Source organism: Danio aesculapii, chromosome 2 (genome assembly GCF_903798145.1).
Source record: "Danio aesculapii chromosome 2, fDanAes4.1, whole genome shotgun sequence".
NCBI classification, from domain to species: Eukaryota; Metazoa; Chordata; class Actinopteri; order Cypriniformes; family Danionidae; genus Danio; species Danio aesculapii.
This window is the reverse complement of record NC_079436.1, coordinates 48,210,126-48,346,088: the sequence shown is the minus strand read 5'-3', so window position 1 is coordinate 48,346,088 and position 135,963 is coordinate 48,210,126. Positions and strand designations below refer to the sequence as shown.

Below are 135,963 nucleotides of genomic sequence, written 5' to 3'. Positions count from 1 at the left end.
TTTTTCTGGGTAGTTTAATAGTATATAATGTTATTTGTATTTTTATGGTGGCTGAGAAACCTCAAATGCACTTAATTATGAAAGTCTATCATGAATGAACTTGCTTTATGTTATTGATATCCGTGTTTTTTTGTTTTCAGGGGTTTTGGGGCCCGGTGCCATCGCAGCTATCGTCATTGCAGTTTTCCTCGGAGCCTCTGTTCTTCTGGCTCTCATTGTGATCACGCTCAGAAAGTTCACCGCCTCTTAAGAAGAGACATTTGTGTGTTTTGATTTCTTCTCTTCTTCAATCCCCTCTCTTCCCTTGTTTTCTCTCCTCCGTCTGAACTGTAGTGTCTCATTGGTGGCGGCTCCCTCATGAAGTGGTGGTTTGCAGCTGCTTTCTTCTTCCTCCAGTAAAACTCCAGAGCAGTTGGGGTCAAAATTAAATGTGACCATAATATCAATGTTGATATAGTCTTTAAATTAGGAATACATTAGAAAATTGTAGAGGTTAGAACTATTGATATTAGTGCCATGCAGTTTAGATCCAATCTTGTTGGTGATTGCTGATTTGTGTAAAATGATGGTTATTTTGAGTTTAAGATAAAGTCTGTGTGTGTGAGGGTGTGTGTACAGGTATTTAGAGAAAGCAGAGCAGTCTTTAATGTTTTAATTGAACTTTTATACCTAAACTGATGAATTTGTAGGTCACCTTGTGATTGTTCGCTGACCAGATAAAAAATTCCAAGTTTAAACCTTCAAGAGTGTTTTCTTTATGAAATGATGCGTTGTGGAGCGACATGGTGAGGCAGTGGGTAGCACGATCACTTGTTCGAGCCCCGGTTGGGTAAGTGGGCATTTCTGCGTTGAGTTTGCATGTTCTTCCTGTGTTGGCGTGGGCTTCCTCTGGGTGCTCCGGCTTCCCCCATAGTCGAAATACATGCGCTATAGGTGAATTGGATGAACTAAATTGGCCGCAGTGCAGGCATGGGGAAACTTGATCCTGGAGGGCCGGTGTCCCTGCAGAGTTTTGCTCCAACACTAATCAAACACACCTGAACACCCTAATTAGTGTCTTTAAGATCACTAGAAAGCTACAAGCAGGTGTGTTTGATTAGGGTTGGAGCAAAACTATGCAGGGACACCGGCCCTCCAGGATCGAGTTTGCCCATCCCTGCCGCAGTGTATGTGTGTAAATGTAAGAGTGTATGGATGTTTCTTGGTGCTGGGTTGCGGCTGCGTAAAACATATGCTGGATAAGTTGGTGGTTCACTCTGCTGTGGCGCCCCCTGATTAATAAAGGAACTAAGCCGAAAAGAAAATGAATGAATAATGTATTGTTTTTTAGCATAGAAAAAAAGGGTTCCTATAACCTTTTAACTAAAACTGTAACTGTGTCTTATCTGAGCAGTTTATATGGTGTACAATTTTGACAGATTTAGAAATTCTTAAAACAAAGTGACATGACCACCCTAAACGTAAAGATAATAAAATAAATAATGCTAAGTATTTATATATTCCAGTACTGATGGGAAAACTTATTTAAACATTGAATGAAATTTATTAAATGAAAACACATACATTATATAAATCGCAATACATTGACTTATATAATATTACTCAAAAATAGTCTGATTCTATTAATTACAAACTGAATAAACTCATTTTATTTGACGATTTAATAAAATCTGCAGAACTTCTTGGTGTTTTTGTGAAGTTAGAGCAAGCGCTAATACTAATTTGTATAAATCTCCATGTAGTTAAACGTTAGCTTTCAGCTGAGACTATTTTGGCTTTTACCGAGTGCTAAATCATTAATATTAGTTACTGATGATTAAAAACATGTAATATTCAAACATATAAATAATACACTGACATTCATTTGAGTTTAAGATAAAGTATGTGTGTGAGGGCTGTGTGCAGGTATTTAGAGAAAACGGAGCAGTCTTTAATGTTTTTGAACTTTTATACCTATAAATTTCAGCTTGTGATTGGTCAGACAAGATAAAAATACCATGTTTAAACCTTCAAGAGTGTTTTCTTTATGGAATAAGGCATTGTTTTTATAACATAGAAAGGTCTAAAATGGTTCCTATAACATTTTAACTAAAACTGTAACTGTATCTTATCTGAGCAGTTTATATGGTGTACAATTTTGACAGATTTAGAAATTCTTAAAACAGTGACATGACCACCCTAAACGTAAAGATAATAAAATAAACTATAATGCTAAGTATATATATATTCCAGTACTGATGGGAGATCTTATTTAAACATTGAATGAAATTTATTAAATAAAAACACACATTGAATAAATCGCAATATATTGACTTGAGCTAATAATATAATATTACTCCAAAATAGTCTGAATCTATTCATTTTAAATGGAATAAACTCATTTTACTTGACGATTTAATAAAATCTGTATAACTCCTTGGTGTTTTTGTAAAGTAAGAGCAAACTCTAATTTATAATCAGGTGCAGATTTAGTGATTTTGGAGCCCTAAGCAATTCCAGCCGTAGGGCCCAAGTCCTGAAATGCACCCTTTCTACTTTTAATTAATTTTTATTTATAGTGAAGTTTTTTTTATATCACTGATCCATGATGGATGATTTATTTTGTAATACTATTACATAACGTTAGATTATCATTATTATATTATATTTGATTGTGTATAAAATAAATATTTAATTATAAGTTAAAATTGTATCTGTAACTCTCACCATGCAAAATATGGTAGAAAATGATGTTATATAGTTTATAGGTATAATTATATATATAATATACTTCTAGATAATTATTGGGGGCCCCAGATTTTGTGGGCGGCCCTAAGCAGCCGCTTACCTCGCTTGTTGGTTAAATCCACCACTATTTGTAGCTAAACGTTAGCTTTTAGCAGTGAGTATTTTGGCCTTAACCGAGTGCTAGATAATCAACGTTAGTAGTTTATAATGATAACATTTGTATTGTTCTATTGTTGTATCATATTACACATTCTATTATATTAATTCTTAAAAGATTAAAGTAACATGACCACACTAAACAAATAAACTGTAATGCAAAGTATTTATTATTATATATTTCAATACTGATGGGAATTCTTATTTGAACACATTGGATGAAATTTATAAGAAACTGAACTAATTGGCATTTATTGACTCAGGCTAATAATATAATATTACTCAAAATCAGGTCCAAATCAGGGGTGCCCAAACATTTTCTAATAAAGGGCCAATTACCAAACTTGATTGAGGCTAGTGGGCTGAAGATCAATATAGTTACCATGGGTAATTTCTTATTTATTTAATAATATTTAAAAATAACTAGAAAACACTGCTTTATATTAACTAATACAGTGTGTATATGTATTTTTATTTGATTTTTTTTACATTTTTAATGAACTTACTACAACAAAAACATTTATAACAGAAAGGAGTTACACACACTTTTTTGCCTTGATTTGCTCACTGGTGTCTCTATCGGTCAAGAAAATATTGACATTTTTAAAATCATCTACAACATTTGATTGAAACATTTGATTTCAGTTTGACTTTTTGTAGCTCAGCATTAAACAAACAACCAAAAAAAAGGTTACGTCTGATGAGATGGTGGGCCAAATGAAAGGTTACACTTGGGCCAACTTTGGCCTGCGGGCCCTACTTTGGGCATTTCTGGTCTAAATCAAATTTCAATCAGATTTCAGATTAAATAAACTCATTTTACTTGACGGTTTATCTAAATCTGTATAACTCCTTGGTATTTTTGTAAAGTTAAAGCAAACGCTAATTTGTAGCTAATCGTTAGCTTCTAGCAGTGAGTATTTTGGCCTTTACTAAGTGCTAGATAATCAACATTATTTATAATGATTAAAAATTTAATTGTTTTATCATATTACTTTATGCCATGTTATACACTCTTTGTATAATTCTTAAAAGATTAAAGTAGCATGGCCAAACTAAACAAATTAAACAAATAAACTGTAATGCAAAGTATTTATTATTATATATTTCAATACTGATGGGAATTCTTATTTGAACACATATAAGAACATTCTGAACTAATTGGCATTTATTGACTATAACATTATATTAATATAATATTACTCAAAAATAGTCTAAATCAGGAGTGCCCAAATTTTTTATTATAAAGGGCCAAAAACCAAACTTGATTGAGGCTAGTGGAATGCAGGTAAATATAGTTACCATGGGTAATTTCTCATTTATATAATAATATTTAAAAATAGAAAGCATTGCTTTGTGTTAACTAATACAGTCTACAGAAATGGGCACAAATACATTGAAATGTATTTTAAAATAAAACACTAAATACCTCAATTTTAAGTGTAGCAAAATAAACTACAAAAATACAGCAGCCACAAATTTATCAAAATAAAATAATGTGTTTCGAAAATACTGCGGAATACTTTTACAAGGGAGCATGAAATATCTTCGCAAACCTTCCATCAATAGATATATTGGATCAATCTCTTCACCGTGAAACTGATTTAGTGAAGTAAGCAATGATTGATAACCAGCTTTTCCCTAAGCAGCTTCAGCAGTCAGCTTCTCTGCACCTCCTTCAGCTGTACTGTACATATGGAGATATTCATAAAAAATGTAAGTTGTCTAAGTGTTATTCATAAAACTTGTTTTTCCTCATTGAAATTACAGTGTTGAAGATTATCTCTTTAATAGCTGTAAAATCCATTTAATGCAGATAATGAGTTGGAACATTATAATATATCTCTTGGTTGTGAAAATTGCCACCATCTCTTAAGTCACATTTTTCAACATTTTTGCAATTAAAATCTTAAATAATGTAAAATTAACCTTTCTAAAAAAATACTAACATTTTCAGTTTTGATCATTTCCATAAATCATGTTTTTTTTTTTTTTTTTTTTTTTTTTTTTTTACAATTGTAGTCTTCAAAACACAATATAAGACAGGATATCTCAAAAAATTAGTTTTTGACCAGTAGACTGGAATATAATTTAATACTTTTGTCTTTCAAATAACTTAGAAAGCACCAATCAGAGTCAGCGTTTTTATGATGTCATCACGTAGACTTCTTACCAAGTATTCTACAGTATTTTTAAACTACATAAATACAAGACAATAAAGCATTTTGATACAAAATATTAAGCCATTTTCATAAACCCTATCAAAGTACAAATACATGTATCATACTGCCCATATATATATATATATATATATATATATATATATATATATATATATATATATATATAATGTGATTTTGAACTTATTACAGAAAAACTAAATAACTAAATCTCATGTATAACAGAATGGAGTTACACTAGTTTTTGTCTTGATTTGCTCGGCGATGTCTTTTGTCCTCTATAGTCCTCTATCTGTCGAGTAACTATTTAGATTTAAAAATCTGATTCATTTACAACATTTAATTTCAACATTAAACATTTGATTTCAGTTTGCTTTTTTGTAGCTCAAACAACCAAACAAAGGTTACCTCTGATGAGATGGTGGGCCAAATGAAAGGTTACACTGGGCCAACTTTGGCCTGCGAACCCTAACGTTACTTTTGCCATTTCTTGTCTAAATCAAATTTCAATCAGATTTCAAACTGATTAAACTCATCTTACTTGACGATTTAATAAAATCGGTAACGTTATAAGTTAACGCCTTGGTATTTTTGTAAAGTTAAAGCAAACGCTAATTTGTAGTTAAACGTTAGCTTCTAGCGATGAGTATTTTGTCCTTTACCGAGTGCTAAATAATTCACATTAATTATTAATCATGATTTAAAACGTTTGATGTCTGACATATAAAGAACTTATACAGATGTTTACGATGATCCACACATCGGCTCGTTGGTCTAGGGGTATGATTCTCGCTTAGGGTGCGAGAGGTCCCGGGTTCAAATCCCGGACGAGCCCACCTTTTCCCTATCTCATCTTTTCCCTAAGATGGTTTCTCAATGCCCTCATTTTCTAAGAAATTAATTTTTAAAACACTGACGCTCCTTCAGCTTTCGACTGAAGCGTCAACATATTTGCTAAAGCTAAAAGAAGCTTTGCTAGAGCTGACAGCGCCTCTTTGTGAAGACAAAACAGTTAAGCAAATAACTTGACATAAAATCAATACTTCCTAAAATTTACTGACATATAATGTAGATTTTTATAAACTTTGTTTTTAAAATGATCATTAAAATAGCTTAGTTAAACTATTTTTTTTATATTGATCAAGCTTATTGTGACCGTTTCATTCCAGTTCTGTGTTACGTTATCAGTTTTTTTACAGTCTATATGGAATCAGTGCTAAACAATAATATATATAGTATAAAAACTCCTTTGTGTATATTATGTCAGCTAAATTAATACTTTATTGAGTTAATGGAGCGTGAGTGACCCCTGGTGTCATGTTAGCGTTGTGGTTTACCTTTTAACGGCCTTGGGCCTTCTGCGTTTTGAATTATAGGTTACACTTCAGGTTTGGGGAATTTCTAATAATTGTTTTCTCTGCTGCTCAAAGACTTGCTATTCGCGTTCTGCCGAAAGTAATGGTCAATTCTAACAAATGTCTCATTTTATTATTAGGTGGTTGAACGGAGAAAAATGTATTTAAAATGAATTTAAAAACACATGATTGTTTACAGTTTAGAAGTTTCTCACACGGCGCAGAGCATCATGGGGCGCAGGACAGGACCGTTTCCAGGTTCAGAGGTGATATTTTATTATTATTATTTTTTAAATAAATGTGCTGTTTCTGGCATGGTGTTGGTTGTTATTCGATTTATAATGACTTTAGCAAACTAACAGTGAGTCAGTACATTCAGAAAGTATTCATAGCGCTTCACTTTTTCCACATTTTTATGTTACAGTCTTACTCCGAAATGGATTAAATTCATTTATTTCCTCAAAATTCTACCCACAATACCCCATAATGACAATGTGAAAAAAGATTTTTTTAAATGGTTGCAGATTTATTCAGAATAAAAAACCTGAAAACATCACATGTACATACGTATTTTACAGTCTGTGGTATTCACAGCTTTTGCCATAATGTGGCCGGCCGGAAGTGCGATTTGCACATTAATATAGCAGCATTTTTTATGACACTGTATAACAATTAATATTTTTACACTACTGTGACGGTTGGGGTGGGAGTAGGGGTAAAAAAAAAAACAATTTATTGGGTAATTTACTAGATAACATAAACAATACTCTGTACAAATACTATTTTTATGTTACTGTGACGGTTGGCTTCAGGGCTGGGGTGGGGGTAGATGTTAATAAAATACAATAAATGGGAAATTTAATATATAAAATAAATAATTCTCGTTAACTTCCGGCCGCAAACATATACGATCTAGTAACAACCCTAAATTGAGTTCAGGTACATTCAGTTTCCACTGATCATTCTTGAGATGTTTCAGCAGCTTAATTGGAGTTCACCTGTGGTAAATTCAGTTGATTGGACATGATTTTAAAAGCCATACACCTGTCTATATAAGGTCCCAGGGTTGACAGTGCATGTCAAACCACAAACCAAGCATGAAGACAAAGGAATTGTCTGTAGACCTCCAAGACAGGATTATCTCGGGGCACAAGGCTGGGGAAGGTTACAGAAGAATTTCTGCTGCTCTGAAAGTTCCAATGAGCACAGCGGACTCAATCATCTGTAAGTGGAAGATGTTTAACCACCAGGACTCTACCCAGAGCTGGCCGGCCATCTAAGCTGAGTGATTGGGGGAGAAGAGCCTTAGTCAGGGAGGTGATCCATAAGCCGATGGTCTGAGCTCCAGTGTTCTTCTGTGGAGAGAGGAGAACCTTACAGAAGGACAACCATCTGTGCAGCAATTCACCAGCAATTCACCTAATACAACCTGTATATAATGTTCATAGTACATCCATCTGTAAATATTACCATAGTTTTTCTATAACTGCACTTTATAACTTATACCTATATCCTGCACTTGCTGCTTTTGCACTGCTGGTTAGACCTAAACTGCATTTCGTTGCCTTGTACTTGTACATGTGTAATGACAATAAAGTTGAATCTAATCTAATCTAATCTAATCAGGCCTGTATGGTAGAGTGGCCAGATGGAAGCCACGCCCCACCTGGAATTTGACAAAAGACGATTAGAAACAAAATTCTCTGGTCAAGACTAAAATTGAACTCTTTGGAGAGAATGCCAGGCATTGCGTTTGGAGAAAACCAGGCACCGCTCGCTCAGCAGGAACTAGGAGACTAGTAAGGATAAAGGGAAAGATGAATGTAGCAATGTACAGAGACATCCTAAATGAAAACCTGCAGACTGGGGCGACAGTTCATCTTCCAGCTGGACAATGACCCAAAGCACACCACCAAAATATCAAAGGAGTGGCTTCACAACAACTCGGTGAATGTCCTTGAGTGGCCCAGCCAGAGCCCAGACCTAAATCCTATTGAACATCTCTGGAGAGATCTGAAAATGGCTGTACATTGTCGCTTCCCATCCAACCTGTTAGAGCTTGAGAGGTACTGCAAAGAGGAATGGGCAAAAATTTCCAAAGACAGGTGTGCCAAGCTTGTGGCATCATATTCAAAAAGACCTGAGGCTGTAATTGCTGCCAAAGGTACATCAGCAAAGTATTGAGCAAAGGCTGGGAATACTGATGTGCATGTGATTGTTCAGGTTTTTTTATTCTGCTTATTATTGTAATCTATATTATTATAGGTCTTTTTTCACATTGTCATCATGGGGTATTGTGTGTAGAATTTTGAGGAAATAAATAAATTCAATCCATTTTGGAATAAGGCTTTTACATTAAAAATGTGGTAAAATGGAAGGGTTATGATACAGTCGGATGCACTGTAAATACCCCAGATGGCAAAATTCACTGAGCCAATTTTCAATGTATGTTTTCTCTTGCCGCTGGAGCGGCAGATGTTGTGTGTGAGAGAAAATACGTTTAAAATGTGAAGTCTAATCAGTTTTATAGTATATGTTATTGTAAATAAACAGTACGAGAGCAATTGCAATTCACTGTCACGGTTAGGAATGAATGTTTTTGAGAATCGTTTCTTGAACTTTAAATATATAGTTGGCTTAATATTCCAGCAGTTATTTTCTGAATTTATTATTTATTTATATTGCAGATACTATTCCTTGAAAGTACTCTTTTGTTTGCTGAGAAAAGAACAAAAGCAACAATGCCGTAGATTCAAAAGTAATTGACCCCGACGTGATTTGAACACGCAACCTTCTGATCTGGAGTCAGACGCGCTACCGTTGCGCCACGAGGTCAGTCACAATACAGGTCCAGACTGTGGAATTTGTTTATCTTTGTATGTTACGCAGATCTGCAAGTTTTTGTGTTTATTCCATTCTTTAAAATAAAGCCGTAAAAGACGCGATGATTGCTTTTCACATCGAAACAAGGGGCTAGCTCGAACCGCTAACTGTCACCGTTAAAGAGATAGTTCACCCCGAAATGAATAGTTCAATCTTTACTCACCCTGGAGTGTTTATAAACCTTTCTGAGTTCCTTCTGGTGAACTCAAATATATGTTCTATTAAATAATTAAGCAATATATTTTACAAAAAAGCTGGAAACCTGTTACCAATGACCTTCATAGTAGGAAAAAATAAATACTATGGAAGTAAATGGTTACAGGCTTGAGCTTATTCGAAATATGTTCTTTTGTGTTCACGAGACGAAACTCAAAAGGTCTGAAACAAGTAAAGCCTGAATTAATGGTTATAGAAGGTGGCTTTTGGGATGAACTGTGCCTTTAAGCAGTTACCACACATCTGAGTGCGCGTGGCCGGTTAGCTCAGTTGGTTAGAGCGTGGTGCTAATAACGCCAAGGTCGCGGGTTCGATCCCCGTACTGGCCATAAAATTTTTATAAACTTGTAAAAAATCTATTGTAAGCTGTCTTTGGTAACAACATTAATAACGTTGTACATTTCCCCGACACAAAACATTTTGAGGAGTTTTTCTGCACAAAACTGCTGAAACAATATAAAACAGAACATCGAAAGAAATGTTCTGCTTGATAGCTTTTGGTTTTTTTTATGTGTTATAATGGATGGAGTGAAATATTTGACCTGTGTGTGAAGCATTAGAAAACATCTCCAAGGCATAAAAAAGCAATGGCCCAGTTGAGAAAGTGGTGCCTTACAACCATAAATGGTCATCTTGTAAAGAAGACCAGAAGCCAGCTTCTGCATTAAATACCAGCTTGCAAATGGGAGAATGGGTAAACTAAGCAACATTGCCAAATCATGTGTAAATAAATAAAAATCGTATAATTTTGAATAAATTTCATGAGAAAGTGAATAGCTCACCCATAAACCCATGTAAATAATAATAATAGTAGGTCATATATTATTATGGAAGAGAGCTAGGTTTAAATTGATTTATTACAGCTTGTAGGTTCAAGTTTTGTTTTTGTATTAAATAACAATCTGAAGATCCGTCTACCTTTCCTAAAAGTGTGAAGGATGTGTAGTTTTAGACACAATTTGTTTTTATACTTTATTTTTCTTCCTTTTTTAAAAGTAAATAAATAATAATAAAAAATATGTATATATATAAATACAATAGTACATTGGAACTTAAATGAACAGTTAATTGTTCACATATTTCCTTACAGGCCACATTAACAAATACATATAAAGATCAGTATACACTGTGTATAGGCATACGTACAATCCATTTCTCCCAATATTGCAGGTATTTGTCCATTTGTAGTTTTAAAGAAAGTCATTCTCTCAATATCTTGAACATAAGACACACAAAGCTAGCAAAAATTATGTGGCTCAAATCCGGCCCACACCAGACACTTACATCCGGACCACATACTGCATGGAATGATGGCTCTAGGGTGGTCTGTTCCTGTTTGTCAGATCTGGCCCACAAATACGCCAAAGCAATACCATATATCAGCTAGAATTCAATCAAATAAACCAGAACTGACCCTATTCTGGGCCAGAGTTTGCTTTTATTCTGGCCCAGATCCAGCCCACACCAGACACTTACATCCAGACCACATACTGAATGGAATGATGGATCTAGGGTGGTTCGTTCCTGTTTGTCAGATCTGGGCCACAAATTAGATATTCCTACCTATATCTGCCATGTCAAAGAGCAATGTTTTGACCCCTATAATTGTCAAATGATCACTGTACTTTTTCTTTACCAAAAGTGACCTATGTGACATGTTTTAGGAGAACAGTACCATACTTGCCACGTCTTACCTCAGCTGCTTTGAGCTCACACCATCTTTAGCCAGAGATACTCGCCCATATTTGCCATATCTCATCTAGGCCACTATCGAATCACAGCCACATTAGCCATGAGCTTACTGTGCTGAATATTTGCCAGAAGTGGTCCACATATGTTTTAAGATAACTGGGCCACATTTGCTATATCTTCTCTGGGTCACTTTAGGCTAACAGCCACATTAGCCAAAGCTTACTGTGCCAAATATTCACCAAAATGGTCCACATATGTTTTAAGGTAACTGGGCCACGTTTTTCATATCCTCTCTGGGCCACTACAGGCTAACAGTCACATTAGCTAAAGCTTACTGTGCCGAATATTTGGCAAAAGTAGTCCACATATGTTTTAAGGTAATTGGGCCATACTTCCATGTCTTCTCTGGGCCACTTTAGGCTAACAGCCACATTAACCAAAGCTTACTGTGCCGAATATTCACCAAAATGGTCCACATATGTTTTAAGGTAACTGGGCTAAATTTTCCATGTCTTCTCTGGGCCACTATAGGCTCACAGCCACATTAGCCAAAGCTTACTGTGCCGAATATTTGGCAAAAGTGGTCCACATATTTTTTAAGATAACCGGGCTGCATTTGTTATATCTTCTTTGGGCCACTTTAGGCTAACAGCCACATTAGCCAAAGCTTACTGTGCCGAATATTCACCAAAAGTGGTCCACATATGTCTTTAGATAACTGGGCCACATTTGCACCTACACATGTGAACCACTTTGGGTTTAGACCCAGATTACCCTTAAATGACTATGCCACAATTTTGTCAACTGTGGCCCACATTTGTCCTCTGTTTTTTGGGCCAAATTTACCATTTTACACATGGGCCACATTAGGCTCACATTCAGATTACATATAAGTGCCAAATCTTTGCCTTAAATGGCCTACATAAGAATTGGAATCTTTGGCCCCCTTTTGCCATTGGTGGACCACTTCAGGCACACATTCATCTCATCTAGGCCGAAGGAAAACCATCAGTGCCGCATAACTGCCTAAAGTGGCCCACAAGTGGTATGCTATCATTCAGATTTCGTAGGGAGTTTGAGTTGTAGTAACTTTCGAGTTACAGTTTTCTTACTGGTTACTAGAAGTATTTTAATAAATATTTGTCTTTTACCATTAAGTTGGCTGAAATCTTTTATGGGTAAATTGTTGTAAAAGAAAAGCCCATTCCATCACAACATTTTGTATTACTTGCATTACAGTTTTGACACAATTAATGCTAAATTTAAACAATAATATTGCAAGCAACTAGTTAAATTCACTAGGTGTGTGAACTATTTATAATGGAATTAAAGGGGTTTTTATTAATAATGTTAAAGTAAAATCTGAAGGTTTTACACTGTAAAAATGCTGGGTTACACACTATCAATTTGTGTTGGAGCAATATGAAGAAATTAAGTTAACTTAAAAGTTTTTACAAATATAAGGGGATTGAACATGAAACAATTAAAGGTGCAGTAGGTAATCTGCCTAAATGCTAACCAGTTAGCATAATATCTCAGCCTCCTGAAACTGCGAACGTGCACATTAAAGATGACAGAGACCCACTAGTTCATTTAATTCGCCAGTTAGAAAACTTTATAGTACTTTATAATACAACAATTCTGAACCAAAAACTGTATTATATCCAGCACATTTTCAAATGTGTACTTAGCAAGCAGATATTGTCATAATGTGCACTATTTCATGCATGCAAGGATCACTGCTCACTCTCTCACACGCTGTCCTAAAGCGACTACTGTATGCTTAGTGGTTGGCCGGCGGCGTACAGGAATCACACTCAATACTAAGCCATACTTACGTACTATTTCAGACCGAATATTCAGAGTAGCATGGAGAACAATATAGGTAGCGCGTCACAAAAATAAAAAATGAACCAATGTTAATATAAAACCAACTAGGCGGAATAGCGCTATTTACTGATGTTTTGTTGTTAAACTAAATAGAAATCTACACTATCGATGCTGTAAAGGGCACCTCGCGAAACTGAAAATAGTCACATCAATCTATTACCAGAAGATTTCAGTGGCTGAACAACACTTCTGTGCATATAACCCATTCATAACAACAAAATCTACATCAGCTTTGCGTGACTAAAATAGTTTTAAAACATAGCATTACCTGTCTAAGAAAAATCCTTCAGCCATGGTGTCATCCTTCCTCCAGCGTGCAAAAGTAGCTCCAATATTGATTCAGGATTTTAAAAAGTTTTGATTCAGCATTTGTATTTAGCGCTGTCCCTTGTGTCCACATGGCTGCTGCCCACGTGAACACGCATATTTGCAGATATACGTGAACGGGTGCGCAGTTGTACAAATCTACAAATGCTGACAGACAGTTTGGGTAACTTATCAGAATTATGGGAATTATCGGCCCAACAATATTTAATTGGATGAACATTTTTTAGTCATATGCCTCACCCAGAATATAAAAATACATATAAATACATTTAGATCATTTACTTTAATCATTACTATTGGAATGTGAAGAGACTTTCAACCAGCACAACAAAACATGTTTCTGAAGACAATCAATTACTGCACCTTTATGCTGTCACCCCAAAAATCAAGAATTGTGTTGTTTCAGCTCATTATAAATGAGTAGTTTCAGCAAACTGCAAACGTAATTTTTCAGTTGTCAGACCATGTGCAATACTTACCGCTGTCCTAACCTACAGCCACTGTCACACACATCATGTTGCACTTGCGTTCTTTATCTCAGTGCATTGTGTGCTGCTCAGGCCTGTGTTTTAGATAGACGTCCCGCCGTTAGGCAGAGGTAGGCCAGATAAGGATAAAAACACTCTCACCCCTAATGCTCAATTCTCTTGTATGAAGGTTTGCTTTATGACTAGACTGACTAATGGACTAGGACAGAGGGCTCAGACTGTCTGGGCCTCTAAAAGAGCATCAGGTCATGGGGCCTGAGACTGTCAAAGGATGCTGAATACTGGGATTCTTGCACGCATGCGGTTCAAGGTCACTGAGGCCCCTAGTTTCTAATTTTAGGCATGCGATGTTAGTCTATCAAAACAAAGTAGCGGTTCTCAATCTCGGTCCTCATAACTCCCCTCTTTGCACATTTGAAATGTTTCTCTTAGTGCTTCAGAGTATGTTTTAATTGACAATAAGTGCCTTGCGAAGTGGACCCAAAAATGTACATTTGCTCACTATTCACTCATTCTCAAATTTCTTTTTGAGTTTTTTTCTTCTGTTAAGCACAAAACGTTTTTTTTTTTTTTGAAGAAGAAGAAGGTTGGAAACCTGTAACCATTGACATACATAGTATGAAAAACAAATACTATGCAAGTAATTGGTATCAGTTTTCCAACATTTTACAAAATATCTTCTTTTGTGTTCAGAAGAAAGTAGAAGAACGAAACTCAAACCGGTTTGGAACAAGTCTGGGAGGAGTAAATGATCACAGAATATTCATTTTTGGGTAAACTATCCCTTTAAAAACCTATATTTTACATTTACAAACTGCATCTCTGTTTAGACTAACTGCATCTCTGTTTAATGTTTATTGTCTTTTTTATTTTTCATATTTATTTATTTTGTGTTGTCACTTGTCACTTTATGTACATTGGAAGCTTCTGTAGCCAAAACAAATTCCTTGTGTGTGTGTGTGTGTGAAGCACATTTGGCAATAAAACTGATTCTGATTAGAAACACCAGTGAGCTCACCTAATGAATAATACTAATAATAACAATCGGGCGACACGATGGCTCAGTGGTTAGTACTGTCGCCTCACAGCAAGAAGATTGCTGGATCAAGTCCTGGCTGGACCTGTTGGCATTTTTGTGTGGAGTTTGCATGTTCTCCCCGTGTTGGCGTGGGTTTCCTCCATGTGCTCTGGTTTCCCCCACAGTCCAAAGACATGTGCTATAGGTGAATTAAATAAACTAAATTGGCCATAGTGTATGTGTGTGAATGAGAGTGTATGGGTGTTTCCCAGTACTGGGTTGCAGCTCGAAGGTCATCCGCTTTGTAAAACATATGTTGTATAAGTTAGGGGTTTATTCCGCTGTGGTGACCCCTGATAAATAAAGGGACAGAGAGCCAAAGGAAAATGAATGAATGAATAATAATAATATCAATGCATTTTATTTGTAATGCTTTTTTCGTGAAATCAAAGTGCATGCTGTATAAAGTAAACAGAAACTGTACAATAGTATAATACAACATCAATTAAAAACAAGCTTAAATAAATATATTTATCATCTTTTTGAGGTGATCCAAAGTTGGTGCATTTTGGATATTAAAAGGAAGTGTATTCCATAATTTAGGGGCTTTGAATGAACAAGAGACATTAGTGATGTGATTTAATAGCCACAACACACACGCACCGGGCACTTTATTAGGTACACCTTAGGCTGTGGCATTGACACGATGCTCAATTGGTGCTAATGGGCCCAAAGTGTGCCAAGAAAATATCCCCCACACCATTACACCACCAGCAGCAACCTGAACTGTTGATACAAGGCAGGATGGATTCATTCGGACCCAACTATCTGAATGTTGCAGCATAAATTGAGACTCATCAGACCAGGCAACGTTTTTTCCAATCTTCTATTGGCCAATTTTGGTGAGTCTGTGTGAACTGTAGCCTCAGTTTCCTGTTTTTAGCTGAAGTAGCACCCAGTGTGGTCTTCTGCTGCTGTAGCCCACCCGCCTCAAGCTTCAATGTGTTGTGCATTCAGAGATGCTCTTCTGCATACCTCGGTTGTTTATTTGAGTTACTGTTGCCGTTCTATCAGCTCAAACTAGTCTGGCCATTCTCCTCTGACCTCTGGCATCAACAAGGCATTTGCGCCCACAGAACTGCCGCTTACTGTATATTTTCTCTTTTTCGGATCATTCTCTGTAAACCCTAGAGAAGGTTGTGCGTGAACTGCAGCAGATCGTCTTGACCATGTCTACATGCCTATAAATGCATTGAGTTCAAGCCATGTAATTGGCTGATTAGAAATTTGTGTTATCAAGCAGTTGGACAGTTGTACCTAATAAAGTGGCCAGTGAGTGTACTTGGTTGTTAGAGTATGCATGTAGTGTAAGGTCACTGGTGTTTCTGAATGTTAAGTGAAGTTTATTTATAAACTAACTTCGAGAGAATCACGTGCTTATGATTTCTTGCGGCTGGTCCTGCATTATTCAATTCATGATTCACCAATCAGACGATTCCTAAGCCACTATAAATACCCTGTTCCATATCACAGCCATCTTCGTTTAGAAGAATCCCCCTTCCACCCCTACTCCCCCTCCTTTCCTAGATGGGTGTCACGGTGGTTAGCATTGTTGCTTCACAGCAAGAACGTCACAGGTTCTAGTCCTTACCAAGCCAGCCAACGTTTCTGTTCGGAGTTTACATGTTCTCCCAGTGCTCACGTGGGTTTCCCCCGGGTTCCCCGGTTTCCTCCCACCATCAAAAAACATGCAACTTAAGTTAATCGGCACCATAGACATGCTCCTAGTAAGCAGTTATCTGTAAAGAGCAATCACTATCTGCTCATTAGCTACTACAGCAGGGGAGTTCTAGAGATCTACCTGAGCTCAAACTCCCCTCTCGCCTTGCAAACGGGAGGGAGCCCCGGGCTCGAGGATCTTATGAGATCAGGGCTCTCTCCTGGGACAGCATGCCAAACAACCTTATAATCAATCGTCAGCTAAGTCTGAACTCTTGAAATATAGGCTTTTAAAGGAATACATCTGTAAAGAAAAAAATTTAAATCCAGTCATCATTTACTCATCCCCCACTTGTTCCAATTCGGTCTGAATTACTTTCTTCTACTTTCTACAGCCTCTTTACATTCAATTTGTAGACTTTTTAATTTAATTTAAACTCATTCCACATTGCAGTGATGTAACAGTGACATTATAAATTAATAGAGCTACTAAATCAGTTTCTTTGATCCTGATATCCTTATAAACAATATTATTATAATAATTTAAATGGTCAGAATTCATTTTTTTAGTTTTCATGTCTGTATAAAGCCGTAACTACAGTTACATGTTTCCTATCTATAATTACATGGTTGTAAACGTTGAGTAATAAAATAGTTACATAACCTGTTTCCTGCGGAACCTCATGTTGTAATGTCACTGTTGGGTTATCTTCTTTAAATGCAATACAATTCAATTCATCATTTTTCATATAGAGCTTTTACAATATATATTGCAAAAGCAGCTTAAAGGGGACCTGTTATGCACCTTTTTAAAAGATCTAAAATAAGTCTCTAATGTCCCGAGAGTGTGTAGCTATGGAACCTTTCAGCTGAAAATACCCTTACAAATTACTCTTTGAAAATGTCCCTTTTAGGCTTTTATCCTAATTGTGCTATTTTGGTGACCATCGCTTTAAATTCAAATAAGATCTTTTCAAAAGTGGGCGGAGCTACAAATGCTTATGTGTCAGCATAGTGGCAGATTCAAATACAAGACTAACATCCTATGCTAATGAGGGAGAGAATATCAACAGTGGGTGGGGCTTTCCCGCTTTGATGACACGTACAAGCGGAGAATGTCAATCAAAAAGTTTCTGCAGACTGTTTTATCAAGTGAGATTAAAAAAAAATATTAATACATGTTTTACCATTAGAAGCTGGTTATATTCAGACTGTTCCCACACAACTGTTCAAACTCCATAGGGCCGAACATACCGAACGCGCTTTCGGGGTTGAGAGGCGCCTTTTTTGAATGGTTTACTAATGGCTGCAAACATTGTGCGCACTGCTTATGCATCCTGCATGCCTTGTGTTTTAACCGCCTGCTGCGCCCCGTGTTTTTGCTGTTGCGCATCATGCGCTCGCAGTAAAAAAAAAAAGGAAACTCTGAGCGGAAAAAGCATGTTACGTCAGTCGCGTCTTTTTCATTGTCCTATCAGAGGCGGGGTTTCTGTTGAGGTGCCTGCAGTGTTTGTATTGTCAAGACAACAACGGAGACTTTTGAAGATGGAGGAGAGACCTGTGGTTGTTGTTTTGAGTTATATGGGCTGTATGACACACAAATCTTGAATATCACAACATTAGGCACGTTACGTGTGATTTTGCTTAATAGGTCCCAGTTTTTCCAACACAGGCTCCTTCTGAAAATGTAGCCCAATATTTATACATTTCTTGAGATTGAAAATTATGTTGCTGGATGTACGTATGGCTGCATTTCGTCTTTAAAACGAACGCTACAGGGCGGGATGATGCTGTTCCTTTTCGTGCTTACCAGCTAACCTCTTCCCTCCGTAAAGACAGCTTTCCCACTGTTAGCAGTGTGTCCAGTTAGCTCACCATGTATGTTGGTGAACTTGAGATGCAGAGAGAAGTTGACCATGAAGAAGGGGTTTGAGTTCGGCGAAGAACTGTTCCAGAAAGCGAGTATGACAAAAACAGAAGCTAAAAAATAAAATAAACAAGTAAATAACAGGGTGAGAATGTGGTAAAATCTGAAAATGTGGTAAAAATCCAACAATCAGGCGAAAGGTTTTTCTTTTTCTGGATTGATTTTTAAAACTGTTGGTTTGGTTTAGGGAAGTGGGTGGGAGGGTCAATAGGTGCTTTTGAAAACACTATTGGTTGGGTTTAGGAAAGCAGGGTGGTCAGTCGATCAATATGTCGATCTTGTTGTGTTTCCACTGCCGAGCTAGTAGCTTGCAGCGCGTCAGAAATTTTTTAGTAATAACTCAGTATGAAATGTATTTTATACCATCCTCATTTTGATAGACGCCGTCAAACATTTACCCTGAATACTCCGAAGAGACCTAAAACATATTAATATTTCCCTAGGCTATATGACACTTAATAGTTAATTCCCTGGTGTTTACTGTTTTTAGAAAATATCTAAAATCTTTTTTCAGATAGGCCTTTGTAAAATAAGAGCTATATATGTCTAAAAAACATTGTTATAGCTTTTGTTTGTTTTATATTTTTGTTATTTTTTATTTAACATGATTTTATTATATCTGATATTTGTAATTCTTCAAATGATTTCATTACAGCTTAGGCTATTCTATCGAGATATGACGCTATTGTTTTGAGCCTACAAAAGTGAACACGTAATTTGTAAAGTTTTATGCTTTTTTTGTTGTATTTATAATTTGTATTACCTCCAAAATAAATAAAAAAGAAACCCAGCCGCTCGCGGCATCAACAGAGCTGTCAAGTGAGTGCTCTTTCTCACCCACACACGGGCATCTAACGCGCACTAATCACGCACGAACACACCTTTTAAACTTTACAAAAGCTCTCGACAACCTTTACTGGCTGCTGTGTACTTAATATGGTCTAAAGATTATTATGCAGCAAAGAAAGGTCACTTATAATTTAAAACATTATTATTTTATGGAACAGCCTTACATTTAAAAGGAAAACATAAGGGTGATCATAAGCAAAAAGAGCCCTAGCCTATAAGGTGTTTTATGGAATAGCTTATATCTTAAATTAGCTATATGTTTTCTTTCCCTTATTTATTTATTTGTTTGCCACATGTACTTGTGTGCGATCGGAAAACTAGTGTAATGATGGCATGCCATCTTTACCAGACTCAGGCAAAGTTCGCCTCTCCTTTCACTCCGCCCCGAAGCCCCAGCTGGCCCTCTTTGTCCCAAGGTATTAAGTAATTGAAGTAAAGGCCGGACGCTGGCTCCGAGAAAGCCCCGCTTTGGCCCGATCAGGCCCCGGAAGTGACAGTGAAAACGTGACTGGCCTTGGCTCGCCCTGGCTCGCTCGCTTTATGCGCGATAGTGGAAACGCAGCTAATCAGTCAGCCAGTGATTCAGTCAGTCAACCGCGACCTCTGGTGGACCTACATGAGAAGAACATGCACGAATGGCACTCGCGAAAGAAATTTGAGATCTGAAAAAGCGTATACGGCCTCTGATGGATTAGCGAAAACAAAAACTGAAAAAAGTACCCCCTGGGATGAATTTGGCGCTCTCCAGAAATGTATATAGCAGTACGTTTTCAGAATGAGCCGAATCAAGCACCTTCCAGAATGCCTTAACTTATCCCTATTTAAAAAATTCACCAAATGTGTTCATTTCTGAAACAAACAAACAAACAAAAAACATAAAATATTGAGTAATATGTAAATTTTTTACAAAGTATGTAACTGTCACAGTGATGTGGTAACTTTTTTCTTTGCCCCAAGTCTTCAAAAACCTGTTTGTCTGTCTCTATTGACAAAGAATTTGTTTCTCATTCTTCCAAAAACACACTGAAAAATATCAAGCTTGCATACAAGTTTAGTGTAAGTGTCTTCAAGAGGAATCACACTGTGTGGTGACAAGCTCACAGCCACCAAAGCTTCACCTTTTGTACATAGGATTAAGGTTGCCATGTAGGTTTAGATAGATTGAATTAAAAGTCCTTTCTGTCTTTGATTTGGTTAACTACAAACAAACTACTTCCTTAATAAATTCCCAACTGGATCTGATGCATCATCCTGTAGCAGAGTGGGCTGGATCTATAGTATGCAAATCATACTATAATCGCTCTAAACTTGATGAAAGCAAAGTAGGACTTCCTTGTCACTTGTTTAATCCCGACATCGCAAGGCAATTGGTTTAAATTTGCCCAGATGAGACGTGATCCGCGGCACTATTGCCTGACGCTGCTGTCAATCCAGTGTGGGGCGGAGGACGCGAGCCTACCGGACACAGCACCGGAGACACCGGAGCAGAAGTTGATCGGAGGAGCCGTTTATCCTCTCCAGCTTGCTTTGGATTGCTCTTACTTTACGCAGGCTTTCACACCGCTTGCAGTGTCATCTGTGCGATAATGCCGGACACAAAAAAATACATCGAGAATCTCTCTGGTGCGGGGAAGTGCATCGGCGTCCTGACGAGCGGAGGAGATGCTCAAGGTAAATGATTATTTTTTGTTTTATACACAACAACAAAGCGATTATATGAGGTCAAGGTTGCTTGTTTGGAAGAGTTGCCTGTTATTATATATCTAAAGCGAAACAAGTGCAACAGATGATAGAAGGCGAGGCAGTTCCGGGCTTTTAAACCGAGACTCAAATTACAGTTTTGTAGCAACTCGGACATACATTTTAGTTACAAACTGGATTAAATATGAGGTTTATGAATTAGTTAAGCTAACACAGTGGTCATTGAATATGTAAGTTTGTTTACAGATAACCGGATTAAATGAAAGTTCCATCTCTATCGTCATGACAACACGCGAGCTGACTGTGACTTCCAAAACAAATGTAATTAAATATTTATGCCATTAGCACATGACGCAGCTTTTACACTGGTCACGCGTTTCATTTTATACACAAATTCAAGCCAAGATCAGAATTGAAATGATTAGGCTCTCGAAGGGAGTTTTCATTTATTTTCCTCACCTGTCCATCTTTGTACGCATGTCTCTTGTTAAGCTTTGCTATGTGTCGTGATGGATGTATGTCATGCTGAAGAATGCGTGCGCGGGTCTACGTGATTGCAGGCAAGTATTAGAGAGACTTCCATGATGCAGCGATCACGTGGGAAAACCCGACGCATCCCGAGCTTGAGCGGTTAAAAGCCGCGGGATGATCATTTTCCGTTCATTGGCACGTATGCTCTTTATAAAAGCGCATCTTCCCGCTGGTTGTTTTCTGCTCAGTGTTGCAATTATCCCAAGTTACAACTGTCAAGTCTTTATCATCATCATCATTATCATCATAACAGTTTGTTTACTCTTGAATATCTTTTTGAACTAATAAACAATTACCCAGCTAATATTTTTTGGTTCCAATAACGTTCTGCTTTGGGACCAAGATTGCCTCTATAGGTAACAAGAAGAAGGTTTCTAGACTTTTCTTTTCTCTCACTTTTTTAACCTTTTTAATTTGTTGCTGCCTCTGATTTCGGGGCCCAAGCATTTCCAGATATGAGGCCCTAGCATCGAAACTTAACACATTCTCTTTCTGTCTCTATATATTTTTTTTCTCTGTAGATTCTTAATTTTTTTGGTAAATAAATGGCATGTTAAAATATATATTTTAAGTGGAACCTTTTTCTTCTTAATGTAAATTTAAAGGTGACGTGGTGGCGCAGTGGGTAGCACGATCACATCACAGCAAGAAGATTGCTGGTTCGAGCCTCGACTCAATTGGCATTTCTGCGTTGAGTTTGCATATTCTCCCCATGTTTGCATGGGTTTCCTCCAGGTGCTCCGGTTTCCCCCACAATCCAAAGACATGCAGTACAGGTGAATTGGGTATGCTCAAATTTACCGTATGAGTGTGTGTGGATGTTTCCCAGTGATGGGTTGCAGCTGGAAGGGCATCTGCTGCATAAAACATATGCTGGATAAGTTGGCAATTCATTCCACTGCGGTGACCCCAGAATAATAAAGGGACTAGGCCAAACAGAAGATGAATGAATGAATGATATTAACCTGCAATTGCATGTGAATAACCTGTAATAGATTATATTCATTTTTTCCCACATATTTTTTTCCAGAGGGATTTTAAAAAGTATTTTTGTATAATGGAAACACACAGGGTGCAAATTATAGGGGGGTTTAAGGGGGATTGACCCCCCAACTAACACTTGATCCCTCCTAAAAGAAATCAAAACAAGATGTATGGGGGGGTCAGCCCTTTAATAGTAAGAAATAGCTTTCTCTGATCTATATCTTAAATATTCATTCATTCACTTTATTTTCAGCTTAGTCCATTCATTAATCAGGGGTCGCCACAGCGGAATGAACAGCCAATTTATCCAGCATATGTTTTATGCAGCAGATGCCCAAGCTGCAACCCATCACTGGGAAACACCCATACACTCATTCACCCACATACATACACAAATTTAGCTTACCCAATTCATTTATAGCGCATGTCTTTGGGGGAAACCAATGCGGACATGGGAAGAACTCCACACAGAAATGCCAACTGACCCAGCTGAGGCTCGAACCAGCGAACTTCTTGCTGTAAGGCGACATCGCTACCCACTGCGCCACCGTGCTGCTCCTATCTTAATATTGATAATTAAAAATGTATAATACAAATATACATTTGATCCCTCCTATAACAGCTTATACCATTGTGAATGCATAATGCGCTGATCAATGCTAGGAAAAATATCATTCAACAGTCTGAAACTGGCAGTTCTAGAGCACCCACAGACGTCTTAAGTATTCACAAGACACATTTCTTGTAAAATAGGTGTTTATATCTGCATGTAGCCTAAATAAAAGAAAAATTAGACAGATAATTTGTATAGTTTGACCTATTAATAGTCACTAAATATCCATCAAAGCACTGAAAATGTATACATTTAATTAATAAATTACATGTAATTTAAATACATTCATAAATTTGATTCACTGAAGCATGTATTACCAAACTACTACCGAAAAGAAGTTGAGCCTCCTGATCTTCAATGTATAACTCGCACACTGGATACACACCTTTTTCTTTTTCTTTTTCTTTTAGCGAGATGTGCCTTTGCCCCAGTACAGATGAAAGGTTATAGAAACGCCCCTGGATGACACTATGTCTCTTAGCAACAGTTTCCAGGCAGCAGCTCTGCCATCACTATGGGTTAGGCTGGACATAACCTCAGGGGAGCAGATGCTTGATTCAACTTGTCAGGTCACAGCATTAATGGGAGCATAGTGAGCAGAGCGTCCACCATTCATTCCTCTATACGTAGCACACACACACACACACACACACACACACATGCTAGCAATGTTGACTGTTTAAGATGAATGCGTTCTGCATCAGAATTTGTGAATCACCAGTCTCTATCTTTCTCCATGCAGGTATGAATGCTGCTGTGAGGGCAGTGGTCAGAATGGGAATCTATGTAGGAGCAAAGGTTTATTTTATCCATGAGGTGATTTTTCTTTTACTTCATCATATTTCTTGAAACCTCTGTATAATCACTGAAGGATATTGATATCCAATATTAAGCACCGTTTCTGTTGATCCCACAGGGTGCACATGAAAGCTTGTGACAGATGAAATAGATGTTCATATAGTGGTTGCCTTGGTAAACACTGCAGGATAAGTTAATTAAGCCTTTATATTACAGTAAGCGTCTTTTTTGTTTGGACAGGGCTACCAGGGCATGGTGGATGGAGGCGATAACATCAAAGAGGCATCATGGGAAAGTGTTTCCAGTATGTTACAAGTGGTAAGCAAAATGTTAAAGTAAGTTTGCAATTGGTAATACTTTAAATTCAGATTCGGAAAATAATTTTAAGCGTGTTTACATTTTTGATGAACTCTTAGTGTTGATTTATTCCGATCATTTATAATCAGAATTTAACACGTTTAAAATTAATATAATTAATTAATATTTTTTGATCTGTGACCTCAATACTTTTTGGTGGAAAATTGATCCCATAATGTAGGTTCAGTGCATTCAGCAGTATTTATTGTTTTCTTAAGGCTGATTTATACTTCTGCGTCAATCGCAAGCGTATGCTCTGGCGCAGCCTACTTGTGGTCGCATAGCCCTAGCCATGGCTGTCGGCGATGCTGACCTCTCAAAAAAAAATTCTCTCAAAAACCTCTCAAAAAATTTTACTACACGTGGCAAAGATGAGTAGCACAAGCTCTGTGATTGGTCGGCTTGGTAGCGCTGACGAGTGTGGGCGGAGGTGAGAGGCCGATGGAGCGAGTGTTTACAAGTGTGAAGTCTCGTGAAGGAGCTCTTGATGGAAACTGTTGTTTTGTGTTTACCTTATGATTAAAATTGTTGCACCTCTGCCGATCCAGCCTCAAAATTAGCAAGTTTGAGCCACTTGTACATTAAGGAAGCGTTTAGAAAAAGCAAAACACCATAAAAGAAACTCGACACAGATGAACATAAAAACCTTCAGCTAGTGTTTCTGAAGTGTCATTGTAGATCAACACAAAATGCGCACAGAAGTATAAATGCACGCCTACGCGCATTGCATGCGCCATGGGTCGCGCTAATCACTCAACGCAGAAGTATAAACCAGGCTTTAAAGGTTCCATGTAGTGCTTTGAAATGTGCAGTTTTTAATGCGATAATTGATGTAATCTCAACTGAAAAATTAAGAGAGGGCGGGACATAGAGCAGCACCTCCCCTTATTAAAAACAGCCAATAGCGTTTTGTTTTATCACAGCCAGTGGGAGTGGTTAAGCTCGAGGGCATCAAATGAAAAACAATAGATTGTTTTCAATCATGTGGTTCTGGTGACGTGCAAAATTTAGATGAAGGGCAGGACGTAAAAAAACTGAATGAGGCACAGAGGAAAGTCTGCATTTTTGCGATTTATACCAAATTTCAAAGGGGATATAAATACAAATTAACCACATATTTTGGTCATAATCTTTATATCATGAAGAGGGTCGAGTTTTCTACTGAATTAAAATATATTTGCCTGTCATCGATGCGGTACATACTGTATAATTACATTACGTGAAAAATACTATAGTAAGCACTATAGTGTTTGGAAGCATACGATATATAATTACTTGAATTAAACTGTAGTAGTAATTATATTGTTGCTGTGGTACGACATGACTGTAGTAATAAACAAATTATTCAATAGGCTTCAGTTTTCTACGCTTTAATCACAATGCATCGCAGTTTACGCTAACTTTACTGTATTTATTACAGTTTATCAATTTACTATGCTACAATATTCAGTAGCATTCAGTAACAAAGAGTTGTAGACATTCTACACTTTATTATGTGGTTCAAAAACATGTTTATTATAAATTACTATAGTGTTTTCCCCATGTGGATATCTTCCAGACCTCACGAAATAACAGAAGAAAGCATACAAAAGCATGGATGCATATTCTACATTATTATTTATTTATTTATTTATGTAAGGGGAAAAAGTGCTTCACAATAATAACCATCTAGTTTTGTCGCAAGGGTTTGAATTACGTTTTTGTTCTGTCTGTGAACTTACCATCAACAAACAATTACTGCTGCTGCGCATCTCGATGTTCACGTTACGGTTGTTTATTCTGCTGAAACGCCAGTAAAGACATGGATTATTGCAAAACAAGACAGAGATTTCATTGCAGTGATTACATGGCAGAAAACGTTATTTATATTCTCCAGGATATTGTATTAGTGTGGTGGTTTTTGTGTAACTACGCCACCCAACCCGCTATAGGCTGGTATCGAACCGGCGACTTTTCGCATAGGAGTTGGGTGCTCTACCAAGGAGGCTAAAGACCATGGCCTTTAGTGTCTGTCGCTAGAGCACCTTTAGAGGTCAGAGGAGTGAGGTTTACCTGCACAGCACTTACTAGCTGGCCTCCGTTACATTTGTATCTGATTTTTATATAACACATCAAAATATTTATACACATAGCTAGGCCTTTATATAATCTTTATTGGGGCTGTGAATTATCACGTTTAAAACGTTTGTACACATGGATGTACTAAAATAATGTTTATGACATTTCTTTTGTTTTTCAGCCAGTTTCTTGAACTTTCCCCTCTTTATGAGCAAAAACTTTTGGAAGTCTATAAAAAGCTGTTCGGCAATTCCTATTTTGGCCGATTTTAAACAATTATAAACAACATAAAACAGAAACATTTTGATGTTCTGATAGCGATTCCTATGTAGAAGAATCACTTCCTGCCATCATCTGAATTTCGCACGTCATCAGTGACGTCATGTGAAAACAACCTATTGAGAAGTGTCTTGAAGGGGGCGGTGCATGTCAGATATAAGAGAGCATTTGATTGGTCAGAAGATATGAGAAACTGAAGTATGAGGTGACGTGGAAAAAGACGTTGATCCATTTAGGCCGAAGTGACAAACTGCAAGCTTTAGATGTTTATATCAGTTTTATATGTTCAATATGCAAATTTTGTCACTGTTTTGGAGCACACTAGCTAATAGATATGCTTAAAACTGACATGTAAAACATTTATTTGATTTTCACGGGAACTTTAATGCTACTGTATGTGTGCAGGGTGGCACAGTGATCGGCAGTGCCCGCTGTAAAGATTTTCGCACCCACGAGGGGCGTCTACGTGCCGCCCTGAACCTGGTGCAGCGTGGCATCACCAACTTGTGTGTGATTGGTGGAGACGGCAGTTTGACCGGCGCTAATCTCTTTAGGGAGGAGTGGAGCGGACTGCTAGATGAACTTGTACAATCAGGTAGCAGAGTGGGAGGGGCTTATCCACATATTTTCTACTCGCCATGATGCTTTGCGTGAATTATTGGATTAATTTCTGCTCTGATCATCTATGAAATGGTTTTGAAAAACGTGTAACCAAAATTCTCCTCACAGCTCATCCATCGAATAGGAAAAGGCAACTTATTGGAATGAAGAAAACAGAGCTTTGTATACAGATATGAAATGAAATAGTCGATAGCCATGAAATAGTTTTCACCAAAAAAGCCAAACCCTTTGTCAAGTTTCACAGACTGAAGCTGCGGTCACACTGGGCTTTTCCTCCCATAGACTTCCATTCATACGCACGTGAATGCGTCAGACCGGAAACGCAAGGTCATGCGTCAAGTTTCGCATTTCGCTGCGGTGCAAAGTTCAAGCTTGGTGAACTCTGACCTGTGAAATCGCATCACTTGACTGCGTGAGACCAATCGAGGATCAAAACAGGACCTCTCTGGACAGAAATTTAAAACATGGAGCAATGGCTCGCTTTTTTAATGTCTCATCATCTTGTTTAATACCGCCCCTTTTCGCAGCGCCGCACGACAGAATTTCGCACACACAAAGCCCAGTGTAGCTTAATTTCGTGATGATTGATCGCAGCTGGTCTCTCATCTGTTATCATTAGTAAGCCAATCGGATTATACCAAACTCACCATAAATAGCTCGACTAGCATTTGTTTTTCCCTCATGTTTGTTTTTTTGAAGAATCCCCCCATCCACCCCATTTCCCCTTTCCTCCTTTACCAGGGGAAGCTCTTGAGAACTACCTGATCTCGTACCCCCTTACATGCATTTTGACCAGGCGGGAGTCTTGGCCTCAATTATCTCTGAGCTCAGGGTTCTCTCACCAGACAGCATGCCAAACCTGCCACTATTAAAAATCAATATCTAAGTGTAAACTCTTGAACTAGGGTTTTTGTGTAGGCTTGTATTGTACAGGATTATAAAATGCTTAAAAAATGTCACAAATGACACTTAAAAAAGTCACACAAGTGGCAAATTCACATCTGTCGCATCCATTACAGAGAGTTGTCACCAGTGGTGGAAAGAGTACTGAAAAATCATACTTAAGTAAAAGTACCATTACTTGCCTAAAATGTAGTGCAAGTAGAGTAAAAGTATCTGTTGTTAATATTACTCAAAGTAGGAGTAAAAAGTAGCCCTTTCAAAAGTACTCAAGAGTAGTGAGAAGTGAGTATTACGCTGTAAAAAAACTCATGCATGTACATCTAATATTTGCATGTGTATGTAGACGTATCATTCTGTAGTGAGACACAGGGAGAACATGCAAACTTCGCACAGAAACACCAGATGGCCCAGTGAAGACCCAACGCCATTGGTATTCTTGCTGTGAGGCAACAGTGCTAGTCACTGGGCCACCGTGCCACCCATTCTGGATAAAGGTGGAAGAAGGGGAGGAGGGGGGGGTTTCATCCAGACGAAGATAGTTGTAGAGAGAAAATGAGGATACATATAGTGACTTGGGATCCTTTGATTGGAGGATCATGATTAGCTAATGTGGACCAGCTGGGTCAATCATGAGCACATGCTCCTCTCGAAATTAGTTTAAAATTAAACTTCACTTAAAACACTTAATGTAATGTCATTTTTATGAAGGACAAAGTCAGGGTGTCTGCTGGGTCTTAAAATGTCCCAAATTTCAAGAACTAAATTCACTGAAATATTATGTTGTAGGTCTTCTATCATTTTAAACAGGTCTTAATTTTGCTTTATCCAAGTAAAGCTACTCAATCGGGTCGACATCCATGCAATGACTAACAGTACATCTCAATGAAACCTTATTTTTTATATTTACGTTTTTTGTAAGAGATACAGTTGAAAGTAGTTGTAAGAGATTTTACCGCAAATTCCCCAAATTAAATTCTCTTTAAGCTAAAAACAATTACACAGTTCCTCATGATATTACCGGGCCAATAGGAAAAGCATCTTTAATCTTGAACCCTGTATAAGTCTAAAATATAATTCTTAATGTTCTTAAAAAGATCTTAAGAAGTCTTACATTTGACTTAATGAAAACTGTAGAAACCTTGAAAGTTCATCAGCTCAAAACTCATTCAGTTTTCACTCTCATGTTTATGGATTATGTATAAGCAACCTTTTGATTTAAAATGATTTGTTTCACTTCTTGTAAATGGAGTTTCCCCAAACCAGAAGTGCAACCCATCATTTAGAATGCAGTCATCATGTGTGGGAAAAGGTGGATATAGTTGTTTACTATTTTTAATTATTGTTTTTTACTTTTAGGTCAGATCAGTGAGGATGCTGCCCAAACTCATTCTGCTCTGCATATTGTCGGGATGGTGGGCTCTATAGATAATGATTTCTGCGGGACAGATATGACCATTGGCACTGACTCGGCACTGCACAGGATCATAGAGGTGGTGGACGCCATTATGACCACAGCGCAGAGGTATACGATAACAAAAAACTACACACAAAAATCCACTTAGTGACTTATAGTATATGGAATCCCAGCTATTCAAATCTGTTTCAAAAAGCAAACTTTCCTGTAGTGCTAACAGTTGAGATTATGGATTCACTTCTCATGAATGAATTTTAAAATATATATCTTAAAGGGGTGGTCCACTACGATATTAACTTTTAGTTGATGTGTAATGTAGTTGTGTGAGCATAAACAACATCTCTAAATATAAGAAGCTCAAAGTTCAATGCAAAGGGAGACATCTGCTTTTACAGAGTTAGCTTAGCAAACCCTACAGCCAACGAAGTTTGGGGACTACAAAAAAATACATCCGGGCCAATGAGATCCCATGGGGTTCCACAAACTTGCACACACCCTGCGCAGTGAAGGGGCATGGCCAGAGGTGCTGTAATGTTATAGCAGAAAAGGCTAAAATGCCGTCCAAACGCTGCTATTTCCACAGAGCTTCTTCTGTTTCTGTATTTAGGCTTCCAAAGGACATGACACAAAGAGAGAAATGCTTACAATTTAGCCACAGCCATATCATCCTGCAGCCCAAGACCGGTTACTCATTGATGCTAAGCAGGGCTGAGCCTGGAAAGTACCTGGATGGGAGACCACATGGGAAAAAATAGGTTGCTGTTGGAAGTGGTGTTAGAGAGGCCAACAGGGGGTGCTCAACCTGTGGTCTGTGTGAGCCCTAATGCCCCGGAAAAAGTGAAGGGGACACTATACTGTGAGTGGGTGCTGTCTTTCGGATGAGACGTTAAACCAAGGTCCTGATTCTCTGTGGTCATTAAAAATCCCATGGCACTTCTCGTAAAGAGCAGGGGTGTAACCCCAGTGTCCTGGCCAAAGTCCTTTAATCGGCGCTTACAATCATGTCCTACCAATCATCCCCATCCACCAAATTGGCTCTATCACTGTCTCTTCACTCCACCAATAGCTGGTATGTAGTGAGCGCACTGGCGCTGTTGTCCTGTGGCTGCCATTGCATCATCCAGGTGGATGCTGCACACTGGTGGTGGTGTGGAGAGACCCCTTTCATGATTGTGAAGCGCTTTGGGTGTATGGCCATACATGATAAATGCGCTATATAAATACACATTACATTAACAATTTAATTTTAATTATGTTTCAGAGAATTATAAAAAATATATAGCTAGCATTTTACAAAGGAGAGGTTCCAGAATCTCTCCCAGTTCAGTGCGGGATTCGGCTAAAAACTCCTCCAACCGATGGAGCTGTGGATTGTGAGCCCCAACCTGTAAGTGTTTTTATTTGTTAAAATTGATCAACTAAATGCAGTTTCTTGCGTTAACGGTATGTTGTAGCGAGGATGTAAAAAGGATGTAAACAACTTGAAATGCTGTTTGGCACCATTAACAATTTAGCTACAAATTCATATTTATCAGTCAAAACACCCACAATCTTCAGCAGCGCTGCAGTGTCTCTCTATGCAGACGCTTTTCCTGCATTCTACATCTCAAATATCAAACTCGCAAAAGATATGTGAACGCTTCATATTACTTACACATGCTTATTACGAATATATGTGAAAAACACTTGTCAGATTTTATTTTAGAAAGCAGTCGGGAGGTTCAGCTGTGTCCTCTTCATTTTCTGTCAGATTCAAGCACAAACTGATACGGCTAACAGACACTCTGACTGACAGTATTTACACAGCGCAAATAGCGCATGCTTGAAGGTGCGTGACGTTTCCTGGTGAGGTGGAGCTGATCCGCAAATCACAGCACATTATGTTAGCTGACCAATCAGAGCCTCTTGAGGAAGGAACTAGGAAATATGACAGTCGTTTTCATGTTAGCAGAGTAGCTATATACAATCAAAGTACGATATATGAAAAAATAACAGGATTTTCTACAAGTGAGTTATGAGCGCACATTGCTTTGCATCTTATAAACACAACCAAGACTTAAAATACACTGTTGACCACCTCTTTAAATGTAAAAAGATGAAAATTGATTTACAGCTGTGGAAAAAAATGAAGCATTGTCAGACATTAAATAGATGAAATTTGACTTAAACCAATATCTAATAAATCCAGAATCACATTCACAGAAACGGAAAACTTTTAAAGTGCCATATTCATTGTATTTTTATTTAATTCTTATTTTATTTTAATTATTAAATAATTATTAGTTAATTTGTATTTTAAATAAATTTTAAGATACAACAGATTTAAACTTCACATCATTATGGAGCTTTGTTTGTAGAATGTTATGGAAAAATAATTAACTGAACCCATTTTTACTTAGTTTAATTTAATATTTAATATGCTTTATAGGTATATAAAATCTCTTTTTTTTATATTAAAACTAAAGCAGACACCAAATCGAGATGATAGAGTCTTTGACCCCTATGCAAATCACATCCTTTACACAGGAATTTCACACTTTAAGCCTTTCATTTAATAGACCCTTTTCACATTTTTAGGTTTCTTAGTAGCTGAAGTCGTCATAGTTGGGAAAACTTAGAGCGAAGTGAATGGGAGAGTACACCAGATAATCTTTTCACAATCCTATTTGCTGAAATAATAAAAGCAAAAGTCCATGATGGTGTTATCAAGACTTTCAGAAAAAGGAAAGAAAATAGCGTGAGACCCTCACTCTTACTCTCGGCCCCATAGATGCTGCATTAGAAACACCTCACATAAGCCAAATTTTTTCTTTTGTAAATTGAGTCAAAGATGATATAATGCAAATACATATAAATGTCCATACGTTTTAAAAAAATCTAAGTATTTTAAACTTTCTAGGATTTATTATGACCTTTAAAAGTGTCATAACAGGCTTGTGAATAAGGTCTATAGAAATGAAGTGTTTATTCATTTTGTTCATCTTTTAGCCATCAGAGGACCTTTGTGCTGGAGGTTATGGGGAGACACTGCGGGTAAGATCCTCCACAAGAAACCATGCATTTGCATTATATTTGAAAACCCACATTCAAGTGTGTGTGTGTGTGCGTGTGCGTGCGTGTGTGTAGGTATCTAGCATTAGTCAGTGCTCTTGCGTGTGGTGCTGACTGGGTGCTGATTCCAGAAAGGCCTCCTAAAGATGGCTGGGAGGAACAGATGTGTCAGAAACTATCAGAGGTAAAACACTCATACACACACTCACACACACACACACACACACACACACACACGCACACACACACACACACACACACACACACACACAGGCCTGAAGCCAACAACAGTGACACGACTAACCCAGTTACATCATTCAGTATATAAGTCCACTTGTTCTGGAAATGCTGTAGCCGGTTATACTCTAGTTGAGGTGTAGTTAAAATTCGCATCCTTGTTTTATGTGTTGCATTATTTTGTGTGGGAGATTTGACTTTTTTTTGCATGCACTGAATGTTAAGGGTTTATTCATTTAGACTGGGGGTTTATTCAAAGTGACTTACAAGAGAGGGTCATGACATGCTTTTTGCTATCAGAGTCAAGAATGTTTACAGTACCTAAATTAGCAAAATGTAACCTAATTAGTAAACAGTGTGGAGAGTGAGAAATGCAGTGTGAAGAAGGTGAGGATAAATATTTGTACAGCTGTAGTAAAAATGAAGAGAGCATTTGGAAATTCTTATGTTTGCAGTTTTGCAATTTCAAGTTATGTTAAAGGTAATTTTTATTCAGTACTCTACTGATAACATTTCATTCCCAATTGTGGAATAATCCTTTTTTTGGTCTAAACAAATGAAAACATTTGTTATTCTGACAAATAAAGTGTCTTTTTTAAAATAAATAAATAAATACAAATTATTTAGTCCTCCTGTGAAATATATATATATAGATTTATTTAAAAATAATTCTCAAGTGATTTCACAGTGTTTCCGAGTCTTATTTGTTTTATTTTGGCCTGAATAAAAGCAGTTTGAATTTTTTAAAAGCATTTTAAGGTCAGTATTATTACCCCCCTTATGCAATATTATTTTTTTCAATTGGCTACAGAATAAGCCACTGTTTTACAATGACTTGCCTAATTACCCTAACTAACCCAGTTAACCTATTAAATTGCACTTTAATCGGAATAGTTGTATCTTGAAACATATCTAGTAAAATATTATGTATTGTCATCATGGCAAAGATAAAAGAAATCAGTTATTAAAAAAATCCAAGTCAAAGTCAGCTGTATTGTCAATTGAACCACTTGTACAGGACATACAGAGAATCGAAATTGCGTTATTCTCAGACTCTTGGTGCCTTACATATAACATTAATACAAAAATTTGAATTTTAAAAAGAAATTACAACAAAAACAATTACACATATAATATAATCTAAAAATATAAGTAAAAAATAAAAACATTGTAAACAATACAATTACACTTAATAGGCATATGGCAAGGAGTGCAAACCAGAATTGTGCAGACACAAAACAGTATATAGTGCAAAGAGTACAGTATAATGCAGAAAATATGAAAAAGCCTTTTGCATTATATAATGATTTGCAATTAAATGAGAAATTAGTTATTAAAAAATGGAAGTTTTTTTTTAAATCTGAAATTAAGAAATCTGAAAAAAGCTCATCTTTAAACAGAATTTGGGGAAAAAATATAAAAGAATAAAAATTTTACAGGACAATAATTCTGACCTCAACTGTATTTATTGCCACATTGAATACACAAAGTACTTTTAATAATATAATATAATATAATATAATATAATATAATATAGTATAATATAATATAATATAATATAATATAATATAATATAATATAATATAATATAATAATAATATAATAATAATATAATATAATATAGTATAATATAATATAATATAATATAATATAATATAATATAATATAATATAATATAATATAATACAATGTAGTATAATATAATATAATATGATATAATATAATATAATATAATATAATATAATATAATACAATGTAGTATAATATAATGTAATATAATACAATGTAGTATAATAATAATATAATATAATATAATATAATATAATATAATATAATATAATATAATATAATGTAATGTAATATAATACAATGTAGTATAATATAATATAAAATAATATAATATAAAATAATATAATATAATATAATATAATATAATATAATATAAAAATTACATTAGTCTGTGGTTGTATTTATGATCAGTTTGTTCGAATGATTTAGTTTAAAGAATGTGCTCAAAAATATGACTCTCTGAATCCACTGAATCAGCACTTCCTGAAACTCTTGCAACCCACACAAAGACATGTAAATAAATAGCGTACTTTTTTATTTAATTTAAAATGTTATTAGTGTTGTGTTCAGTTATTAATATAAGTTTGAAGCTGTCACTAATTGATTTCTCTTTTTTATGTAAGAAAAATGCTGATGCTGAATCATGCTCTCTGACATTTAGATCATTTAATAGCTTATGTTTTTTCTTATAGTTACCATTTTTAGTCGCTTGTAATGTACAAAGCACTATTTCTAAAGAATATCTTGACAGCACATTTTAAAATTAAAAAAGCTTGGGGTTTGCTAGCTTCAGCTACAGCCATGCACATATAAATAAATATATATACACATTGACTCAACACACCCATACACAAACACACACACTTGTTTTTAGTGGTTTATGAGGACTTTCCACTGCCGTATTGTACTTTATACTTTAAAAAACATTATTTTATCACCTTTCCCTTTCTCTACCCCTAAACCCGACCCTCACAGAAAACCTGTATCAACATTTGAATCTGTAAAGATTGTGATTTTTATAATTTATATAAATAAATTTAATCACAATACAATTTAAATGCACAATATATGGTTTCAACAACGTTATCGCAATGTGCGCATCTGCAATAGTCACATGGCAGGATCTGGGATTATGGTTGACTAGGCTCCACATTTCAGAATTCAGGTCTACACTGCTTTTCATAATTACATTTATTGCCTCGTTTCTAGTCCAACTATCCAGCTGAATAATCTGCCAAAGGGTTACACAAAACAATCTTATGTCAAAAGGAAAAACAAGATTGTTTTGCTTAACCCATTGGTAGATTATTTTGCTTGTTTATGGAGAAACTTGCTTAATTTTGACATATTATATCTGAAAACAAGGCAATATTTTTTGCTTGTCTAGAAAATGCTTCTTCCATTTAAGAATTTTTTGATATTTGGACTAGAAACAAAAAAAAAACTAAGTAAGAAAAGCATTTTTTGCAGTGCATTGTGGAGTTATTGCAAAGTTTAACCATTATAGAGTCAAAGTTTATCATTTGGATGTGTTTTTGTGCATTTCTAGCGAGTTTGTAGCATTAGTTGTATCCATTTATTTATTCGAAGAAGTGTTATTTTACCTTTGATTATTTAATTCAAGATCTGTTTATTTAATTTGTATCTTTGCTCTAGTGAGCCATGGTGGCTCAGTGGTTAGCACTGTCGGCTCACAGCAAGAAGGTTGCTGGTTCAAACCCCAGTTGAGTCAGTTGGCATTTCTGTCTTCCTGTGTTGGCGTGGGTTTCCTCTGTGTGCTCCGGTTTCCCCTACAGTCCAAAGATGTGTGCTATAGGTGAATTAGGTAAATGAAATTGGCCATAGTGTATGGGTGTTTCCCAGTACTTGGTTAAGTCAAAAAGGTTTTTTTTATTCTATTTTATGCAGATGCATTTCCCTACAAAAATATCCCAATCAATCTAAAGTGATCAATTCTTTCTAGGTAGAGCTATTAGATTCACATGGTGGAATTGTATTCATATTGCAATATATAGTGCAGAAAAACATCGAAACGTCAGTTGTTTTGAGGATTGTGTGGCCCTAGTTTATATGTCTGTTTAGCAGGATGCGAATTACAGGGGGGTTTTGGGGGTGAAACAAGATGTGTGGGGGGTCAGCCCTTTGAAACTGAGAAAAAAGTTCAGTCTGATCTGTATGTTAAAGAGCCCATATTATACATGAAATAGGGTCATAATTAGGTTGTAAGGGTCTCCAACAACAGTCTAATATGCATGCAAGGTCATAAAACACTTTTATGGTCTTATAATCTGCATTTATTTTTACCTAATTATCCCAACGACTCCCATATGAATCGTTCAGCGATTCATTTGTTCCCAACCCCCTCCTCAGCGCGAAGCTAATCTGCGCTGATTGGATCGATGACAGCCTGCTGCGATTGGTCGACAGTGACAGGCTTCAGCACGAGACAGAGTGAAATGCCCAGCTGGTAATCAACTATATAAAAGTAGTCACAGTGCACACGCGCTTCATAGTGTAAGGCTTTTTTCACACACACACACACACAACCCTCCTCAGAAGAACTGGGGAGATCGACGCGAGTCTCTCTCTCTCCCTCTCCCTCTCTCTCTCTCTCTCTCACACACACACACACACACACACGCACACACACACAACGCTCCTCAGAAGAACTAGGGAAAGCGACGCGAGTCTCTCTCTCTCTCTCTCTCTCTCACACACAACGCTCCTCAGAAAAACTAGGGAAAGCGACGCGAGTCTCTCTCTCTCTCTCTCTCTCTCTCTCTCTCTCTCTCTCTCTCTCTCTCACACACACACACACAAACACACACACACACACAACGCTCAGAAAAACTAGGGAAAGCGACGCGAGTCTCTCTCTCACACACACACACACACAACGCTCCTCAGAAGAACTAGGGAAAGCGACGCGAGTCTCTCTCTCTCTCTCTCTCTCACACACACACACACACACACACACACACACACACACACACACACACACACACAACGCTCCTCAGAAGAACTAGGGAAAGCGACGCGAGTCTCTCTCTCTCTCTCACACACACACACACACACACAACGCTCCTCAGAAGAACTAGGGAAAGCTACGCGAGTCTCTCTCTCTCTCTCTCTCTCTCTCTCTCTCACACACACACAACGCTCCTCAGAAGAACTAGGGAAAGTGACACGAGTCTCCTGTCTCCTAGCTTATGATCGATCGCCATAGCAACGACAAACGGCAGTGGAACGTGAGCTCACAAAAGCCTTTAACGTTAAATCCGTAAACAAAGCGGCACGCGTCGCGTTTTTAACGTGGCTTACATGTGATAAGAGAATATAAAGAGTAACCGCGTGTACTGTACCAGGTTAACAACTCATCTTTGGGTAGAGACTGTCAATATTATCCATCTGAGCACAGCGTGACTTCATTCGACCGGCAGCGTCTGTGTGTGTGTGTCTAGTGTTTTTTCTGTGTTAGTGGGCCTGGTTTGCGCGCGTAACTACTGGCGAGGCTTGTGTTTCGTGGCTGCGTCATCGCGAAACACCTAATGACTCGTTATGAAGACGACTCGTTTGAAGCACTATGAGTCGACTCTTTTATAGATGAATCAATAGTTTTAAACACTGTACACTTACAGATTTAAGCCTTAGCTGGATATTTCACTTCACTTAGGGCTGTGTTACACACTACATGGAAGGGCATTTTCAAAAACACATAATATGGGCTCTTTAAATAATAATGTTAGTAATTAAAATAATAGACTTCAATATGACCACCCCTATATAGGTTCATACCATTGTGAATGCATATCATGCGGGAAAAAAAGTCATTCAACAGTCTGAAACCGGCAGATTTAGAGCACCGATAGACACCGTAAGAGTTCACAAGACATGGAGAAAACCATGTTTTCGCATAAAATAGTTGTTTGTTTCTACAAATTGCCTAAAAGTAATGTCAAATTAGATGCATTGTTTGCATAGTTTGTCCTAAGTGTGGTTTATTTATAAACTAATTTCGAGAGGATCACGTGCTTATGATCAACACGGCTGGCTCCTCATTAGCTCTGTAATCTGACCCATTAGATGATTACGGAAGCATTATAAATAACCAGAGTTTTTCACTCGATTTATCTTCATCTTGAAGCTTCCCCCTCCTTCCACCCCTACTCCCCCCCCCCTTTTTTTCCCATAGGGCGACACGGTGGGCCAGTGGCTAGCACTGTAGCCTCACAGCAAGAACACCGCTGGTCCAACATCCTATCGGGCTGGTTTGTGTTTCTGTGCGGAGTTTACATGTTCTCCCCGTGTTCGCGTGGGTTTCCCCCGGGTCCCCCATTTTCCTCCCACCGTCCAAAAACAAATACCATAGCAATAGATTAAACCAAATTATCACTGAAAACAACCCTAGTTTACACTTCTCATGCGGCGACAAGCAGGGGAGTTCTCGAGACCTACCTGAGCTCGAACTCCCCTCTCGCCCTTCTAACGGGAGGGAGCCCCGAGCTCGAGGATATTACGAGCTCAGGGCTCTCTACCGGGACAGCATGCCAAATACGCTTTATTGATTATCAGCTAGGTGTGAACTCTTGAAAGTAAGTAATATCTTATCAGGTCAGAATACACTAAATAACCCATCCCACTAAACACTGAAAACTTGAATACTATTTATGAATAAATTAGATGTAATTTAAATAAACACATACATTAGATTCGCTGAAGCATGTATTACACAAACTAACATTACCAAAACAATTGACCCCCCCAATCGTCAATGTATAATTGGCACACTGCTGTTAAATATGATTTTTAACAGTTTTGAGTTATGATGACACAGGGCATGTCCTCATAAACCACCTCAACATCGTAATACAAAGGTCGTACCCATGTCATTGTACACATTAGTCTTTATAAGCTACCAAAACCAGCACTCACACAAACACACGCAGAGCTTGTTTCAGTCCTCCAGTGTTTGTCCTGCAGAGCCGTTTGCGAGGTTCTCGTCTTAATATAATCATAGTGGCTGAAGGAGCCACAGACAGACACGGAAACCCCATCAGCTCGCATCAAGTGAAAGACGTGAGTATCTCTGGCTTTTTTTCCTCATTGGTTTGGATGTGTGTGTGGATGTGTGGGTGTGTGGGTGCGCGCACGCTTTTTCTCCCTTGTAGAATCGTGCTGATAAGAAGCGGCTTAATATCATCATAGTAGCTGAAGGTGCGATAGACCATAACAACAAGCCCATAACCACAGACCATATAAAGGACGTGAGTAATGCACGACTGCGGGACTTTTATGTGCTTTTAATAAGTGACTGAGTTCCTTCTCTTAAACTACACTGTAAAAAATGGATGAAAAAAGTCAACAACAAATATTTTTATGTTACTTTATCTTGTTTTAGTAAGTTAATCAGGTTTCGACTACATTTTTCAAGTTATAAAAAGTTTAACTTCATATTTTTAGTCAGTTTGATTGATGTAAGTTAGAAAAGTAAAATTGATGTATCAAAAAATGTAAGGCAGCAAGAACTTTTTTCTTTAAAAAGAGTTTTTACTTTCACTTTCCTAGTTTTGTTTTATTGATTTAAGAGTTAACAAATATGTATTTTTGAGTTTTTGTGTAAATATAGTTTGTTGTGTGTTTGCCTGTGATATTTGCCCCTAATTTAATGCATTATTTGTAATAGTTGTAACCGGTGTGTGATTTACTTTTAGATTTGTCTCTCACATCTTGCCTGTCTGTGGTTATGTTTATGTGCTTGCTTTTAGAACAGTCCAGTCCTATTAAAATAGTGCTTTGTTTATGAATGTGAATTCATGGTGGAGTTTATAAGTTGGTTTCCTAGTTCAGTCAATGTATCAATGTAATAATTAGTCAATGTACACTACTGTTTAAATCAGGGGTCACCAATCTCGGTCCAGGAGGGCTGGTGTCCCTGCAGGGTTTAGCTCTAACTTGCCTCAACACACCTGCCTGGGTGTTTCAAGTATACCTAGTAAGACCTTGACTAGCTTGTTCAGGTGTGTTTGATTAGGGTTGGAGCTAAAATCTGCAGGACACCGGCCCTTCAGGAACAAGTTTGGTGACCCCTGGTTTAAATGTTTGAGTTCAGCTTTTTTACTGATTATTTTTATCCAACAAGGATGCATTAAATGGATCAACTGTGATAGTTAGGGTTATGACAGATCACTAAATCGTTTAAAAAAATAATAAAACTAAAAATAAAATAAACATTATTAAAAATGAAAAGATTTTTTTACCAAAGGAACATTTTATTTGATTTTAAAACTAATAGAAATGATCTGTTGGCAACAATTTGACAAAAACAACACAAATTTTAAAGATGTGACTTATATATTTTGAAGAACGTTAGAAATATATAATATTATATATGTATATATATATATATATATTTATATATATTGTCTATTTTTAAATTCATTCATTAATTTCGTCGCCACAGCGGAATGAACCACCAACTATTCTGACATATGTTTTACCAAAGACTATAGAATACACAAGACATGTCACTCGGATAGTTTTGAATGAAGAACAGTGTAACTGTCAATATGGCGAATGAAGCCCCGCCCACTACTACAGGAGCCAATCCTCGATCGCTATAGACTGAGGATTCTCCGGGGGAGGGGCTCAGACCAGACATGTGCTTTTTCTGTTGTCAACAAAAACACTGGAATCTCAGCGAATACTTGCTTCACGACATAAGAATTATATCCAAATAAAGCTTGACATCTGTACATTTAAATGAACTAAGTGCACTTGAAATTAAATGTTTTCTGGTTTTGTAGTCTATATGAAATGAACGCGAGGTACGCACATCACATGACAGCAACAACTACTCAAGCACCCACAAACTTGTAAACAAATAGTCACATTCATTTCAGGAGGAGATTCACCATCAAAACCTGATGATAGAACCTAAAGTTCTAAATTACTTTAGAAGAGCAGCATGATCTGACCAAGCACTGTTGCAAAAAGGTTGCTGATTTGAGTCCCGGTTGGGTCAGTTGGCTTTCCGTGTGGAGTTTGCATGTTCTCCCTGTGTTGGCTTGAGTTTTCTCCGGGTGCTTCAGTTTCCCCTACAATCCAAAGACATGCGCTATAGGTGAATTTAATAAACTACATAGTGTATGAGTGTGTGAATGAGACTTTGCATCTGTGTTTCTCAGTACTGGGTTGTGGCTGGAAGGGCATCCGCTGCGTAAAGCATGTGCCGGAATAGTTGGCGATTCATTCTGCTTTGGCGACCCCTGATAAATTAAGGGATTAAGTCAAAGGAAAATGAATGAATGAATATAAAATCCTTGATCATTTCACAATACTACTGGAGTTATAATCAAATAAATGCATCCTTGATGAGCACAACAGACCTTTCTTCTTATTTCAAACTTTTAAATAGTAGTTTTTATATAATATATAATTTCACGTGAATTTCTGTGACGTTTATGTTATGTGAAGACTCTGTCAACTCTCTTCCGCAGCTGGTCGTGAGCCGGTTGGGGTTTGACACACGGGTCACCATTCTGGGCCACGTCCAGAGAGGAGGAACCCCCTCCGCCTTTGACCGGATTCTGGTATAAATCCCAACTGTATTTAAATGATCTGAACTTTTACATTGACCCTTGTTAGTTAACTGTGGTGTGCATTTCCTCTACAGGCCAGTCGCATGGGAGTGGAGGCTGTTTTGGCTCTTCTTGAAGCGTCTCCTGGTACTCCAGCATGTGTGGTGTCTCTCTGTGGTAATCAGGCTGTCAGGGTTCCTCTGATGGAGTGCGTTCAGATGGTGAGAAATTAATACTGTTTGGCTTTAAAGGTGTGCCATTACGCGGTTTTTGGAGATTACCTACATTGTAATGCTTTTTTGGTACTGTGACAGTTCCTAGAGAAACAGAATATAAAATGAGAAAGCGGTCATTCTGAAAGATCTGGAAAAGGGTTTGGGGAGAGTTATTTAAACCTAACACAGTGGTTCCCAACCTTTTTTTCGCTTGAACCCCCCTGGAAAATATTGAAAGCCCCCCTCCACATTTAATGATATTATTACTCAAATAAGTTTTGCGATAAGGATGACAAAAAATGTTGTTTTCATACAGACGGTATGTTTATTACCATATCTAGATAGGTTTATGCACAAATAATAGCCTAATGTAAAATATAAAAGCAAAACATCAGTAGGACATTTGTAACTGAAAAACGTAAGCCTTTGGCATTTTAAATGGGCCCTATTTGGAATTCAATAACAAAATTATCAGTATTCACACTGGTGTATAAGGGAAAAAAAGAATATAGGCTATTACAATATAATACCTGCATGCCATTTGTTATGCTTTATCAATGTGCGAGGATTGCTGCTGGCAGTGAGTAATAATTTGGTCAATACGTGGAGAGATCTTCGACAGGGCAGTCACACACAATGCTGATCCCTCGCGTCTTCTGACATTGTTGCGATGCAACGTTTGACTGTATTAATTGATAACGGTATCTTAGCCAGTTGTTTTGATTCATCCGTTCCAAATAATTCCTTGATAATCTCTGTTACGCATGGCAAAATCAAAGTTTCTGCAATTGTAGGCCCTTTTATTTGGTTTGGCGAGATTTTTCAGAAACTGTGTACGATATTTTTAAACGTTTCTTGTCAGTAGCAGTGACGTCCCTCATCTCATTTTGGGTGTGTGTCAACTCTTTTGCTCTATACTCAAAAAAATGCTCTGGGCTTGTTGCAGTATTGGGGATGAGTAGGCCTCGTGCATTCGTTAGCAAGGACTTTGACGCAGTTGATGCACTGTGGCTGGGTCAGGGGCTCTTTGCTTGGAGAAAACAGAATAAACCCATAGTTCAAGTAACTATCTTGGTATTTCCTGCATTTCGTGTTTCCAATATTGCTAGTGCTGCGACCCAAAATGTGTAATCACCTAAGTCCAGTATGCTTGGGTCATTACTATTAGCTGCTGAAGGCAAATCAGTGAGACTGTTTTTTGTGAAGGACGAATTACAAGTTTGTCCATTTTTTTGGTCAGCCAGGGGATAAAATGAACTAAGACAACATGATCGTTCTCCGAATTGTCCACTTCTAAAATTTTTTTTAAATATGACACGATAATTTTTTTTCCTAATGACATTTAGCATAAGGTGGGTCCGAGATCAGGAAGTTTTCAAGAGCTCCCCCTGTAGAAGGAGGAAAAAGGGAGGAAGACGGGGTGGATGGGGGGTTTCTTCAAGTCGAAGATGCTGGGAGTAAAGCAAACTGGGATATTTATTGAAGGCTAGGATTCACCTGATTGGCTTAATATTCATCTTATGATGAATTAGGACCAGCCACAATCAATCACGCGATCTTCTTGAAATTATTTGTCAAACTTCACTTATTTTGAAAAATGCTGGTGGATGCTACCCATTGCTTTCCATAATCTTTTTTTTTTCAATGGGTGCCATCAACCAGCATTCTTCTAAATATCTTCTTTTAAAAAAGAGATAGGAATAAATGTGCATAAACTATGATGGAAACACATTTACTGAATGAATTCCAGCATGTGGCTCAAAAAAGGCATGTGATGTTGTTTCTCAAAGAGCCACAGTGCTTTCATTGTGTTTTGCTTTTGTCTTTTGAGGCGCAAGTAATTTATTATATAAGAGTAAAGGCACACAGTAACTTTTTCTATCGCAGCAAACTCCTTTTTTCCTCTTGATATTTGGCGCCAGTGTATCGGGAAGTGATGATTTTGTTCTCTTTGATGGAACATTGGATGGAAACTGTGCTGTATTTGTAAAAGTTTTATGCAATATTCAAGTTTTGCAGTCTTATTTGCATATTTGGATGAAAACATAGACATTGTTACTGATAAAAATCAATTTATTAACAAAAGCTGAGAAAGAATTTAGAGCTAAAATTCAGATACGGTAATTGTTACATCCTTTAAATGTATTAATTGTTATTGTTTCTATATTGTGTGTTTCCTGCCCAGAGAGAGAGGGGTGGGGGGAGGTATTGACCTGTTGTTTGATGTGAGATGTTTAATGAGCTTTTGAGTACAATCCAACTTCAGTCTTTTGACGAACTTCGTTGTTTGCCTTGTGTTGTTGAACTTATAATTGTTATTATAAGTTACAGTGCAGTTTACTTTCTTTGTATGGTATTTAAAAGATAATTGTCTTGTTTCTTTGTTTGATTTAAACTTTTGATTTACAAAAGGAAGCCGTAGGGAGAGGGTGCCATTTTTATTTTTGTTCTAGTTTGTCTCTGTTTCTTAGTAAGGGAATTTAAAAAGCTTTTATTGTTTATTTATTTTCTTTTACATGAATGGGTTATTTAGTACTCTTCCTAAGCTAGTTCCTGTTTTGTTTGTTGTTTTGGTTTCTGCTTCTCCTGAAAACTTACTGCTTCTTATGTTTGACGATTTATAAGAAAAGAAGACTAACGTTTACTCATCTTGTGGTTGTTTCACATTTCTGAGGCAGAGCACTGAAGTGATTCCTCAGTTTTGTTTATTATTAAACATTTAGTCACCTTAGAATTTTAAGGTTCTATCTGTGTTCTAAATAATTTTGAGATACTGAGCTTTGAAAGTTTTTGCTTTCCATATAGCAAACAATATGTGTGTTACAGTTTTCTTTCATACATTAACATGACAGAGACTCTCTAGACCAGGGGTCACCAATCTCGGTCCTGGAGGGCCGGTGTCCCTGCAGGGTTTAGCTCCAACTTGCCTCAACACACCTGGCTGGGTGTTTCAAATATACCTAGTAAGACCTTGATTAGCTCATTCAGGTGTGTTTGATTAGGGTTGGAGCTAAAATCTGCAGGACACCGGCCCTCCAGGAACAAGTTTGGTGACCCCTGCTCTAGACAGAGGATACTCTCTAAATGTAAATGATTAAAACTCTCTTAAATTTGCACCTTTGGGAAAAATAAACAGGGCAAATGCAGATAGAAGCTTCAAATTTTAAAAAGTCACTTTCCACTTGGAATTATAAGGTTCTATCTGGCAGATCATTAGTTGAAGCTTTACTTATCAAGAAATACAACCAGTCTGCTTATTAATTTAATTAAAACATTTAAAAATTGTAATGCTTGAGAAAGTTGCTTTCTATAACATTTATTTAATCTTTTAGGATGAATATTTTTTCTTGTATAAGTTGAGCATACAAGGCTGTGCTAAATATTTTATGCAACGCAGATGTTAATTTTATATATTTATTATGTGAATATTTATTGAATTTCATGCTTTATGAACTACTGAATTACATTTATTGAATTCTATGCCTCATGAATTAAATTAAGTATTTGCCCTTTAAGGTTGAATATCAAATTTAAAGACTTTAAAAGAAAACAATGAGCAAATGAGCTTAATAAACAATGAAAAATGTTCCACTGACTATATATAGACAAATAAAAATATTTGACATCTTATCAGTTTCAGGTTTCTTCTCAACTTTGTGTGGTGCGGCATTATTTAGTCGACTCTGATTTTGTGTTTCTTTCTGGTCTTTCCTGCTGTCAATGGAGCAATCCAGCGAAATGACAAAGAAAGCTGATCCTGATTGGTTCTCGTGCATGCACTCGAAATGCTGAGTGGCTCACAGAAAGAACCGTATAGAGCCAAGCTAGAGTTCGACTTTATAGATAAAAAGCTTTTTTGTTTTTTAAATAGAAAGTCTTAATATGTAAACAACTTAGAAAAAACCATCACAATGTTAATAAGTTTTCATTTAATAAGAATTTGTGAATAGCTTAATTTTGACAAAAATTTCAGATAGAACCTTCAAATTCTAAGGTGACGATTTGTGTAATTGGTTTCGTTTGTCTAATTTCCCTTAAGTGAACATTTTATTTATTTTTTTACTTCTTGCCCCAACCCCAAAGAGTAAAATGGGAAGTAAAATAACCATAATAGACATTTAGTGTCTGACACATGCTGTAATTCTGTTAACCAGTCAAAACACAGTGTCATGATCTCAGCGAAATCTGGGTTCAGAGATAATGATTTATTTTTGAATAAACCATTTCAGACACTGAGAAAAGAGCTGATGATGCAGGGTGTGTTATGATCAAATCTAAATTTTGGGGGAACTTTGGATGGATGAAAACATCTTTAAAATAGCAAAATAGAGGCACTATAAATCTGACCAGAACCAGAAAATCCCACCTGTCCTCAGGTCTTTACACTGGCTCCCAGTTACATTCAGAATAGATTTTAAAGTATTATCACTTGTCTATAAATCACTAAATGGCCTAGGACCTACAGATATGCTCACTAAATACAAACCTAACAGATCACTCAGATCTTTAGGATCATATATACTAGAAATTCCAAGAGTTCAGTCAAAGCAGGGTGAATCGGCTTTTAGCTACTACGCCCCTCGCTGCTGGAATCAGCTTTCAGAAATGATCAGACTTGCTCCAACATTAGGCACATTCAAATCAAGACTGAAAACTCATGTTTAGCTGTGCCTTTACTGAATGAGCACTGTGCTACGTCTGACATATCACACTATTGTGTTTTTTTTTTCTTTTTCATTCTTTTATAACCGATTTTAACACATTTTAATCTAATTTAAAATTCCTGTTTATGTAAATCACTTTGAATAACCATTGTGTGTGAAATGTGCTATATAAATAAACTTGCCTTGCTTTAAAAGCCAGCCCTGTATCTTTTGTTTACTGTCAGATGGTTCAGTCTTATGAGTGTTTGATAGGCAGATTTAACCTCTAGTTTGGAGTTTTTAGCTTGTTTATTTGTCTTTCTGCAGACTCAGGAGGTCCAGAAGGCCATGGATGAAAAGAGATTTGAAGAAGCCGTAAAGCTGCGTGGCAGGTAAACCACAAAATCATTTTCCTCTAAAACAGCAGATTTATTGATGCTTAGTTTTTTTTACATTTACTAATGTTATTATTATTAAGTTACATTATTTATTTATGCCCGGTCGAGCCAACATCTTAAACCAATGTCATATTGATGTCAAATATTGACAGTTATTCGTCATGTATGGCAACCAAAATCAAACGTCTGATAGACGTCATAGTGATATCGTCGAGCCAACATCTTAAACCAATGTCTTATTGATGTCAAATATTGACAGTTATTCATCATGTATGGCAACCAAAATCAAACGTCTGATAGACGTCATAGTGATATCGTCTAGCCAACATCTTAAACTAATGTCATATTGATGTCAAATATTGACAGTTATTCGTCATGTATGGCAACCAAAATCAAACGTCTGATAGACGTCATAGTGATATCGTCGAGCCAACATCTTAAACCAATGTCTTATTGATGTCAAATATTGACAGTTATTCGTCATGTATGGCAACCAAAATCAAACATCTGATAGACGTCATAGTGATATCGTCGAGCCAACATCTTAAACCAATGTCTTATTGATGTCAAATATTGACAGTTATTCGTCATGTATGGCAACCAAAATCAAACGTCTGATAGACGTCATAGTGATATCGTCGAGCCAACATCTTAAACTAATGTCATATTGATGTCAAATATTGACAGTTATTCGTCATGTATGGCAACCAAAATCCAACATCTGATAGACGTCATAGTGATATCGTCGAGCCAACATCTTAAACCAATGTCATATTGATGTCAAATACTGACATTTATTCTTCAGGTATAACAGCCAAAATCAAATGTCTGATAGACGTCATAGTGATATCGTCGAGCCAACATCTTAAACCAATGTCTTATTGATGTCAAATACTGACATTTATTCTTCAGGTATAACAGCCAAAATCAAATGTCTGATAGACGTCATAGTAATATCGTCGAGCCAACATCTTAAACTAATGTCTTATTGATGTCAAATACTGACATTTATTCGTCAGGTATGACAGCCAAAATCAAACATCTGATAGACGTCACAGTGGTAAAGTCAAGCTATACGTCATTAGATGTTGATATTTGGTTGTTTTTAGGTTGCGTTTTAAAGTGACCAAAATGCTACTGTACATCTGTCTATGTTGACATCCTGTGCCTGCTGGGTCATTATTCCGTTATTTATTCATTTTTACTATTTTGTCTTCACTTGTTCTTGTTACAAACGTTGAAAAGAAAATGTGGAAATTATTTCACTGCCTGTCATTTCCAGCATTTATGGATTTTTCATTCAATAAAAAAAAACAGTAAATGTCCATAACCATGGTACAAAATAACATAAGTGTATGCCCTTTATCACTAAATTAACTGTCTGAATGGTCTGTTTTTTGTTTCTTTTAATTGTAGAAGTTTCGAAAACAACCTGAACACCTACAAGCTCTTGTCTCACCGCAAAATTGACACTGAGCTTCCCCGTGTAAGTCTGTCATGATGTTCAAAACATGTCTGCTCTGACTGCTCTGCTCTGTCTGCTTGTTTCTGTGCCACTCACAGCTCAATGTGTTCATTTATCTTCTTTTGTGGGAATGATGGTGGAGCGCAGGATGGTCATTGTCGTGTATGTACATGGATTATAGAAATAGAATATGATGATAACATAGTGCTTATCGCTTGATAGAGATCCTGAAGCTTCCCATTTATTGTCCCAAAAGCATTTTATTTATATTTATTAAATACTTTATATTTATATTTATTAAGTATTAAATACAATATATTTTTGATTACAAAATTTTTATTGCAAAATCTCTAAATCTGTGCAAATATATAATATTGTTGAAATGTTTGAGGCTGCATTTACTTAATTGAAGAATAGTAATATGAAAGTGCATAACACTTTAGTTACATTTTAGTGTGTTTTCAAATGTAACTTATTTATTTTATTTGATTGAAAACTTTAACATTCAGTCTTCAGTGTCACATGATTCAACATAAACCAGTGTAATATGATGGCTTGCTGGTTAAGTAACATTTCTTATTATTATGAGTGATGTTAAAACTAGAGATGCACCAAAATGAAACAACTGGGCTGACACCAAAACTAAACATTCTGGATGCACTTGGGGACAAAAAACTGAAAACAATACACTTTGTAATAATTATTCATTATTTTGCTAATTTTATAAGGTAATTTTGTAAGATTTTTACATTTCATTCAATAACTTATATTCTGTTGATAAAATAAAACTAGCCAGTAACATTCTATTGACAGTAAACAAGTCTAGTCATTTTTCTCTTTTAGACAAAAATGGCATTTTTGGTAATTTGTGGCTGAAAATTCAGATCAACCCATGTTTGTTTTTTGTTTGATTGAAATTTATAAAGAACATTAAAAAATAAAAATCATTATAATTGTCTTTACTGTCATTTTTTATTAATTTAATTAATCCTTGCTGATCAAAAGTAATTAAATTAATAATTAAATAAAAGTAATAATATGTTGAAGAAAAACATCTGCTCTAGCTTTTGAATGGTAGTGTATTATTAACTATCAAGTAAAACAAGGTATGACTACATGACAACATTTTACAAAAAGTCTATAACATTTTTGAAAATATTTGCTTATTCTAAATGGTGCAGCCCTTTGAATCTCTTTGGCTCAAGACTTCTGGTCCCTTTCACTTCCATTCATTTTTAGACATTAAAAACAGCTCCTTATGCTACTTGATGTTGCAAGCAGAGGTTTTCTTCTTATATTATTCTGCTTTGTTGTATAGTCATGAACACACTTGCACACTAGTAATTTCTACCAATGAAACTGAATCAGAAGTTCTGAAACAATAGCAAAAGCAAGCACCCTTCCGCATTGCAGAATAAGATCAATAACAGCTCCATTTTTGTAATGTAGAAACACTAGACTTTTTAAACTTTTTATAGAGATAATAATTATATTGTTTTTAAAACACACAATTTTTTTTTTATGAAAATGCTGTCATGTAAACTCTCTCGAATCCATCTCTGCAGCACTGAAATCACTCTGATATGTGGCGCTTCTGTAGCTCTCTCACCAGACCTCTTACTGACTCTACTCAGCAAGCATTTTTTGTATTCAAAAGATGTCTAATAGATGTCTAATAGACGTCTAAACATAGTCGCTGAAACCTTGGCTGAAACCAGGCTAAATTTGGGCTGTCAGTAAAAATTTAATAGATGTCTAAGAATAGGCCAAAACTAGACTAGTCATCAAATAAACAGAAATGAATGACTACACATATAAAGTCTATCTAATCTGTCTAGTTGATGACTAGTTTTGGGCTATTATTAGATGTCTATTAGATTTTCATTGACAGCCCAAGTTTAGCCTTGTTTTAGCCAAGCTGTTTACGTTTAGATGTTTATTAGACATCAATTAAACACAAGAATTGTTTGCTGGGTATAGACTAGAAGTTAGCAGCACAGAAAATAAAAGTAGATTAAATCTTGCATCTTATTTTTATGTTTTTATGCAAGTGAAGAAAGCTTAAAGGGATAGTTCTCTCAATAATGTAAATTAGGCCATCATTTACTCACCTTCCAGTTGGTTCACACTTTTTCTTTTGTTGAACACAAAGTAAGATGTTTTGAAGAATGTTGGAAATATCAAAATATCTTCCTTTGTTAATAAATATTGACAGGATTTAAATTTTTTGGTGGTAAACTATCCCTTTAAATCACTATCGCAACTGCATAGTCCATGTATTACAAGGATTTACTCACAACAGCAGTTTAATCCAGGATTTTGCTCTGCTGTTTTTGTTTCGCACAAGATTAGATTTAACACTGAGTTGTACTATAAACATTTGTGTGTAACAGCAGGGCGCAGATGCTTTGATAACAGTAAGACTTGTAATATTGTGATATTATAATAGCATGTCTTGTCCCTTCGGTCCTGTAGAGTTCATTTAATGTGGCCGTGTTGAACGTTGGCGCTCCTGCCGCTGGTATGAACGCGGCCGTGCGCTCAGCTGTCAGAGTCGGCATCACTGAGGGACACACCATGTTTGCTGTGAGCGATGGGTTTGAAGGCTTCTACAAAGGACAGGTAAATCAGCAGTAAATACCAGAAGCAGACTTTTTATTGATTATGTTTTAATAAAAATGTTTCCTGTGATTTATTTTTTTTTCTTTTTCAAGTGAGGTTTATTCATAAACTAATTTCGAGAGGATCACGTGGTTATGATTTATCACAGCCGGTCTTGTATTAAGCTAGTCAGTATCATCCAATCATATGAGCCATAAGCTACTATAAATAACCACAGTTTTCAGCCCACTTTATCTTCATTTGGAAGAAACCCCCCTTCCTCCCCGTTCTCATCCTTCACTATAGATCGGGCGGCACGGAGGCCCAGTGGTTAGCACTGTTAGCCCCACAGCAAGAACACTGCCAGCCCTGGTCCTGCCAGGTCGGTAGGTGTTTCTGTGAGGAGTTCGTATATTCTCCCCGTGTCCGCGTGGGTTTTCCCCGAGTTCTCTGGTTTCCTCCCACCATCCAAATATATACATCACGCATAACAATCAAGCATTTGTCTAGCCCCCTTTTTTTCTCACGTGTTCCCTTAGCTACTGCAGGCGGGGAGTTCTGAGATCCACCGAGCTCAGGCTCCCCTCTCACTCTGCAAACGGGAGGAAGCCCCGGGCTCGAGGATCCCTTGAGCTCGGGGCTCTCTCCCGGGACAGCATGCCAAACAAGCTTTTAATGAATCATCAGCTAAGTGTGAACTCTTGAAATATTTCCCAAATGATGTTTAACAGAGCAGGGAATTTTTCACAGTATTCCCAATAATATTTTTTCTTCTGGAGAAAGTCTTATTTGTTTTATTTCAGCTAGAATAAAAGCAGTTTTTAATATACATAAAAACATTTTATGATCAATATTATCACCCCCGCAGGCAATATTTGTTATCTACAGAACAAACCACTGTTATAAAATGACTGGCCTAATTACTCTAACTTGCCTAATTAACCTAGTTAAGCCTTTCAATGTCACTTTAAGCTGTACAGAAGTGTCTTGAAAAATATCTAGTCAAATATTATTTACTCTCATCATAGCAAAGATAAAATAAATCAGTTATCAGAAATGAGCTATTAAAACTATTATGTTTGGAAATGTGTTGCAAAAAATCTCCGTTAAACAGAAACTGGGGAAAAAATATTCAGAAGGGCTAATAATTCTGACTTCAACTGTATTTAATTCTGTCATTGATCTGCATAAATGAGTACACCCCCTTTTGAAAATTAATATTTGATAAATTTTTCAGTGAATATATCTAATATAGTTTGGTGCAAACGAACCAAACTACTTTATTAAACAGTTATATGCATTAAAATGAGATGTTTGTCACGTAACATCTTGGTACACCTAACACCTAACATTCTACTTCTGAGAGTAGAAAAGTGATATATATTATTTCAAACGAGTTATTGCAAAAAAAGAGACACATTACAAAACTTAATCTTGATTTTTCCTGCTGTTCAAATCTGTAGTGATGTTCCAGCATTTATTTAAGATACAGTTTATTTAATTTAGTTAATATACAATTGAAGGCAAAAAGGTGATATTTTAATTCTTTTTCAAATATTTTGGATGCGTTGTTTAACAGAGCAAGGACAATTTCACAGTATTTCCGATATTTTTTCTTCTTAAGACTTATTTTTGTTTGGCTGGAATAAAAGCAGTTTTATATTGTTTAAAACAATTTTTAATTCATTCATTCATTCATTTTCTTTTTGGCTTAGTTCCTTCATTAATCTGTGGTCGCCACAGTGGAATGAACCGCCAACTTATCCAGCACATGTTTTACACAGCGGATGCCTTTCCAGCTGCAACCCATCACTGGGAAACATCCATACACACTTATTCACACACATACACTACGGACAATTTAGCCTTCCTAATTCACCTGTAGCGCTTGTTTTTGGACTTCTGGGGGAAAGCGGAGCACCTAGAGGAAACCCACACGGGAAGAACTTGCAAACTCCACACAGAAACGCCAACTGACCCAGCCGAGGCTCGAAAGAGCGACCTTCTGGCTGTGAGGCAAATGTGCTACCCACCCACATTTTTTATTCTTAATTTTTAATTAAATTTATGTTTCTTGATTAGCTACAGAATGAACCACTTCTATTCAATAACTTGCCTGATTAACTGAATTGACCCAGTCAAGCCTTTAAATGGCACTTAAAGCTTGAATACTAGTATCTTGCTAAATAATTATTAAAATATTATTTACATTATGGCAAAGACTAAATAGGTTACTTATAAAAAATCTTATGTTTAAAAATAGTGGGTAGCACTGTCACCTCACAACAAGAAGGTTGCTGGTTCGAGCTCCGGCTGGGTCAGTTGGCGTTTCTCGTTCGCATGTTCTCCCTGTGTTGGCGTAGGTTTCCTCCGGGTGCTCCGGTTTCCCCAACAGTCCAGAGACATGCGCTATAGGTGAATTGAATAAACTAAAGTAACCGCAGTGTATGGGTGTTTCCCAATGCTGGGTTGTGGCTGGAGAGCATCCGCTGCGTAAAACGTGCTGGATAAGTTGGCGGTTCATTTGTTTAACAATGTGTTGAAAAAGTATTCAACTATCAAAAATCAACAAAGATGAATAAAATACATAATAAAAATATTCAAAAATGTATAATAAAAGTAATATGTTTATAATAAATGGTAAATATATCCGTTTTAAATCTTAAAAAATGAGTAAAGTAAATGTTTTGGTATCATTTTCTCAGCAACAAGCAATTTTGCTGCTAATAATGTTTTGAAAACTTGGTTACTAAAAGACAAAGTATCAGTAAACATAAATAAGACAAATCTATGACTTATTTAAATAGGTTTAGGATGTTAATTGTTTTCAAATACAGTTCATTATTCAAGATGTGATGGAAATGTCATTTATATTTTTATTAAAAAAAAACATCTGGTAGCAACCCTGCTCTGTGAGAAACACTGCATGGACAGTAGTGTGTGTGTGTGTGTGTGTGTGTGTGTGTGTGAATTGGTCCCTTTCCAAATGAGATAAACCCTCATGATTACAGTAAGCTCATTATTCCCTCCCACAATCCCCTGCTGCATTGTGCTCAGTGCCATATTTAACCCAGTGTAACATTACAGATGCACTCAATGCTGCTTTCATCTTTCAGAAGAAGCGCCTCTGAAAATGCATGTTTACTATTTCAATGCATATTTTGAGCAATTCAGTGGGACTAAAGCAGTTTCACAGCATCTCCAGCAGTTTCACAAGATTTCTTTGTGTGTAGACGTTGCGGTGGGCCTCAAAATCACTGGAATTTGGGTCCTATTTTAATGTCAAGAAGTTTTACGAGACTTGTTGAGTTTCTATCATTCCAATATGCCTGTGGACACACTATACCTACACACAGTTCTGTCCAAACAGCTTACATAAGTTGATTTTCATTATAGGTGCCCTTTAACTCTGATAGTATTGAGTATCAGTCATCATACTTTTATTTAGCACAGCGCAGGTTTTTGCAGTGTAAAGGAGTTCAAATTCAAGCAAACGTTCACACTTTATTCTGATTTATCCTGTTTTTCATGTTTTCTTTCTCTCAGATAAAAGAAATCAAGTGGGGGGATGTTGGGGGCTGGACGGGGCAGGGCGGGTCCCTGCTAGGAACAAAAAGGTAAGGTTACACTTCCAGAGGTCTATTGTCAACAAAAGTGTGTTTGTGCATTGTGTTAGATGTTTTCTGATATCCTGAAGTGTCGTTTTTCAGAACCCTCCCAGCAAAACACGTGGATAAAATTGCAGAGCAGATGAGGATTCACAACATAAACGCTTTATTGGTTATTGGAGGATTTGAGGTATGTGTTACAATGTTTACAGTATTCATCTACATATAAATTAGTAATAAATGATGTACTACTGAAAGTAAGTCCAGTCATAATGCAATAATAGGATCACAATGTTTTATTTTACAGACAAATATTTATTGTTTTGTAGGAAAACAATACTTAATGATTATAAGGCATCACATATGCCAGTTTTAAAAGTTATTTTAACAATATATATCTTATAGTATAACAAATGTATTAAAATCTTACCAATGCAACCGTTTAAAAATTTGGGGTCAGTAGGTTAATAAAGACACAAATAAAACTTGTATCAGAGCTGCAGCAATGTTTTGTTAGTTTTTCATCCTCAGAAAACATCCTAGAAAACGGAAGCTACGCTCCTCGCACTTTTTTCACACGCTTTTAGACACAATATATGAGTGACTTACAAATTACCTGGTTCTGCCACACAGGCACCAAGACAAGTCCTCCTGTGCTGAACTTCACCTGTTTATTCAGGCTATTCAGTTTCCTGTTCTCATGCTCTGTTTAGCCGCGCTGCATGATGAATGGTTCAAATAGCATACAGTGGGAAAATTGTGCTGTAAGGCGATTTAGAAATCACACGTGTCCAAATCGTGATTTCGATACGATTTCAATTCATCACACAGCCCTAGTTTAAATTAAGGCTGTCTTTTTTTTAACTACTGTTTTTATTTTAAACATCGAACATTTAAACCTTTGTCAATTTGTATGACAGTTTAGCAAAAAAAAATTAAATACAAATAATAATGCAGCAGTAATATATTTGTCTAATCTACATTTGAAGTTAAAGTTATTCGCCCTCCTGTGAAATATTTCCCAAATGATGTTTAACAGAATTTTTAACAGTATTTACTATAATATTTTATCTTCTGGAGAAAGTCTTATTTCAGCTAGAATGAAAACCATTGACCATTTTGAGATGAATATTATTAGGTTAATTACCCTAACTTGCCTAATTAACCTAGTTAAGCCTTTAAAATCTCACTTTAAGCTGTATAGAAGTGTCTTGAAAAATATCTAGTCCAATATTATTCACTGTCATCATGGGAAAGATCAAATAAATCAGTTATTAGAGATGAGTTATTAAAACTATTATGCTTAGAAAAAATAGAATAGAAATAATAAACAGAACATAGGGGAAATATACAGAGGGGCTAATAATTCAGGAGGGCTACTAATTCTGACTGTGTATACTTTCAATGTTCATTAATTCAACAAAAGAGTTGCTCATTAATGTCTTATTCTGTATTGTGGACTACTGAAAAGAGATACAGGTTTCTTCTGCCATTTCACAGTCTACATAAACTCTTCCAGTATCTCTCTCTCCCTCATTATCACAGTGGGCACGGCTCTCTGCCCATTAACCATAATCCTGCTCAGTGACCCATAAGCCCTTACTCTGACCGCAGGCATATTTGGGTCTGATGGAGCTCCAAGCAGCTCGCTCCAAACACACAGAGCTCTGTGTGCCGATGGTGATGGTCCCGGCCACTGTGTCCAACAATATCCCCGGCTCAGACCTGAGCATCGGGGCAGACACGGCCATTAACGCCATCACAGACGTAAGACCGCACACACACTCGCGCCCGAGAGTGTGTGTGTGTGTGTGTGTGTGTGTGTGTGTTTTTATGTGTGTGGGCATGGATATCTGTTTGTCAAGAGCACTGGAGATGCACTGAAAGGTCAGAGCTGATGACGGTCAGCCTCTCTGATGGAGAAAACACACAGTCTGAATGCTGGCAGTGTGAGACACAGGTTAGAGACTCCAGTGTGTTTTTAGATGCACAGTTAGAAGTGTATAGAAGTGTGGTAGAGACCAGACATATACATTTACCCATACAGACATCTGATACATTTATGCCAGTTATATACAGTATATGACATAAAAGTTCATATTTGGATTTTATATGAATAAAATATATGCAACATATATTTTGAAATATTGCAAGAAATGGCCCTTATAAACATATAAAAATATATACATAATTATTGTTTTTTTTAAATCATTGGAATATCAAATATGTACATATATTTTCAAATATATTAGCTATAATGTTATATATGTGTTTATATGGCTTTAACACTCACCGGCCACTTTATTAGGTACACCTCTCCAACTGCTCGTTAACGCAAATTTCTAATCAGCCTGAACATGAACGTTGGACAATAGAAGATTGGAAAAATGTTGCCTGGTCTGATGTCTCAATTGCTGCTGCGACATTCAGATAGTAGGGTCAGAATTTGGCGTCAACAACATGAAAGCATGGATCCATCCTGCCTTGTATCAACGGTTCAGGCTGGTGGTGGTGTAATGGTGTGGGGGATATTTTCTTGGCACACTTTGAGCCCATTAGCACCAATTGAGCATCGTGTCAATGCCCCAGCCTACCTGAGTATTGTTGCTGACCATGTCCATCTCTTTATGACCACACTGTACCCATCTTCTGATGGCTAAGAGAACGTGCCATGTCATAAAGCGTGAATCATCTCTGACTGGTGTCTTATACATGACAATGAGTTCACTGTACTCAAATGGCCTCCACAGTCACCAGATCTCAATTCAATAGAGCAGCTTTGGGATGTGGTGAAATGGGAGATTTGCATCTTGGATGTGCAGCCGACAAATCTGCAGCAACTGCATGATGCTATATCAATATGGAGCAAAATCTCTGAGGAATATTTCCAGTACCTTGTTGAATCTATGCCATGAAGGATTGAGGCAGTTCTGAACTCGGTACTAGTAAGATGTACCTAATAAAGTGGCCTGTGAGTGTATAATTATATGTAACATAATGTACTTATTCCAGTGTTTGAAAAAAATATATAAGCAGCCAATTTTGCAATATTTCCATGTATCAGATTTCTATGTGGGTAGATTTTAGACCCAGTTATTTATTTGATTTGATTTGATTTGATAGACACAGTAATTTTAAAAAGTTCTTTGAAAATCCAATTTTACAAATGCTGACAAACTATCCGCAATTAATACTGAATTAAATGTTACATTTGAACGTAAAAAGAATATAATAGAATTTTCCTGTAAAACCTAATCCAAAATAAGCTCTGGAAATTAGGATAATCACTGTGTACTTTACATTTTAAACAGGTTTTTAAAAAGTTAAATATTCAAATTGTAAGAAACTCAAAATTGTTGGATGTAAATGTCTTACGTTTATTGTTGTAGATATTGTCAAATTAAATTAATATTGTAAGATATAAACTCATATCAGTGAAACAATTTCATTGCACACAATTAAAGTGCAATTTAATTGAAGTTTCTTGCCCTTTATGTTTTTATCATAACGCATATATTTTACCTAAACATTATTTAGAAGTTTTCATATTCCCTTAATAAATATATATTAAATTGTTATTTTGATCACTTATATAAACAGTCAAATATGATTTAAAATAAGATTATAATAAATTACTATAAAGTAAAATTTCTATTAATGTTTTATAATTAAAATTGAATGCAATAATTTCTAGTGAGTTTTTCCTTTATTCCCTCAATGTACATTTATTTCTCATCTAAAGGTCAAGTGTACTTTACGCACAGCTTTATAATGTAGTTTGAGGAAGTAGAGCTGCGTTGAGAACTGTCAGCTTTGTGAGGTTGACCGTCATCACAGCCTGACTAAATCAGTGTGTCTGGAGATGAACGCATGTGGTCACAGCACAACCTGTCGTCTGCATCACTTTGCGTGTGTGTGTGTGTGTGTGTGTTTACACAGCAGGACTGGCCCAACACAAGCACAATTATATACACATGGATTATGCTTGATTATAATCCATGTGCTTCAGAAACCTCTTAAAGTTTCCTATTTCATATATATATATACACACCTTTACCAAATAATCGAAATCCTACAAACATAAATACTGCAATACGGCACAACAACTAAAAAGAGTGAAATCTGATGTCATGGTGACCTGAAGTTGTATCAAGTCAACTTGTTTGCAACATAATTGTAATGTAATGCAATAAATGTAAACAAACAAATGTGAATGCAACTAACTGCATGCTGTTTTGGGCCTGGCCTGGTGTCCAGTGTGTCTGTCTTCATGCATGTGTTATTGTGTGCTGTCGAGGGTCTGGTTGTGCAGTTGTGGTTCAGTGGCTCACATTTCGGGTCATTCTGAGGCTTTCTTCAATCCAAATAAGTCAGCATATAGTGGACATCATGCCCACATCACAAGCTGGAGCTCCACCTGCTGGTCGAACACGTGTATGATCTCGGCGTCTTAAAGGGACAGTTCGCCTAAAAAGCAAATGTGCTCACTATTTACTCTCCCTCAAGTGCTTCCAAACCTTTCTGAGTTTCTTTCTTCTGTTGAACACAAAAGAAGACATCTTAAAGAAAGCTGAAAACCTGTAACCATGTGACTTCCAGTGTAGGAAAACCAATGGAAGTCAATGGTAAGAGGTTTCAAGCCTTCAACAAGTGAAGGATGAGTAAATGATGACAGAATTTTCATTTTTAGGAGAACTATCCCTTTAACATATTCCCCTCCACTCAAACAGAAAGGAGAAATTACTCCAGCAGCCTATGTAGTGTGCACTAGTAAGTGAGCGCTAGTCCTAACCCATGCTCGTGCTGCAGGCGTTTGAGAGTTTGCTGCAGCTGGTGGACGCCCGCAGCAGGTATGAGGAGTTCTGCGTGCCCCTGTGCATGCTGCCCGCCACCATCAGTAATAATGTGTCCGGCACTGACCTCAGCATCGGCGCTGACACCTCACTCAATGCCATAGTAGAGGTAAGACACACCACCCTCACCCCCAGCGTTTATATGGACATCACAGCAGCGTGCATTGGACAGTTATTGATTAGGCTGTGTCTGTAAAGGTGCACTAAGTTACTTTTGCTAAATCTGAGTCTTGGGCTGTCACAAATTTACTAATTTATTTCATGTTTTCAGACGTTTATTGTCATTTTTAGTAGTAAAAAAAACCTGAAAACTTCAGCAACACTTGTAATAAATGGCTTATTTAATTTCACTATCATTTTCCCCTTTATTTGCAAGTGTTGCTGGAGTTTCCTATTTTGTAATATATTTGTATTTTGTCCACTCACCTTGTATGGTGGTCGAGTGCTCCAGACCTTCCCTTACATGGTCATTTTAACTTCAGAAGAGTTAAGAAATATCAATAAACCTAATTTTCTCATTTGTTATTATGACCAAAGGTCGTTTTATGCATAAAATAAATAAATACAATCTAAATCAGGGAAGGGCAAACTTGATCCGGAAGGCCGGTGTCCCTGCAGAGTTTAGCTATGGTCACACTGGGCTTTGTGTGTGCGAAATTCTGTCGTACTGCGCTGCGAAAAGGGGCGGGATTAAACAAGCTTATTAGATATTTTAAAAAAGCAAGCGATTGCTCCATGTTTTAAATTTCTGTCCAGAGAGGTCCTGTTTTGATCCTCGATTGGTCTCACGCAGTCAAGTAATGCAATTTTGCAGGTCAGAGTTCACCAAGCTTGAACTTTGCACCACAGCTACATGCGAAACTTGACGCATGACCCTGCGTTTCCGGTCTGACGCATTCGCGTGCGTATGAATGGAAGTCTATGGGAAGAATAGTCAAGTGTGACCGCAGCTTAGATACCAGCACTCATCAAACACACCTGAACAAACTAATCAGTGTCTTAAGATCACTAGAAAGCCACAGGGAGGTGTGTTTGATTAGGTTTGGAGCAAAACTATGCAGGACACCAGCCCTCAGGGATCAAGTTTGCCCATGCCAGATCTAAATATTTCAAACACATGAAGAGAAATTTTAAATTGATTTAATCTAAAATTATTATATCAATATATTATAAAATAATGTATGTGTACAGACATACATATAGACACACACACACACGTAATGTGTAATAAAAAAATACACAATTTTGCTCCATATGCAGTGTAAAGCTGCGGTCACACTAGAGTTCGAGCATGGAAAATTCTGTCGTATGGCGCTGTGTTAAGGGGCAGGATTAAACAAGATGATTGGACATTAAAAAAGCAAGCGGTTGGCCCATATTTTACATTTCTGTCCAGAGAGGTCATGTTTTGATCCTCGATTGGTCGCACACAGTCAAGTGATGCGGTTTCGTTGGTCAGAGTTCACCAAGCTTGAACTTTTCAATGAAGCGAACTGCGGAACTTGTTGCATGAGCTTGCATTTCTGGTCTGACGCATTCGCGTGCGTATAATTGACGTCTATAGGGAGAAAAGTGCAGTGTGACCGCGGCTTAAATATGATGTAAGAAAAAAAGTGTACATGTGTAAATGTTTGCACTGGAATTTTTGTGACAATGTAGACTTTTTAATTTTAATGTAATTTTAAAAGCGAATGTTAAAAATCAATCAATAGACAATACTTACTGCACCTTTACAAATTTAGACTGGATACAAAATGTTTTTAAAAAGATAATTTTTTAAATTTCTTAATATTTATCATTTAAATACCAATATGGCAATCTGAAATGCTTGTATAATCTCCCTGTAGCACAGCAAACACTGTTCATCCAGAAAGAGGATCTGCACATCAGCACACGTTTACTGAGCTGAAACCACATGCATGATCTGTGTTATTGTCTAATGTCTTGTGATTGCATGTGATATGTCCAAAATTAATACAAAATTAACACAATGCCAATTGTGAGTAAAGTTGATTCAGTAATTGAACATGTAATACAACAATTAAGTCTGATAAACTATAAGCTTCTGTGACTATAACTGCTATATGATTAAACTCTCATAGGGATATGTGCTTACATTGATTGATGCACTATGTGTAGGCCAACACAGAATCTGCACATGAATCTGCGTCTATTTATTAATTGTGTACATTTACATTTATTCAGTTTTTAAATTAATTTCAGAAATATTATGGACTAATATGAAAATGTTCACATGATTTATTTGAAATGCAATTTGTAATAATATTTTCTGTCTTTTAGTTGATGTATTATATGAGAGACTTGCTTTGTTTACCAAATAATTGGATCTAATAGGATTTGCATTGTAAACATTAAATAAAGGCTAAAAAGGTGGTATTTTTATGTCATATTTTTAGTTTTTAGTTATGATACTCCCAAAATCAATCCACATAAATCTGCACATTTTTTAAAATAAAAATTTGCACAGAAATAGCAAAAAATGTCCGCAGACTCTGACTGGCCCTGCTTATGAGTCCATAAGTGTCAGATGGCTTATTTCATTTATCTACAGAGCCACTATGTACAGTAATTTATAATAAAATAAGTTTTTACTAAGATTTAGTTTGAATTTATTCATGTTGTTAACAATAATTTCTTGCATTTCTAGTCAAAGGGGAAAAAACATATTCAAAATGTAACAAATACACATGCCCAGTGTTTTAGACAATATTTCTTAATGACTATACACTGAAAAAAAAAGATTTCTGCAAAATTGTTGCAAACTAATTATATGGGTTGAATTTAAACAAACAAATTAAATTTAGTAATGTTCAACTTAATTTGTTTGTTTACATTCAGCCCAAATAAATTATTTACAACCACTTACCTTAAAGTAAATCCAAGGAATCATCTTTGAATCATTTAGTAGTTGAGTATTTTTTATAGTCACAAGATTGGAATTATGAGCTTCTCTCTGTGTTTTGAGTTATTTGAAACATTGAGATTCAAAGTGTTTGTGTTCCATTAAAGAATGTTCTAATTTAAAATGTTTAAAATATTTTATGTCAATAATACAAATATTTCAAGTAAAGCCTCTGAAAATATGTCAAATCTATTTTAAAAAAATCATTAAAAATAAAATGTAAAAAAAAAATAATTTCAAGGTGACTATTTATTAATCATATATATATATATATATATATATATATATATATATATATATATATATATATATATATATATATATATATATATATATATATATATATATATATATATATATATATATATGATATATTTTAAATTATTTAAAAACATTTTTAAAATACATGCATATATTGTTAGTAATAAATTTTGTGCATTTTAAATAATACATGTTTTAGAATGAATCTTTTAGAATTAATTACATTTATTATTAAATTATTTTTAAACATTTTTCTCACAATTGGCCAGTTAATTTTGGTTTGTGCTTCCATACTTGTGTTCTACTTGTTTAATATTCTCTATATGTCTAATTGATCTTCTGTATATGTCTAATTGATCTTCTGTATATGTCTAATTGTTCGCGTGTGTCTAATTGTTCTTATCATTTGTGTGTGTGTGTGTGTGTGTGTGTGTGTGTGTGTGTGTGTGTGTGTGTGCGTGTGCATCTTTGCATGTCTGTCTTTTATTACTTCACGCTTAATCCATTTATAATGTGTTGTTTTATCAGACGTGTGACCGTATAAAACAGTCAGCCAGCGGGACGAAGCGTCGCGTGTTCATAATCGAGACCATGGGGGGTTATTGTGGATATCTGGCAACCGTAGGTGGTCTTGCAGCAGGAGCTGATGCTGCGTACATCTACGAGGAGCCGTTTGACATCCGAGACCTGCAGGTCAGAAACACTTCACCTACTGCTTTTCTGAAGGAGTCCTGCTCAGTTTAGCTCTGGGTCTATATATAGTCAGCTTGTGTCCTAGATTAGATTTTTTTAGATATGCACCCTGCTTGTGCTTGATTTTGTTTAATGTCATTTAATACATAGAGATCTTGCATTCATATAAATGTAAAAAATGTCTTATGAAATCTTTAGTTTGATCTTAATTGTGAATTATAAAACTGCTGTATTGTGAAATATTGTTACAATTTCAAGTAAATATACTGCTCAAAAAATAAAGGGAACACTTGGAGTTACATTGTGTTGTTTAAGTCTCCCCCTTTTTTTTTGAGCAGAATGTAATATGTTGAATAGTGTTAGTGGAACCTCGTACCGGTGTTCTGTCAATTTGTCCTACCTTGTCAAATTGTCCTAGCTCCCATTCAAAAAGTAGGTAGCACATTTTGATGACGCAATATGCTACCCATCAGATTTTGCTACCAGTGTAAATTTTAATGAGTAGTGTGAAGCTGTAATATCGCCCTAACCTACCTAATCCTTAACCCCAACCTCAGAACATTCAAATACAGTGTTGGTAGCATAATCTGATGGGTAGGATAAAATGTCAGGACAACTGTTAATACACTATCTTACAATAACGTTCAACACTCATGTGCTTCGATCAGCATCACCAAACAATGACCCAGGCACCACTGCCAACATCAGTTACGGGAAAAGGGCGGGTGTAGGCCAGTTACGTTATTTGCTGCACGGCAACTCTGCATTCTATTAAATACCTAGGCAATGTATAAAGCAGCAATCGATTTTAGGCTTACATTTCCTAGGCGTTCTATAGAATGCTGGATTTCACACATTACAGGTAACATATACAGTTGAAGTCAGAATTATTAGCCCCCCTTTGAATTTTTTTCTTTTTTTTTTTAAATATTTCCCAAATGGCTTAACAGAGCAAGGACATTTTCACATTATGTCTGATTATATTTGTTCTTCTGGAGAAAGTCTTATTTGTTTTATTTCGGCTAGAATAAAAGCAGTTTTTAAACAGAAATTGGGGGAAAAAAATAAACAGGGGTAATAATTCAGGGGGGCTAATAATTCTGACTTCAACTGTATATGATATATATGAGACTTATATAAACAGATTTTATTTGAGCTAGTTGCCAAGGAAATGTCATTTGCTGTTTTCATTTATAGTGTAATTTTATGTACTAAAAGTACATTATTAATTATTGTCTTATTGTTTTATTATTAATAATAATAACTAATGAATAATTATATTATATTATATAAATTTATCTATAATTTATGTTCCCTTACTGTTTAAAAATGATTATTATTAATTGTAATATATAATCATTGCTTATTCTTTTTATTATCAATGATGAAAATATTTTTTAAATATGTATTCTTTAATCATTTTGTGCAAAATTATGCATTTTAATGTTCAGGATTCTTTGGTGATTACAAAGTTAAGGAAAATTAACCTTTTGCACGTGTTCTAAAAGATAAAAATGTAAAGATTTATTTTAAAAAGCATTTGTGACACTTTATAATGGTGATGCAGTACAGATTAGGGCTGAATGATATTGTAAAAATCTGACACTGCGATATTTAGTTTTTCTGCGATATATATTGCGATGTACTTTTGTCATACTTGGCAAGAATTTTTGGTCACTCACATTTTAGGTTCAGTTCTCGCTCTCAGCAAACCATATTGACTTTTGCTTCAGTAAACTAATTTGCTCCTTATTAATAGTTATTAAGGTAGTTCAGGTATTGGGTAGGATTAAGGATGTATACAGAACATGTGCTTTATAAGTACTAATAAGCAGCCAATATCTCAATAACATGCATGCCAATAAGCAACTAGTTAATAGTGAGAATTGGTCTCTAAAGTGTTACCTAATATATTATTTTGATTGACTGGGATGATTCTGTAGGGGAGTAAGTCATGCATAACATGTAATTAACAAACTGCAAGCATAGATAAATGCAACAAAGCAAAGATAAAAGTGAAATAAACAGTGCATGCTTCATGGTTTTGTATATGTAAATGTAAAAATGACACCGAAATCAACTCAACATTGCATATCTTTGCGATATGACTATTGTGGATGCACACCCTAATACAGATGTATCAATAAAATATACAGCAAAACATAAAGTCGATAATTCGATAATTAACAATATTGGTAATTTAACACTGGTAATCAGAAATGTTTCTTCAGCATTAAATAAGCATATATGGTTGATTTCTGACTTTGCATCACAGAAAAAATATTTTAAACTATAATATTATTTCACAATATTAATTTTGGATCAGCTCTAGTGAGATAATAAAAAAAAGTCTTACTTTGTTTAATTGAGCCTTTAGACAGTAGTTAAGCAGCGCTGCAGGATGAGCCGCAGTCATTGTTTATGGATGAGGGTCAGAGGTGAAGATCGCCCCCTTCTGTCACACTGGCATTACAGCGTCCCTCTCGTCCTCTGTCTGCTCCATCCTGCACACAAAGAGAGGAATATTTAGCAGAGCACACTATTTAAAGAAAGAGAGAGAGAGAGTGTGTGTGTGTGTGTTTTTATGAGTGCTCTATTTTTCAGTCCAACGTCGAGCATTTAACAGAGAAGATGAAGACCAGCATCCAGAGAGGACTAGTGCTCAGGTATGATTTCAGCACAATACACTCCAGATTGTGTTTGTGACAACATGTGTAGTGAGATGTGTATGTGTGTTAGAGCATGAATACACTCAGTAACGTGTGTGTGTCTGTGTGTGTTTTCCAGGAATGAGAACAGCAATGAGAACTACACCACTGACTTCATCTATCAGCTGTACTCTGAAGAGGGTAAAGGAGTGTTTGACTGCAGGAAGAATGTCCTGGGACACATGCAGCAGGTACACACACACACACACACACACATACACACACACACTAGAGCCAGTGATGTAACAATCTTCATCTTTCATGGCCCATTTCGATTCAGATTTTGGATTATTTTGTCATTTTTTCGTTGTTGTTGCATTTTTTTATAAAGATAATACCGTCTAAGACAATACTATCTGAACTTTTCTGAAGACAGTCAGTTCCCCTTACATATACTTTCATAAAATATTCCACCCCAATTTTTTTATCTAGTATCTCTAGCATCTATGTTTGCTCAGAATGTTTTTTTTTTTTTTTACTTTTACAAAAACAGCAGGATAAATATACTGGAGAATAGAAACATATGTTCAATCTTTAAGTGTTTTATATAATTATAAGGGAAAGATTTTCCATTCTCTTGCAATTCCCTGTGGATAAAGCCTGTTATTCTCTGGGCGGATCTATGCTGAGTGATCAACTACAACCTATGATAATGCTGCAAATAAAGCAGTGGAGAACTTTATCTGAAGCCTTTGATGAGTTCTAAATAGCTAGATAATGTTAAATATCTCACACAGCTGAAATATTTAAACCTTATGTGTAAAAGGATTAAATCAACTTCCCCATACAACCAAACACAGTTATTTGGCTGTGTTCTCCAGCAGGGTTTGACAAAGAAATACTCACAAGTTGTTTTTAGCAGTTGGTCTAAGGTCTGCATGAGAAGATCTCTTTATTGCAATGATGGGATAAATTACTTTTGACTTTATTTGGTAGAATTCAGTCGATTAAAATGAATATTTTTTCTACACTGCAAAACCCAATAAGTTAAGGTAACTGAAACCATTTAAGGAAACCGATTGCAACAAACCGTTTAAGTTCAAAAACTAATCCTGATGAGTACTGTGAACTTAATCCATTTGAGTAAATGAAGCAATTTGAGCACAGTAAAACCCAATAAATGAAGAGAACTCAAACCAACCGAGTACTGTAAAACTCAATAAGTTAAGGCAACTCAAATCATTTGAGAAAACTGATTGCTACAAACCATTTGAGTTCAAAAACTAATCTGTACTGTGAACTTACTCCATTTAAGTTGAAGTAATGAGGTATTTAATTAAGTCATTACCTTCAACACTGAGTTCAAATGAGTAGAATTAACTTTCAGTAAATATTGAGTTAACTACACTCATTTCATTTGATTAGGTTAACTGTTGGGCTTTACAGTGTAGAGTTTTGATTTTGCTTTTGTTTTAACTCAAGTCCTTTTTCAAGCTTTTGGATGGGGCTATTTCCTCTTATACACTACCTTAGTGGTCCTCAACCACCGGGCTGCAGGCCCAAAAAAAACAACTGAAGGAGATCGCAGATGACAGCGGCCTTTTAGAGGCCGTTCGCATATCGCGTCTTTACTAGAGTTCGTGTAAATTCGTTGTTTCCAATGAAGGTGTGCGCACGAGCGGAGTGAGCGGAGTAAATTGTTAATGCAGGACTCCCAGAGTTTATCAAGATTCTTTGGATTTATCTTCAATGTCTTCTCCATCTTACCCCAGACATGCTCAATAATAATTGGCTGGCCAATCCTGGAGCACCTTAACCTACTTTGCTTTCAGGAACTTTGATGTGGAGACTGAAGTATGAGAAGGAGCGCTATCCTGCTGAAGAATTTGCCATCTCTTGTGGTTTGTAATGTAAAGGGCAGCACAAATCTCTTGATGCCTCAGGCTGTTGATGTTGTCAACCACTCTGCAGATCTCTCGCACACCCCCATACTGAATGTAACCCCAAACCATGATTTTTCCTTCACCAAACTTCCAGTAGGTGTTCTGCAGTATTTGTGATGATTAGGATGCAGCTCAACAGATGCTTCATCATTAAAATCGACCGTTTGCCACTTTTCCAAATGATCAACTTGAAGTTAAGTTATTTTTTGTTGCTACAACTGGGATCAATGACAAGACTTTTGTCAGGTAGTGTGTACGGTAGGGCAAACCTCCTGGAAGGTGGTCTTGGTCTGCCAAACTTTCTGATTTATTACTGGGCCGCTAATATTAGTAAAATTCATACTTGGTATAATTTTTTTCCTAATACAGAGAACACAATTCTTTAACACTGTAAATAACTCATTACAGAAAGTTCATGACAAGAAAGAAGATATTTTGAAGAAAGCTGAAAACCTGAAACCATTGACTTTAATCTGTCCTGTTGTGGTTTTTTTTAGGGTGGCGCTCCTTCACCGTTTGACAGGAACTTTGGCACGAAGATCGCAGCTAAAGCCATGCAGTGGATTTCCAAGAAGCTTAAAGAGTTTTACAGAGACGGTAATGAGACAGCAGCAGAATGTGTTCTTACACATAAAAAAAATAATAATAAACTGGTGGTAACACTTTACTTGAAGAGGGTGTTCATAAGACTGTCATGACAAATTAACTTATACCACTGGAGTTGAGGTCAAGAAAAAAATGAACAATACTATTATAAAAATTCACCATCATGTGGTCAGCAGAAGTTCTGATAGTTAAGTGCTAGAGTGCATCAAACTGGACCTACTTATGCACGGACTGCGTTCCAATTCCCATCGGATTGTCAGGAGTCTAAATCAACTGAATGGCTACAATCATCATTACACCGTTACTATATAATGACCTCATGACAATCATGTGTACGATAGATTTAGTAGTCTTAGTAATGTCGTCATAACGAAGACATTACAAACAAGTCATGTTTGCATTTAAAATGACAAAGCTGAGCGAATGACTCTTAATGACAGTTGACGTAAGCATGGTTAATATCTCCTTCATGATGATAAATGTCTTATGAACACCCCCTTTAAGTAAAGTGTATCCCATTTATTTCATTATCCCATTACTTATCGATGCATTATTAAAGGTTAATTTTGAAGTATTGCTTATTCATTTGAACTAATGAAGGCTTGATTATTATATTTAATACAGCATATTGTTATAAAAGTGTTTAGTTGTGATTTTCATGACAGAGTTGAGTCATTTTCTTTTGCTCTTTGTGTTTTGCTTTCCTCTGTTGGCTCAGATGAAGGTAAATATGGATTTTAAATTAGTATTATTTATTATAATTATAACATATATAATAATAATATTATTATTTACTATATTTTTTTGTCAGTTCACTTTAAAGTGCAGTATTATTATGCTGTTTGTATGCATTTTATGTTTGTGTGTGCTGTGTTTTCAGGCCGTGTGTTTGCCAACACTGAAGACTCTGCGTGTTTGCTGGGGATGCGCCGCAGGGCTCTGCTCTTCCAGCCTGTTGTTCAGCTCAAAGACGAGACTGATTTTGTGTAAGATGACAATCATGCAGCCCTAACATCATATGAAGTGCATTTAAATACTAAGAAAAACTATTTAAAAATATATACTCACTATAGAGAGAGGTTTAAGATTAGGGCTAATTTAGCATTGTTTATTGTTATGACTATGGTAAGAGCATACAACAATAAGACAATACAAATGTTTAATTTCCCACCAGAATTTGGTCTTACTGAACAGTTTTTAATATATATATATATATATATATCAAAAGAGCACACATATTTTATATATGTTGTTTATATATTATAATGTATACATTATATTGTGTATATTAAGTATTTATATAAATATAATATAAAGTATAAGGTCGTTTCTAGAACTGCAGGTACATTTGGCTAGAAAACCCTATTTAAAAAAAGAAGAAAAAAAAAATCTTTAATGAAATGGTTATATATGTGTGTGTGTGTGTGTGTGTGTTTTCAAAGAACAAAATATGTATATATATGCACATACATACACACACACACACATATAGAAAAAGAAAAAGAATACTATAATATATAATAATAATAATAATTACTTCATCTGTATAATGTCATATATATTTGTAATGCAACACCTGTTGTTATTCGCAGTCACAGGATCCCGAAGGAGCAGTGGTGGCTCCGTCTGCGGCCCCTCATGAAGATTCTGGCCAAATACAAAACCAGCTACGACGTGTCGGATTCAGGCCAGCTGGAGCACATCGTCCGGCTCCGAGCTAAAGACAGCTCCGCCATTTAACACCTCCATTAATTCACTCAAGATCGGAGAGGACTCGACCTGTAGGAATCTGAACACATAATCTTATACGGTACATGTGAAGCAGTTGATGTTAGACATTCAGCCACGAAATCTATCTATGTGTTGTGATTGACAATCCATCGATTAGCTAATCATCCCTTTTAAATGAGGCCGAGTGTTATCTTTTGTGAATATGCAAGATTTCCCTATTTATTTTTATTCTAATAGAGCTTATTTTCATTGAGATCTCTGAATGATTTTTGTGCTTCTCTCTGGCTTATAGTAGCACAATTACACTTCTTTTTACTGTCTTATTTGCATTTTTACAGTCACTAGAACACATTTCTCAATACTTATGTGGGTCACTTCATAAAGCGTTTTGCATAGCGGTTTTACTTCATAGGGATGTGCAATATTTAAAGTCTATGATGAAATGAAAGCTAAAACTAGGATACAGACCTTTTCCAGAGTCAAATTTAAGCACTTTCGAAGTGGTAAACGACATATAAACGCACTTCCTCATCAGATGCTATTTGTTATAGTGTTATAAAGACAATATATTAGCCATAAGCACTGATGTGTCATCTTATATTTATTTTAATCTTTATTAACGTATATCAGGCTATTATATTTAATATGTTGAATATATAAAACATTACATTACTTAATTAAATTATTAATTAAATTGAAACAGTGTTTTTCATTCTAATTTTTGTTCAAAATGGCATCTATCAAAACAACAATTAAATTAAGAAAGCAACAGAGTTTTAAAGCATTTTCAAGCACTTTATCCAAAATCTGAGCACTTTTTAAACCTTGAAAAAATTTATTAAAGTTCAAGCATTTTCAAGGATTTCCAGCGTAGCCCTCGCCATGGCTGACGCCGACACTGCACCTCACAAAAACTGTAGCTACAAAAAAAATAAAAAAATAAAATGTAGCTACACGTCGCAACGACACATAGCGCAAGCTCTTCGATTGGTCGGCTCGGTAGCTGTGATGAGTGTGGGCAGTGCTGATAGCCGCAAGCTTGATGGAGCAAGTGTTTACAAGTGTCCCGTGAAGGAGCTCCAGATGGTAGTATTGTGTTTACCTTATGATTAAAGTTGTTGCACATCCATCAGTTCCCACCTCAGAATGAGCGAGTTTTAGCCACTTGTACATTAAGGTAGCGTTCAGAAAAAACGAAACACCTGCAAAGAAATTCGACAGAGGAATATAAAAACCTACTGCCAGCTAGTGTTTCAGAAGTGTTACTGCAGTGCAACACAAACAGAACACAGAAGCAAAGATGCATGACTACGCACAAGGCTAACGCTAATCACTCAACACAGAAAGGATAAACCAGCCTTAAGATCAGATGCGGTTTACAATTATCGCACAAGTGTTGTTTTTTTTCCAAATTCTGTTAAAGTTTAATATAAAAAAATATGTTCATGTTTTGATTACTTTTTTGTTTGTTTCTCCAAGGAAAATCGTAAAAGTATTTCACAGAAATCCGCTGATGCTTCCTTCTGAATAAATCTGTGTTTGATCAAATCATTTGATTCAGTGATTCTAAATGAATCAGCCATCTTGATTAAATTATTTAAAGGGCACCTATGATGAAAATTTACTTTTGTACTTTTGTAGTTATAGTATATCCACAGTCATATTAGAGTGATATAAACACAACAAGTCTCTCTTTTTTTATTTCCTGATGTTAAAATAGGACCTAAATCCCAGTGATTTTGAGGCCCGCCGCAACGTGACGTATGAGAGTGGTTTACCCCACCCACGGAATTGATATGCATCTTGTTTCTATGATATCATGTGTACATACGTCCACAGAATGTTTTTGCAAATAACTGGGATTAAAACATTTGTTTACTCTCTGTGATCAGCTGCAGCTCAATTATTAGTTTTAGAAGTTCGAAACGTTTTTAAAACAGCATGTTTGTAATAAAGACAGTAAAATCGCCAATTCTTAACCACTATAATCACCACGGCCGCATGATGTCAGTAAACGTGCACTTATGCGTGTGTGTGTGTGTACTGCAAACAGTATTTGTGTGAGACTCATCATTTTAGAAAGGCTTGAATAAACTCCACCACAAATACATCAATTAGACTTACTTGGTATTTTTGACTAATGAGCTGTATTTCAGCTTCATCCGAGTCTGTCTCTGACTGCTGTTTATCTGATATAATGCAGGATAAGCGACATGCACGAGGCAACAGTGGGCAGGAGAAGCAGCTCATTTGCATTTAAAGACACAGGCTACAAAAACAGCTACACTGTACTCAGACACCCAAACGGGCAAATTCTAGAGTCTATAGTATATGATCTGATGGGTATTTAGAGCTGGAGACACCAAAGGCTTATCTTACAAGTAAAAGGCGTAAAACAGGTGCCCTTTAAATGAATAATTCAATAAAACGCTCATTAAGACATGCACTTACTGCCACCTGCTGGTGATTTATGTATCTATGACAGGCCTGAATGATTCAACCGTCAACTCTTTAAAAAAGAAGTGAAGGATGTATTGAGAAATTGGTCCTAGCGATTGTTAAAACTCAAGCTAAAGTAGCGTCTGAATAGAGTATTCAAGCTGCTATTCTGTGTTGTATGTTAATGCAGGCACTTTGTACCAAAGCAGACGTGTTAATATGTGTGTGTTTGTCACAATGTGCATGTGTGTATACGCTAATAATGCTGCATAAACTCCCTTTAGAATGTAATCAGTGTGGCTTGTCATTTCACTGTAGTAAAATAGCAACACAAAGCTCATTAATAGTAATAAATAATTGGATGAGTTGTGATTTAAAAAAAAAGGCATTTAATATTTCAGTCTATGATCACATTTATTATAATCGTACACATCTCATAAATAACCTTATGCTAGTTTATAAATCAAAAAAAGAGCCATGAGTTTATAAAAGATGGAGTCCACCATGAACAGTGTAAACAAAAGCTGCTTTACTGAAATAAACAAGTGAATTCAGCTCTATTTTCAATACTTCTGTTCATCATGAGGACTCCTGTATGGAACCAGAGTGATTTGTGCGTGATCTGGGAACATGTGCGTGGTTTTTATAATCCTAATAATGAGAAAAGAGGGGAAAATGTCTATTTGACCACCCATGAAGGGTCTTTTCTGATGCTTTCATTTTCTGGGCCTAAAATCGCCACTCCACAAGTCTGCTGACCGATACCTAAATACCTGTATCAAGAAGAAGAAAAAACCCAAGTCAAGTCAATATCATTTATTATAATTAGGCATTTATTTTAGAAGTGTATTACTTTGTTAAATTAAAACATTGATTTTAATTAATGAAAGAGTTCATCCAAAACTGACCATTTACTCACTCTAAATCTAGTTCAAAATCTTTGAGTTTCATTATTCTGTTGAACACTTGAGAAGATCATTTAAAGAAAGAAAGAAAGAAACTATTGACTTAGTAGGAAAAAAGTATGCAAGTCAATTTTAGGCAGGGCTGCTCGATTATGGGAAAAATCAGAATCACGATTATTTTGGTCATATTTGTAATCATAATTATTCAAATTGATTATCAGTTGAGGTCGCCGTCCTATGAATGTATTTATATATTTCCCAAAGTATGTTTAACAGAGAGATTTTTCACAGTATTTCCTATAATATTTTTTCTTCTGGAGAAAGGCTTATTTGTTTTATTTCAGCTAGAATAAAAGCAGTTTTTAATATTTTGAAACCTATTTTAGGGTCAATATTATTAGCCCCCTTAAGCTATATATTTTTTGATTGTCTGCAGAAGAAACTACTATTATACAATCACTTTCCTAATTACCCTAATTAAGCCCTTGAATGTCACTTTAAGCTGAAAACTAATGTCTTGAAAAATATCTAGTAAAATATTATTTACTGTCATCATAGCAAAGATAAAAGAAATCAGTTATTAGAAATGAGTTATTACATCTGTTATGCATAAAAATGGGTTGAGAAAAATATTCTCTCTGTTAAACAGAAATTGGGGGAAAAGGGTCGCTAGTGCGGCTTCTAATATGGTTTCTCTTTCACATGTTGTTTGATACCCAACTTGTTTATTTATTACACAAATGAGGGTTAATATAAATAATCACTAAACACCGTGCTCTGACACAAATGAGCATGCATTTGACCATTAAAGCGCTCGCATTAAGATGGCGTTAGATGTGTGTGCTCTGCTTGTCTCTGAGGCTAAGCGCGCACACACACACACAGAAGCATGCGTGCTGCAAATGTTACATTACAGTACATGCTTTTAGTCATTTTCACGTGAAGCTGAGTTTTGCAGAGCAACAAATGTGTACAACTGGAAAGGAGGCGGTATATGACGCAATAATCGTTTATCTCCATTAATGTTTTTTTATAATCGTTTGAAGCTGAAATCGAAATCTGATTTTCGATTAACTGCACAGCCCTAATTACAGGTTTCCAGCTTTCTTCAAAATATCCCCCATTGTGTGCTCAAGTCAATCAGGTTTTGAACCGGTGAAGGGTGAGTAAATGATGACAGTATTTGGGGTTTAATAATTTATCAACAGGGCAAAGCATTAGAAATTCAGTTTGATTATCAGGGAACACATGATGAAATGTACAAAATATATAGTTCAAGGTGTCTCCCTCCCAAATGCATGAAGATGTCTGTTTACCTGCCAGCGACATCAATGAGATTTTGTTGAGTCACAGCGAAGAGTCTCTCTCTGTGTGCTTGCTTCATCTCATCTGTGATGCCATTTAAAAAACGCCCCAAACCTGCAGTGCAATGAAGACAGCCCCAGATGACAAGAACTCAAACACAAAATCTGTCAGCAAAGAGGTGCTGTTACGCTCTAAATTTCACATGTCCCTAGAATGTCCAAAGTTTCAGCTCCATAATAATAGTGATGAAACAAAGCTTTGAAACAAATGAACCAACTCCTTCGCAAAATGATTCACTGTTTGGAATAGTTCGAAACAGCACATGCCCGGGGACACCCAGTGGGTAAAAATGCTATTGTTATTATTATTAGTAGTAGTAGTAGTAGTAGTATTGTTATTGTTAGTAGTATTAGTATTCTTAGTATTCGTAGTAATGGTATTAGCAGTATTAATAGTAATATTATTATGGTTATCATTATTATTATTATTATTATTATTATTAGTAAGATTAATATCCTTAGTATTAGTAGTATTAGTATTAATATTATTATTAGGGACCGAGCACCAAACGGTGCAAGGCCCTATTGGAATTGCTCCGTTTTTTATTATTAGGGACCGAGCACCGAACGGTGCAAGGCCCTATTGGACTTGCTCCGTTTATTATTATTATTATTATTATTATTATTATTATTATTATTATTCTTATTCTTCTCCCGAATGAATCGCGATTTTGAGGGTCTAAACATGCCCGAAAACTCACGAAAATTTGCACACGCCCCAGAAGTGGCGAAAATTTACGTTTGTTATAGGCTTCGGAAGTGGGCGTGGCAAAATGACTCGACAGCGCCACCTAGAAAATTGATACGGACAAGCCCCCGAGCCACGAATCACGCACATGCACGAAAATTGGCACACACCTCAAACATGCCAAGACCTACAAAAAAGTCTCAAGGAGCGATATCTCAAACCCAACAGGAAGTCGGATATTTATGGCTTCCTGCGGCGAAAAAGTGGCGATTTTGCCATTTCCAGGCGTTGTACTTTAACGAACTCCTCCTAGGGATTTCATCCGATCGACACCAAAATTGGGTTATGTCATCTAAAGGCCTTGGCGATGTTAAATTGCGAAGCTTTAGAGTTTTCGTCGATGGGCGTGTCCGTGGCGGCCTCGTAAATTTTGACGACTCGCCACGAAACATCAAGTCGTTATAACTCAGGCATGCATGATCCGATCTGCCTCAAAATTCACACGATTGATAACCGTCCTGACCTGAACACGTTTACATGCCAATATCTCGATACAGTTATAGCGCCACCTGCTGGCTACAGGAAATGACATGATTTACAGTGAAACAAACTCCTCCCACAAATTTCATGATATCAGCACCAAATTTGAGTGGTGTCATCTGAAAGCAGTATCGATGATATATTGTGAAGATCTAGAGTTTTCGTCGCTGGGCGTGTCCGTGGCGGACTCGCAAACTTTGATGATTCGCCATGAAACATCAAGTTGTTATAACTCAGGCATGCATGATCCGATCTGCCTCAAACCTCACACATTTCATAAGTGTCCTGATCTGAACATGTTTACATGCCAATAACTCGATACAGTTATAGCGCCACCTGCTGGCAAACTTAAAATTGCCTATAACTCAGCCAAACAATATCCGATCTGCCTAAAACTTCACATGGTTGATAAGATTGCACTCCTGAAGACATCTACACGCCAATATTGAGTCACAGTCATAGCGCCACCTGGTGGCAACAGTAAAATTGCCTATAACTCAGCCACACAAAGTCCGATCAGCCTGAAAATTCACATGGTTGATAAAATTCCACTCCTGAAGACATCTACATACCAATCTTGATCAACTGTCATAGCGCCACCTGCTGACGGGAGCAAGTTTGGCATAAATCTGTGATTTTTCTCAGATTCTTTTTATGTATCGGCCTAAATTATTATTGTTCGCGGTTCTCTGTCGTCCTACGGGCGCCGGGCGGCGGTGAGCCCGGGTGCGAGGTCCCTATCATCGCTGCTTGCAGCTTTAATTAGGGACCGAGCACCTACGGTGCGTAGGCCCTATTGTATCTGTAATGTTTTTTATTATTATTATTATTATTATTATTATTATTATTATTATTATTCCGCCCCTAATCGGGGCACTTTTGAGGGTCTAAACGTGCTCGAAAACTCACGAAACTTTGCACACACATCAAACGCGGCGTAAATGGTCGGCTGATATGGGTCTCGGAAGTGGGCGTGGCAAAATGACTCGACAGCGCCACCTAGAAAATTTATACGGACAAGCCCCCGACACACGAATCACGCACATGCACGAAAATTGGCACACACCTCAAACATGCCAAGACCTACAAAAAAGTCTCAAGGAGCGATATCTCAAACCCAACAGGAAGTCGGATATTTACAGCTTCCTGCGGCGAAAAAGTGGCGTTTTTGCCATTTCCAGGCGTTGTATTTTAACGAACTCCTCCTAGGGATTTCATCCGATCGACACCAAAATTGGGTTATGTCATCTAAAGGCCTTGGCGATGTTAAATTGCGAAGCTTTAGAGTTTTCGTCGATGGGCGTGTCCGAGGCGGCCTCGCAAACTTTGACGACTCGCCACGAAACATCAAGTTGTTATAACTCAGGCATGCATTATCCGATCAGCCTCAAAATTCACACGTTTGATAACCGTCCTGACCTGAACACATTTACATGCCAATATCCCGATACAGTTATAGCGCCACCTGCTGGCTACAGGAAATGACATGATTTTACATTGTAACAAACTCCTCCCACAAATTTGGTCATATCAGCACCAAATTTGAGAGGTGTCCTCTGAATACTCTAGCGATGATATATTGTGAAGGTCCAGAGTTTTCGTCGATGGGTGTGTCCGTGGCGGCCTCGCAAACTTTGATGGTTCGCCACGAAACAGGAAGTTGTTATAACTCAGGCATGCATGATCCGATCAGCCTCAAAACTCACACATTTGATCACCAACCTGACCTAAACACGCTTACATGCCAATATCCCGATACAGTTATAGCGCCACCTGCTGGCGCCACCTATAAAAATTAAACGGACAGGCCCCCGAGCTACGAATCTCGCACACGCACGAAACTTGGCACACACGTCAAACATGCCAAAACCTACGAAAAAGTCTCTTGGAGCGAAATCTCAAACCCAACAGGAAGTCGTATATTTTTAGCTTCCTGCGGCGAAAAAGTGGCTCTTTTGCCATTTCCAGGCTTTGTACTTTAACGAACTCCTCCTAGGGATTTCATCCGATCGACACCAAAATTGGGTTTTGTCATCTAAAGGCCTTGGCGATGTTAAATTGCGAAGCTTTAGAGCTTTACTCGATGGGCGTGTCCGTGGCGGCCTCGCAAACTTTGACAATTCGCCACAAAACAGAAAGTCATTATAACTCAGGCATACATGATCCGATCTGCCTCAAAATTCACACAATTGATAACCGTCCTGACCTGAACATGTTTACATATCAATATCCAGTTAAAGTTATAGCGCCACCTGCTGGGAACAGTAAAATTGCCTATAACTCAGCCACACAATGTCCGATCGGCCTGAAAATTCACATGGTTGATTAAAATCCACTCCTGAAGACAACTACATGGCAATATTGAGTCACAGTTATAGCGCCACCTGCTGTCAACAATAAAATTGCCTATAACTCAGCCTAACAATGTCCGATCTGCCTGAAACTTCACATGGTTGTTAAGACTCATCTCCTGAAGACATCTACATGCCAATATTGAGTCACAGTCATAGCGCCACCTGCTGACAGTAGGTAGTTTGGCTTATAACTCATCCACACAATGTCCGATCAGGCTGAAACTTCACATGTTTGATGAGTTTCCACTACTGAAGACATCTACATGCCAATATTGAGTCACAGTCATAGCGCCACCTGCTGACAGGAGCAAGTATTGCATAAATCTGTGATTTTCTCAGATTTTTTTATGTATCGGCTTAAATTATTATTGTTCGCGGTTCTCTGTCGTCCTACGGCCACCGGGCGGCGGTGAGCCCGTGTGCGAGGTCCCTATCATCGCTGCTTGCAGCTTTAATTATTATTATTATTATTATTCCGCCCCTAATCGGGGCACTTTTGAGGGTCTAAACGTGCTCGAAAAGTCACGAAACTTTGCACACACATCAAACGCGGCGTAAATGGTCGGCTGTTATGGGTCTCGGAAGTGGGCGTGGCAAAATGACTCGACAGCGCCACCTAGAAAAGTGATACGGACAAGCCCCCGAGCCACGAATCACGCACATGCACGAAAATTGGCACACACCTCAAACATGCCAAGACCTACAAAAAAGTCTCAAGGAGCGATATCTCAAACCCAACAGGAAGTCGGATATTTACAGCTTCCTGCGGCGAAAAAGTGGCGTTTTTGCCATTTCCAAGCGTTGTATTTTAACGAACTCCTCCTAGGGATTTCATCCGATCGACACCAAAATTGGGTTATGTCATCTAAAGGCCTTGCCAATGTTAAATTGCGAAGCTTTAGAGTTTTCGTCGATGGGCGTGTCCGTGGCGGCCTCGCAAACTTTGATGACTCGCCACGAAACAGGAAGTCGTTATAACTCAGGCATGCATTATCCGATCAGCCTCAAAATTCACACGTTTGATAACCGTCCTGACCTGAACACGTTTACATGCCAATATCCCGATACAGTTATAGCGCCACCTGCTGGCTACAGGAAATGACATGATTTTACATTGTAACAAACTCCTCCCACAAATTTGGTCATATAAGCACCAAATTTGAGAGGTGTCCTCTGAACACTCTAGCGATGATATATTGTGAAGGTCCACAGTTTTCGTCGATGGGTGTGTCCGTGGCGGCCTCGCAAACTTTGATGGTTCGCCACGAAACAGGAAGTTGTTATAACTCAGGCATGCATGATCCGATCAGCCTCAAAACTCACACATTTGATCACCGTCCTGACCTGAACACGCTTACATGCCAATATCCCGATACAGTTATAGCGCCACCTGCTGGCGCCACCTATAAAAATTAAACGGACAGGCCCCCGAGCTACGAATCTCGCACACGCACGAAACTTGGCACACACGTCAAACATGCCAAGACCTACGAAAAAGTCTCTTGGAGCGAAATCTCAAACCCAACAGGAAGTCGTATATTTTTAGCTTCCTGCGGCGAAAAAGTGGCGTTTTTGCCATTTCCAGGCGTTGTACTTTAACGAACTCCTCCTAGGGATTTAATCCGCTCGACACCAAAATTGGGTTTTGTCATCTAAAGGCCTTGGCGATGTTAAATTGCGAAGCTTTAGAGTTTTACTCGATGGGCGTGTCCGTGGCGGCCTCGCAAACTTTGACGATTCGCCACAAAACAGGAAGTCATTATAACTCAGGCATACATGATCCGATCTGCCTCAAAATTCACACAATTGATAACCGTCCTGACCTGAACATGTGTACATATCAATATCCAGTTAAAGTTATAGCGCCACCTGCTGGGAACAGTAAAATTGCATATAACTCAGCCACACAATGTCCGAACGGCCTGAAAATTCACATGGTTGAATAAAATCCACTCCTGAAGACAACTACATGCAAATATTGAGTCACAGTTATAGCGCCACCTGCTGTCAACAATAAAATTGCCTATAACTCAGCCAAACAATGTCCGATCTGCCTGAAACATCACATGGTTGTTAAGACTCATCTCCTGAAGACATCTACATGCCAATATTGAGTCACAGTCATAGCGCCACCTGCTGACAGTAGGTAGTTTGGCTTATAACTCATCCACACAATGTCCGATCAGGCTGAAACTTCACATGTTTGATGAGTTTCCACTACTGAAGACATCTACATGCCAATCTTGAGTCACAGTCATAGCGCCACCTGCTGACAGGAGCAAGTATGGCATAAATCTGTGATTTTCTCAGATTTTTTTATGTGTCGGCTTAAATTATTATTTTTCGCGGTTCTCTGTCGTCCTACGGCCACCGGGCGGCGGTGAGCCCGTGTGCGAGGTCCCTATCATCGCTGCTTGCAGCTTTAATTATTATTGTTATTGCCTAATATCAGATGGCTAGAAAATGATAATTTGTTTTATAAATTGTTCAAATATTGTCCAGAGACAGATGCGTACACCATAATGTTATAGAAAATTCACTTTAATGTGTGATAGGACTAAAAAAAGGTCATAAAAACAATTCAAACGAGTAGCGGCTTGAACCCGTATTTCATACAAGCTGATAGTCCCTGCAAGAACAATAATTATCTGAATGCGTTTTAAACTCCCGATATACCGTTTTCTGAACTGTCAAACTCAACTAAACTCAAGCTTTAAATCGCAAACTGCAACATTAAGAACTAAAGCAGGGTGAAAGTGTAAAACGCATGACAGGATCTCATTTAAGCATCCACATAAATATCATGATCTTTTTACAAAACATCACTCTAGATGTGCTCTATAAGACTGACCCTTATCTGAAGGAGCAACAGGAGCATCGACAGCAGAGAAAACCGAGAGCTTGGCCTCATCGATGTCCTGCTGGGTGAATTTCCCTGCTCGTGCCCACTCCACTCCACCACGAAAAGCGGACAGTGTCTGGGTGGAGTTTGGGTCTCTTACAAATAGAGAAAATAAAACATGATCAACTTAACATATAAAAAAAATTAATGTGCATCTCACAAACTTTCATTCATTTGTACCTGTAGGAATAAAAAGAGAACAGGCCGCCTCCCCCCATTCTAGCTCCGCCCCCATACGCTCCGCCCTTCTCTCTGATCTCTCCATGGAGGAACTTGGCGGTCATCATCCTTCCTAAAATACACAGACTGAGAGAGACAGATGACAAACTGTGAATGATCTGTTCAAAGAATGGCTAAAGCGATCATCCTTATTGTCGAACCCTGCTTTTAAGAATTATTATCTGGGAAAATTATTTTCAACCAGCCAAAGTGGCAAGTGGGAGTGTCTGTCTTACCTGACACCCCAGAAATCTACCCGCATTTGGCGGGTGTGAATGTAAAGCCCTGATTACTACTAAAAATTATAATATTAACAACAACAACAACAACAACAACAACAATAGCAATATTAGTACTACTACTAATAATAATACTACCATTACTACAACTAATAATACTACTACTAACAATACTACTACTACAATAATAACAATAATATTAATACCACTAATACAAATACTACTATTACTAATACTACTACTAACAATACTAATACTAGTACTACTAATAACAATACTAATACTACAAATACTACTACTACTAATAATAATAAGAATAACAACAATATTTATACTAACACTACTACTGATAATAATAATAAAAACAACAATAACAATATTGCTACTAATACTATTTATACTACTACTACTAATAACAAAACTACCACTACTACCAATACTAATACTAACACTACTAATAATACTTATACTAACACTACAAATACTACTACTACTAACAATAATAATATAAATAATGATAATACTAATAACACTACTACTAATAATAATAATACTAATAGCAATAATAATAATAATAATAATAATAATAATACTAATACTACTAATACTAATACAATTACTACTAATACTAAGGATACTACTACTACAAATAATAATAACAATACTACTACTACTACAAATAATGATAATACTAATAACACTACAACTAATATTAATAATAATGATAACAATAATAATATTACTATTAATACTGCTAATACCATTACTACGAATACTAAGAATACTAATACTACTAATAATAACAATACTACTACTACTACTACTAATAATAATAATAACAATAGCAACATTACTACTACTACTACTGCAATAATAATAATACTAATACTACTAATAATACTATTACTACTAATAGTAATACTGATACTACTAATAACACAAATACTACTAATAATATTATTACTACTAATTCTATTACTACTCATACTAATATTAGTACTACCAATAATAACAACAATATTAATACTAATACTACTAATATAAATACTAATATTACTACTACTACTACTACTACTTCACTAATAATAACAATAGTAATACTACTACTACTACTAATAACAATAATATAAATACTAATACTACAATTACTAATACTACTACTAACAATACTAATAATAATAATAATAATAATAATAAAAATAACAATATTATTACAACTATTACTACTAACAACAACACAATAATACTACTACTAATAATACTAATACTTACACTACTAATATTACCTCTATTACTACTACTACTACTATTAATACTAATACTACTACTAATAATATTAATAACAATAATAATGTTAATACTAATAAAACTACTACTAATATTACTACTACTACTACTAATAATAATAATAATAACACAACCAATACTAATACTATTACCAATAATAATAATAATAGTAGTAGTAGTAGTAGTAGTAGTGACAATTTTGATTATACATTTTATAAGAAGAATACTAATAATTATTATAGTAATATATAAAACTTGTGCAGCCTTATCCAACCTTATAATAAACATTTTTGTGTGATTGCTGTACCTTGCATAATCAGCATGTGTAAACGGGACCGTCCGCACACACTCACTGACGAAGTTCACATTGAAGGGAAGCTGGAAATACGTCTTCATCTGACAGGGTTTAAAATGAGCCTCCTGACAGGATGGAGGAGGAGATCAGTAAGAATGCTGTAGATGAAGGAAATCTGGACGTTGCTGTGATGTTGCATGTAATGTTATGTAATGCATAATTGTACTTACTGAGATGAGTTTACGAGTCGCTGCTGCTTCAGCTTCAGGATCTAAAGCTCTCTATGAGAAGAAACAATAGGTTCATATTCATCTAAATACAATAAACTTAATTTTGACTTATTTATGAGCAATATACACGTTTATTTTTATATTTTTATATACAGTGAAGATAAAAAAATAAATAAAATAAAAAAGTTCACAAATGCTTTTTTTTCTCTACCAGAAATAATGCAATCTTTGTTTAAAAACCAAAGAAATTTTAGTTGCAGTTATGCTACGCTATCTGAGGGTTTAAAATGAAAGAGAAACATGCAGTTTACGATTAAAAATCTTAAAATTTCCCATTTTAATTGACTGAAACCAAAGTCAATTAAAACTAGAAATTAAACAGGATTTTATCTAAATTGAACGTTGCTCTTTCATTTTAAAACTGTTGAACTACATTTAAAAGATCTTCAACTTAAAAATACATAACATTAATAATATGCAGAGTTTAGTTTCTGACCTCTACAACAGTTGGTCTGACAGGTTTGCGCTCCTTCCTGTTTCCTGCTATATTCCCAATAAAGTGCTCCACCTCTGCTGCTACATCAGGCATCTTCTGTGGTGTGGCGTTCAGAGCACACCTGAAACAGTAACATTAAATTAAGCATTAATGTTTATAACAAAGTAATTAATAATAAAATATATAAGAAATTAATACTTTAAATAAAGAGTAATATTAATAATATATTGCATATTATTAATTCATAATTTAAATAACAATACTTCCATTTCTTTAGACCTATTTCTTATTAATAATTATATAAATGAGCACATTTTAATATTAATAATTGCCTAAATAACTTATTAATATAATTAAATATTAATATGCCTAAATAAACTGAAGTATTAACTAAAGTATTAAATAACTAATAATACAATATATTTTAATTAATACTTTAAATAATAATGAATATTTTTAAACAAATTATTAATTTTATTTAGACATATCTCTTATTAATAATTATGTAAATTAACATAAAAATAATATTATTATGTCTAAATAAAATGGAGTATTAATTATCAGTTAAAGTATGAATAAATTAATAATAAAGTATATTATTTTAACACTTCATCCACAGTGATGTTTACCTCATGTTCTCAGGATTGAACAAGTGTCTCTTTATGCGGGGAAGCTTCCTCAAAACTGACGTCAGGTCAGTCATCTCAGCTATTCTTTTCATAAACTTGACCTGAAATAAAAACAGTGTAACTTTATGAAGCTGAGTGTTGTTGTCCATCTCCTAAAATCCGCCTGGAGCAGGACACTGACCTGGTCCATCCCGCTGAAGCTCTCCTGCAGGTCTGCTGTGGGCGTGAGCGATCGAGCCGCTCGTGTCATCGCGTACATGTGACCAGAGTAAGAGATGCCATTGGACAGTTCCTGAGCTGACATCATCACCAGCACACGCAGACGCTCCTCATCATCAAAACGAGGACTGAAGATTTACACACACACACACACAAACAAACATTCAGTATCAGTTTAAAGTGATTTATGCACCTACACAGTGTAGAGCTGCACAATTCGGAATAAACTGGAAACCAAGTTTTTTTATTACATTATTCCTAAACAAATTAGCATGTAATGTACAGATTTGGGGCAGTACGGTGGCACAATGGGTAGCACATTTGCCTCACAGCAAGAAGGTCGCTGGTTTGAGCCCCGGCTGGGCCACTTTGCATTTCTGTGTGTCTGAGTTTGCATGCTCTCCTCGTGTTGGTGTGGGTTTCCTCCAGGTGCTCCGGTTTCCCCACAACCCCAAAAACATGTGTTACAGGTGAATTGGGTAAGCTAAATTAATAGTGTGTGTGTGTGTGTGTGTGAATGAGAGTGTATGGATGCTTCCCAGTAATGGGTTGCATCTGGAAGGGCATACGCTGCGTAAAACATATGCTGGTGGTTCATTCCTCTGGTGAACTCAGATTAATAAAGGGACTAAGCCAAAAAGAAAATGAATGAATGAATGTACAGATTTGTATATTTTGTAAATAAAAAACGTAATTCTTGCAGTATTTAAAACTAATTATTTTTAATGATTTTTATTTTGTACATTCGCTAAAAATTAGATTTTTATTGATTCATAACTTGTTCAAATAATTCACCTAATTAATGTACTACTAAATGATTCAGGCATTTTTATTTTTTAATGGATGATTTAATGACTTCATAAACTCTTCAGCAGACTGTAATTCAATTCAGTGCCACTTAAATATGATTTAATGCATCTTAACATGGCCATATGCACAGACTAAATTTTAAATAAGTAACCTGTTATCTATTAAACTAATTTGTAATTACTGCTAAACCTGCTTAGTGCACCATTTCGATTTTGTTAACTACGCATTTGATGTACAGGGTTCCTAGTCTAAACTAAACGCCAAATTCCCTGATTTTATGGACTAAAAAGCTGAATTTTGAACAGGAATAATGAACAGGAAAAACAGGCAGATGTTGTGTTGAGCACAGAGCAGACAAAAAAAATAAATACAAAGAATTACCCAGAGATAGTACTGTAACGGTTATAACCTGGTGACTGAATTTGACCTAATAATTGCTGGTTGACAAGCAGTAAAGAAAAACAATAGCACTAAAAACTGCCTAACCATACAACAGCCTAACATACAAAAGGAAAGGAAAAAAAAAAGTTCATAAAATGTTTTTTTTTTTCACAAATAAAGTAAAAATGGCATCATTGTTATTTTTGTTTGTCATTTTTACTTATTATGTTTCTGTTTTAACATACATACACACATATACATACATCCATACATATAAATTACACACACACACGCGCACGCACGCACGCAGACACACACACACACACACACACACACACACACACACACACACACACACACACACACACACACACACACACACACACACACACACACACACACACACACACACACACACACACACACACACACACACACACACACACACACACAATCTCATTTTCATTGTCTAGAAACAGACTTTCCTCGCTACTGTCGCCACTGGCTTGCTTGGTTTGGCACTTGTGGAGCTGTGCATCGATGGATTTACTCTTCAGTGTTTGGACTTTCAGCAGTGAAATTTAAACCACACTGAACTGAACTCTGAAAACCGGACTGACACGGTTTTAATTTACTAGAACTTCTATGTTAAGCTGCTTTGACACAATCTACATCATAAAAGCGGTATAGAAATAAACATTAATTGAATTGAATTATAAAATTACATGATATTCCAGCATTTTCATAACCTGTGGGAAAATAATTTATTGGCTTAATATAAAAAGTAATTTGCTAATGTTGCAGACATTACAAAATGAAAATGACTAAAACGTTGCCTCACATTTGAGTTTAAATCAAATGTAAACAAACAAAATTGATCTAAAATATGAATAAAATCGCAGATTGATGTATGAGCAGCTCACAAATGAGTTTTGGCAATGGGCCAGGCTGTTGTTTATTCCATTGTTATGTAAATCTGTTGCGTTTTGTTGAAATGGTCTTATATTTTTACATTTACTTTAAACTTTTAATAAAGTGCTCAATTTAAAGATTTCTTTAATGCGATCAACCATCATTTTTGTGGGTCTTTTTTTGCCACAAGTACTGTATAAAACAAAGACTAACCTGTTGAATAGGTCGCTCCACAGCTGAAACATGTCTGGCAGATTCCTCTCCAGACAGGAAGATGACAAGATAATACCCTAAAAATGTAAACACAGACAATCACACCCTCGCTCTCTCTCCAATGCAAGCAACACAAGCTCAAAAAGTGCACTCCGACGACAAATACAGTCAGTCCAGACGTGCAGTCAATGGAATTAGACAAAAAAAACAATCATTCACAGAGGTGGAGGAGCCATTCACAAAGAACAGTGTTTGAGCTTTCAGCAGTGAAATTTCAATTAGACTGAACTGAACTTCAACTCTGAACTTCAATTCTGAAACTGACAGTAATGAGTGCTGCGTTGTAAACGTTTAATCTTTAAGAATTGTTTTATCTTTACACTGCATTTAAAAAAGGTGCTGCTCATGTGCGAGATGCAGTAAAAGATGCGAGTGTATAATGGTCACGCACATCTATCAACCACGTTTACATAGAACAACGAAAACACAAGATTCTGTCTCATCTTATGTGCATGTAAGTTAGTCTTACTGTCCCTACTTAGTCCTTTTCTATACACACAAACAAGACTGAACAGGCAGCTGTTGTCCACTGCGTTCTCTGTTATAGATGAACACAGTGCTTGCGTTTCCATTTAAAGAGATTTCAGTTTTGAAGTTTACTGAGTCTGAAAGTTAATACACAATTATTGCTTTTCTATTGTTTTAGGAGAGGCCTGAGCTTAACCTTTGAAACATTAATACCACCGGTTTCCTAATTTTTATTTATTTTTATATTATATATTATATTATATATTTTATATATTTATTTTTTAATTATTTTTAATTTTAAGTTTTATTTCTCATTATTGTGCTTTTTTGTTCTTTTGCATCTCTTTTCATGCTTTTCAGTTCTGTAGTTGATTGTAACAATACACTAGGCCTGTTATGATTTCTATTTTTTGTTGTACAATATATTGCACCAAAATATATTGCGCTAAACAATAATAATGTCATTTTAAGACCATTTCATGCCACTCATTATATAAAGAGTGGCCAGAATAACAATATAATATCATCACAATGCAAGTTCACTCTTCCAAAGAACTCATATTTTATTCTTAAGAATATTTAATTTAATTATAGTCATTTTAACAGTTTAATAATGAGGCATTGGAATCAGAATGTGGAAATGCAGATCCTAAATAAATAATAATGCATTTTAATAAAACAGTGCAAGATCAAAAGTAACAGAGGCTGCGATATCTGCTATCAGATCTACTTCACGTTGTCAGGCACCCACATGAAAATATACTATAGTAGTATTATACTAGTAGTATAATAGTATATAGTAGTAAATATACTATAGTAGTACTATAGTAATTTATAGTAAATACTATAGTGTTTTCTTAACCATACTGACCCTGACACCTCTAGTAGAGATAGAGAGGTTACACAATCAGCTAAATGGTTGCTATAATTGGTTATGTATGGGCAATATATATTGCATGACCAAAAATGATTGAGCTCATGTCTATGTGTTGTGCGATTAGTCGATATAATAAATATTGTGACAGGCCTTCAATGCACTTCTGTCTCTTCAAAAAAAACAACAACAACAACATGCACTGGATATTTGTTGCTTATGCCTGTTGTATCAAACTGTGACCCCAAAACTGAGGCATGTATCGAAACCGTGACTTCAGTGTACCACTACACCCCAAGCAAACTCAAATGATGGATAAGGCAAAGATCAATACCTGCTCGTACAGATCAAGATCTTCAGTGTCTGGGATGATCTGCGGAGAAACAGACAGTCCTCCGGTCTTCAGCTCAATGCGCTGGGCCTGCTGACGGTAATCCAGCTTCCCACTGCCCATCCTGAGAGCACATCAGTGCCATCACTTACTTTAGTTTGTTAGCCGTTTTCAGAGGGTTTGTACAATGTGTGTTACATGCTTATTGAAGTTTGTACTATTTCATCTGTACTTATTTTGTCCTCAACACTTAACTAGGGGATTGTTTTACTGTCTAAAATGAACAGAAAAATATAAGACTGTAAACACAACAGGAACTCACTTTGACAAGTGCATAAAAAGATATCTGCAACTCTTTAAAGGAGTAGGAGAAATATATTTTACAGGTCATAACATCTGGAGAAAAAAATGGATTGCGTGATCTTTTTAGTCTGCATGTGTTGAGCGGCTGTGTTTGATAACACTATCAAAATACACCTGAAAGATGTGTAAAAAAAATGCTTTAGGCTTTCTTTTCTTTTTTTAACAATCATATATTTTTTTATTTTTTTATTTTTATTTTTTAACAAATATATTCATATATTCAACTAGTAACAAGTATAGACATTTACAACATCGCACAAGATCCATTTATCTAAATAATTCTGTTCTCCTGACTCCAATTTACCACACTTTTCTCCAAAATATGAAGTGTTTTTTCAACAAAAGTAGTAATAATAGTTTCTTGTGCATGAAAATTAGCAGGACAAGAATCATTTCTGACACTCAAGACTTGAGTACTTATGTTGAAAATGTAGCTTTGCATCACATGAATGAATTACAATATACATACAAATTTGAAATTGTAATAGCATTGTATAACATTGCTATAATTTTAATCAATTAGAATTGCATACTATATATACACAGTATATATATACAGTATATTTTCACACAAATCAGTTTGATGTGTATATACTGGATAATGTATATGGTATTTTACAGTACATAGCAGTGATAAAGCGGTTTCCTACTTGGTAATGACGCTGCAGAACAGAGGAACATAGATCTTGAGGTCTTCAGGGAGGGAGTTGAAGTTGCTCATTGCTCTGAAATACACCATGCCGTTGGTGGGCTGCTCACAGTACTGTACAGGTATACCACCTTCACACACACACACATAAACAATGAGGCAGTTCACACACTAAGCGGCTTTAGCATTCAAAAACATTTATGTTTATTTTATGTTTCAAGTAGAAACTATAAAATAAATATTTTGATTCAACATAAAATTTATACAGATTGTTAGATTTTAGCGTTTAGGCAATGCTTTGTTTTTATTGAGAGGCAGCATTTAAATGAGTTTATAGACATTTTTACAGACCATTTATTAAAGCGCCAGAACAGTATTTGTATATTCTACATGTTTGAAATGACCAAAAAAATTATGTAATGACAAATTTTTTTATTTTTCTGTATAATTTTCATCGTCCCTTTACTGTATATACAGTTGAAATTAAAATTATTACCCCTCATGTGCAATTTTAATTCTTTTTAAATAATATTCTAAGTCAGTGTTTCTCAAGCACGTTCCTGGGGGCCCACCAGCTCTGCACATTTGCCATGTCTCCTTAACCAAACACACCTGATTCAGATCATCAGCTCATTAGTGGAGACTGAAAGACCTGTAATAGGTGAGACAGACAAAGGAGACATCCAAAACATGCAGTGTTGGTGGTCCTCCAGGAACGTGGTTGAGAAGCACTGTTCTAAGTGATGTTTAAAAGAAAGAAACATAATAGTTTTGAAATCATTTTGCAAATCACAATCACATAAAGCATAAGAGTGATTTGTTATGTAGACAATCGAAAAAATATATATCTTAACCCTTTATCAACCCCACCAAGGTATGGTTTTTCACCAAGTAATGATTTTTTTCAGGGTTTTCACCCTTAATTGATAGGGGAGTAGAGAGTATTGGCAGGAAAGTGTGGGGATCAGAGAGAGGTGAAGGATCTGCATAGGACCACAAGGCGGGAGTCGAACTTGGGTCGCCGTGAGCACCGGAGTGCATGTGTCGACGCACTAACCAATTACACCACTTGCGCCGACACCAAGAATTTTCTTTAATTAACTCCTAACGTCGCTAGTTAGTTCCATGCTTTTTTTTTTCAACACATGCCATAATTGTTAAAAATATCAGCCTCTACCAAATGGTTGATATGTCGGTTTATGGTAAAAGTACCGGAATTAATACATATACTATAAAAAATCTAAAAAAACATGAAGTGTCAGAAAAAAATTCTAAATAAAAACATTTTTAAATACTAAATCATCTTTATTTTTTGAAGTATGCTATAAAATAATTTAGATTCTCATTTAACATGATTTTGGTTTTATTGTAAAAAAAAAAAAAAGAAAGCAAGTGTAGTAGTGCAACAGGACTATGTTTGATTTCTTTTGTAAACCAACAATGCTGTGTGTGTAAACCATTATTTAAAACAGTCAACCATTTGGTAGAGCAGCAGTCAAAGGGTTAAGAAGGCTAATAATATTGACCTTTAAATTGCTTTAAATTTTTAAAACTGCTTTTATTCCTGTCAAACTAAAACAAATGAGACTTTCTTCAGTAAAAAAATATTATAGAAAATACTATGAAAATTTCTTCGGTCTGCTAAACATCACTTTGTTTAAAATGTGTTTGAAAAAATAACAAAAGAAAACACAGGAGGGCTAATAACTATAAATGTGTGTGTGTGTGTATAGGTGGCGATAAATATTTAACCAAATATGTTCAATCTAATATCTAATAAAAATGATCTAATGCTCTGAAGTATTAAATCAACAGCTCTAATATTCATATCAACTTTGCTTGTAATCTTGACATGTCTGTGAGTGCTTTTCACCTGCGGTTCCGAGCTGTACAGGTGTGTAGGGAATGATGGGCTCGATGTCGGACACTTTTAATGCAGGCAAACATGAAGCATCTTGGGTTGTGCTCTGAATGGCCAACAGCTGTAAACCTGAAACAACACCAGTTAAACACACTCTCTTCAGCTTTATAGGTACCATAGATTGTTATGGGTCAATGGTGCTACCATTTAGCACAAATCCATGAAAATCTCCTTTCTGGCTGTTCTTCCTATGAGGGAATTCTGTAAAAGTACAGCCCAAGCGTGTCAACTCATTGGTTAATAATGCTATATCTGATTGCGCAACATTGATCAATTTTTTTTTGGCTAAAATAAAGAGAAAATACTCAACCAGTGACTTGGTGGTCAGCAGAACACCATGATTTTTTTGCCCACCAGGCTAATGGTATGACATCATTAAAAATTGTGATCATGAAATTAACAGTCATATTTTTATATATATATATATATATAAGAAACCCTATTTTTACTATAGTATTTTTATTGATTTGATTTAGTTTTTAATTATAATTTCTAATGACCTTATTATCCCATGATTTGTCAATCTTTTAGCATTTTCTAGTAGGGCTGCAAAATATAGTTTCAGCACCGATTAGATTAGATTCCACTTTCTTGTCATTAAACATGTACATGTACAAGGCAACGAAATGCAGTTCAGGTCTTACCAGCAGTGCAATAGCAGCAAGTGCAGGATACAGGTGTAAGTTATAAAGTGCAATTATAGAAACACTTTGGTGATATTCACAGATGGATGTACTATGAACATTAGACACAGGTTGTATTAGCTATGAACAGAGATTTACAATAGATTAATGTATGTACAGGTTGCTATTTATAATCAGAGGTATGCAGATAGATATGAACAATTACAAATGTATATGCACAGTGGGTATTAGGCATGGGATGATAACCGTTTTCAAGGTATACCGCAGTTTGGAAAAGCCAAGGTTTTAAAACCGCCAACATTTTCTGTAATACCATTCCTAAAGTATGTGTAAGATTTTTTTTTTTACTTTTTTTTTTTGTTTAAGACAACAGTATCATCAGGAGAAAAGATATCCAAAGATGCTGTTAAAATGGTAAAGAAATCTGTGTTTTTGAAACTAATGAAGACAGAAGTCAATGATTCATTTGAATTATATAGCCTGACATGTTTACTGCTCCAAAATATTTCAAATGTTTTTCAAAATAAAATATATTGTGTTCAAAGGGGGGAAAGTTTTAGTTTTTTACCCAGACAATTAAAATTAATATATTTTAGAGCAGTAATCAAAATACCATGGTACTGTGAAACTGTGATAATTTAATCCAAGGTTATCATACCGTCAGAAACTTATACCGGCTTATGCCTAGTGGGTATGCACAATTCAAGATGAATAGGTCCAATTTTAATAATTTAATTAATGGATAACGAAATGTGCAAATCTGCAATAGTCACATCGCAAGATCTATAATGTTGAGTCTGGATTATAGTTGACCAGAAGCCACAGAACACATGTGGTTTGTAGAATCACAGCTAAGTTGAACCATAAGAGTAAAAGTATATAATATGCATGTGCTTTTAAGGCCTGTGACTGAGCATTCCAAGAGAGTTAAAAACATTTGGGCACAAAAAATATTTTGCTTAATACATCATTTGTATTTAATTATTCATATGATTTATGAAAAATTACTTTTGTCTTGTTTCTAGTTCAAATACTGTATATACATTTTTAAAGTGAAAATAAGATTATTCTGCTCACGCCATTTGGCAGATAATTGAGCTTGTTTTGAGAAAAGAAAAACTCTTAAATTTTGACTTTTTTTTCTTCTGAAGGTGTAAACAAATTTTTATTTGATCTAAAAATTGTTAGATGTTTGGACAAGTAGTATGATAAGAAAAGCATTTTTTGCCTTGTGATTATTACATTTTTGTACCTGAATACTGTTAGATTCCCCAGAAAACCGCCAAATAGAGCTATTCAAACCATCTTGTGAAACGGTTTCATTAATTATATAACATTTATTGCAGAAAAACAGACTATGGCATTATCAGATTTTTCCTATATTGTGGCCTAGACTGTACCTTTCTCATAGATGTCCTTGCGGTCTTCAGTGCTGAGGATCTGTATTTTCTGCTGTAGTTTTTGTTCTTCAGCTTCAGCCTGTTTCTCCAAGAACCTCTCATCGGGGCTCATGGAAAGCGTCAGTCGATGAGTGTTATTCTGAAAGCACATTTTAATGCAACTTACATTCACATAAAATTTTCATTTAGCAAACTTTTTTTTTCCTTTTTAATTTGAACATTTTTAATCACTTACAAGTGAAGGCAATAAGTGAACCAACATGACCTGTGTTGCTTTCTCAACAAGCAATATAAACATGCATAAAAATTGTGATCATAATTCAAGCCTAATATCCTGATCTTTGTTTTAAATGCAATAGAATATAGGGTACATTTTTCCTTTGTGTAGGAGTGCAAGGAGGTACAAAAAATGTTGCATACTATACATTTCTCAATTTATTTCCATTCCAATTCATTTTATGTCCTGGATTATGTGTATTGTAGATGTATAAAGACAATTGTGTGTGTACTAAAGAAAAACAATTGATTTATGTTTAATACAAGCAAGACGTTTTAATGCTTTGTGTTGGAAAAACCCTCCATTAGACCTTGATTGAGAAATCTAATAACATGTTTGGCTCCTGAAAAGCTCACATATGTAATAAGGAAAAAATCCTCAGAATTTTGTGATATCTGTGAGGTGTTGTTGAACTTTGTGAAAATGGAGATATTGAAGAAGCTTTGGAAGTTGGGGAATGTGAATTTTTATTTTTTCCCTGAACCCGTCTGGGCTAAGTTTAGGGTATTGGGGTTTGATTTATTGTAAAAACTTGTAAAACTTACAGTAATAAAGACATGTTATACAAAAATTGTGATCATGAAACTAATACCACTTTTTAAAATCTAGAGCACACCCTATATTTTGGCTATAGTAATAATAATAATGATTTAATTTAGTTTTATTTTCTTAACGTCTTCTAATCAAATCTTTTAATGGCAATTTTTCTAGCTTATTTCTTTTGTTTATTTTTGTTAACTTAGGGCTGTCTAACTTAGCTGGGTAACTTGGGGTTGTTTAATCTCATTATTTAAACATGCTTAAAGTTTCCCTACAGTAGGTTTCGATAATATTTTCAACTACATGAATGGATCTTACCTTAAAGTAGTGCTGGACTTTCTCCTGAAGGTAGCGAGGGTTTTCCTTCAAACACTGCCGGAATCTGGACACACTTTCACTGATCTTCAGCAGCTGCACCGGATCCCCATCATGATTCCAGAGGGAGGCAATATACTGACAGACAGAGAAATTCACTTTTTTTCCTCCAGATATATAGTGTGTAGTGTGTGATCTTGGGAATTGTTTATAAATGCTTCAAAAAATCTACAGATTTTTAAAAATATTACTGTTTTTAAATATTACTTTGTAGCTTTAATGAACTTTTATTTCAGTTTTAGTCATTTTAGTTCATCGAACCATCAATCACTTTAAGACAGGGGTCACCAATCTCAGTCCTGGAGGGCCGGTGTCCCTGCAGGATTTAGCTCCAACTTGCCTCAACACACCTGCCTGATTGTTTCAAGTATACCTAGTAAGACCTTGATTAGCTTGTTCAGGTGTGTTTGATTAGGGTTCGAGCTAAAATCTGCAGGACACCGGCCCTCCAGGAACAAGTTTGGTGATCCCTGCTTTAAGACAACCATCGAAGACTTCGAGAGCAACATGTATACTTAACACACATATGCACTTCATTGAACATGTACATAATCACCTATATGCTATATAACTGCAGGTTAAATGTGTGTTAACGTTGATTATATATAGTAACTTACTAGTACTAGTTAATTAGTTAAAGTTATTAGTAACTAATAAAGTTATGGTAACTAATATTCTTAACTATTCTGATTTTTATTGTAATGCAATAACGTGCACCTTTTGTAAAGCTGCTTTGAAACAATAATTATTGTGAACAGTGATATACAAATACACTTGAGTTAACCTGAAGTGAATTATCCAGGGAACTTGTTTTGAGTTGAAATGATGATGATCAATCACACATTTATGATCGTGTTTGAGTATTTTACTTACTGAAGCGAGAGCTAGGCCGAAGCTGGTGGACTGATGTTTCATCTGAATCTCGATTTTATGCAGGAGAGCTTCAATCTGCTCCTCTTCAAAACCAGATCTACAACAATTCATTTACATTCATCGTCATTCAAGACGAGGCACTTTTATTCACAAGAATAAGCAGAATCAGACTACTAAAGTCAGCCAATCGGCACTCACGCAATGATGTCATCAATGGTTTGGGCAATGATGTGTTTGACCGTCTCAGTGTCGGCCTCCGCCATGCCTTGAAGACCGATGGTGAAAGACGCCTGTCTAGTGCTGCCGTCAAACCTGGATAAATCATAAACTTGTTAATCAATTTCTTTTATTTACTATTTTTTTTTTAGCCAACTTACGGCTGCCTAGTGTGTTCAGTTATATAATTTAAACATGCTTAACACTTTCAAGGTCCTTAAACCTTTTCCCAAAGTCAAATTTAAGCACTTTTCAGGTGCATTTTTAAAGTTTTCAAGCCATTTACAAATGTGACAAATTACATATTTACACAAAAATATGAATACTTCATCATATATCAGATGTTATTTTTTATTGTATTCTAAGGAAACTTTTTGATGTCGTGTTTGCCCAAAGCTCAGCATTGAATTATTGCCATTTACTCGTTTAAATCAGTGTTGCAAACTATTTTCGATTAAAGGACCCAGGAAGGTCGCTAAATGTCGGTAGATTACGTCATACGTCATTTTGCATATTACTGACATCATCACGTCCAACCGTTTCTGTTTGTTTAATAGCCTATGGTTAATAAAGGGGTAGTTATATTTGCACTACGCTTTATGTATGCATGTCAATTTAACCAAATGTATTGCTGTTTGCATACAGTTTATCAGTATAGATGTGTTGTGAATTTGCAGTAATCTCTCAGACGTAATAAACTCAGACAAGTTCAGAAACTGTCTTAAAAATATCTACGATTATGAACAAGAAAAGATTAAACGGTCAAATTAAATCGTTAAAACTAAAACAAAGGAGAAGCAGATCGGTTTGACTGTGCAAGGGAAATACCTCACACTCGCGGTGCTAAAACATTTGCTGTCGGTACGCAGAGGAGTGTTCTACTCTAAGGCTGCAGGTGGGAGAGACTGCTGTACGAGAACTGGGGCGCCTGTGAGTGCTCTGAAGTGGGAGAGGGGCGGACGGCATCACCCGTAGCTCGTTAAGAGCAGGAACAGTACAATATAGACACATGAGAGTCTATAAAAATCTCCAGAATTACTATAAAAAGTCGCTAAATTTGTCGCTAGTTGCTTTTTTGTCAATTTTGCGACAAAGTTTTAAATGTCATTTACTCACATCTTGAAAGTATAAGCTTTCATCTTAAATTTATAGTTATTTTAATTTCATACATTGTTAATTTCATGTATTGTTAATGTATTTTAATCTCCATACATTTTATCTTCTCCCAAACTTTAAGGACGCAGATTAAAAAAAAGACAGCTGGGTCACTCTACAGGCACTTGCACTCCAGAGTTTTATTAACTATATAATGAGATACATTATTAAGAAAGCAACAGAACTACATTTTCAAGCAGTTTGAAGGACTCTATCAAAAATCTAAGCAGTATTCAAACCTAGGAAACCGTAAATATTTCCAGCACTTGTGAGAACCCTGCCAATTATAGTGGTGTTAATGGGGGTTATTATAAAACTTTTGAACTTACAAAACATTTATATTATAATTAATGTCAATGAAGTTGCCAGTCGCAATAATCAATACATTGACATTCACAAAAATCTTTTTACTTATCACACAATAAACGAACATGACCTCAATCATTTTTGATGATGCAATTTACATCGCCCATCATGAATACATAAAAATGAATTTCAGCAACATTTTAGCTGATCGTGTCATCATATTTAATCTGTTGGAGACATCAGTGAGTGACCCAGTTCACGTTAAAGATCTGAAATTCCCATCACTGCTGTGTATCTAACCTCAGAAGCAGCCTTGCACACAAATTGTACTAAGGCCTGCTCTCTTGTAGGCTGTTGTATTTGAATTTAGGGAAAGGTAGATGGTAGTGGCAGATGGATAAACTCTCTGAATAAACGTTTCAAAAATGTATCTTTGGTTGAGTTTTTACAATACAATATTTATTCAGATGATTTTGAATCTTGCACCTAACAAATATATTAATTTACAAAACAAAAAACAAACAAAAAAACAACTAAAACTAAGCAATTTCAAAATACAGAAACTAATAAAAACGAGTAAATCTTCCTCTAAAAACTAAATAAAACGAACTGAATTTGAAAACAAAAAGCCAAAACGAAATAAAAACTAAAACTAATGAAAAAAATAAAACTATTATAACCATGATATGTATTATCGTGCTGTTATATAATGATTATATGTTGTATAATCAGTGGCATAAATTGGTCTTAAAATGCCTTCTGTGACAGTAAAATCGCACAATAGATTGATTTAAATTTGAAATGATTTTATAATCTTAAAATCAACAGACCCCGCAGAAGAGGAGAAGTCTGAGCCGATCTTGGGCTCAATCAGGGCTTTGTAGAAAGGAGAATTTGGGCCAGACATCATGAGAGAGGAAAGGAGGCTCAGAGAAAACATCTCGAATGTGTCTGTGATGCTGAAACACACACAGAAGAGACAGTTAAAGGTCCACTCTAAGACAATAGAATGACAAAAGAAAGTGTAAATGTTAGTTTCTCACTCTCCCAGCAGAAAGCTCATGCAGAGAGTGTTCTGCCTCACAGGGTCTGGAGCAAGAGCGTCAGGCCTGCAGCTCACGTGATCCATTCTCTGAAGAAAAACACAACAGGGCCAACCTTACAAAGCAGTTTATACAGTGTGTTTGACTGATCAGGTTGAGATCTCTATAGTAATAGCTGCTTTCAAAATGCATGAAACATTTACAAATCTTTTAAAATCAGTGGATAGGGGCTTATTTAAGCTTAGCAAGTCACGTTTTCTTCCAATCAGTGGTTCAATGTTTATTTCAGGGTTTGTAACGTCATGCTGTTTTTGAACATTTTGCATTTAGAAATCTTTTTTTAACCATTTTTATTTTTAAAAATCTTAATTTTATAAATGGTTTGTTTCATATATTTTTTAGTTTCGTGGTACAGAGCTCAATTTAAAGAGCCACTATTATGGGTTTTTGAAAATGACCTTCCAGTGAAGTGAAAATATAAGGTTTAAATCTGAAAGTGGACTGTAGATTCATCTATAAAAGAGTCAACTCATAGTGGTTCGAATGAATCTTTGCAGTAACGAGTCTTTAGCTGTTCCAGCGTGACGTGACGTCGATACGAAACTCAAGCCCCGCCCATTTTCTGCACGCACAAACCTGGGATAATTGAAACCCCCGGGCACAAACACTGAAAAAAGAAAAAGAGGAACACAAACACCCCCAGATGAATCATGTCGCGAAGACGCTGTGCTCTGAAGTGTGAAGGAAAGTTAGTGTTAGTTTCCCTACCTAAAGATGAGGCTGTGAAGAGTCAGTGGTTGAAATTTATTTGTGCAAAAAGCATTATAGCCCCAGCCTTGTGCTGTGTTCCCATCATTTTTCTAATGAGTAATTCAGCAATCTACATGCTTACAACAGGGGATTCGTCGGCCATTTGTTAAAGGAAGGATCAGAAAAGACTATTGACGTAAGGGACTTTGCAGAGCTTGACTGGAACTTTACATTACACAGTTCATGGATCAGTTTCTTCCTCCATTTCACAAGTGTAAGTAAGTGCAATTAAAATGGTTGCCTCCTTGTTTTCTCAGCTTGCAAATTATGTATTTAGTTGTGTTTTGTTACTTGTAACCACGTGTACTGTATCTGGTTAACTCTTTATATTCTCATATCGTGTCTAAAGACACGGTGAAAACGATTTCTTTACGGATTTAAACGCATTTGTGAGCTCGCAATCCTCTGCCGTTTGTCACTGCTATGGCCACCGTTAGCTGTTCCTACACACGTGCCGTGTTTCAACGTTTCAAAATAGTTCAGCTTTTGCTGCTGTGTGGATTAATGCTGAATGTGTGTCATGGTAAAGAATGGAGCAATATGCTGGTGTTTAACTGCATTGCTTTAATGCACTCCTGCATTGGGCTCCCACACATACCAGCCAAAATTTGTCCCTGAAAATCCAGGAGAGTTAGGTTCGGGGGTTAGGTGTCTGAATAACACTATTGAGAATGAGGTAACTGTTAGTAACTGTACAATGAAGCATGTTTCGGGCAGCCGCTGCGATTGGATCCTACACCAAAGTTGGCGACCCGGGGGTTTCACAGACTGTGCCAAAATGCTGAGGACCGAGGTGAGGGGGATGGTTGGGGGTGATGGTGCAAACACTCTGCACTCCGCTCTGACACACCTCTTACAACCGGGCCAGGGCCGGCCAACTGAACAATGCCTGAGCCCGATTCAGAGCACTCACACTTTTCAAACAATCCGGGAAACGGGCCTGGGCACTGTTCAGATAGCATAGTGTGAGTACGCCCTTAAAACCAAAAATAAAACAAGTATGTATATTCTGTGCAGTCAATGCATGCACTAAAAATAGGCTATAGGCCATCTTAAAACTTAAATAGACTTTTAATAACGAATTTAAAAGATAAATAAGTTTTTTTTGTGAAAGCAAGAGAGAATCTTGGGGGAGTGCGGTTATAAAGGAGTCTCAAATGACCAACGATCGTTGATTAAATGACCGCAACACGTTTTATTCGGGAACATTTAAGCTGGTTTTAGAGTTCTTTCATGTTTGAGTTCGAGAGAGAGAGAAAAATCTAAATAATTCATTTTTGTCCGAAAATGTCGGTCAAGTGATGTTGATGTGAACAGCTTAAGCTCACAAACTAATTGTAGTTAAAAATTTATTATTAATGATGATGATTAAAAATAATAATACTATTTATTTTATTCAATAATGCAATTAAAACATGTAATAGGTCTACATTAATGCGAAATGAGCTAAATATCATCTTTAAAATGGTCATAGGTCTCAGTTCTTTCAGACCTATACTATCGTCTATCGGCCTAACCCTAACTTCCATAGTCATTTGTGCTACATTGGAAGTCATTACAGTTTGCAACATTTTTTAAAATATCTTCTTTTGTGTTCAATAGAAGAAAGAGTAAATTTCTGCGTAAACTATGCCATTAATTACTTCTAAATAACCTAATTTACCAAGCCCTCCCTAATAATAAAAACAAACAGTAAAAAACAACAACAACACAAGTTTAGGCATTATTTACTTATGTAGAGACCACCTTCAATAATATTTAGTTTTGTGAAAATATTTGAACTAGTTCCGTTTGAAAGATGTGCAATTACAGTGTGTTCGGCTGTTGCATTTCAAGCACTTCGAAACAGTGAATGACATTTTTAATTGTTTTAGAAAAGCTTCATTTCTCCCATCACTACTTCTCACAGGTCTGTCTAGTGTGTGTGCTGTGTAACGTACAGGATTGTCCCAGAGCGTCTGAGGAGGAACGGCAGTGTTTGGCTCAGTTCTCTCAAATTTGGACAGAGCCTCTTCTTCAATGTGCTGCAGGTGCTGCTCTAATGGCAAATCCCCATATGTGAAGAAACTGCAAAAAACACAGGCATTCATCAGTGCGGTCTGCTTTGTCCAAACATTCATTGACAGTCTGCATGTTTAATGTGTTTAGCGTGTGTACCGTGCATTGCTGGGGTGGTAGTGTGTGGCGTGAAAGTGTTTGAGCTGTTCCCAAGTCAGCTCAGGGATGGCGAGTGGTTCTCCTCCAGACACCACAGAGTAAGTGTGATCCGGCAGGAGTTTATTCTGCAGGTGCTGGGCGTACAGACGCTCATTATCTGACTACACACACAACATATGCAAGAGAAGAATAACAGATCGTTAGTCTTAAAACATCAACCTCTGATCAATGTAAATATGACTGCAACAGGGACGAAAACGGACAGCAGCATTATGAGCTATGCGTAATTGAGGATGCACTAATATATCTTTTAATATATTTTATGGTATGGCGCAAAGCTTAGAATGTACAGTATGTTTTTATTCTCATGACAGCTACATTTTTTAAAGATCTTAATTTAGTAAAGTCTCAAAAAGCAGCTTATTATTAAATAATAAAATGAAATATCATGGCAAACGTGTAAACTGCTATTTAATTTGGGAGTAAATTATATATATATATATATATATATATATATATATATATATATATATATATATATATATAAATAATTTATACAACAGGTCTGTCTGGTTCTTGAATCTGACTGGCTGATAGCCGTGCGATATTCTGCCAGTGACAGCACTCGTCCAGCATCTTAACCCTTCACCCTTTTGTATTACTCCGCCCACATACAGCAACAAGCAGAGGACACTCTACAGTTTGACAAATATTATTGCTGTTGGGCAACAATTTACTTTTGAGGCTTTTTAAGCAGAATGTAGTTTGTTTAAATTGCAACCATGCAGTTTATTCATAAGGATAGTGTCTATTTTAAATATTCGTAATTTCAGAGAGACAGTGCAACGGCAGCCATTAGCCTGTCATTGAGCAAAGAGGGTTGACGATGTCCATCCAGAAGATGGCGACAAAGACCACATAATAAGCCCTAAGAGAAATTCAGCATAATTTCAGCTGATCAAATCAATATTAAACAGGTAAATGACTTTCTAAGCTCATCTCTCTCTCTTTAGTATGTTGTAGTGCTGTATTTATACCATTGTAATATTGTGATCTCCTGATTGCAACAGAGAAATAATGGAAGATATCTCTGTAGATTGAAGGAATTTCAGTATATATCATATATTAGACATTACGCTAGAGAATCATTCAAACACTAGCTCTAAAGTGATCTTAGTGAATAAGCAATACAAAAGAATTGAGACTCTCCATGTTTGATTTTCTTTTTCATATACATGATTATGCTGTTGTATAAATGCAATATCACACTCGTAGCAGCGCGATGTGGCTGTGTATCGTCACTTGTAGGACACAACGGCATATATATATATATATATATATATATATATATATATATATATATATATATATATATATATATATATATATATTCAATTCAATTCAATTAACTTCACCTTTATTTGTATAGCGCTTATACAATGTAGATTGTGTCAAAGCAGCTTCACATAAAAGGTCATAGTAAATAGGAACAGTGTAGTTCAGTTTGTAGTGTTTAAGTTCAGTTCAGTTTAGCTCAGTTCAGTGTGGTTTAATAATCACTACTGAGATTCCAAATACTGAAGAGCAAATCCAACGATGCGCAGCTCTACAGATCCCGAACCATGCAAGCCAGTGGCGACAGCGGAGAGGGAAAAACCAGGCTCAGTTGGGCACGACCATTTTAATTTCTCCGCTGGCCAAACGTCTTGTGCAGAGCTGCAGTCTCATATATATATATATATATTTTTTTTTTATATATATACACATTACATTGATAACACTGACCAATATCTAGGTGAGATAGAGTGCTTATCAATGCATATTTCTCATTTTAAAAAAGAATAAAAATTAATCATTTTGATTCATACTATGTATTTTGGGCTATTGCCAAAATTATATCAGTGCAACGTAAGAAAGAACGTCTTCATTGTCACTTACGTAATGCATTATTGTAGAATAAAAAACAATTTAAAAATATTTTTAAAAGTTATGCTTATATTACTGATATATTCTTAAAATCATAAGAGGACATAGAAGTTCTTACAAACACTCCCTTCATCTCATTGAACACCACACCCTTGAACACCAGAGGACTGGAGGGGTCAGTGGGGTTCTCGTGCTCCAGCCTCCAGCCCTCCTGCCTGAAAAACACAAACATCTTCTCAAGTTCATGCACCATTAATCATGGAAAGCTGAGTATGTTTCAAAGCGTTTACCAGAAGTCCAGCTCTCTGAGACAGGGGAAGAAGACGGCATCCAGATAGATTGACAAGAGGTTCTGGAAGTCTTTAGCATTCTGGGTGGAGAACGGGTACATGGTGTAATCGCTTGCTGAAGGAGAGATTGAAATCATCAGAGAGATTAACTACACACGTATGTGTTCACTTTAAGAGATAGTTCACCCAAAAATTATAATTCTGCACTCATTTACTCCTTCACTTGTTCAGAATCAGAAAGAGCTTTATTGCCAGGTATGTTTACACATACGAGGAATTTGTTTTTATGACAGAGCTTCTACAGTGCAACAGAATTACAGAGACAGGACAAAAAACAGATAATAAATATATTTAAAAAAAAATAGAAGTAGTGAGTGCAAATATACAGATTGACAAGTGTATGTACATGTTTATTACTATATACAACGTTATATGTGCAGCTGTTATGTGCAAATTGGCATGTAAAGTGTGTTGTTAAATAAGTGTACATGTGTATAAAAGTGTATAGCAGTAGTGATGTTGGTTCCGCAATTATTATCATCAAGTGTTCATGAAATGGATTGTCTGAGGGAAGAAACTGTTTCTGTGTCGGGCTGTTCTGGTGCGCAGTGCTCTGTAGCGTCGACCAGAAGGAAAAAGTTCAAAGAGGCAGTGTGCTGGGTGTGAGGGGTCCAGAGTGATTTTGGCAGCCCTTTTGCTCGCTCTGGATAAGTACAGTTCTTGGGGAGTAGGAAGGGTTGTACCAGTGATTCGCTCAGCAGTCTGAACTATTCGACATAGTCTTTGGAGGTCGTATTTAGTAGCTGAGCTAAACCAGACAGTTATTGATGTGCAGATGACTGATTAAATGATGGAGGTGTAAAAGGTTGTTCAAAAAGGTTTTTCAAAACCTATTTGAGTTTCTTACGCAGATTTCTGACTTTTCCCAAGTCAAATCCAAGAACTTTGAAAACACTTTAGAAGTGTGGCAAATTCCATATTTACATACATATAAATACTTCACATATCAGATGCTATTTGTTACAGTATAGCATAGTGTTCAGATCTTAAATGTATAATGCACACCTGAAACTTGTCTATAGCACTTATTCACTGCTGCTCTTATAGTTGTGTAAATTGTGTCCTTGTCCTCATTTGTAAGTCGATTTGGATAAAAGCGTCTGCTAAATGACTAAATGTAAATGTAAATATTAATTTCAATTTTAATCACTAATGAAGTGGTAATCTCTATGCAGTGTCTTCTCCCATTGCTTAATGATAGGGCACACATAAACAAACAAAAAAAAAAGCAGCCATGAAAAAAAAAAAAAACCATGCTATAAGCACATGCGCAAACTCCAAACTTTTCATTTTATGCAAAGCAAGAAATATTCATTTATTTTCTTTTCGGCTTAGTCCCTTAATTAATCTGGGGTTGTCACAGAGGAATTAACTGCTAACTTCTCCAGCATATGTTTTACGCAGCAGATGCCCTTCCAGCCACAACCCAATACTGGGAAAGAAGGTCAAGAAGGTCGCTGGTTCGAGTCTCGACTGGGTCAGTTGGCGTTTCTGTGTGGAGTTTGCATGTTCTCCCCGAGTTCGCGTGGGTTTCCTCCGGGTGGTCCGGTTTCCCCCACAGTCCAAAGACATGTGGTATAGGTGAGTTGGGTAGGCTAAATAGTCTGTAGTGTATGAGAGTGTATGGATGTTTCCCAGGGATGGGTTGCAGCTGGAAGGGCATCCGCTGCGTAAAACATGTGCTGGATAAGTTGGCGGTTCATTGCGCAGTGGTGACCCCAGATAAATAAAGGGACTAAGCTGAAAAGAAAAAGAAGGAATGATGAATATTATACAAATATAATTTCGTAATATTCTATAAATTATTACCTTTATTACAACCTATTATTGTGAAAGCAACACAATTACATTAAGAAGTTTCAAGCACTTTATACAAAATCTAAGCACTTTTCATTCCTTGAAAAATTTAAGCATTTTTAAATCATTTCCAGCTCCCGTAGGAACCCGATTTCTTTCTCTGTCGAACACAAAAGAAAATATTTTATTTAAAAGCTGGAACCCATTGACTTGCATTGTAACTTTTTTCATTCTGCACGTCTTATTCAGTGGGTCAGAGCAACCAGCATTTTTCAAAATATCTTCTTTTGTTTCAAGGAGTTCACCCAAAATTGAAAATGTACTCATTTAGGGGCCGAACACACCGAATGCACATTTCCATTTCAAAAATGCAAGGTGCAGCACACTGTCTTTTTTGTTGAAGAAAAAAAAGAAGCACGGTGCACGGTCGCTAGGAAACGACTGAATCGGCTCAGTAATAAATGCGAGTGTTGCTGTTGATACTAACATAATTTTAAAATGTAATAATATTGTGATTTTCAAGATTTGTAAACTCATACAGCACCGGATAACTCAAAACAGCAACCACAGGTCTCTCCTGCAAATTCAAAAGTCTCCGTAGTTGTCTTGACAACACAAACACTGCAGGCCCCTCAACGGAAACCCCACCTCTGCTTACATTTGATTGGAGAATGAAGACGTGACTGACGTAATGCGCTTTTTCCGCTCAGAGTTAACTGTTTTTCAACTGCCAGCACACAGCACGCAATGGCAAAAACACAAGGTGCAGCAGATGGTTAAAACAGGAGGCACGCAGGGTGCATGAGTGGTATGCACAACGATTGTGGACGTTAGTAAACCATTCAAAAAAGGTGCCTTTCGATGCAAAAAGCATGTTCGGGTGTGATCGGCCCCTTTCTCTCAAGAGGTTCTAGAGCTTTATGAGTTGAACACAAAAAAAGATATTTTGAAAAATGTTAGAAAGGTTTCTGACCTTTTTTTAAAATATCTTCTTTTGTGCTCAACAGGTTTGTGACAAGCGAAAGTTGAGTAAATGATGACAGAATTTTTGGTTTTGGGTGAACTATCCCTTTACATACAAGAAAGAAACTCGCAAAAGTTTGAAACCACATGAGGAAGAATGAATGATGAAGTAATTTTAATTTTTGGGTGAACTATCACCTTAAACACAAACTGACTTTGGGGAATACCTGTGAATGCATTCATGAAGGTGGAGAGTGAGCGGTTGAGCATCTTAAAGAAGGGGTCTCTGCAGGGGAAACGCTGAGAGCCGCACAGAACGGTGTGCTCCAGGATGTGAGGAACACCAGTGCTGTCCATTGGCGTGGTACGAAACTGCACGCTATAAAAACACACATGCAAAACACAAAGGCGAAGGAATGTGGACATCAATGGAGTATAAACACACAAACACACAAAGAAATGTGCAAATCAATGGGGTATAAACTGACTGGACACTTTATTAGGAAGATTTAATTTTTACTAAAATAATTTTCTATTTACTGTATATTTAACTTCCTCTTGTAGAGTTGTTGTTATTTGCATTGACTCAGGGTCTGAGAGTAACGTAATTTCAATTCTCTGCATGTCTGTACATGTGGCACAATTGAAAATTAAGCTGACTTTGACTCTTTGATAACTTCAACTGCATATTTACGCAAAAATCAACCAATTACATGGCATGAACTAAACGCATTTAGAAAAGTAGATATGATCAAGATGATCAGCTCAAATTTAAACTGAGCATCATATTTGTTTGATTGACAACTTCATAATTCAATAAAGGATGATGAAATAAAATGATAATAAAAACATTAGATATCATTTTTTTAGTTTGATATAAGATAAATAATTTATAACTGAGCATCAGTAGTGTAGGTGTTGGTGCAAGATGCAGTGATTAATTTGCATATGCATGAATCCACGCAAACCAAATAAGGCAAGGATGCAATAACATTAGTCATTTTACATGATGAAATTATTTTCACAGAAAAAAAAAAACATCTAAGCATGTCATTTTTATTTTTGACTACAGGGAAACTTTAAAGTATCTTTAGCAGTCCCTATCACACAAACACACACAGAAACATACAAATATATACACATGCATGCATACAGTACACACACGCACGCACGCACGCACGCACGCACGCACGCACGCACGCACGCACGCACGCACGCACGCACGCACGCACGCACGCACGCACGCACGCACGCACGCACGCACGCACGCACGCACGCACGCACGCACGCACGCACGCACGCACGCACGCACACACACACACACACACACACACACACACACACACACACACACACACAGGGCAAAGATGAATCATGATTAAATTATATCTAAAATAAAAGTTTGTTTTTACATATGTGTGCATCAAATATATTTGTGTATACGTAATACATACACATAAAAAATATACAAAACAAAGATATTTACATATATTTAATATAACACACAGATATTTAAATGCATGTATAATAATTTGTATCATGTAGATGTTTGAAATCATAAACACTAATCATGATTGCCAAATTTTAACTATCTGTAGTAAAACATTAGATCTGTACATTATAAGGGCCAACAAGAAGAGGTGGCCTTAAATAGCTGGGAGAGGCCTCTTGAACCAGGAACCAGCTGTAAAAACACAAAGGTGGGAGGAAGCAAGGATAAAGGGTATAGCAAATTTGAGTGACATCGGATCGTCCTGGGGAGAGACTAGAGATGGGTTTGCTCCAGGCTGTCTCTGCTTTTTTGGAAAATATTCCTATAAAGTATTTTCTTCTGATATTCATAACCTCCAGACTGGGTTTGCCCAGCATTTATATTTATATTTATATTTATATTTATATATATATATATATATATATATATATATATATATATATAAATATAAATACACACACAACATATATACACATACAGTACCTAAAAAGGTTGTTGGAATCATCTCGGGCTGCATGCAGATATTGAGCTCCTGTGGCATCATGGGAGAGTTTAACAGCTGTTAGGAACAAATCCGGCACTGCTGTTACCTAAAAGTCAAATTCAATGTTAGCAGAGTCCAAAATGTCCAGAAGTGCAGTACAGGTCTGAATGAGGAGCATCACCTCTCAGTCTGATAGATAGTATAATAACGACAATGGACCCTATTAGACCTACCGTATCTTATTTAATGCATGAAATTCAGAAGTCCACAAGCATAATTCTAAAAATAGCATTATATTACTGTGGATTACTAACTGATTTTACTTAAGTAAACATAAGAATCATTTATACTTGAAGTAAAATAAAAATATTGCTGAAAATATGATGCATCAAACTTTTGAGAAACTTTTATACATACATCGCTTAAATATTATTGCACTGCGTTTTTAAACGATACAGAAAGACAACTGTTATTGTAGAAGCATTTTAATGAACTATTTTACCTCTCAAAATATTAGTAAACAGTATTACAAGCCATCACAAATTCATCTTACTTTTCCAAACATCACCATATTTTTGTTCAGTTTGAGCCTCTGTGTAAAACTGCTTTGTTTTCTTTCCTCTTCAGAGCTTCATATTTACGCACACTACATGAGGCATAAAAGGCTGAAGTATCACATATGATATGAAACATTAAAAATATATTTTTATTTTTTTTAAGTGGTTCAAATGTTCATCAAACGGTTTATACCATGGGGTTCAGCAAATGTTTTATTTTTTAAATTCGTTTATTATTTAATATATCAGGGTTAATGACACAAATCAGGCTTTGCATTACAGTAATTACACTTTTAAAGGGATAGTTCAGTCATTTTTTTTATTTACTCACTATTTACTTACACTCAAGTGGTCCCAAACCTTTAAGTAGGGGTGTCAAAATAAATTGTTTCTTCGGTGCACCGAGATGCAGACGTGGACAATTCAGTGTAGGTTCAGTAATAATCATAACCGGTTATTATGTACTGACGTCATGTATCTCATATGTGCTCTGTCGCGAGGGAGGCGAGCGCGGGTATTAACAACACTACAGGCGCAAACTACTTAAAAATTTCACTGTGTGTGTGTTTTCTGGAAAGTCTTTCACTGGCACTTACAGCAGAAGCCCCTATTTCTGTGCGATTGAGGGAATGAAAGTACTCCATTTCTCTCTCACTGTGGCCCATTTCACCTTTTCCTCTCATCTGCTGGTGTGACTTTTCCTCCCCTCTCTTTTCCTCTCGGCTGCTGGTGTGACTTTTCCTCCCCTCTCTTTTCCTCTCATCTGCTGGTGTGACTTTTCCTCCCCTCTCTTTTCCTCTCATCTGCTGGTGTGACTTTTCCTCCCCTCCCTTTTCCTCTCATCTGCTGGTGTGACTTTTCCTCCCCTCTCTTTTCCTCTCGTCTGCTGGTGTGACTTTTCCTCCCCTCTCTTTTCCTCTCGTCTGCTGGTGTGACTTTTCCTCCCCTCTCTTTTCCTCTCATCTGCTGGTGTGACTTTTCCTCCCCTCTTTTCCTCTCGGCTGCTGGTGTGACTTTTCCTCTCTTCTCTTTTCCTCTCATCTGCTGGTGTGACTTTTCCTCTCTTCTCTTTTCCTCTCATCTGCTGGTGTGACTTTTCCTCTCTTCTCTTTTCCTCTCATCTGCTGGTGTGACTTTTCCTCTCTTCTCTTTTCCTCTCATCTGCTGGTGTGACTTTTCCTCTCTTCTCTATTCCTCTCATCTGCTGGTGTGACTTTTCCTCTCTTCTCTTTTCCTCTCATCTGCTGGTGTGACTTTTCCTCTCATCTGCTGGTGTGACTTTTCCTCTCTTCTCTTTTCCTCTCGTCTACTGGTGTGACTTTTCCTCCCCTCTCTTTTCCTCTCGGCTGCTGGTGTGACTTTTCCTCCCCTCTCTTTTCCTCTCGGCTGCTGGTGTGACTTTTCCTCCCCTCTCTTTTCCTCTCGGCTGCTGGTATGACTTTTCCTCCCCTCTCTTTTCCTCTCAGCTGTACCAGTGCATTGTCGCGGGACCCGACCAGATTTCATGTGGCGCGGGAATAAATTTCCGAATAAAATCGTGGGAGCGGTCGTTAACTCTGGTGTAATTTTAACAGGAGTGGGCGGTCTCACAATATCGCTCCCGAGCGTGCGTGACATGTGTGCGCTTGTTTGGTGCTCTCTGTGTTTGTGTATGAATGAGAGACAGGGTGGTGCTGTGTGTCCATGTTTATACAGACAGCTTGTTATAGCCACCCCCCAAAATACAACACTGTGTATGAAAAGCATCGTCAATGCACCGTGATCCACCGAAATATCGAATTGAACCAAATCGATGGCATGATAATCGTAACCGAACCGAACCGAACCGTGAGACCAGTGTAGGTTCACACCTCTACCTTTAAGGTTATTTTTTTCTGTTATATACAAAATAAGATGTTGAAAACCAGTAACAATTGACTTTCATGGTAAAAAAAAACTACCAAACAAAGAAAAAAAAACATTTACTATAGGAGTCAATGGTTACAGATTTTCAACATTTATCAGAATAACTTCTTTATTGTTAAGTTTTTTTTAGAGTTTCTTTAATAAACGGCACAAAACAGATTTGTGACAAGTAAAGGGTGAGTAAATGATGATCCAGTTTTGGTGAACTATGCCTTTAATGTATATTTTGTCTTGGTATTATAGTAACTATCAGACTGTGAAGGTTTTTAAATTCCTGCTTCTCTTTGTGATGAACACAATACAAGTATTTCCCGATTTGTTTAGCCATTTCATTACCTCTTTAACAGTGAACCCATGAATTTTCTGTCCCACAGTGTATTTGAGGGCTTTCTCTACAGCAGAGCTCCCTCTCGACCTCCATGAGCCCTGAAAACTACAAACACTCATCATTATAAACTACAGTGTTAAACATGACTGCTTGAGGCAAAGTTGGTTTTATATTCGCACATCAATTCACTTTTGAACAGTGACAACTTGTGACATACTCCCTATCTTGTTTACCATGCTACTTTAAATATGCAATCAGAAATCTTATGCAAGTGTAACTTCAAAACAACTTTAGCACTGTTTAATTGACTATAAACAATTTTGTACTTTAATATTCATTGGCTGCTAATATGATTTCACTATTTAAATTTGCACAGAATGCTTTTATGAACTTATATTATTAAGAAAGTGCAAATGTGTGAATAAAACAAATGGTACCCCACTGCATTTAATATGGATTCAGTACTGTATATAAAAACAACAAATGAGTAACTGCAAAAAACAAAGCTTGCGCATCACAGAGAATAATATTTAGACAATTTTACAGCTGATTTGGTTTCTTTATCTCAAATAGTGTCAGAGTTTATTCCATTTAAGCGTTTACAGTGTTTAGAATATACTGAAAATGTGCATTCAGTACTGCATATAAAAACAACAAAGGCATAACTGTAAAAAGAATTGATTTTTGACAATTTTGACGACAATTTTAGAATTGATTTATCTCAAATGGTGTTACAATTATTACCATTTTTTGCCTCAGAAGTTATTTTAAAAATATTATAAAATTAAGCGCTAATTTTAAAAACTTGTGCAATAACCAGGGTGTTTTTCTGAATATTTTGGTACTGGTTTTGTTGTATACATGGTTTCTGCAGGTTTCACAGAGTTAAATTTAAGACTTTTTAAGACATTTTTAAACCATTATGAATGAAGTTTAAACCCATAATGGGCTAAAGAGAATTTTTCAAATGGCCTAGAAGGAAAAGAATTTTATTTGCCTCAAAAAAATTATTATAATTGAATACATTTAATAATACATTAACAATAAAAATATTTATATTTTAGATTTTATTTCTTAGCTAAATGGTTTAAATATTGTGTAAAAACAAGCAAGCTCTACTTGTATCCATACACTTTTTTAAAACATAAACTTTCTTTAAAAAAAATAAAAATGAACAAATATTTTAAAAATATAAACTAAATAAACTATAATAAACTAAATCTATGCACAACAGCCTGTGCAGGTCAGTGTCCTCAGCAGTAAATACATGGAGAACGTTTAAACAAATGTTACTGTAAGGAAAATAATAAAACCATTATGATAAAGAGTTAAAATGGCCTTTTTAAATAAAAAGTTTAAAGTTTTATTGAGATGATTGTTGGTGACTGTATGGGGTTTTGACCAGATTTGGTAGCAACACATGAACAAGGGAAAATTAAAACCTGTTAAAAAAAGATTTAAGACCAACAACACAATATTTCAATATTTCTTTTTAAGGCCTAAAATTGCATTTTGACATTTAAGACTCTGCAGAAACCCTGTGTGTTATTTCATATGCTTGAATTGCTTATTTCATTCATATGGTTATTCTTTTTTGAATCAAGAAAGTAATCCCTGTCCAACATTAAGAGAACGTTTATGTCTGTCTGACGTAGTTTTGGCTGAAATTATAACAGGAGAAAATAATTTAATTTGTTTGAAACCGAATGTCTAATGAATGCCAAACTAACGTTACCCCTGATGTTTATGACTGAGCTTTTCCATGGGATTACATCACATGCTTCAAAACAATACTAAGCTACACTTAAAAACATGATGATAAAAAACACTTAAAAACATGATGACGGTTAACAACAATGACTTGAACGATAATGTAATGACCACTGACACATTAATGACAGACTTAATAAGCCCTCACACAAGTTTAAGTGAACAGAGAAGTCTCTCATGATACTTACCTCAAATTTGTGAGCTTCGTGATGATTGTCTTACTTTGACGAAACATTTTAGATGGTCAAATCTACTGCCTCTAATGTTTACAGTGATTTCCGTGCCGATTTAAATGTTAAAACGCATCATATTTCAGTGCTAGCGGTCATATTTCTTTATAACTGAAGTTCTGTCCTTCCATGCTCCATGATGTTCAATGCACATGCGCAGTAGATGTGACAACCACCGTATAAACAACGCCGCGTCTCATTGGTTGCAACAGAAGAAGAGCGCGTTTGATTGATTTCTGCAAAGTCACTGCTTGTACATAATAAAAGTTTGACTAATAAATGAAAAACATTGAATTATGTATAAATACGAGCCTATAAACTGCAGTTTTCTTCAGAATAAAAGAAAAGCAGACTTATTTTACTATTTTACCGAACGCTTTATAAACTGGCCAGCAGATGTCAGGAGAAACAGGCAAACAGCGCTTTAGTAAACACAAAGGTCAAGTAACTTTACTCGGAAAGGGAGTGAATGCTAAAATAAACTAGTTTTGGACATGCAGGGAGTGTTTATCTATTAGGGTGAAATATTGTAATATGTTTTAAAATGATAAGGTGATTGCTGGACTCTGGAGGGAGTTTTCCTTACAAAAAACACTAATAAAATACTGGTATATTTTACAGTCTATGGTTTCATCCCAAACTTGATAGCCATTCCATTTAAAATCTGTTTTACATAGGAAAATATTAAATTAATTAATTAATTTAAAAAAATAAAATTAAGAAATTATATTGTGCCATCTCAGGCTATTTAATAATCCTTATATTATAATAAATTACAACTTTTGATTGGAAAGAAACGTCTATATTAGTTTTTATTATTACAGATTTGTATTATTTATTTTATTTGTATTAGATTTTTTATGCAGATATATGTAATAGAATGTTATTGAACAACACGTTACATATGGAAGGCATCTATTCTGAAATGTACACAAATACACTACCTGACAAAAGTCTTGTTGTCGATCCCAGTTGTAAGAGCAACAAATAATAACTCGACTTCTAGTTGATCATTTGGAAAAGTGGCAGAAGGTAGATTTTTCTGATGAATCATCTGTTGATCTGCATCCCAATCATCACAAATACTGCAGAAGACCTACTGGAACCCACATGGACCCAAGATTCTCACAGTAATCAGTATGTGGTGTGTGAGAGATCTGCAGAATGGATGGCAAGTCTGGCCCAGTCACCAGACATGAACATTATTGAGCATGTCTGGGGTAAGATTAAGGAGGAGGGATTGAAGATGAATCCAAATAATCTTGATGAACTCTGGGAGTCCTAAAAGAAGGCTTTCTTTGCCATTCCAGATGACTTTATTAATAAGTTATTTGAGTCATTGCACATTGTTGCACATTGCACTCACACTGTTGAGTCACACAATATTAAATCTTTTTCCACTGCACCATGACTTTATATTCTATACTGTACATTATTTCTGTTAAGAGACAAGACTTTTGTCTAAGCAAAGTCAGACCTTACTGTCCTAATTAAATAATTAATAATCAAGGCATGATCATGTTTTATTTTGGTAAAATAAGCTTAATCCAGGGGCCTTTGCCTTTCATATAAGCCACTTCTGATACCAAATGATCAAATAGAAGTCAAGTTATTATTTGTTGTTCCCAAAAACTTGGATAGGCGACAAGACTTTTGTCAGGTAGTGCATACTGGCTTCCCAGTTGAAGTAACTTCTCTTTTAAAGTGCTTTCCCCCCCCCTTCCAGTTGCTTTAAAGTGTCTTTCCCAGTGTTTGTGTGGGAGGTTGGGTCTGCAGAGCATCTCCATCTTACCGATGTCTGTTTTAGGTTCATGTGGAGGTAGAAGTCTGTGAAACACTCCCATGAACTCTCAGTACTGAACATTTGTTGTTACATAGAACAAAGTGCATCAGATTTTTGTCTACAGTGTTCCAGACCAGCCTTTGTTTACTGTTTATACACCGTCCTCCAGATTTCTCTGCCACAGGATCCCAATTTAATCTCTAAAGCATGAAGCAGCAGTCCAGGCCTAAATGGCTGAGAGGTTTATTTTTTGCACAATGCATATTAATAATAATAATGATATAAATATGGCGACACGGTAGCTCAGTTGTTAGCACTGTTGCGTCACAGCAAGAAGGTCGCTGGTTTGAGCCCCAGTTGGGTTAGTTGGAATTTCTGTGTGGAGTTTGTACTGTATGTTCTCCCCGTGTTGGCGTCGGATTCCACCGGGTGCTTCGGTTTCCCCCACAGTCCAAAGATACGTGCTACAGAGGAGTTAAAGAAACTAATGAGTGTGAATGAGTGTGTATGGATGTTTCCCAGTACTGGGTTGCAGCTGGAAGGGCTGGATAAAACATATGCTGGTTAAGTTGGCGGTCCATTTCGCTGTGGCAACCCTCGGATGAATAAACGGACTAAGCTAAAGGAAAATGAATGGATGAATAAATAAATAAATAAATAAAAACACAAAACTGTTTTATAAAAATCAATCATTTTTATTGTGGTATAAAATGTATTTACAAAGATTTAAAAATGACAATATATTGTTGCTTTAATAAAGAACTGCATTTAACAAATAAAGAGCAACAAACAAAATGCACTTTTTATATTATATTATATATAAAGCTATGGAAAAAATAAGAGACCACTTTAAGATTATTTGCTCCTCTAGATTTACTTGTGTTTGAGTAAAATATAATTATTGTTTTATTTTGTAAATTAATTTTCTTTTACAAATTTAAAATAACAATGTAGTCAATTAGAGAATATTTAATGTTTTAATATATACCATTAAAATATGCAGTTTTTTTTTTTTTTTTTTAGAGCAGTATTTCTCAACCACATCCTGGAGGACTATCAACACTGCATGTTTTGGATGTCTCCTTTGTCACACCCATTACAGGTCTTTCAGTCTCTGCTAATGAGCTGATGATCTGGATCAGGTGTGTTTGGATCAGGTAAAGAGACATGGCAAATGTGCAGAGCTGTTGGTTATAGACCACAGAATACCAATGTTTTAAAGTCAGAAGGGTTAAGAAATGATTATGTGGTGAAATAACCCTGACTTTCAATCACAACAAATGAAAACATTTATGGAGAAAATCTGACTCTTATAAAAACAAAACTCAAACCCAACCTAATCAATCCAGAGCAACTGAGAATTTTCAAGTGGTCTCTTAGTTTTAATAAAACCTTTCAGTGGTTACAAAAGTCAAAATCAGTGGTCTCCAGGAAAACTTGAACTCAAACAGTTTAATTGACATGAATCTAGGCATAAGCCAGAATTAGATTCTGACGGCATGATAACCTTGAATAAAAATACCACGGTTTCACGGTATTGTGATTACTGCTCCAAAACAAGTTATTTTTAAAAGTCTGGGTAAAAAACAACAACTTTCCCCCCATTGAACACAATATATTTTATTTTAAGAAACACTTAAAATCTTTTGGACCAGTAGCTTTTGGTGCAGAAGTTCCTTTTCTGCTGAAGATACTGTTTACGGTACTAAAATAGTTGTGAAAAACATGACAATGACAAAAACCTTACATATACAGTTGAAGTCAGAATTATTAGCCCCCCTCTGTTTATCCCCCCCCCCCCCCAATTTTTGTTTGATGGAGAGAAGATTTTCTCAATACATTTCTAAACATAATAGTTTTAATTACTCATTTCTAATAACTGATTTATTTTATCTTTGCCATGATGACAGTAAAGAATATTTGACTAGATATTTTTAAGACACTTCTATACAGCTTAAAGTGACATTTAAAGGCTTAACTTGGTTAATTAGGTTAACTAGGCAGGTTAGGGTAGCTAGGCAAGTTATTGTATAATGACAGTTTGTTCTGTAGACTATCGAATAGCTTAAAGACTATATAGCTTAAAGAGGCTAATAATTTTGACCTTAAAATGTTTTTTTTTAAATTAAAAACTGCTTTTATTTCAACCGAATAACTCAAATAAGACTTTCTCCAGAATAAAAAACATTATCAGACATACTGTGAAAATTTCCTTGCTCTGTTAAGCATCACTTGGGAAATATTTAAAAAAGAAAAAAAAAAAAAACTCAAAGGGGGGCTAATAATTCTGACTTCAACTGTATAACAGTATAATCTGACTGTCAACGGTATAACAGAAAACTTTGTCGATTTTTTAAACCTTGACTTTTCCAAACCGCAGTATACCTTGAATTGGTTATCGTCCCATGCCTACATGTATCTAAAGTATTATTTAATATAATATAATATACACAGAGTCGTTTCAAAGGATATAACTCGGTTCAAATCCCCTTAAAGATGAACAAAATTCCAGTCTGCTACAGTACTGTATAAACATCATTGATATTGTGTTGACACTGTAACACCTGCAGGCCTTTAAACATCTGGACAGCAAATGCTGGAGTTCATCAGCTCCTCCAGCCAACATCATGTCAAAAAACTGCCAGCAAATTTCCTCATGCATTTTTTTCAAGACCACGAAAAATATAGCGTACTACACGGTAGCAAATCTGTGTCCTGTCTTTATATTACAACCATTCAAAGAAACACAGTTCAGTCTCAATCATGACACTAAACAGTAATTAATGGCCATCAGAATTCCAGTTTTATCCAATGGCTCTAAGACAAAATTGAACTAATGATACTGATAATGATTACATTAGTGCATTCGTGCTAAATTAAAAGTGTATTGCTTCTAATTTCAGCACAAATGCTGCACCTAGCTGATACATGTAATAAACACCTTATTTACTCTCTTATAAATCTGCCTGGACACACACAGTAGCTGCTCCGAACAAAAATACACCAGCAGTGCAGTAAAGCAGAGATTTTCAGTTTGTTAATGCAGCTTTGTGTTCAAATCTATACAAAACAAAGGCATATTATATGCATTCTGCTTGAAAACTCTCGACTTTCCTAGACTTACCATTCATAGTTATGCGTTTAATAAAATGTCATTTTTGCTTTATTCTGTAAACTACTGATGATATTTCTTCCCATTGTAAAATAAAAAAAGTCTTGAGCATTTTCTTTTACCTACAAATGACAGTAAGGCCCAATTCCAATTCTACCCCTTAGCCCTTCCTCTTATGCTGAGTTCAGACTGCATGATTTTAGCCCCGATTTTGACTCGCCGTTTTTGAGAAATTGCCGCCAAATGCCTGAAATCACAGGTAAATCGATGCTCATGCACGCGAGTAACAATCACACAATGTGAACTATCAAAGATGTGATCTGAGACAATCGCTGATGATTAGCCGATGCCTGTGAGATAATTGGCATGCTAAATATCTGGAGCTGTCGACTATTCAAAATCATGCAATCATGAAAAGAACATCGGTGATCACCTACAGCCAATGAGAGAGCAGCATCCACTAGTGTGGGTACCTGAGGCCAGCAGGAGGTTGGGGGAGAAGTTAAAAGCGCTCATTTTCAGTTTATTTGGACGCAAGAAATGGAGGAAAAACTAGTGGAAATTTGGCAGGAGCACCCGTGTCTGTTTGACGTGTCATCTGAGCAATACCACAACTGGGTCAAAAAAGAAAGCAGAGGAGAAATTGCTAATTCTCTTCAACCCCAGGTGAGCAAATATGTACATTTTCTACCCCATTAAAGGCTTCTTTTTCGTTATGTAGTTATTAACAAAAGATATACTACGTGTTTTTGGTTGTGAGACATAGTTTGGACGAAGTTGTCGGCGATTCTTCCTATTTTAAAGTCATGCAATGTGAAACCCCCAGTCGCCGATCCATCTTGCAGTGTAAACAAAGCAGCGACAAAACGCTGGCCCAGATAGTCATGAAGTGTGAAAACATCTGTGACACAATTTTAAAATCAAGCAGTCTGAACTCTGCATTACCCCTACCCCTCGTTTTGCGAGCTCCCGTGAAGGGGTAGGTGTGTCCCAATTCTCTTTAGCTTGAAGGCGTAGGGCTAAGGGCAAGGGCTAGATACACCTTCAAACGAAGATTTTTCAGGACCACACTCGAAGCCAAGGGGTAAGAAAAGTTCCCAGAATACACCAGCCACAGCTGCACCCGGAAGTAAGGAGATCCACAAATTAGTATTTTTGTCATTATTACGAATTTTTGCAACAAACAAACATATGTTTTAATATATTCATAACCGCGGTCATGTTTTACTGTAATGCTTAAAATAAACGCTAAAATAAAAAACGCTAAATTTCGCGACCTATAATCCAGAATAATAACTCCTGTATAACAGTCCCACAACATACTGACACTCGAATACCCTGTCAGAAAAGTCTAGTGGCTGAGAATGGGTTTTTTACAGTGTCTGCTATGATGTTAATGTTGTTTTTGGTGTGTTTACATAGATAAATAAGGCCACTGTGTTAAATGCACAGAATTACGATCTTATTGCCACATTCGATCGTTATGATAACATGATATATGCCTTCGGTGATTTCCTAAAGATAAAAAACAAAAAATAACAGCTGGAATCACTACAGCAGTCGCGATCGTCTGATCTCATATGAAGCAAGAGATCACGTTGACATGATGACGCATGGCCATTGCCCATTGTCCCCATTCTTAGGGGTAAATTTTGAAGCCCTTCCCGTTCACACTTATTTTTGAGGGCCAAGGGGAAGGGAGGGAGTAGGGATACCAAAATGGAATTGGGATTGGGCCTAAGTCAAAAATAAAAAAGATATGTTATCCGGCATGTTTATATTCATTTTAGACAACACAAAAAAAGAAATCAGTATCTAAAAAAAAAAATTAAATGACAATATATTTATTTGAAACTTGAAAGGAATGTTATCAGATGTTCAAAAAGTAAAACAAATATTAACACTTTATGTATGCCTAGTTAATCCAGTGTACACATTGTGGTGTAATATACACACACTCTTTCTGTGGCATGCATCATTTTCAGTGCAGAATATAAAAGCTGGCTTACATTCTGCACTGTTGATGATTGTATATTAATAAGCCAGAGTGAAATTAATTTACTCCAATTTGGAAAGTCTACATATATGTTAACCTGAATTCAGCACCAGAAGGTTGTTTATTGTATTAACAAGTAAAATTCCATCCTTTTTAATGTCTCGGTTTGAAAGCATATATGAAGTAGGTGCAAAATGCGCAGCACAGACACTCACTGAATGCACACAAACACAACCGTGCAGTTGTTTGGGATTCTCACACACACTTTCGGTTTGTTTTTGTGTTGTAGCTGGTTGACGGTCTCTCGCTGCTCGTCATTCAGATGTGTCTCTTCATGTGCAGAGCCAGATGATCAGAACGAGAAAAACACCTGAAAGAAGACATAATGTTTACACACAGCTAAAACCCCCTGAAATCAAAAAGTTAGTATCATTAAGTCTTAAAGTCCGCATTAACCGGAAGCTGCAACCAATTTTTTTTTCATATTGTGACAGTTACTAGAGAAATGGATTATTAAATGAGAATACAGTGGGCGTGGCTTGTTTTTTCTACTGCGAGCTGATTGGATGTAGTAAAGTAGGCATTTCATTGTTGGGGAAAGTTGGGGAAAAGGGTTTTAGAAGAGTTATTACAACCTAACACAGGGCTCGAAATTAACCTTTTTTCTTGGTAGCACTGGTGCTCCTAACTTAGGCGCACCAACCAAAATCTAGTTGCACCCACCAATTATGAGCACCCTTAGTTTTTGATTAGTACGCTAATCAAAACTAAGAAGCAAACAAATATATATGCTTGTGTGAGGAAAATATGTCTCCACGAAATCCCGTTCTCACAAGAAAATACATTTTTATAACTTAATTGAGTGACCAAAAGATACACGGACCACTCACCGGCCCTGCACGCACTATAGTATGCTACTGCAACAAATGATGTCAGAAAACCATCAGTACATCATAACCGGTATTGGCCTGCTACTAAAATGATACCAAATCCTCCTCTTCTGCATCGCCATACACCACAGAGACCATACATTTTGACAACCCTATTAAGCTTTAAAAACTTGTGCTTTCTGCCAAAACACATCAAAAGTTTTAATGGTGTCACCTGATACTTCGGTTTCTCATGGGATATTCTGACCAAGCAAATGCTCTCATCATCATCATCCTCATATAGTTTTGTTTAATGCCATGTCAGCAACAACAGCTATTTTCATGACAAAAAACAATGAATTAAAAATAAAATAAAAACATAAACAAATAAATAAGATAGATTTTAACATTCATTTATGATAACAATGTAATGCGCTTTAATATCTGAAGTGTCCCATTTATACAAGATGTTAATGTTGGAGCTGAAATGTTATCTTTTAAACATTTAACCAAGTGTTTACCCTGAGGTGTTGCCAAATATGTGAATGGCCTATTGTGCCCTATATAGGGGATTAACAACTCAGAGTGTGTAAATATGATTTCCATTGGGGTGAATGAAGTCTAGTTTTATGTCCTGATCATGAACCAATCATATGAGTTGGCAAAGACCACAAAACGTACCACATCCATTCAAATTCTACACTAAATGCTGTAATTTAGAGGTGCACTGATATCTGAAAGCACCAAAGCAAACACATCAATAATCCAGCAAAGCCAACAGTGGATTGCTTAGTTAGTTAGCAACAAATATTGCTTAGTTAGTGAGCCTTTAAAGCAAAGAATCATTAAGATAGAGTCAGCATTGTCATTATAGATTAGGCACATTTACTGTATATTTGAGCTGTTATATACAAAATGAAGAATGTTTAAAAAGTGGGAGGAGTTACACTTCATGTCTAGTTGGAAACGACATCAAACAAAGCTGTGCATATCAAGGCACTTCAGGAGAGCTTTATCCTGTGTTTATCTTCCTTAAATGGATTCTTTGCATTGAGCTATCCTGTTTAGTATGATTCGGTACAGGTCACCCTGATCAGGGTTGCATTTGCACTGGCAGTAGTGCCCTTACTTGATAGGCATGATGTTTGTCAGTAAGTTGCAATTGACATAGGCGTGGTGTATTTTTAGTTTCTCACCATGCCATCAAGTTCCCTTTGCAGTCTTTCTTAGAAATTGAGTTTTGTACTGTTCATACCAGTTACAGGAAATGAGCCATTAAATGCTGCATCACACACACACACACACACACACACACACACACACACACACACACACACACACACACACACACACACGCACCTGTCACAGTGGCTGCATTTGAAGGGTTTTGCTCCAGTGTGTTTTCTGAAGTGCCTCGTCAGTTCATCACTACGAGCGAAGCGCCACTCGCAGCCGTCCCACGAACACCCATATGGCTTCTCACCTGCAGGGGAGAACAAACACACAGCTATACTCACTGTTTTGTATTTTACTTGGGGGTAAAAAAAGTACTATTTGAATGCTGATGCTGCTGAGAGCATAAAAATGAGCATGACAAATAATGACATAACAAATAAGGATCACAGAGCATAACAAATAATGGATGGCACCAGTGAGAAAGGCAGTGCTGCTGCACATTTCTTTTAAACTTGAAGGAAGTCAGCGCCAATGACATGGTGGTTAGTGCGTTGACACATGGCACTCTGTCGTTCATGGTAGGGTAGGGTTGATAGACGTTGCCATCGTCCATCGCCGATGGCAATAGACGTCACGATGCTGAGCCAGCTACAGCTCAGCGGATGCTTTGAGTAGTGCACATCGAACAGTTTATCATGGATGTACCGCTGGATCGCTTCTCACTATAGTTGTTAAACGTGATACTTAATTAATCTTGTCTCAATCTAATGACACTTCGGTCTTTTGAATCTGTAAGGTAACGTGTCACAGCATCGGTACACTGCTTTAGTCTTTCGCTTTCACACTTGTACTTAGTAATTTTAGCATAAACCTCAGATACTCTCACCTGTTGGTTGTGCACCTTTTTTACCAACCAAATTTGTCAAAGCCATTATAACGACACAGATCACTCTGCCTATTCATGCCAGAGTCCCGCGGAAAAAGAGATTGACAGGTGAAAATTTGTGTGTAACTTATCTTTAATTATTTATGATTTGGTCATGAGTTAAACAAAGACCATGCAGGTCAGGTAGTTGAAACGGTAGGCTACAAATAATTAATTTGTTTGAATTAATTAATTATTTATTAATAATTAATTCACCGACGCCTATGACAACGATGCCATCATCCATCGCGATGTCTCACATTAGACATCGTACGATGTCAAATTGGTCAACATCGCCCAACTCTAGTTCATGGTGACCCGAGTTGGATTCCCACCTTGAGGCCCTATACCGATTCTTCTACTCTCTCTGCTCACCACACTTTCCTGTCTATACTATTTCTCTCTCTCTCTCTCTCTCTCTCTCTCTCTCTCTCTCTCTCTATATATATATATATATATATATATATATATATATATATATAAACAAAACTTTTAGGAACTAAATTGAATACTCTGCAATAGCAATGTGTACAATTCATCAAAGCATATATTGACAATAAGATTTAGATGATGATGTTTTAAGTTTGTTTTGTGCTTGTACTGTGACTTTGAGCAGGCCTCAACCAAATACATTCAAATTAATCTTATTCAATATGTTAGTCAATGTTCAAGACCTTAAATTGATTTCTGGAGCATTTTTAGCAACATAAAGAGATTCTTTTCTAGGTATATGATGTATGCGTAACATTTTAATGCCTATATTGAACATTAGTATTAATGAACAGCACAGTCTGTGGGTATTACATTTGAAATCATTATCAACGATCAATCTTTGTAATGCAGCCAGCATCAATTTATTTACAATTGCATAAATATTGCTAGGAAATGTTTAACATAATATATTTAAATGTAAATTTATTATGTTAACTTTTAATCATTAAAGGGTGTTTTAATGTCTAACTAAAACTGCCAGCAGAGAGAGTAGATTCAGTGAGTTGTTTGTTCAAACGATTCGTCTTCATGAATGGGTCACTGAATCAATCAATAAATTGATTCATTTAAAAATTACAGGTTTAATAATGAAATGACATACAATTGCTTTAATACTGCATAAAACTAAACTTGTTTCAATTAAAGTGCATAAACAAAATCGTTTACAAGTTAAATAAGTCAACAATAATTGAAAAAGATGATGTGAAATGATTACTTTTTATTTATTTAATTGTATTTTTTCTTATTTGGGCTGTCTCTTTCTCTTCTCATTATGTTGTATGTAGCTCTGCCCACAATACAATATCACTAAAGCAAATTATCAATCAATGTGAATATTAATCATTAATTATGAATGTAAAGAGATTGGTTGTAGAAGTTGAACGCACTGGATATGACAGAAAAAAAAAAAGATTTGACAAGAAAAAAAAAAACTTTGCAATGTTCATACCCACAAGCCTATCTCTATACTGTGTCCTTTGATGTGATCTAGGTTTTTTATTAAATGTATTAATTCTTAGAAAATTCAGGATAGTAGTCAGGATTATTCTTTAAATTGCATGTAAGATGAGAAGTGTGGGAAATAGGGTTAATCTTTGCACCTCTAGCACATGACAGCAACATGAAGAATGAGCATTTGAAGAATGCAGGGAGTCACCAAACCACATGTACACACACACTCTTCAAACATTTGCCTCTAGAGGAGGAGGTCTGCTTGCTAAATATTCAAACAACGAGAGCGATGCAACAGTAAGCCACATGGGAATGAACACACACTGTGGATGAATGCACTGAAACTGTAGCTGGGTTTCTATAACCCTGTGTTAATGTGCAGTTTGAAGTATTGTATGAGAAACTAATGATAGAAATGCCAAATTTTGAATACAAATAAAATAAATCACTTTACAGAAAAGATTTGACACTCACTTGAAGTGGATAAAAAAGGGTTAATGCAAATAATGTGAGATGCATTGACTGAATAAACTCTGAAGTAGTGAATATTACACCTGCATAACCAATGAAGTTCAAGTTAAAACTGAGCTTTATTGTCATTGCGTGTAGTGTAGACATATAATGGAATGAAATGTTGTGTCTCGCAATAAATAGAACCATAAATATGAACACAACATTGGACGTAAAAACTATTTTAAACCTGTACATACTAACATAGCGGAGCAGTAAACTAACTATAATTATGGATTTTAATATACGTACCTAAACTATCCACATAACCTAACAGAGGCTAAACAGGTACGTTTACATAAGATAGAACAATATTGTACAAGATATTGTGCAAAGGAGGTATTTAAGGTTGATGAAAAAAGTAGTGCAACATGATCAGCTGTCTGTTACACTTGCCTTGTTTCAGCCACTCTAAATCCTCATTCGCACTACGAGTAACTGGCAGCGGCAAATCGACAAGCAACCGTTCATTTCAACAGAGCGAGTGACTTGCGGTGACATCGGTCTACACAAGAGACAGCCGGTAACCAGGTGGGCATGTCTAGCGACGCAACAAAATTGAGAATCCTTCAACTTTATGCAAACGAAGAGCAACTTTCTTGAGAGACAGCTAGTAGGAGCACTAATGGAGCTCACGTGATCTCTCTGCTCGCTCAGAGGCCGGTTGTATTCTCCGTGCTGTAGACCTACACAGACCTGTGTTCACAGTAGTTTCGCCACCCCAAACAACAGGCAGCTACAAAGTCACTGCTAGTGTGAATGAGGCATAACAACTTGATGGAAATGCACCTAATTCACATTTGCGAAGGAGACATTGGCATTTGACATGAATGGATTTTGGCTTGGTAGCCAAACATTTTATACGAAGCGAGTTACACTGCATTTCAAGCATGCATTTTATCAGTTCATGCATTCCCTAATTTTGGGATGTTTTAACTCTGTAAAGGCTGACATCTTGAATAAAAGTCCAAAGAGACAGTTTAGTAGATGGAAAATAATAGATTAGCATTTTTGGTTATTTATTCTTATGTAAACAAACTGTAAACAAGGGATTAAAAATCTGCTGCTAAAGAAATCTGTGAAAAAGTGTAAACAAATAATAAAAAATACAATACGTTGATGATTTATTAGAACCAATTTGTAATTTTTTTTATTGATGCCCTAATTTAAGGAAATTCATTTGGTTTTGAATTTATTCTTTTATTTTTCCCCATTTTTAACATGCTGGTAGCTGTTGACTTTTATAAATATTACAGGTTTACATAAAAAATCATCCACTTAAGAATTTCACCTCCATTCTGAATGGAATGAACTCAAATAAATTAACAGAAATTATTAATTTATGGGTGAACTATCTCTTAAATTTGGGAACAAAGATAAGGTTCTCAAGGTGAATGTGTACCTTGGCTTTAGGGGTCAAAAATAAGGTCAAGAATGTTGGTGTGATTCTGGAGTCAGATATGAGTTTCAGTAGTCATGCTAAAGCAGTAAGTAAATCAGCATACTATCATCTTAAAAACACTGCAAAAATTATATGCTTTATTTCCAGTGAGGACTTAGAGCAACTTGTTCATGCTTTTACGACCAGCAGAGTGGATTACTGTAATGGACTCCTCACTGGCCTTCCTAAAAAGACATTAAGACCATTCAGAATGCTGCTGCCAGGATTCTGACCAGAACCAGAGCAAAATCAGAGCACATCACACTTGTCCTTAAGTCTTTACACTGGCTCCCAGTCACAGTTTATAAATCACTAAATGGCCTGGGACAGGGATGGGCAAACTCGATCCTGGAGGGCCGGTGTCCCTGCATAGTTTTGCACCAACCCTAATCAAACACACCTGCTTGTAGCTTTCTAGTGATCTTGAAGACACTAATTAGGGTGTTCAGGTGTGTTTGATTAGTGTTGGAGCAAAACTCTGCAGAGACACCGGCCCTCGAGGATCGAGTTTGCCCATGCCTGGCCTAGGACCTCAATACATTACAGATATGCTCACTGAATACAAACCTAACAGATCACTCAGATCATTAGGATCAAGTAAATTAGAAATTAATAGAGTTCAGTCAAAGCAGGGTGAATCCGCCTTCAGCTACTGTGCCCCTCGCTGCTGGATTAGCTGTGCCATTACTGAATGAGCACTGTGCTGCGTCCGACAGATCACACTATTGTGTCTTTTTTTTCTTTTTCATTTTTTATAACCGATTTTAACACATTTTAATCTATTTTTAATCATTTCTATTCTTTGTTGTTTTTATTTTTCTTATACTGGTTTCTTTTATTCCTGTTTATGTAAAGCACTTTGAATTATATATTGTGTATGAAATGTGCTATATAAATAAACTTGCCTTGCATTAAAACACATCAAACAGATGCATGAACAATGATGTAAAAGGTAGACGTTTTTACAATTCCACTTTTATTAGGGCTGCACAATATATCGTCTCAGCATCGATATCGCAACGTGATCATTCGTAATAGTCACATCGCTGAATATGCAATGTTAAGTCTGGATTATAACTGATCCTTTCACAAGTGTTTTTGAGGGTTGTGATTTTAAAGGCATTCAGCAAAAGAAATAGTACCGTTTGTAACTTGATTCATTTTATTGAATTGTTCATATAAAGACGCAGTATTTTCACATTAGATTATTGAATTACTGTACACTACCTGACAAAAGTCTTGTCATCAATCCTAGTTATAAGAGCAACGAATAATAACTTGACTTCTAGTTGATCATTTGGAAAAGTGGTAGAAGGTCGATTTTTCTGATGAATCATCTGTTAAGCTGCATCCCAATCATCACAAATACTGCAGAAGATCTACTGGAACTCACATGGACCCAAGATTCTCACAGAAATCAGTCAAGTTTAATGAAGGACAAATCATGGTTTGGGGTCACATTTAGTATGGGGTCGTGCGAGAGATCTGAAGAGTGAATGGCATAATCAACAGACATTTGTGCTGCCCATTACATTACAAACCACAGGAGAGGGCAAATTCTTCAGCAGGACAGTGCTCCTTCTCATACTTCAGCCTCCATATCAAAGTTTCTGAAAGCAATAAAGGTTAAGGTGCTCCAGGATTGGCCAGCAAAGTCACCAGACATGAACATTTTTATGCATGTCTGGGGTATGATGAAGGAGGAGGCATTGAAGATGATTCCAAAGAATCTTGATGAACTCTGGGAGTCCTGCAAGAAGGCTTTCTTTGCCATTCCAGATGACTTTATTAATAAGTTATTTGAGTCATTGCAGAGATGTATGGATGCAGTCCTCCAAGCTCCTCCAACCTCCAAGCTGAGAGTCACACAATATTAATTCTTTTTCCACTGCACCATGACTTTATATTCTACTGTACATTATTTCTGTTAAGTGACAAGACTTTTGTCTAAGCAAAGGTAGACCTTACTGTCCTAATTAAATAATTAAAAATCAAGGCCTGATCATATTTTATTTTGGTAAAATAAGCATAATCTAGAGCCCTTTGCCTTTCATATAAGCCACTTCTGATACCCAATGATCAAATAGAAGTCAAATTACTTGACTTGAATAGGCGACAAGACTCTTGTCAGCTAGTGTATACCTGAATACAGTTTGACTCCTCTGAAAACAATAAAATGCTGTTTATTTAATTTGTATCTTTTACTTTATTGAATTTATCTATGCTTGTCGAATGTCTTTTATTATATTTTATGCTTATATACTGCCCTACAGAATCATCCCAATTAATCTTAAATGATCATTTTTTCTCCAAATAGTTTATTCAAGTCATCTAGTAAAATTATCTGCATATCACAAAATATATCGCAAAATAAAAAAAAAACCTAGATTTCCCCCCATGTTCGTGTGGGTTTTCTCCGGGTGCTCCGGTTTCCCCCACAGTCCAAAGACATGCACTATTGGTGAATTGGATAAACGAAATTGGCCGTAGTGTATAAGTGTGCGTGCGAATGAGGATGTATGGGTGTTTTTCAGTACTAGAAGGGCATGTGCTGGGTAAAACATATGCTGGAATAGTTGGTGGTTCATTCCGCTGTGGCAACCCCTGATGAATAAATGGACTAAGCCGAAAGAAAACGAATGAATGAATGTAAGACTTTTCCAATATCTTGCAGCCCTAACTTTTACTTACTTAAAAACTATTAATCAGATGAATAAAGGAATGAAGCAGACTCCCTGCAACTGGTTTTTCATCAAAATTCTGATCATGTCAGTGTGTGTGTGCTTTTTTTAAAATGCTTTGTACAGCATATTCATCAGTGTGACTTTCAGCTTGATCTGAACGAGAGAAGTTTTGTTTCCCAAAGCTGAGGAAGCTGTTATGGCAACAGCAAGTCAAAATACAGGTAGGATTATACACCCTCACATAGAAACTGCTTACCGGTGTGTGTGCGCTGATGTGCTTTCAGGTGAGAGCTCTTTGTGTAAACCTTCCTGCAACCGTTAAAGTAGCATCGATGAGTTCTCCTTCGTCCTTCAGGTGACCCTTCACTTCTGACCTCTTCCCCTCTTGGCCCGTCTGCATCTTCTTTCACCAGTGAGGGCGAGGAGGGCGGTGTGTGTGCGATTACACACTGCTGCTCAGATGCATTGTGGCCCAGTGGGTGTGTGTGAACATCAGCAGATGCGATGATCTTCTCACAGCTGCCGAATGATGAATGGGAGGACGCTGCGATCTCATCTCGTCTGGGGATGGAGGCTCCCGGTGGGGACAGGTTTGCCTCTGTCTCACAGCACCGCACAAACTGGCTCCACAGATCGTCCGACTCGCACACTGACCTCAGATCTGCTGCAGAGACATAGGGTTCGTTCTGCAGATAGCGCTCAAGCTCAAGACAAGTCTGTGTAAGAGAAAAGGGCACTTTACTGACAGACAAGTAGTAGAGCTGCACAATATATTGTTTCAGCATCGATATCGCAATGTGAGTGACTGAAATATGTGTGTTTTTGAGGTATGAGGATTTTAAAAGTGTAACGGAGGCCAGCTAGCTTCATTTACCCAGCTAGCCTCTTTAGCCTCCTTGTTAGAGCAACCGAGTCCCATGCACAGAATCACTGGTTCGGCTTCTGTCATTAGAGCACCTTTTGAGGTCAGAGGAGTGAGGTTTCCCAGCAAGCATTTATTGTTTTTAATAGATGTCTAATAGATGTCTCAACATAGTCGTCTTGGCTAAAACAAAGCTAAATTTGGGTTGTCAGTAAAAATCTAATAGACATCTAAAACTAGGCCACAACTAGACTAGTCAACAAATAAACAGAATTAAATGACTACACATATAAAGTCTGTCTAATATGTCTATTTGATGACTAGTCTAGATTTGGGCTCTTCTTAGACATCTATTAGATTTTCACTGACAGCCAGGGGCAGACAGGAACATAATTTTCAACTGGAAAAAGTTATTGGCAGGCCAGATAGACCGTCAGGCCACTGGGAAATGTCCCGGTGCTCCCTATGGCCAGTCTGCCCCTGCTGACTAGGCATGGACTGGTATAAGATTCTGATGGTACGATAACCTTGGATAAAAATATCACAGTTTCACTGTATCACAGTATTGTGATTACTGCTCTAACACATATTCTTTTTAAATGTCTGGATAAAAAAAACAAAAACTTTTTCCCCTTTGAAAACAATATATTTTATTTTTTGAAAGATTTACAATATTTTTAACAGTAAACATGTCAGGCTATATAATTCAAATAAATCATTGACTTCTGCCGTCTTCATTAGTTTCAAAAACACAGATTTCTTTACAATTTAAAATAGCATCTTTGAATATCTTTTCTGCTGGAGATACTGTTGTCCTAAAAACCAAAACAAAAATGTAAATAAAAAAATCTTACTCATACCTTAGGAAAGGTATAACAGAAAATTTTTAAAACCATGACTTTTCCAAACCGCGATATACCTTGAAAACAGTTATTGTCCCATGCCTACTGCTGATAGCCCAAGTTTTGCCTTGTTTTAGCCAAGCTGTCTACATTTATGTCTATTAGGCGTCTATTAAACACTAAATTGTTTGCTGGGTGACCTGCATAGCACTTCGCTAGCTGGCCTCCATTACAAAAGCATTCAGGAATAATAAATTGTACCATTTATAACATTAATAATGATTATTATTATTAATTTTTTTATCATAATTTTTTAGGGGTTTTTCACCTTTATTATGACAGGACAGTAGAGAATTCAGACAGGAAAGCATTGGGGGCAGAGAGAGGGGAAGGATTGGGAATCGAACTCGGGTCGCCGTGAGCATGTCGGTGCTATATCTCAGTGCGCAATATCACTAGGCTACTGGCGCTGACAATAATGATTATTTTTTATTGAATTATTTATTAAATTACTGTGAAAAATGTAAAACACTGTTTGTTTTATTTGTATTTTTTCCTCTTCTATATTTTATGCACGATTCACCCCTTACAGAATCATCCCAATCAATCTAAAATGGTTCATTATTTCCAAATAGAGATTTTCAAGTTATCTGGTGACGACACAGTGGCTCAGTGGTTAGCACTGTCGTCTTACAGCAAAAAGGTCGCTGGTTCGAGTCCCAGTTGGGTCAGTTGGCATTTTTGCATGTAGTTTGCATGTTCTCCCCATGTTCGCGTGCGTTTTGTCCGGGTGCTCCGGTTTCCCCCCACTGTCCAAAGACATGCGCTATAGGTGAATTGAATAAACTAAATAGGCCGTAGTGTATGTGTGTGAATGTGAGAGTGTATGGGTGTTTCCCAGTACTGGGTTGCAGCTGGAAGGGCATCTGCTATGTAAAACATATGCTGGATAAGTTGGCAGTTCATTCCGCTGTGGTTAATAAAGGGACTAAGCCAAAGGAAAATAAATGAGTGAATAAATGAATGAATGAATGAATGAATGAAAGTTATCTGGTGAAATTGTATTCATATTGCAATAGATAATTGCAGAAAAAAAATAGCGCAATATTAAATTTTTCCAATATCATGCAGTCCTATGTTAAATGCATTCTCTGCTCATGTTTTTAAATGTAATAAATTTTTTTTTCTCGTTTTGTAAAGCTGCTTTAGAGCAATCATTATTGTGACGTAAAACAAATAAATTGAACATAAATAAAATTCTGAATGAAAAATTCTAAAATATAACAAAATAAATCTTCAAAGTGAAACCCTGTTATCATTCATGTTCATTCATGGTGTTCTGAACATTTGTGTTGTGCTAAAGCTTTTAGTTTCTTCTGTAAAACACACAATTGGAGGTCTAGCAGATGTTGTCTTGTCAAAACAAATATTACATGTGTATAGTAACATGTTTTAAATTATATGAAGACTGGAAAATTAAAAGGTTTGGGGTCAAGGAGAAGAAAAAACACTTTTACTCAGAAAGATTGAACATTTTGAACATTATTACAGTTTCCAATTAAACAGCAATAATCATTTCCTACACTGATCATAAGAAATGTTTGAGTTACAAAACCAGCATATTACGACTTCTGAAGGATTATGTAACAATAAAAAAACACAATGGATGTAAAACTTAGATTTGTAGAATTATCAAACTATATTAATGCTGTATTTTACATACAGTATTATTAATAAATGCACTTTCCTTGAGCATAAAATCAACCCATTACGACTTCTGAATGACCATGTGACAAAAATAACAGATGTAAAATACAGCTTTGATGAATTATTTGACTATATTAATGCTGTGTTTTTACATATCGTATTATTAATAAATGCTGTCATATTAATAACACAGATACTTTCATTGAACATAAAAATCAACATATTACGACTTCTGAATGACCATGGGATAAAAATAATGGATGTAATATCCAGCTTTGTGGAATCATTTCACTATATCAATGCTGTATTTTTACATACAGTATTAATAAATAAAGTCATATTAATAACAGATACTTTCCTTGGGCATCAAATCAACATGTTACGACTTCTGAAGGATCATGTGACACAAAAATAGATGTAAAATTCAGCTTTGTGGAATTATTTGACTATATTAATACAGTATTTTTAATAAATGCAGTCATTAATTGCACAGACTTATTCCTAAAATAAATGTTTACATTTTAAAACACTTTTTAACTTGTCGATTATTGTAGCAAGTAAAATATTAATGTAAATATTAAACGTTTTTCCCGCTAAATTTAAATCTTTCAACAATTTGTATTACACTTGGAAAATCTCGTGTACTGTAACATCGTATATTAAAATAAAATCATATACTGTTTTAATGCGTATATTTGTTTTGTTTGTTTGCTGCTTTAATCAAATATATAAAAGAAGTAGTTAATAGTTGGCTACCTGTTGCCAGTACTCCTCCAGAGACGGTAAAGCGGACAGGTATCCCGTGTCAAGCACACTCTGCAGCTCCTGGAATATACTGCACATGGGAATAACATCCATATCCCACCCTGATCTGTCAAATTCAGCTTGAAAATGCGTTTTCCCGCCGTGTCTTCATGTAAGGCAGCAGCTTGTTTGTCTGTGGCGGACGCTCGGCTGCAGAGAAAGCGCTGCAAACTGCAAACTTCCCATTTCAAAACAAACCAAACACGCTGCGTGTCGTCATCAGCTGTCAGCGGGCGAATCAGAGGTGCGCGGATAGTCCCACGCCCACTATTTAGACTCCACCCATTGTGCGGGTCAGTCCGCACAATTAGATGGTGATTGGTTGTTGGCGTGTCCTTCTGTGTGATGATTGGTAAGTTGTAGTTGGCGCTATTTCTGGGAAGGTATATAAACATACCCCCTTCTCACTTCAACAGACTGAGAAAGGAAGCATTTGTTTATGTGGTTCATATATATATATATATATATATATATATATATATATATATATATATATATATATATATATATATATATATATAGTAACCTTAATGAACCGTGAATGAACATAAAAGATTTCATTTTTAAATTATTAAATAATTTTTTCATGTTGCCATTGCTTTAATCAACATCAGACAAAGGGGTCATGACATTTTAATCAGTTTATTAATATTTTAATGTTCATTGATAGGTCATTAAGATTACAATTTTTTTTTTTACACAAAACAAAAACATACAAGTCTTTATACTGAAAAATATTTTCAACCCATACTGACCCTCTGAAAAATTCGATTTTAAATGCCCTAGTTTTGATTGGCTAATCTCCTTGCATAGGAAACAGTATTAATAAGTGCTCCCTATTGCATGAGTAAGCATGTAGACACCGTTATTCATATAAAACATTTGTAGACAAAGTTTTATGCAGTTAATATTTACTTACATTTTCAATGTGACTGCTGTCTTAAATATTGAATCTGGCATGCCTTTCACAAAAAGCATCTTATCTGATAATGAAATCCTTTTTATGATGTCAGAGATTCAAATAAGCTGGTAAAACTGAACTGGACACGTCAAAGCGACTGAATGGCAATTAATGAGTGGAGTTTTATGTTCTCCCCGTGTTGGCGTGGGTTTCCTCCGGGTGCTTCAGTTTACCCCACAGTCCAGAGTAGGGTTGGGCAATGTCGACCAATTTGGCATCGTACGATGTCTAATGTAAAATATCACGATGAATGATGGCATCACCGTCATAGATGGTGGTGAATTAATTATTTATGAATGAATAATTCATTCATAACGAGTTAATTATTTGTAGCCTACCGTTTGGCCTAACTGCCTGACTCACATGGTCTTTGCTTCACCCATAACAAAATCATAAATAAATAAAGTTACACACAAATTACCACCTGTCAATCACTTTTTCCACGGGACTCTGGCATGAATAGGCAGAGTGATCTGTGTCGTTATAATGGCGTTGACAAACTTGGTTGGCAAAAACGGTGCACAACCAACAGGAACCAACCAACAGTATCTGAGGATTTCACTAAAATTACTTCGTACAAGTGTGAAAGTGAAAGATTAAAGCAGTGTACCGATGCTGTGAGCCTGTGACTGACTGCTGGACCTCAGACGTGCACATACACTGCAGCGTGACAGTATGTGTGTGTGTGTGTGTGTGTTTATGTGTGTGGTCACGTGATGTGTGTTTTCAGAGGTGTAGTGTGGACGGAGGGCTG

The 135,963-nt window shown here is 36.2% G+C and overlaps 4 protein-coding genes and 3 non-coding genes across 10 annotated transcripts in view; 4 read left to right on the top strand and 3 right to left on the bottom strand.

The window, feature by feature from the left end:
* Nucleotides 1-737, top strand: part of snorc (secondary ossification center associated regulator of chondrocyte maturation) — a 15,921-nt gene extending 15,184 nt beyond the window's left edge. For both annotated transcript variants that reach the window (XM_056468012.1, XM_056468021.1), the window contains exon 4: nt 141-737. In XM_056468012.1, the coding sequence (XP_056323987.1) occupies nt 141-250 (110 nt within the window). In that variant the 3' untranslated portion in view covers nt 251-737. The remainder of the gene's footprint in view (nt 1-140) is intronic.
* Nucleotides 738-5,826: 5,089 nt separating this feature from the next.
* On the top strand, nt 5,827-5,898 carry trnap-agg (transfer RNA proline (anticodon AGG)). The gene has a single exon. It is a non-coding gene; the product is annotated as a tRNA-Pro (tRNA).
* Nucleotides 5,899-9,181: 3,283 nt separating this feature from the next.
* trnaw-cca (transfer RNA tryptophan (anticodon CCA)) lies at nt 9,182-9,253 on the bottom strand. The gene has a single exon. It is a non-coding gene; the product is annotated as a tRNA-Trp (tRNA).
* Nucleotides 9,254-9,772: 519 nt separating this feature from the next.
* trnai-aau (transfer RNA isoleucine (anticodon AAU)) lies at nt 9,773-9,846 on the top strand. The gene has a single exon. It is a non-coding gene; the product is annotated as a tRNA-Ile (tRNA).
* A 10,939-nt stretch (nt 9,847-20,785) lies between these two features.
* pfkpb (phosphofructokinase, platelet b) lies at nt 20,786-73,438 on the top strand. Of its 3 annotated transcripts, XM_056481341.1 has the most exons (23): nt 20,786-21,098; nt 23,999-24,072; nt 24,295-24,372; nt 27,154-27,343; nt 29,629-29,794; nt 32,675-32,719; nt 32,813-32,921; nt 39,712-39,807; nt 42,040-42,132; nt 42,216-42,341; nt 47,306-47,370; nt 48,793-48,862; nt 51,317-51,463; nt 54,989-55,059; nt 55,153-55,240; nt 56,665-56,817; nt 59,860-60,012; nt 63,616-63,780; nt 66,385-66,446; nt 66,568-66,679; nt 68,869-68,968; nt 69,858-69,963; nt 70,570-73,438. In XM_056481341.1, exons 1-23 carry the CDS (start codon nt 21,014-21,016, stop codon nt 70,715-70,717), a joined length of 2,502 nt encoding a protein of 833 aa, XP_056337316.1. In that variant the 5' UTR covers nt 20,786-21,013; the 3' UTR covers nt 70,718-73,438. The 3 variants fall into 3 exon arrangements, with proteins under 3 accessions (XP_056337316.1, XP_056337335.1, XP_056337325.1); XM_056481360.1 differs by lacking the exon at nt 56,665-56,817; XM_056481350.1 differs by lacking the exon at nt 59,860-60,012 and having other exon boundaries at nt 20,789-21,098.
* Nucleotides 73,439-73,519: 81 nt separating this feature from the next.
* On the bottom strand, nt 73,520-114,258 carry pitrm1 (pitrilysin metallopeptidase 1). Its single transcript, XM_056481330.1, has 27 exons — nt 114,053-114,258; nt 112,103-112,199; nt 109,304-109,410; nt 107,556-107,707; nt 104,509-104,623; nt 104,337-104,433; nt 102,293-102,453; nt 102,076-102,202; nt 99,326-99,414; nt 99,113-99,241; nt 96,804-96,917; nt 96,606-96,702; nt 95,676-95,810; nt 94,541-94,679; nt 92,449-92,565; nt 90,577-90,706; nt 89,567-89,687; nt 87,831-87,907; nt 85,477-85,642; nt 85,296-85,396; nt 84,667-84,787; nt 84,171-84,221; nt 83,953-84,065; nt 82,081-82,206; nt 81,850-81,995; nt 75,369-75,471; nt 73,520-73,920 (listed from the first exon to the last, which is right to left on the bottom strand). The coding sequence occupies exons 1-27, from the start codon at nt 114,097-114,099 to the stop codon at nt 73,827-73,829; spliced, it is 3,072 nt and encodes a 1,023-aa protein (XP_056337305.1). The 5' UTR covers nt 114,100-114,258; the 3' UTR covers nt 73,520-73,826.
* Nucleotides 114,259-117,682: 3,424 nt separating this feature from the next.
* On the bottom strand, nt 117,683-134,447 carry klf6b (Kruppel like factor 6b). The gene is made up of 4 exons (XM_056481320.1): nt 134,201-134,447; nt 130,290-130,749; nt 123,214-123,337; nt 117,683-121,355 (listed from the first exon to the last, which is right to left on the bottom strand). The coding sequence occupies exons 1-4, from the start codon at nt 134,300-134,302 to the stop codon at nt 121,304-121,306; spliced, it is 738 nt and encodes a 245-aa protein (XP_056337295.1). The 5' UTR covers nt 134,303-134,447; the 3' UTR covers nt 117,683-121,303.
* Between the last annotated feature and the right edge of the window lie 1,516 nt (nt 134,448-135,963).

What these genes read in the sequence shown, in the direction of transcription:
- klf6b (XM_056481320.1), bottom strand. Translation starts at nt 134,302, where the DNA reads ATGGATGTTATTCCCATGTGCAGTATATTCCAGGAGCTGCAGAGTGTG. An exon ending in ACATCAGCGCACACACACCG is followed by an intron (nt 123,338 to 130,289) that starts GTAAGCAGTTTC and finishes TCTCCCCTGCAG; the next exon opens with GTGAGAAGCCATATGGGTGT. An exon ending in AAATGCAGCCACTGTGACAG is followed by an intron (nt 121,356 to 123,213) that starts GTGCGTGTGTGT and finishes GTCTTCTTTCAG; the next exon opens with GTGTTTTTCTCGTTCTGATC.
- pitrm1 (XM_056481330.1), bottom strand. Translation starts at nt 114,099, where the DNA reads ATGTTTCGTCAAAGTAAGACAATCATCACGAAGCTCACAAATTTGAG. An exon ending in AGACGCTCTGGGACAATCCT is followed by an intron (nt 99,415 to 102,075) that starts GTACGTTACACA and finishes GTTTTTCTTCAG; the next exon opens with AGAATGGATCACGTGAGCTG. An exon ending in ATGAGCTTTCTGCTGGGAGA is followed by an intron (nt 99,242 to 99,325) that starts GTGAGAAACTAA and finishes TGTGTGTTTCAG; the next exon opens with CATCACAGACACATTCGAGA.
- pfkpb (XM_056481341.1), top strand. Translation starts at nt 21,014, where the DNA reads ATGCCGGACACAAAAAAATACATCGAGAATCTCTCTGGTGCGGGGAAG. An exon ending in GTTATGGGGAGACACTGCGG is followed by an intron (nt 32,720 to 32,812) that starts GTAAGATCCTCC and finishes GCGTGTGTGTAG; the next exon opens with GTATCTAGCATTAGTCAGTG. An exon ending in CAGAGAGGACTAGTGCTCAG is followed by an intron (nt 66,447 to 66,567) that starts GTATGATTTCAG and finishes TGTGTTTTCCAG; the next exon opens with GAATGAGAACAGCAATGAGA.